Raw genomic sequence first — 119,889 nt, 5'->3', positions numbered from 1 at the left:
TAGTTGTCTAACTGTTCTAAAAAATTCATTTTTGGACTTCCATCCAAAAATATTTATAAAATAGCACCCCTTATACAGGATTTTCGAAAAATGAAAAGATCGACTCGCCTTAATGTCCCATATGAATTCTCAAACATAAAATGGTCCTTGCTCATCCATAAATCACAGAAATTTTATCATTAGACCCCTCTTTATAAATATTTGTCACCATTGTAAAAATATTTATGAATTTTTTTTCTGATAAACTCCAGACAGGTGGACGTCCACTGGAAGGCAATTGACCCACATTGACGCTTTTGCAAATGATAATGACCCTCATAATCAGGTTTTCCATCCATATGACATGCATAGCATTTATGGTCCAATATCTTAGACACAGTACTGGACGGAGAAGAAGAAGAAGCCCTTTCTACGTAAAATGGTTTTTTGTATGATCATAAATAACAACAATAATAAGGAAGGTATTTAAGACTCATTTGTCGAGTGAGCTCTCAAAGAATTGTTTTATGGCAGAGATAATCAAATATGTAATGTATGTATGCGCTTCACATCTCTTTCAAGGCTCTGTGAAAAGATGAAAAAGTCTGCAATATATTGACAACAAAAACAACTTCCAAAAAAAAAAAAAAAAAAAGGTTATTCAATACAAGGAAATGTAAATTGATTATATGAAAATATGTAGTCATGAAATTTCAGTGTATGTTTTAGTTCTCCCGTTTTTTTTTGTAATTGGTAATGTGTAGAGTTATCATTATTTTCCTCAGCTGTAGCCATTATTATTTAACTCCTTCTGAGCAATGAAGTTTATTTCCTACATCCTTCAATTATATTCAAAACCAGATTGATCATTCGTGTGTGTTCATAAAAGACAGAGCGTAACCCTGAGGATTTTTTCAAGAGTTATAGTTGTAAGACTTTGTTAGACTTAGAGTAGAATTGAAGATCGACATCGGAGTAATTCTTTCTAATGTCTTGCCACAGCTGATTCTATCTGGTCTAATAAAGTATCATGGTAGAGCCAAACTGCTCTCCTTAAAAAAAATCTTCAAATTATCAGGCTTACCATGTTAATTTTCGGTTTCTTTTTCTAACATGCCCAAAATACACACAATTTTAATCACTATGAATATGGACATTATTGCTGCAAAAATAGGATAGCTGCAATGGATCCTATTACATGAACCTCAAAAAAACTTACATCACAATTAATTTATTTACTAGCAGTAGTACCCGGTAATGCCCGTAGTTTATATACAGTGCACCCTGTACACAAGTTTCATTCTACATATACAGTGCATCTGTACACAAGTTCACTAAACACTAAATTAGTATTAAAATTGGATATACATCCATTGTCTGTAACTTTTTTTCATACATTAGAACATATAGACTCTTCTTTAAGGACTGACAAGTGGGACTGGACTGGACCATGGTCCTCGGTTTTAAGAAAAAACACTAGTCCCAAAATGGAGCCGGAAAGACTTTCATTTGAAATTTTCACTGATGTCAATAAAGCATCCAATGATATTTCATCTATATATTAGTAAAACAAAAAAATATCTAGAGTTTTCAGTTTACTCTTAATGATTTGAAAAATTAGGAAGTTATTTTATTTAAAGTAGAACGTTTTTTAAGTACTTTTTTAAAACATATCGTGATTTATATTTTAGATCATTATTCGGGGTTAACGGCCCTCGTCCTCAGTGTGGCCCGCAAATAGATCAATAATATTTTATTTTTTTAAATAAGCCCAAATAATGGTTTTTTATAATTATAGAAGAAAAAATAACAATAATTTTTGGTAAACTATTTATGATGAGATAAAAACTAGTGTTCTATGGGTTCTAAATATAGTACTTAAAATTGGTCCAGTCTCGTCCTTGTTGTTTTTCAAAAGAGCCCCCTCAATAAAGCATCCTTTTCATCTATATTATTAGTAAAATACGGCATTTTTGTTTAAAGTCTTGATTTTTGGAATACGTCATTATTCTTAGGCCTAACTAAAGCCCAAATTAGGTTTTTTATAATTATAGAAGATTGATTTATGACGATTACTAAAATATTTGTTTTTCAAAGACTGATCACGTCCGATTGGAACAACAAATTTAGGAAAACTCGATTTTTTTATCATACCTATATTTTTGTAAAAATAAAGTCAATTTATTAATGTTATTATAATTCTATCCAAATTCACATAGTTAGGAGAAATTTGAATTATTGTAATGCTCACTTCAAAAGAGGTAAGTTGCAACAAATGTTATGACTTTAAATCCTAAACCGGTCTAGGAACGTTATAATTTTGTTGGACACAAGTAATCCGTTACTCTGATGAAACTTAGCCTGGATCAGTCACATGGAAAAATTCGTCAAGATCGATCCAACAAAAAAACATTGGACTTGATTTTTGATTCGTTTAAAATTAGGTATATAGATGATGTGTTGTTAAAAACTATAAACATCGATATAATGACGTCATATGAAGTTTAAAGTGTTTCATATGTGTACAACTCGTATAATTGAAATGGGAATCAAATAGAGTGAAAATCAATCATTGGTCCACGCTTTTAAAACCATTGAATTTCAGTACACAGTTTGAAACGGCAGTCTCCACCAAATATTCGGGCAAAATGGGCCAAGAAAATATTATTCAAGATCCTACAAGAAAAAAGAATTTGGCTGTGAATAATATACTACAATTTGTAACGTACGGAGATCCCATAATAGTTATTTCCTTTCTTAAAATCTAACCGATAGTTGTTGGAAAACTGGGAATATCAAATGAAAGAAATGTCAACTTATCTCTAAAATAGAGTCTCTAATCCAGGAGTTTACTATCAAAACAACTTGATATTGCTTAATTATTAGTATCTTTTAGGATTGGGGATATCTAAATATCTGTTCTGTTCCAGATCACTTAGTTTTTTCATTATTTTTTAAAAAGGTAAAAATGCTTATTTAATTACAGATTGAATTTTTCTGTAACTGCACTTTTTAGATCCAGGATTCCTAATTGGGGGACCTTAGATCCCCATTTATAGACCCAGTGGAATATGCCATTCAAAAACTTCCGCCTTCACACACGATACTTTCTCAAATTTAATTTTATGTACCTTTCACATTTTTCATTGGGAAATTTTATAGTTTATGTTTAACACTCTTGTTGGATGGATTTCAATATGGGTTTTTACAATAGTCTAATAGATTTAAACGTTGTCTATTACTACTTCCGGAGTTGTACATTGAATACATTGACATCAGATTATTTTAAAAGACGTCCCCCAAAACGTTGAGCAATCTGACAAATATTATTATGGAAAAATTAGATTAACAACACAAGTTTAGGAAGATTGGTCTATATACAGACTCTTATAGTTTAGCAAAAGACCAATGAGCTTTAGATATCAACTTTGGCTGCCAATTAAGCTCCATATTTACTTGATTTTAATTACGCTATTAATGTATAAAACATAAATAGAATATTTAATTTTGATTTATCCTCAACACTTTATGAGTAAATACTTCATCTTATTTTTTTGGTTGCAACTTGTGCAATTTGCTTATAGAGGCTACAACTAGTACATGATGCAAACTATACCAAAAAATATCTTTATGATGTGAACAAATTGAGATTTTATACAAACCTGAAGTATATATTGTAATCAAAAGATGGTATGAAGCACTTTAAAAAAGTAATAATTCACTTTTTTTGATGATTATAATTTGCAATGATTGAATTTCCATTGAATGAATTAGGTAATTAAATAAATTCTCGTCAAAACTATTAATAAATAAGTATTCCTTCGTACATTACATAATCCAAAAGTTTATCACTAATAAAATATACATTTAATAAATACGACATATTAATTGTATCCTTTAATGACTAGCAACTGAAACGAATGTTGCTATTACTGAATATAAGTGGGTTTGCACATCTAGCGGCGTGGATAGGGGGAAGTGGTATATCTTTCCTAACCTCAGAGTTAAAAAGAGCAAAAAATGTAATCTTTATTTATTAAATATTACTCTGATGTGACCAGTATGCTAAATTAAATTAGTAAAGTATTTTTTTTTTTAATTTCGTAGTATGACATTTTTTTGTTTGGAACAATTTTTTTAGTCGATTGTACAGTAATTCTTCTTCATTTTTGATGTTTAAATGCAAAATATATGCTCTGAAAGTGAAAAAATCTTAGTTAATTTAATTGAATAGTTCATAGATATGTACTTTGAGGATTCTTTTCTTTTTTGCATAATTTCTTCCTCAAAGAAAAACACGTTAAATAGGTTAATGATCTGTCTTATTATCAAATAACCACTTAAAAGCAAGTCAACTCTGACTCTACCTATGTTGTGTGTAACCAAAGACAAAGACAAAAAAAACTATCATGATTAAATAAGTTGAATATTTGTGGTTCATTAATAGAATTTTCCATCCCTCCTTTAAAAAAAACGAATATGTACTTTCTATGTAGGTCCACTGACTGACAAGGGTCAAAAAGAGTGGGCAACTTAAAGGTGTAGCGTGAGAAAGGCAGTTACCTACATATATATGTATAAAGGTAGATGACAATGAGTTTGAGAAACAATGGGACGGAAGAGAACGGAGTTATAACCTATAACTGCCTTGAAAATTTGTCAAACTATTGTAAAATAAAATAAAAAAAGATTTTCTTACAAAACATTTATGTAAAAACTCTTGGGTTAAAAATATGAGGAATTAATGGGGGACGAAAGAACGGGAATTCTTGTTCCTCGTATTTTGGGTGGTCTGAAAGTATTATTTATCTAATCTGGAATTGTTTGCGGTATTTATTGATTCCTATGAGAGAGAGAGAGAGAGTTCTTTTTACATTGATGGAATATTTGGAAAGGATAAGACATGCTAACATTTGGGTTTCTTAAAAAAGTCCATTTGAGGTAAGAAAACAGCATGAAGTGATGATGGCAATGGTCTCATCATCTCCCTTAATTAACCATTCTCTTTATTTAAAAAGAGTTTTTACTTAGAGTTTTTAAAAAAGCCGATATAGGCACTTAGACAAGAATTTCCAAAGGATTTTCAACACTAAGGAGTCTACTCATTTACACCGTACTAATACAACTCTGGTGTCAAAACATTAAAACGAATCCGAATGCAGACACAAATTACATATATATGATGTGTCCAAATTATTAATGAGATGACTCAGTTTAAATAAGGGTTTATAGTAACTGGTATGATAATCATGCTATAATTGAATATTCCATATAATATTGGTCTATTTTTTTACCAAACAAGTCTTTTTTCTCGTTCAAAATTGGGTTTCATTAAATTATTATTACTATTTAATTTTTATTTCTTTTGTAGAGTAGAGTCCCCATAACTCTTTCAAGCATTTGCCTAGCTTGAACGGTAATTTGTTCTATCAAGGTCAGTGTAAAATTAAAGCACGTAATTATTTTTGATCTATTTTTATAGAAATAACAAAAGTCGCGTCACACTTAGCACAAGAACTCAAAAACTAAATAACAAACTATCATTAAAATTTAACCTCTGTCCTTTGAAGGTTGGTTTTAGCAAAAAATGAGGTGAATAAATAAAAAATAGTACAAGCTACAACCAAAAAATCAGATGATTTAATTTTAAATGAAAGATTTACATTACATAGAGTTAGGATAATACAATAATTGAATATTCCCTGGATTATCGATGAGGTCTAATTATTAACTAAATATTTAAATAAAAATTACTCAAATTTAAGTATACTGTGGCAAATTAAAATGCTCAAATAATCAGATTTATATTACTCATAAATACATAATGATCATGTATTTTTAATATATCTCAAAAATAATGATTGAAATGATCTATTCACTTCGAACATTTGCTAACAAAATTGGGGGGGGGGGCAGGGAGAGGCAGGGTCTCACAATCCGTAAACTATGAAAATAATAATTCCAATACTTTAATAATGGCAACTTGAGGGTCCAAACTTACATAAATATAAAATTACTATATTCATAATAGCTAGAGTAGATAAAAACACTCATTTGCATTTGTTGTTGACAAATTTGGGGCTAATAAACCATGAGCGTGCAAAAGACCTTGAACCGAAGTCATTAACACATAAACAAATAAAAATATATATACTAAAACACCATTTTCTCATTATGAGAAACAGAGTTACTACTCTATGTATAAATAATATATCTTTGAATTACTTTACAACCTCTTGAATAGAATTAGATATAAGTAATTTTTGTTTAAGAAGCAAGAAAGAATGGTAATGGTGATAAAAGTGCCCAAGTCACTCAATAATAACAATATAGGTATATTTGTCTTTTTACCTTTTTTTTTTTTTTTTTTTTTGAGTTATGGCAATAATTATTATTATTGTACCAGAATCTATGAAGGTGTGTATTTAAAGTTTCCCAGATTGTAAACTAAACTGTGGACACACAAAAAAAGAAAAGAAGAACCTATTACCGTTGAAGAAGAAGGACTTATTTTTCGTTAGTCCATCATCATAGCACATTAAGAGAAAAAAAATCTGGTATGGAATTTATATATCTTTTTGGAACTGTGGGAAAATATATACCTATATAATTTTTTTTTGCATTTTGAGCGTGAAGGTCAGAGGAGTCATAAATGTAGCGAAGGAGACAGAAAAAAAGTTATGATTTTTGTTGTGTGCATTACGACAAATTATGTTTGGTATTTATGATTTGTTTATCTGCCAAAAAAAAGTAAAGTTCAAAGAAAAAACTAAATGGGTGAGAGAGATAGAATTGAATATCAGGGATTCTACATATGATGTACAAATTCTTTTTTAGAAGGGGTGTATCATTTAACCTGTCTCACTTTTTAGTTATGACACTCCTTGGGATATTTATGACGTTTCTTGATAGAGTAACTCCCACAAACCAGACTAGCCTAAAAAGCTGAGCTGAGTTGCAAAAAAATTCATTGTAATGTCTTCGGAAAAACCCTTTCAATCCTTGCGTAAACATTCAAAACGGTTCATTGTCAAGGGGTACAGAGCCAGCAAAGATATGATTATTATAGTTGAATTATGGATGTTTTTCTAGTGAGACACAATTAATTAATAACCCCTTTAAAAGTACAAGAAGTAGAAGTAGTAAAAAGTCCTCAAACAGCAAGTCCAAGTCGAATTTCAAGTCAGCTAAGTCAAGTCCAGACCCTTGTGAATTTTTAGCGAGTCCGGTTCGTGTCCTCAATTCAGTATAAAATAGTTTTTGAGTCCAAGTCAACTCTTGAGTCTTTGTGGTCAAGTCGGATCGTAACTCTTCAAAATATGGACTCCATTCTGTGCGAAGTATCAAGTCTCCACCTCTGACAAGGAAAAGCAATGGCCAACATAGCAGAAAGGTATGTGATGTGACTAGTGGGGGAAGGGTTTGCTACATATTCCTGACTAAAATCTTGATCTCAAATGGGTCTAATAATATTTTTTTGCTGTTGGTTTTACAATTTAGAAATTAACAATTCTCTATATTCAATTTCTTTTTTGGTCAAATTCTTCTATTTTTTCATCGTATTTTATAAAAATGTTTAGCTGTCAATGTCGTGTTTGAGTTATAAGGTCAAATTTTACCCTTTCGAAATTTTTATTATATTGGCATTTATAAAAATAAACATTCAGTTAAAATTCTCAAAGATTTGTCAAAAATCACCCCTTTTCAATTAAGTATCTTAGTAACATAAAAAAATCTACACCCACAAAAAGTACATTACAAGTGTATAAGGCATTGCAAATTATTTAAAAAAAATCAATTATTGCTGTTTCTTTGAGGCATTTGATAAAAACCTATTTTCAGCTGTAAATAAATAGAAGTTATTTTTTTTTAAACCTATAAATTAGGACCATGACCAAAATTTTTGACAAATCTTTGAAAATTTTGACATAAATTTTTTTTTATAAATGCCAAATTTGAAAAATAAGACTTTAGAAAAGTGACAAAATTATTGATTTTTCTACCTTTTCGTCCGTCTCAAAGTGTCTTTATGACGCAAATGACTTGACTATGATTTTTTTAGGGAAAGAGGGGAGGGGTCTACTACAATCAATAAAGTCATTTAAGATAACTTTACGTCTGCTGAATGTTATTTTGTATATTCAAAAATAAAGCCTGAAAAACTCAAATACTATGCCAATATCATGGTGTCATTAAAAAAACATTACCACACCACGACAGAAAACATAAAGATATTGGATTGGGACAGATTGTGTTGAAAATAATCTAGAAGAAATCATCTCAATGTTTAGGACTTTTGGCTTCTTTTCAACTTTCAATCTTAACACCTTGACAAAATTTAGGCATGGAACTCCTATATAATCTCTAAAGTGATTCATTTGTTACGTGTAACTCCCTATGATGAAGAAATTCCTACGCAGACTCTCACGATAGAGATGAAGTTTTTGAAATTGAATAACAAAAAAAGAGTATCGTTGAAGAGAATTCATAATTCTCTGAAATATGGCGGCTTTTCTGTCATATATTTTACTCTTTTATGGAACACTGTTAATTTCTACTGGATAGATCAACTTTGGGACGGAGTGCTCAATTTTTTAGAGACAAAGTTACACAAATGAACTCTACAGAGGTCTTGAAAGGGTTCTGGAAAAGTTACCAACTTACTCATGAAGGATACAATTGCTAATTCCCTTAGATGAGAATTTCCTACCAAAGATTTTCTTTCTGATATGAGTGTTCCAACGCGTAGAGTCGATTTTGGAAGTGAAAAAATATCAAGTCCAAACTCGAGTAATACAGCTCTGAGAAATTCCATGTACTATAAGTACGTACAGCAACAATGGGCAACAGAAGAGATACAGAAGTTGGTTTGCTCACCATCACAAAAATATAGAGTGTGTTTTATTGTCAGCTGTTGATGTTTCTACGACTTTTCTTCTAATCAATATTCTAAATGTTGATTAGTTAAACTGGAATTATCCCTTTTTGAGCTGTGAGCAATTCAGAACAATTATCGAATACTAATACAATAATGGGGAAGAATTGGCTAATTATTAATTGATTTTAGGTATTTTTGTCTGATATTTTCGGAGGAGAGATTGTGTGATGCAATAAAGGTACTGGCGTGACAAATAAATTTAAGATATCCTTAAAGAGGTCAACTCTATGGTCCTTTATGTATACACATAATGTATGTAGATCCTGACTCGCACCTTTGTGTGATTATAACGATGATGCAAAGTGCGAGGAGAGAGATAGAAAACAATGACCTTCAAGGTTGTAAATCTATTAGAACAAATCAGTGCCATTAATATGTTGGTAGTCGTAAAATAAAATAAAAATAATAGTTACCTGAAGAAGCCGCTTAAAGAGCATCTCTTTACTCTTAAAAAAAATGTATAATATATACATAAAGACATTGTGAGGATTCGGAATGAGCCTTTGACGGCTCAAAGGCTTCCCTTTTTTCCTGCTCTTATTCTATCAATAAGTCCTTGAAAACAATAGATACCTGTTGAAAATATGTCTCTGTTTTATCAAACAAGAGAATAATAGTATAATTCTCTCTGACAATGACTGAAGTTCTTTATACTTAAATTTTTGTATCCTCTTAAATCCCTATGACCCATGACGCAAAAGAGCCATAGAATCCGGCACATACTCTTACTCAAAAAGATGTTTACAAATGTCTATCATTTTGTAGTCAAAGAACACATATGCGATGATTCTCTTTTGTTCTTCTACAAATCTTTGACATCTACTAGAGGACTCAAGCCCTCAGACTATGTTTTGTATAGGTTACGTTTACCATCTGATAATTATAATTTCTTATTGAAATATGCAATAATAAAAATATTGTCCAAACAAACAACAAACAGATCTGCACATCCACTAAAAAAAAAAAAAAATCCATCTACCCTCTAAGGGGGATCCTCTCCTCTCAAGACTTCTAGTTATATATAAAACTCGAGTCTAGTAATCCCTCTTCAAAGCCCAATGATCCATAAATAATGCTCACTGAGTAGATAACTTGTTTTTTGTCTTTTCTTGCAGGTGTTTTGATGACAGAAAGACAATGTACATACAATATTTTATAATAAGACAAAGTAAAGTAAACATCAAGAGCCCATAAATGGAGAAGGGGAGAGAGAGGATCTGGGGTACGTTGTTGAGTATCTACCTATAAACATTATATTATATTGTCTCTGATAAGAGCCCTTAATTCAATGAACACGTGGAATGAACACTTTTTGTAATTAATATCAAGACAAGAGAATACAATGACATCTTGAATTGCTCAATATTGCGTTGTTCTTACTTTTATAGGGAGGGAAAATCAGGAATTAAACTTTCTTTTTAATAGAGGGAGTCATAAAAAAAAAGTAGGATCATTTAACATTTGAACAATTAACACCCTTCATATAATTGCCGAAAGGATTTCCTTCTCCGTAAAAGGAAAACTCAGTTTTCCTTTGTGCAAAAGTTGACAACAAAGTCATAATAATAATAATAATATTTTTCTGTCAAAACAGAGTTCAAGCAAAACATGGACATGTATTACCAAATTTATTTTCAATTTACAAAGCCTGCAGCAGTAGCATCTATTGTGCGAGTAAAATAAGACACACGCATTCAAAGATTTGTTGAAAGATGAGTTCTTTGTCTATAAACCGAAGTTGAAAAAAAAAAAAAAAAAAAAAAATAAGTCACACGATAATGTTCTAAAGACTTAAAAATATACTTTTTTAAAGAAAAAAGTTGTTTTGTTTTTTTTTTTGTTTAAAATATATATATATATATATATTTAGACTAAATGATCAATAGATTTGCTGCTTCTTAAAGCCCCTTCCTCTATGAATATGGACGGCAAAAATATGAATAAAGATACAATCAGCATATTATGTATTTAAACAAAATATATCGATGTTATTAGGTCATTTCCTTTAGTCTCTCTAGATAGAAACCTACTCTTGACTCTGCATCATGTATAATAAAATAAATGGTGCGTCAACATTAAAACAAACTTGAACAAAAATCAAGAAAACGAAAAATACCATTACTAGGTTGTGCCCGGTTCAGGTTCAGCTGTTCATACAGGCACAGGAAGATGGGGAATTGAGGATTGCTTTCAGTCTACATATACATAATACACAAATTTCGTATAAAGGGGCCTCAGCTAAAAATGTATTAGTGTAGGGGGAACATGGCATAGTAAAGTCTGGGAACCCCTGGTTTAAGAAATATTATAGTTATCAAAATACAAGTTTATTAGCGGACCTGCCTTCATAATTTACCCTACCCCTTCCCTCTTTCATTTATACCGTCTGTTGCCTAAAACCACTTTTCCAGATCCATAAGAAGCCTTTAAATATTTGGAACTCAGATACATCTGTATCACACTGGCGGTGTAAAAAAATCATTAGGAAACGCTGCAATAGCAAATAAAAAAACTCAGAAATTTGACTTATTGATTAACGCTAATTTATAAAATATAATATATATTGTATATTCTTTATATATTCTATATAGGAACAAAAGCACAAGAACCGAGACGGATAAGCAATATATTGCAGTCTCATTTCGACTTTGCCGGTTCCAGTTCTAGCGGTTCAAGAGCTGCAACTACTAGAACCACTACTTGAACGATAAGGGAATAAACCTTGCCAATTTATCGTTATTACAACGTAATACAAACAGCCCAATATTTCATAAACATATTTAAGTATATTGACCATTGTGACCATAGATGAAAATAATATGATAATGGAAGAGGCTCTTAGTAATTTCTCCCTGAATAATTTACTTTTATTTTCCAAAGCTGTTATCATTATTATTTTCTTCATAAGATATAACTAAATTTGATAATATTGTAGAGAAAAACGCGTGCAAGGAGAAGACGGGGGAAAATACATATGGTGTCATTGTTTAAAATACTGTGTGATTATCATTTGCCTGCTTCATTGGGATTTATGAGGGTATAACGAAAGTATTTATTAGCAAAATGTTTAATGAAGATATACTACGTATAATTGTCTTAGACGTTTTTTATCCGTTACAGTAGATTTGAAAAAGTCACACTTCAGGAAATTGTAATTCATTATGAACCATATTCTCAGAATAATAACTAATGAAACGACAAAGTAGAGTATTTTGAAATATATTTGAAGTTTCAAGTTTAAAATAGAAGGCTTTAATTAAATATAATCTACATAATAAAAAATATACCATCATACATTACAGTTAAATATACAAAATTAAACAATTGGAATCATATAACTAATAATAACAATAAATTATAAATACAGAATAATGAAATAATAGATTGATCCAAATAATATTTTCTTGTTCTGACACGAATTCAGTTAAATATGTCATAACTTTAACTTGCTAAATACAAGCCAGACGTGGAGTTTAATCAAAAAGATCATCACCCTTTTTTCCTAATGTGGAAGTTGCTATATACAATTGTGCACATGATAGATATATCTCTACCGATGAGATCTAAATAATTATCAATAATAAAGTAAATGTCAAAATCATAAAATTAGACAATAAATATACTAATAAAAAAAGGTTAGAATTAAATCCATTGTAAAGATTTAGTGCAAAAGCTTATTATAATGTAATGCCCGGCGATATTACTCCTTATTAAGGACATCAAAAAAGATTTCCCCCGTTATTTATGCTTGTATAACAACATACTATTATTATGAAGGATACGCACAATTGCTAATTAAAATGCTACACCCAATGTAACTCCCCCATTGTTGTGACCATTTAAGCAGTTGTTTTGCCTTTTATGAGTTTTCTGAACACCATTTCTTGGGCTTATCAACCATAGCTAATCCTTAAGTGATAAAAAAGTAATATTTATTGACTATGTATTATTGGAAAACCTAATGATCATACCCAAGTCTTTAAGTGAAGAAACTAATGTCAGACAAACTAGTTGCGAACCATCCAAAGCTACTACTCCCGTTGTTGTGACCATTTAAGCACTTGTTTTTGCCATTTAATGAGTTGTGTATCATAATTTTTGATAATTTTAGCTATAAATAGAATCATATTTTATGATTAGATTTAAAAAAAATAAATACTTACTGTTAGATGGTACAAAATTCAGAGTTCGATTTCGTAATTTGATGTGGATGACTCTAAACATGCTGAAAATTATCTTAACTTCACAATTTACAATGGAGGTATTTGTATAAATGACATCATTACCAACATTCTCCATTAATTAATGATGGTTCCTCGGGAAGGGAAGAATTTATCCGTGTATTTCTTCATAATTTTTTGAATGTAGGATGATTAGCAATGGATAAGGTTATATTACATGCAATAAGCATCTTTGTGAGATCAAAGTTAAAGTCTGACTTGATCTATTCATCGTTAACTTGATTTTATAGATGAATATCCATACTCTTGATATGAGATGAGGATAATGAGTGGCTTGTAATTCTAGACAGGGGACTAAAGGCACATTTATATCGATAAGTCCGACAAGCCATCTGTTTCTCATCCGGTAAGTATTTTCCAAATTCCTGGGCCTCCATTTTCAGAAATCCAGACAGAAGGCGACGTTATTTTAGGCATTTTATTCAGTTCTCTATCGACTATCAGCATCTAATATTATATTAATATTGAATAATAAAGGCGGGAATGATAACGTTCTTGATAGAAGATGTATATTACACTGGCCAACAAAAATTTTCTTGCAGATGTTTTTTAAAGTGAATCTAACTCCGTTTTGGCTGTTGATTCCAAATCTGTCATTAGCTTTTGCCTATCACATCAAGTTTTTGAATAACGGGGTGATGAAAAAATACTACAACACATACCAAAAATCCTTAATTTACGAAAGAAAAATAATACATTATTTTTGTTTTTGTGATTTTATTTGCATATTGGCTGCTGATTTCAATGTGTCACTAGTTGTTGGTTATCACATGAGGTTTTTGAACTATAGGTTGATTAAAAGGTTTTATTTTATTTTTCAATACAAGACACAACAATCTAATTTTGTTTAAACATACAAAACTAAAAAAAATACAAATAAGTACTAACACATATTTGACAAAATTCAATATTATTACAAACATAGAATGTTATATCAAACTAGTAGATGCAGGAACAGTGTATTTTTGTTTGTAGACAAACATATTAGTTCATTTTTGGGGTAAACTTCCTTTTTGATGACGCCCTCTTATGTAGAGCATCTGAATGATCCCTCATCAAACTCCAACAGTAATCAGCCATCATATGCGAGTCCCAACGACCTTGATTTCTGTATGACTTTAATGTCTTGGTGGAACCTTGTTCGTCGCTAACATCTCCAATGTTGTCTGGAAACGTGGCCAGGTGACCGTGTAAGTAGTGCAGTTTGATGCTCATTCTGCACCCGAGCTCTCGTAGACTAAGGAGAAGTTCGTCCACAATCTCTTGGTAATTGTCGTTTTTCTTGTTCCAAGAAAACCCTGCACCACATTAGTAAATGTAGTCCACGCTCGAGATTCGACAGCGGTCATCCTCTCAATGAAATCTATGTCCCTGAGTAATGTTCTGATCTGGGGTCCGTCGAATATCCCTGCCTTTTTCTTCGCATCACTAAGACTCGGAAAGGTTGAACATATGTATTGAATCCTTAAACATTTACAAGGCAGAAGCAGCAATTATCTACGTGGTTTGTTGGTATGCCTTGCCATTCCATTCCAAATCATCGTCAGCACACCAAATTTGAGCTTAGCATTTTTTCCTTGATACCAAGATCTCAGAGTTTCGAAGAGACAAGTCTGCATACTATGTGAGGTGCCCATTTTTGTTTTGGTCTCCAAGCGGTACTTTAAAATAAGTAAGGTACACACTCTTAACGATAAAATGTGAGTTATGTTCCGTCTTTGAGGTGATAAATTGAAGCATCCACAGATATAGCAGAATATATCTGGGTCACTACAGCACTTTCTTCTCCGTGACGATGTAGACATGGCTAGCTTATACACTTATACAGATGTGTTCGGATTTCGTAAACAGCTATCATGGTTATTTAAAAAATATTTAATATATAATCTCCAACGTTTACTAAATCCAAATGGGAGCAACACAAGAAATAATATCCAATGAGAGTTTCACTGGTATAGATTGGATTAAATAAAGGATATATTGATTGCTAAAGGAAGAGCTGGCACATATCGATATATATATATTAAAACACGTTAAATACTCGAGTCGAAGAGAGAGAAAGATACATACATAACAGGAATACGTGGTATCATTATAGGCTTTTTTATGTAAACAACCACAAATATTAAATATCAGATATCACAAAAACTTGATGTGATGTGGCAAATCTAAGCATATATTCGGAATTAACAGCCCAAATTCTATAAGAATCTGTTGTCAAAGTCCATGCAAAATTTTTTTGTTGAACAGTGTTATTTAATCAATGATGCCATAAGTATTTCTTCTCTTCTCCTCGCACGCTTTTGTATTCTTACCAAAGTTATCAATCTTACCAATAAAATATATAAAATCTCCCCTTTTTTAATTGTGACTATTAATTTTGGGTACTTAAAGTGCAATTTGCGATATACTCAAAGGGTTAATGAGGAAAATTTGTTGATAGAAGTTAAAGATAATTCCTCAAAAATATCAATTTAACCCAGACTCATTCTAACTTGTTTTTTTGTTGATGAGCCACATATTATGTATTTAAACAAAATATATCAATGTTATTTCCTCATTTCCTTAAGTCTTTCTGGATAGAAACCTTCCCTTGACTGCTGCATCATTTATAAGAATATGTGTATATTATGACCAAGGTAAAAACCAATAGAATTCAACCCACACATACATTCATTAGAACCAATTCAAATTCCTCCATAAATTCTTTAAAACAAAAAAATAAACGTACTTCCAATTTAAAAAAAAAAGAAAATACGATAATTGGCAAAAATAAATGTCTTGATTTATTGATACCATTAAGTGATTGATATAAATAATGGTTTGAAGGACTGCTACTGGGAAGGCACTACGTGCATCATTTCTCATTGGTCAATCAAACATAAACGATCTTGAGCCATTCATTGGACAATAATCAAAAGGAGAAGTCACGATCATATTGTAATATATTTTTTGTTCCTATATTTGCATTATAGATAGAACGATCGTTGGATATTTAAAGGTTTACACAAAAAATCAGCAACAACATTCCGACTTTTTTGACAACTAACATATGATTTGTCATTAATTTTGACTAGGATGCATAAATGATAGTTGAATTATTACTTAGACTTTGATAAATGGTTTTTTGCATATATTGTATCCATAGATGTATGTATCTAGGGTTGGTTTGGAGTATTTCTCGAATTTGCAAAAAAAAAAAAAAAACCTCGACTTTAATAAAGCTGACAATTTTCGTACAATTAATAGAACTCACCCGATTTTTTTATTTATAAAAATTAAAACAAATCGAAACATCAGAGTATGTATGACGAGTCAAATGTCTAGTATCACTCAAAAGAACTGTAAAACTATTAACTTCAAGCCTTGCTTTCTCATTGCTTGTAGTATAATTCCCTATAAAACATCCGGGGCATTTCGTTCATTTTGAAGAGGGATATTCTGTGACGTTATACGATTTATGCTTTTAAACGAATAAGTAGTTTTTGTAGCACTGAACAGGGAGATCTGGACAGTCCGCATTGGAGATTACTAGTGATGGATAAGACACGGATATGATTTATGGGTGACCCTGTTTCAATGGTGCTGCAATGTACTTTTTAGTTAGGGACATCATCAATTTGTATCGAGGGGACCTGGGCCGTTGGGCTTTTTTTGGCAATTTTGACCAACTTTTTTTTTTATAAATGACAAAATTTACAAATATTTCTTTTAAATTTTAAAATTCAAATCTTTCAGAAAATACTAAATTTGAATTAATATTAAAAAAAATGGGATCTCAAAAATTATGATATTTAATTTTTTTATTTATTAAGATAACTATTCCATAATAGTGAGGGGGCCAATGGCCCCTATGATTTTGACACCACTGTCCTGTCTTATGGTGTTTATGGATTAGAAATGACGTTATTTCATGGTTAATAGAAATACATGGTTATACCACAACACTTTTCATTCATATGTTTGACTTCCACCACGCTATACCAAGATATTTTTTTTCGCTAATAATGACGTTAGCCTTCGATGCGCTACTTGGTTTAATGCTCTCTTACCAAAGAGTATAACTGTTAGCAAGAGTAGCTATGCATCGTCATACTTCACTGTTACTGTTAGTGTACTGCTGTAATACTATATGTCTGTCTTGCTCAGTAGTCGGTACGGTACATCAAATTGAAAATTCTAGCATGCCCGATTTTATGATGGCATAACCTTTATTTCTATTAAACTTGGGTTATTCGAAGTCTTTAATAGTGAGTAAGAATGGAATCTGTGAGTATTATGATTGATTGGTACCTGTGGAGTTGGAAGTAAATCCCGTCATTGCTCTTCCCCCTTTCAAAATGTGAATGAAAAGTACGGGCATGGATTTTGCTGGGAATTTTACTGGGAATGTATTTGCCGGTCACCAGTGACGTTGCTAGCAATTTTTTTTTTTTTTTTGGGGGGAGGGGGTTATTTGGACATAAAATAAACCAATATATATATTTTATTATATTATGCTGGTCCTAACACGAACTCGACTCGACGTAAAACACTAAAAAAGCAAATTAACGGAACTCGAAAATTTGGAATCGAATGCAACACTACATATCTACATAAATAATTAAAATAATTAGAGATTCAGAATTATGAATTGATAAAATATAATTTTTTCCTCGTGAAATGTGTAGGTAAGAAACTTACCTCAGGTATATTATTTTCTACCTAGTAATTACCTATTCATCTCCAAGTTTAAAAAAAAAGGAAAATATGCGATACTTCATCACGAAAATACAACTTAGAGTAAAGAAACAATCGTCTACAGTTCATTTGATAATAAAGGAAGTGGATGATAAATCCCCCTCCCCTTAAAAAGATTACTTTTAAAATATCACAACCGTTTTTTTTGTGGGGGGGATTCAAGAAAAATGGGAAGAAAACAAGAGTACACAAAATCTGGTGAAAATTAAGAAAAATATTACTTGACTTTTTAAACTATCAAATAGGCTTTCTTAAGTTTACTATCCCTATGATTTATCAACAAAAAAAAATTAAATCCTCTTGTTATTCACATACTGGGTGGTCCATTGAAATCTGAACACCTACTAATTCAATAATTAATGCAGTTTTAATGATTAAAATTAATCTATATTTCGATATATTAAAGCATCAACAATTAGTTACAAAATAAAACCAATCTGAGCTTTCTACCATATGTACAAGTCGAGAAAATGGCACTTGAACGTGGCAGACGAATTTACAATGGGGCACTCCCAGCAGATTGGTATCTCAGGAGTACCATCTACGACGTCAGCAAGTCCAAAACGTTGGAGAGGAAATAAGGATCTGTCAAAAAAGGCCAAAATGGAGACGGCGGAGTCAAAGAAAACAGCCCAGGCCAATCCACTCAAGTGCATGAGGGCCCATATACGAGATATCAGTGTTTCACACCAGACTGTTAAGAGAGCTGTAAAAAAAGTGGTTGGAAAGAGCCTTGTAATGGTAGAGAGGCAACTTTTGACATTATCAATGAAAGAACCCCATCTCTTCGGTAACAAGACACTTTTGAATGGCCTCAATAATACACTTTTGGACCCCTTAGAGACCTGAAGACAACCCCCTCGACTACATCTTTTGGGTATATGTCGAGGGAAGGCCTGGAGTGTTCTTCATCCAAATACCGTTGCCCTCAAACCCACTGTCATCCACCAACCGGATACCTTGACAGTGGACTACATCTGCAGTGGGTGCCAGGCTCTTTTTCATGAAAAAAGAAATTTGACTTTTATTTGTATTCCTGGAGTAAACCTCTTTTTCATTGTGGTATTATAATAGTTTCACAGTGTACGGCCGTTGTTTGACAAAAAATCTTACAGCGCATGCGCATGTAGGAAATTGTTTTTTGTTTTGGCATTTAGCCAAAAGTGTTTGATGTCAGTTTAAAAAAAAGCAAAAAAAAGTGTCCTCGTTGCGATCTGTGCCAGATGAAACAATCTTGGGATTCCAAAATTCATAAACCTACACAAGTCCTTTGTCTGGAGAATCAGTAAGGAACTGGAAGTGTCTGAAGATGATTGCGACTCCGCAAAGATCTGTTCTCAGTATTTTTTATTGACTTTGTTGTCCACTGTTTGACCTCCAAGCTACTTAGACCTCAACCTCATGGACATCTTTGTGTGTGTTGTAGTTGAGCGATATAACAAGAGATCCTCTTTCAACAGAAAATCCGAGCAAATATCCAGGATCTGGAAGGAATACCCGGTATCTACCAAAGGATACAGTCATCTGCCTCCGTTTCTAAAGTCGATTCGAGGCTGTTATTGACGTCAAAGGTGATTATATTGAATAGTAAGATTTTTTTTTGATTCATCATTCATTTAGCATTGGTTTTTATTCTAATCGGATGGTGTATTATATATTGGTTGTTAAATAGAGGTGACACCTTATATATAGGGTAGATAAAAGGTCGTTCAAAACATAGTCTATTGCTGTTTCCTCCACTAACCAAGCATTGGAACATCAGACATGAAAAATATAATAAAAATACTAATACGTTGGTTAAATATTTACATAACATTTGGTTTTTATAAATACATTTGAGCATTGTATGTATACAATATTATAAAAAGACAAGGTGAAGCGTGTGTAGATCTTTTCCTTTTTCGAAAAAGTGAGACTCATAAAAGTCCCATAATTATGCGATAAGATTTATTTGCTAGTTGGATTATTTATGATGAATACCAGAATATAAATTTCCATTTTTTTGAATCTCTCTCACACTTGGTTTCTTCGTATTTAAGAAGGAATGAAAAAATATTTAGTGTGTTTTCTACCAACTATGTAAATATTTACTCATAATATGAAAAGAAAATAACCACGGGATGCAGCATACCTATCTATCTATGTAAGTATTAAGTATGTTAGTACGGTTGACTACAACCGTACTACAAAGGAGGAAAGTACCTATGCACCTATCTTCAACCTACCTATGTAATAGTAGAAGGTCTAACCAAAGTCATCAAAAATCCACATATCATCATCGTTATTAGAAATAGACTCTATGATGTACTAGTGTTGGACTCGGGTATTCCTCAAATTCAAACTCAAAAAAAAAAAAACAAAAACTCGATTCGATGACAGGACACACGTCCCAATCTGCTTAGGGAGTATTTGTTAAGCCTAGACCGGTCTGATACCCCTATTACTTGAACTAAAGAGGCATGAGATTTTAAATCCAGAACAAGTTTAGACCTCAATATCTTGGCTACCCTGACATCTATGTTTATGAAAGAATGTTCATCAGATTCAGCTGACAAAGCCAAAACTTTGAGATGTCTTTCGAATACGAACCCCGTACTGCCATTATTGTGTGCCTCCTTGCCCGGCGCAATCCTAAGGACGCAAATAACTCCATTGATAATAATATTATAAAACTTAAATTGTTTTTCACAGATCAAGAGTCATGCTAGAATTTTAAATTCGTGTGGTTTGTCCAAATCGAGTAATTGGAACTGGATTTATTATATTTTTAATACCTTTATCTTTTAAGTATGGAAATATTAATTTAAGACCCGACAGAAAAAAAAAAAAATCCGACTCCGACCGAGTCTCAGCACTTTTAGGGATGGACAGGAATTTAATTTCAACTTCTTTTTTTTTTAGAAAGTAAGACACTTCAAATTATTTTATTTTAGAAAATAATTTCTCATTTTTCTTTAATGACAACTTTTTATCTTAAAATGTGGGCTGTTTTTTTTTAACCCTGAGTGGGGTCTATTTGAAATCGCAGTTCATTTCGTCGGCATCAGTCTAAGACTAGTCCTGTTTTTCTTTATTAAAAGCCGTAAATTTTCTCAAAATGACTCGAACTCGAACTAAAAAAAAATTATTTTTTTAATAGTAAAATTCAACTTTACTCGTACTGGCATTATAATCAGCTTCATTGGAACTCGAAGGATCCTCAATGTGATAAAATTTGTCCAAATTTCATTATGGCTCCAAAAATCTAAAAAACACTTCTAAAGGAGGAAGAGTGGATATATTAAATCAAAGGAACCACCATCACATATTATTATTGTGAAATTCTTAAAAGCTAAAAAGTATATTTCCGTCCTAACACGAAGTAAACTCGACGCAAACTTTAAAAATTACAACTCGAAAACTGCGTCTTGAGTCCAAAACTCCTTCAAGCCCACTTTGATCTATTTGTTTCATCGTGACGTCAGAGCATACGTCCCTTACCTTATAATAATATAATTTATTTCACTTCAATTAAAATCCAATTAGATGATTTGTGTAAAAATAGGAAGATGAACTGTATATATGTTTAATCTTAATTATAGGTTCACAAATTTCTTGTGTATTCTTTGTAAATATATAGGTGCTTATCTATATATTTACATATATATAAATTATAAGGTATTTTAACATCTCTAAAAAGGATTTTATTTGAAAAAGAAATCCCATTATTTGAGAGTCCTTTACTGAAGGGTATTAACGTAGTAACATTAGTATTAAGGGACAATGCCACCCCCAAACGATGAGTGTATCCCCTAAACATTGTATAAATTAAATTATACTGAAATTGAAAAATTGTGACTACATTGTAGATTATTTTTCATAAAAGTATTTTATTTTTAAATTTGCCACGAGACTATGTAATAACTGAGAGGTAATGGGAATGAATATGAAATAAATTATCTTTTCTAAAACAAATAATAATAATTTCAAATTTTGGGCTTTGATTGAAAAAGTTGAATAAAAACAATTCAAAAATAAATAAACATAAATGTCATGTCAAACCAGTTAACCCACAAAAAAAATATTAGTCACGGCCAGTGGTGTGTCGGTCCTTGTTGAGGACCACAATCCAGTCCAGTCCCTATGTTAAGTCCTTAAAGAAGGTAAAATTGATCCTTCATGACGACATGAGGGTGTTTTTCCTTTTTTTTAATTATTTTGGCCTAAAATAGAATAAATTATGTAATTCAGCATAAATATAATATGAGCTGTGTTCAAAAAGTAAGGTTACTTTTCAAATTTCGCGGGCAAAGAATATTTGGTAAGCCAGATTTATTTTTTATTTTATTGTTAGTACATTCGAAAAAGAACATATATTTGTTGTTTAAAGCTATATAATATGTTTAGTTTGTTTGTGAGAGGCATAATGGTTAAAAGTATTTTGCGTTTTCGGGGATTTTTTGATATACATATGTCCTTTCATAGGTCTCTTCATTTTGTATTATTATTATTAAACATATACCCATATTCGTCACGAATTATAAGTCTTTTGAGCAAATTAGGATTATCATTGACGTTTGTCAATATCTCATTAGCAATGTTCATACGACGATTCTTTTTGTCAAAATTAAGCCTTTTTGGAACAACCTTCTCTGACACTCGTCTCCTACCCAAAACAATCGAAAAAAAATTATGGTAGGAGGCAACGAATATATTAATATCCTCAGTAACTTCTCTAATAGTCATTTGACTATTTTCAAAAACAATTTTCTTCACTGCTACAACTTTTTCAACGTGCTTGGGTGTCCTGAGCGAGGATCGTCATTGGTATCTTCCCGGCCATCTTGAAAGAGTTCGTACCACATATTAGCCCTTTTTTTCTGGAAATAGTTTCACCGTATACCATTGTCAACATTTCAAGTGTTTTGGAGCACTTCATTTTTAATTTGATTAAATGAGAAATCCGTTCAAAAAAAAATACTTTTCTATTTTTTCCATAAATTTCTAACAAATCCCATCATTTTTCCTTCATCTAACACAAATTCCTTGATTTTGGGGGAGGGTTACCACTCCAGCCCCTCTCCTGCGGATGACCCTGATTTAAAGCATTTACTGAATATTCAAGATTGATTGATGAAGACGTTAGTGGATGAGATACATAATAAAGTCGTTTAGCAAAGATTTTTCTATGGGACGATTTGTACGTTCCATTCAGAGATTTCCTTAAGATTTAGGACGGGACCGGACAAAGCTTTTAGGACAGATACTTCTTGAGTCAGAAGTCAACAAACTCGAGTAGCTCAAAAACTCCAAATTTGACGCAGCTTCGCTAGCATTACAGAATCAATATCTTGTCATTGTCAAAGATGAAATTCTTAAAATACATTTCTTACAAGTTGTCTTTACGGAGATTTCCTTATTATAATTAATTATTACCCTTATTCAAGAACCCCTTTTCTTAGAACCATACATATATAAGTAGAGTCTACATGGGATCCATCACACACACACACACACACACACATTCCATCCCTTCAACTCACACAATCAGAACTGAAGGAGCCCCCTCACCTCTCCCTGTCATCTCTTTCTCAAACTCTTCTAATTCAAATTAAAACAAATTATACATTAGAAAAAACAGAAATGAAGAAAGGGAAAAAACAATCAGTCATATAGGATTCAATGTACCCGTCCTTGGTGGTCCTCTTGACAAATATTATGAGGGATGGTCATAGTTAAAAAACAATTTATAACAAATTATAATAAGGAGAAGAAGATCACAAAACAATAATGGCCCTTGATATCATCTCATTTTTCAACACTTTGTTTTGTTTTCTGAAAACCGCGAAAACATGATTTGTTGAGTACCTTTTTTTAATTGGATGGGTCTAAATGAGCTGAGGGTTCCTCTAGGGAATACACGCTACTTAATGGGAAGGAAAGGTAGATAGATATATTTTATTTGTCTTATTTGAAGAAAAACGCACACATATGTACCCATGTATTTAGAGACACAAAGATAACTCCTTGATAAGAATGACTTACTACTGATCTTTCAGCGGAAGCATTTGAGTCTTAAACCATGTTCACAAATAAATGAAAGTTTAAATAAATACGTATTTAGAGTTGGATGATACGGATCTTAGTGGTTTTCTAAAGTGGGTAGGGAAGAGAACTGAGTAGCGGCAGATGGGAGGTGATAAATTTGATCTTTAAAGAGAAAACAATAAGATCCAAGAACTAACTAATACTAACAACGTCAACGACAACAACAAAATGATAAAAAGAAGGCAGCTTTGAAAGATAGATAGATATATCCGTAAATAAGACGAAAAACCATCCTTGACAATATTTATTTATCATTCCTATCAATATTAATTGATGGTTAAAGTCATCATCTGTCGTTTTGTTGTCGTTCCTTTCTTTATGGTACATTAAGCTCATTCAATAAGACTGAGCTGTTTTTGCCTTTCTCTCCTTGTGTTGCGTGTGTTACTCTAGTCCAGTGGTACTCAAGCTGTATCACACGTAACTTTTAGTGGTACGCAGAGAGTCTTGAGAAAAAGGAAGAGATATATTTATTTATTTATTTTTAAATAAAGTCATCCAAAAGATATTTCTTCAATACAAATATGTATACATTATGTCAAAAATGGCCATCAGTTTTAAATAATGGAATAACTTTTTTAATATTTGATTTGTTTTAGAGCCACTGCTCCCGTTATTCGGTGCCGTTGTTGCCGGATTGTGAATGCAGATAGAAATATGGTTATATCCACCTCTATGTATTATTAATACTATTATGACTATTCTATGGTCAGCTCCGCCTCTGTAAGTGAATTAATGCAATAAGGATAAGTGCTGATTCATTGTATAAATGTATAAACAATTTTATCTACATAGGTTCTCAGTGTCGAGTCCCTTTCTAAGGAAATTGTTTCGTTGCCACTTAGCTAATTACAAGTGCACATTATGGGAGAGGGGATTTGAAGGGTTTCTAAAACTCTTGGTCTTAATATTTGAGGAATAGATTGTACCTTCAAAAAAATGTTTTAAATTTAAAAAAATTGTAGTTGAGTCGAGTTCGTGTAAGGACACTAGTCATGCTTATAGTTTTTAAGAACTCCCAAAATGTATGTAATGTTGTTTATCAATTTGATATATATTATCAATGTTCTTTTAATAAGATATGTATGTAGTTTTTAGTGACTTTTAAGTAGTAATACTATAAATTTGACTAATTATTACTCGAATGTTTCGATTTAATTTGAGTATTACTTTTTGTGAAAAAAAAAAAACTCAAATAAAAATTTTTCCAAAAAAATTTTTAAAAATTAAATTTTTCCAATAAAAAATTTGAAAAAGTAAATTGGTTGGAAAAAAAATTTAAAAATTAAATGCTAATTAAAAATTTTTAGAAAAAAAATTTCCAATGTTAATTTTATTGGAGAAAAATTTCAAAAATTTATAGCTATTAGCAGAAAATTTATTTTTCTTGGGAAAAATTGTTAAATTAAATTATAAGTATTTAACTGTTTGAAAAAAAATTTCAAATATTTAATTTTTTGAAAAAAAAAAATATATATATTAAATTTTCTAGTAAAAGGCAAAAATTCCATCATTTGGGGGAGGGAATACAGCCTCTCCAGCCAAGTCCTTCGGACGCCCTTGTATGGCGCTCCCCTGGATAAAAGAGGTCGCCGTAGATCGTCAACTGGTCTGGAAACATGGCTCTACCACACTTCCAAAACGACTCAGGATATTTGGCCTCCTAGGTCCCATGCCCTGAATCTGATGAATTATTTTTTTCGGTCCTACCTTGAGTGAGGTATATATTCAACGATTTTATCTGCTCCTTAGTTTCAGTTTTTTGAATAAATCTTACAAAATGACCATTTTATGTTCATTTAAAGAAGATTGATCAAAAGTCCCGGATTTTGTTGTTATTTATGATTTTCGGACTATGTAAGGTTCTCAGTTACAAGTTTCTTTCATTTCCATTATTGGTCCCATAGCTAATTACAATTCCCATTCAGGGGAATGGTATTTGAGGGCTTTTTTAAACTCTTAGTCCTAATATCCGTACCCCCAAAAAACGTTCCAAAATGCCAAATTACTCTTCGTCAGATCGAGGAGGAGCCAGTTGGCCTTAATTGTCATATTTCTTGTTTGATTCGTTTGTTAGAAGAGGGAGGGTGGGAGAGAGAGAGAACGAGAACCTATTTTATATTATGAACACTGTTGTCTGTGTTGAATCAACTCTTTGAAAACTCTTCTACTGATAAGCATCATTACATCATTCCTAACTTTTATATATATACATTATATAAACGACTTTTAATGGTTTAATAACGGCTGAAAAAGAAGTTATATATATATTTATACCATTATTCATTTAGGAAATTGTGAAAATAAATAATATTTTTTAGTTGAAAAGTTATTATAATAATAATAATACTATCCTTAGGCTATAACATAAAGCAATGGACGGAAATACTTCATAATAATTACATAGATACACTTCATTAAAGCATTAATCAATTAAAACCAGGTGGATAATTATACGTCTACTCACTATTCTATTAAACAAAATCAGTGAAAATTCAATAATTTTGGTTGAAATAATTGGGATTGGTTCTATAGACAATGTTGTACAAGTTCATATTTAAAAAAAATAAATGAAGCATCTTGAATTAATAACTAACAGATTTTAATTGCGATAAATAGGATTTAATGTTATTATGCCATGGGATATTTATTTAAATAAAAAGGTACTTTTTGATTAATTATTAATTTATTTGTATTCTGTACCACATTACTTTTCCAATCTATTATCTATATTAATAAATCAAAGTTTCTCTGTATTCATGTTGAACTACTGATGGGATTATTCAAAAAAAAAAAAAAAAAAAAAAAAAAATCCGGATCCCTATTCCGATGTGATTCCTGTAAACATTCCCAATGCCGATTCTCTAATTGTTAAAAAATAGAATTTTCCTGTAAATTTCTAAGAATTACAATTGATAAAAAATAAATTGCCTTCCTTATTTAATGAAAATAATATTTACATTAAATAAACGAAGGTGATTCCTCTGCCCGGTGAGCTTTTTCCAAGGAGAATTTTCCCAGGGCGAGTAAACTTTCTCAAGGTTAGCTTTACTAGATCCCTCCAATACCCGATTAATCGTCTCAGTACTAGTTTGAATGAAAATAAGGCATCTTTGATCTAAGAAATAAGCATGTAGTCATTTCGATGAAATATCACAGGCGTTCAACATGTAGCATCGAGCGTGTATACAAGGTGTACTGTATAGAGTGATCCCCGATGTATATCATATTGTTGATCTTAAAAATAGTTATATAGTCGTATTAATACATATCGCAGGTGTTTTACTTTTAGCATATATGGTGGATTGCATATAGTGATCCCTAGTCATGTGTTGGTCGTTATTTATTCGGTCCATTCCAGCCTTATTGCCAGTTCTATCGGTCCTTAGGACTCAAGGTCATTGGGACAGGTCCTTAAGACCGTCGGTTTCTTTGACTTTTTCAGAAAAATATCGATAGTTTATTAAGCCAAATAAGATATATGAAGTATGTATTAAGATTATTGCACATATCTTGCAAAAAAATATTTATATTTTAAATATAATACAATATAACACGATATATATAAGGAAATAATTTAAAAAAAGGAGAAATATCCTCATTGACATCACGAAGGATCGATTTTACCTTCTTTAAGGACCGACAGGTGGGACTGAACTGGATGGGAACGAACTTGACTGGACCTCGGTCCTAAATAGGGACCGAAATAACACTAGTGATCCCTGATGTATATTATATACATATATTTTTATATAAGAACTAACAATGAAGTTGTATTTATGAGATACCTCGGCGTTCAATATATATAAGATCGAGCGTGTATACAGGGAGCACTGTTTTTGTTGTATAAATAAAAAATACTGAATATGAAATATAATGAGGTTTAGCAACGAGCTTGTGGAGGAAAATCACAGCAAGTGCTTATCAGTCCTCCCACCATATTATTTTTTTGTTCTCAAACTTTTATTATTATTCTGTCATTCTATATGTGAGGAAAAATATGAATGGATATAAATATTGAGTAGCTACGTGTGAACGTACTCATGAAAAACGGAGAGTAACACTGAGGATTTCTTGGGCAGTTATCCTCTATACTATATAATATTTTCATTGAGTCCAGTTCAAGTCCTAAGAAAATATAAGTTACTTTAAAGAGTACTTTAAATCCAATGACAAATTTAAATGTTCTACCGAGTCAAAATTGAGTCGCAAGTCTTTGATTGTGTGATCAAGTTGAGTCGCAAGTCTTCAAAATATATGGTCTCGAAGCCAAGTCAATAGCAAGTCACAAGTCTCCAGTCCAAATCCCTACCTCTGTCAATAAGTATATTATTTATAAAAACAAAGTGAAATAAACGATGTCATCAATTAATAGTTGATAATAATAATATTATTTAACGTTATAATTAAAATAAGTCGAACAAATTGTAGTATATCAGATATCAGTGTCGATATCGAAGGGGGAACATCAATATTGGGAGTGGATCAATGGACTATTTATATAAATATATGATTAATGATTTTTTTTTATAAATACACCAGGACAGGAAGCTCAATAAAGAACGGAACTTCCAACAATTTTAGAGAATAATGTGTTCACTCCTAAAAAGGAGGTTCAGCAGAAGACTTGTACCTCATAAAATAGATATGTGAAGTATACATAAAAGCAAGCCAGAATGAATTTCTCTCAAAATTGGGATTACATCTGTATCCTTCGATGGTCAACCACAAATTATTCTTATTAACCTTTTGGGTTTGCTTCAAATTAGACTAAAAGTAGTAGAAATTGATCGTCACAATTAAAAAATTATGAAAAGATCAATTTTATTTCAAAGGTCATATAGGGGTCTATATACGTTTTGAGAATGAAATAAAGCTTATAAACAATAGGTAAAATGATTGGGTATCTTAACTCCATCCTCAAATTTGAATAATAAGTATATAATTGACTTGAATATGTCTATGAAAGCGTGCACGGAAAATTGCCAGTTAGGAAAATTGCTCGGGAAAAAATGTTCAAACTTCATGATGAATAATAACACATAATAAATTTTCTTAATATTATTAATGAAAAATATCTACACATATTTGTTTGTTCCATGCCCCAAGGGAGTACCTTCAAGTGTGAGCTTAGGGCCTCTTAAAATAAGGATGAATACCCTCCACCCTCGGATTGGCACGGGGGTAGTATGGAAATGCTAAAAACCACCCCCAATTAATGATAGGAACACCCTAATTTCAAAAAATAGCAATTTTCTCAAGGGTAATTTTCCTTACTGGCCATTCCCCCCGGCAATTTCTCCAGAACAATCTTCTACGGCAGTTTTCCGTGCACGCTCTATGAAACATTGTGATGTATATATGTATATACTTCATACTTTTCACCTTTTCTTGATTATTGCTCAAGATTGTTTTTTATGTTGATACACGACAAATCCAATCCCTTGGAATCATTTTTGAGCAGTCATTATGACAGTGTGGTAAGCCATGGACATCGTCAGGAGCTGCCAATCTGTTCGCCCGCGTATGCTGTTATTACTAGTGAAGGAGGACATTTTGAATAATAAATATATGTATATGTCAAATTGGTTTTGAGTTGTCTTTTCTGGATTCCATAAAAATCACACGTTTCGTAATTTAGTCAAGCTACTGCACGTTTTGAGTCATAAATCCCAATATTTCGTGGATCTATTAGAGTCAATTATAGACTCTGTATTCAAATTTGTGGGATGAGTTAAAATAGCTTAGAATTTTGACTCTGAAACTTATATGGACCCTTTCAATTATAAAATCTATCTATTTCTTTTTCTTTTATTGTGACGATCATTTAAAAAAAATACAAGTCCAGTTTGTGACATGCCCATAGGTTAATATGTAGATAGTTATTGAGGATAGTTGATGGAAAAGACCAAATGTAATCCAGAATTCATTTTGAGAAAAACATTCGGGCTAGCTTAAGTATTGAGTGGCCACATACACTTAATTCGTTGAAAAGTTAGAGCACATAAATTATCTTATTCAATACGAGTCAAAATATTGTCAATTGAGAATCTTTTTAAAATATTTTTATAGAAAAACCCCATTTGAAAGGACTTAACATAATAATGGATTTTTTGTTGGGTTCATCCATTATACCCATAGATATATAAATAGTATATGAAGAGTGTGGAATAATATGTACAAATGTGCTATCAGTGAATAATGATTAGAGTTCGTCCCAGACACACATTCCAATTGTCCCACAGAGATGGAAGGATTTAAATGGAGACGGGTTAAATGCATTCTTTAGAGAGAGGGAGGGGGATATTTTTTGCATGCAGGTAAGTAATCAAGTATCCAGGGATCATTAAATGATGGGGATAAAACAAAGTCATGTCGGAGGATAGATAGATAGTCTTCTCTCTTTAACCCACGTACTTGACCCTCTTTAGATCCACGACGATAACGAGGAAACCATCAATTTCATTCTACCTTTCATAATTAATTGTTATTATTCGTTTTCAATAAGGAATTGTTGTTATTATAATAATACATGCGTACCGAAAAGAGAGAAAAGGAAAACCATCTAAGGGAGCAGCAGTCTCTATAATTTCTACACCAAAAAAATTCTGACAAATTGAAAAAAAAAAAAAAAAAAAAAAACGAGACCACCCAAGTTGAAAAACCCCAACAGGGGAAGGCTCTAATTTCATTTTTCGTTTTCTTCTTTTTTGAAAATTGACTTTTTTTATTCTTTTTCCTCTTCCCCTTGTTATTACCTTGCATTTAATTAGTGATATGTTGAGGCACCACCACTACCACGAATGAGTTTGGTATACGTATATTATTATACTACCATAGTATGAACCATATATTTTTTTTAATACTTCTTTCTCTAAAAGAAAAAGCCAGCGTGTGGTTAAGGTAAGGGAATCATTTCTTATTGGCAGCACGAATTGTTCTTACAAATATAAGTCCACCCTCCTCCTTCTCCAAAGACAAATAGCAATTTCCTGAAGAGAAAATTGCTATCTACTTAACTACATATAAGTAATTTTACAAGTTTTTTTATTATATTATACGGGTTTTTTTTTGGCAAAAGTTGAAGTTTGTAACTAGATATTATATATATATATATTTATTTATTGATGACATTTCTTCATAAAACAATCCCCTTAATTGTTGAAGGGAGTCGAGAGAAAAAGTAGACAGAGGGATGCATTTTTCTACAGGATTTAGAAGGACCCATTATATGTACTACTAATATTGTGTCGGTCCGTATTTATTCTATCCAGTTCAGTTCAGTCTTAGGACCGGTCTTTAAGACTACCCGTCCTGAGAACGATCAGTGTTAGACCTGAATAAACAAAGAATAAATAAATAAGAGGAACGTCATCAAGGACCAAACTTGCAGGTTTATAGGACTGAACCGAGCCGAGACTGAACTAGAAGGGATTACAGTCTTCAGTCATATATAAAGACCGGCACAGCACTATACTACAACGTGTCCCAGCGAAATTGCGAATGAAACTTTGGAAAGGTTTCATTGACTTACTAAATATTTTACCGATTTTGTCCCATCATATCAACTTGTAGACCAATACAACTAAACAATTATTGTGAAACAAATTTCTTCATCATGCTAAAGACAACTGAGATGAAGGCCAAAAGAAATCGTGTCTCAGCAATTCTTGACCCGGAATAAGTTATGACGAGATTTGTCACATTGTTCCAACTCCAATGGTATCATTACCCAGATTTAAAAGCTGAAGGACGACAAAAACGGCCTTGAGAGGAAGTCTGGAAGTGGTGGTCCAAAAAAAACTCAAAAGTGGTGAAACAACTCGGCGAATTTTTAGCCCTGGTCAATGCAGCCTCCGTCCTCACCATACTGCAACCCAAGTAAGGCCTGACCCACCTCTTATGTGAATGTGGATGCACTAAGGGATGTCGTGGAGAAGGATTGGGCTGACACCTCCGAGGAATACCTGAAGAACACCTGCAAGGTCTTCAGAACTAGGACCAAGGGTGGCCACTTTGAGTTAAAGTTTAGCTTGGGAAATTTTGCAGAGACACACTGTATCTACAAAGTCTGATACCATGTTCGGATCTGTCATCAAGAGATCGCATTCTCTGATAACAAACTAAGAAGACTGTTTGATAGTGATCTTACTATCATTACATACATATGTACATACGTAGTATTCAACCATACAAGTGGACTTGCAATGATAAGGAAAGAATCATAGCTATGGATAGGATAAAGACAGTGGCGTTACTGAAAATCCAGGGGCCCTATGTAAGATTAACTAATTGAGCATAACCCAGCGGTCGATACTTACCATTACCATTTAAAAAAGTAAAGCCGCTGGATAAAGGTCCCAAGATATCTTATAAAGAATCTTTGCAATAATTAATTAATTTCAATTTCTTCATAGCCTACATCATTTGAATGGCGCACTTACCCCTTCATGTAAATAGAACGATTAATATTGGGCCTATAAGGAATATCCAGAGATAAAGTATTACATAGATCAAACTTTTCCAAAATTACGACGACATTAGGCGATCGCCCCAGTCGTCAATAACTATGTTCCTTAGTGAGAAATTGAGTTTCCTGTGAAGTAGTGGCGATGAGACTGATAAAAGAGATTGATACGTGATACAAAGACCTTCAAATGGAATAATTAAGGTTTTAATTATCATATTCCGACATTTTATCTACAAAATATTTCGTTTTTAAATCTTTTAAGACCATATTTATTACTTTTTTGCCGTGATTAGTGGTCAGCTGTCGTTTCTCACTTACTTAATGCCTGAGTCTCATCTGCATCTTATATTATTTTGTCTCTGACCGGACATATTATCATCATCATCCTCCATGTCAAGGAGTTGTAATATGTGAATGTGACGTTACATGAACTGGACTCTCTCTTTCTCTACGAGTTATTTGGGTGACTGATATTATTATATGATTCTCTTCTTGTACGTGAGTCCTTTCAAGATCCCTTGGAATTTACATATTATTTACACCCTGGAGAACTGTACTTATATTTATTGTTATTTAAGTCGAGTCATTTGTGGTCACACAAAGAGATGACTATCAGCTCAGCTCGTTTTCTTATGTCGTTGTTGACTACCATAAATCACAACTACACATTCCTAAACGAAATATATTATATAGTACATCATATACATATGAATCATTTAACAACTCCTCTCTCTCTGGAGCTCTTTTGAGTCCCAATTTCATGAATAACTAATTTTTCGATTGGTTTGAAGAGGAAGAAAATATATTATATAATATGTATTTAACCTTCAAAAGATCCCCCCCCACTCTCTTCTTATCCTCAAACCACTTTTCCCCTTCTTCTTCTCCTCCTCCTTCAAGCAAGAATTATTGACCTTGTTATGTGGATATTTTATAGCAATTGAGTTAAGTAGGGCTATTGTTGTACTGGGCAACTTCTCTCTCTTGAATATTGTGGTCGGTTAAAAGTTCTTCTCTTCTTCTTTTCCTTTTCTTCATCATGTCTACTGCTGATAAAAAGAAGAAAAAAAAGAAATGTTTATGTTGAACAAGACCAATTTATTACCTAGTGCTGTCAAGAAGATTGTTCTTCTTACGAAAGGGGGAGGGTTGAATAGAAAGAACCTGATTGGTTCCTTCCTAGATCCCCCTATTATTCCTTAATATTCTTTTCTTTATTACATGAAAAGAAGACGAGGAATTGATTTGAATGTGATATTGTAACACATCCTCCATAACCAAGGGAGAGGGGCCATTGAGTATGAAATGTGGTCCATCAATACTAAAACAAGCTAGAAGGTGTCTCTTAAAATTGGTTCTGGAGTACATTTGCATTCTTATATATACGAATTATCGTTCATTTTTATCAACTACTTATTCTTATTAACTCCTTGGGTGAGTCACAAAATCCGCTTAAAGTAGATCAAATTAATCCTTACAATAATTGGATATATTTCATTTGAATGGGGTTATATTGTGGCCTATATAAGTCTTTTAAATCAAATAATAGGTTCTAAGCTATAGTTGAAACTTTTGAGTATCTTAACTCATCCATCAAATTAGAAGGCAATGCCTATAATGGACACAAATATGACAATGAAATATTGGGATGTTTTGTAACCTGTATAAACAAACTGTACAAGTTGCAACCAAAAAAGGAAATGAATTATTTTGATTAATGAAGGCTTTACATTACTTGTGATGAGGTGAATGCAATGAATGATCCATACATTAATGGTGTAATTCTTTACTATTTCAATACAAATAACTAAAATATAAGTATTTAGAGGCACATTAGAATACTCCAATTCAAATGCCCAGAGTTATATTACTCATAAATATATAATAGCAATATCATTTGAATGGATCAAAAAAAAAAAAGATAGTATTAATATATAGTTGATAATCAGAATGACCAATGTTGTAATTAAATACTATGAAGTAAAAAATATTTGGCGATTTTTTTCCTTTTATTGATTTTTATGTTGACGCACTGTAAATGATCCTTTACTCAAAGGCTGATGTTATCGATATAAATTATCAAATATAATTTTTCATAAAGCTACGTCTATTTTGTTATTGATTCCAACATAATACTTAACTAAGTGAATTTATGTATATATATATATAAAACACTGCCTTAAGTATATTTATATATAATTTAAATTTTATTCTACAAAAACTGCATAATTGTGAGTACATTCTAGATTTTTGTAATTAACTATCGTATATTTTTAAATGTGTCCCCAGGGGCTTAAGATAAAAGTCTTGATAATTTTTTTGATGATTTTATATGTATAAAAAACCCTTTATTAATAATTCTGGGCTGTGTATTATAAATAAATAAACAAAAATGTTATCTCAAGCATTTTTGATAACTTTATTAGTGTAATTATTTGAATTCCATTGGATCCGTGATAATTGGTTAAAGGAGTTGGTACCCAAAATTTAACTTATTTGATGAAAAATATCATTTTTTAAGTTTTTTTATGACACTTTACAAAATTCAAAGATCCACAGTTCTTTTAATTAAATAATTAATTACATATAATGAATGAAAACGAATGTTTATATAGTTGATAATTAAAATGAATTGTGTTTTAATTAAAAAGGACACACACATAATATCGTTACTTTCCAAGTCCATATCCGTTTCTAAATTTATGTGTCGAAATTACAGTTATATGTACATAATAGTTTGAGAACCACTCTCATAAACCAATACCCCATTGACTCCATATTTTGTTTAAGTTGGGTTTTTCATTACAATACCCTTTTGGTTATTAGATCCACCCTTTGCATGCAAAAAAGATGAACGGTTAGTTGATAGCACTTTCTATCACTGATACATCTATCATTGTGCCTGGATTCAAAAAGCACGATGCATCTGTGAAACGAAATAATTTTACTCATGAGGGTATTGTTGTATTTACTAGTACGTTCAATAATCCTCGTAGATACTAGGATTTTTCTACAGTGATCCTAGGATTTCTCCGATTTTTACATTTACGTGAAATCCCCGCATTTAATAATTTCGTAATATAAGCTTCTTTTTGTTGGTCCAGACTATTGTAATTCACAATTATACAACCCCTAGTTGGATCACAACAAAGTTAATTATTTACTATTTAAGTTACGACTTGGATCAAGTTACAAAATTCAAAAAGTGGGACCCTTGGGCTCTAAAAAAAAGAAAGCCCACGCACAATTAGTGATAATGATACAATTTAAATTGATGGGCAGACAAGCTTAAAAAAGAAATACTTAAATTTTACAGTATTTATTATCTAAAGATTTATTTACGCAAATCTCACTCAAGTACAATTTTACAGGAAATGAGGCATCCTAGAAGATACCTAATCTGTATTGATATAGAAAAATTTGTCTGTCTTTCTGTCTGTAAAAATCTGTACATACATTTTTGAAATAACAATATTAATGAAATATTGGAGGTATTTTGTATGTAGCATCGAGCGTACGGTTGTAATAAAAAAGAAAAGGACTATATATAGTATAGAGTTATATAAAATATGATTCGAGGAATCTTTTTTTTTTAAGTTGTTATTATTATGTTATTCTAAAGGAGAGAACATCTAAGTATTGAGTAATTACGTGTGAGTGTCTTCATATAGAATGGAGAGTAACACTGAGGATTTATTGGGTAATTATCTTCTACGTATAAGAGTTGTAGTAAAAAGTAGCATTATTTTTAATAGATTCAACACATGACGGTTGGACTCGTGGATATACATTATTTTATTCATATTTTCGACAAACTGGCCTTCCAAGGCGTGATGTATCTTTTACAACAAATTTACCGGAACGGAATTGAATAAACACAGAATTGCACATGATTGGGTGTTATAATATTAGGGCCATAAACACTATTCACTATGCCTAGTTTTAAAAAAAACCTCTAAAGTATGGCGTATTTTCTCTTTGCTGGTGTTCATCTTTGACGCACCTTCAAACAAACCTGAATCAAACAATCAGAAACCTTTTGTATTAAGTTTTTTTATTTACGAAATCTTATCTTTTTAACACCATCTAGAATAAACCGACTGCACTTATAGAACGTGAGATACGTATTACTAAATACATATATTGGAACAATAATGATTTTTTTTTACTCTTTTTATTAATAAAAATTTGTCTATTCGCCAACTTCTAATAACTCTGGGCTACTGGATAAATAATAAATCTTCAAAGGAAGAATGAATGAGTGAGATAGTATTATTATAGAATAAACAAACACTTGAAGAGGAGGCCAAGATACATATATGTATATAATATACTCCATCGAAAGACAAAATAAATGATATTACATACTGCTCACTAAGAAACAGTCTCAAATAACAAGAGCCTCTCTATTTATTTTTATTTTTGAAGAGACTCTATCTAGGTACGTTTCCATTTATATACTACACATTCATTCTAGATAGAAGATTAAACTACATATGTTTGTCATCTATGAATCCGTCACAATCAATTCTTCCAAGACTTAAGGAATGGTCTCATTAAAGATATTATTTCCTTGAAGGACTCACAATGAGGTTGCATATTGCATAATAAGTGAAGTCATTTTAAAATGTCACCACAAGATGGACAAGAGTTGAAGCACATTTGAAAATTGAACTGTCTCAAATGTGTCCATGTATCAACTAGCCCCTACATCTAAAACTTCCTTTTTTTAATAAAATATATTAGGTACGTATTTAAAACAATTAATTTTAAGCTTTTTAGGATGAAATAATTGGGAAATTGATATTAAAGTGGACATTTTGTCTGGATAGTAATAAATACAAATCCAAATAAAAGATTTACAACAACAAAATCTGATGACAATTTATGCCAGCTTTAACAATAGATGCAAAGAGTGGTGGTTTAGCTCAACTTTCGTAAGAGGATCATCCCTAAATATTGCTCGTCCTAAATATTTTTCTTTTTTACTTAATTATTTTTTATAAGAATCGTCATTGATTTTTTTATATATAGAAGCGCTATTTAATCATTTTTTTTGTTTTTTTTTCAATTTACCGCCTCTTAGAATATGCTACTCCTTGAAAAATTAGTCTCAAGGGAAGCCACTGGATTGGAGCTAGGGCTTTCATTCCTACATAACTTGATCGTTTACGTTTATCACGGCATTCTCTCCCTCGCATAAAAATATACAATATATCTATGTGACTATAAATAACGTTTGTAAATAAGAGAATTTGGAAAAAATTTCAAATATTAAATTGTTTGGAATTTTTTTTAAAAAATAGTTATTCACGAAAAAATTTCTATTTTTGCAAAAAAAAAATCAAATATTAATTTTTTTGCTCTGCTGCATAATTTCCCCGAATGACGAAAATAACTTATGGTCAAAAAACGGAAATTCATCAATTTGGGCTATATCCCACCCCTTGCGGACGCCCCTGTTATTTAAAAAATAGTATTATAAATTATAGGGGAGACAGGATAGGTTACAAAAGGCTCCTTTTTCTCAAACATAAAAAAAGCTATACACACAACCCTTATATTAATTTCATCAATAGGGCATGAACGTTTTTTTTTATATAAATACTTTTTTTTTTTTAATGATAGAATCGACCAAATGTATGTAGTTGTTTAAAAGTTCATTGAGTAATGTACTAACAGGAAAAAACTCAATTCTTTATTACTTATTTTTTGTAATTTTAAACTATATTACATTTCATTTTTTTTATCGTATAAAGGAGACTTCTCCCCATTTTTTAATAAACTCTTAAATATTTTATGCGATGTTTAATTGTAGAATAGTTCAACATTTGGCCTTTGAGAAGAATTGGGCATTACTTTTGAGCCTTTTTCCCTGTTCCTTTTTTGAGAGGAAGAGTTGGGAGGCACAGTATACATGGATAACAAATTGATAAGTTTAGAAGGAGTGTACTTTGTTTCTTATTGAAGTGAGACGTGTCTCTCTTAGTTATTATTTTATAATACATATTTCAACCTTTTTTTTTTTATACTTTTTTTTGTTCCTTTGTTCCGTCAGTCTTTCTACTTTTATATATATTATTATTATTTTAACCCTCAGACTAATTTTGTATTATATTATACTCCGTGTTGTAGAAAGGGTTTGATATTCAATCTACACATATTACCTCAGTTAGAGCTCTTATACCTCTCAGCCTTACAGAGTCGAGAGTGAGTGAAAAACATGTCTAGATATTATACCCTATTATGTATATATAACCACCATTAGACTGTCCCGTTTTTTGGAGTCTTTCTGCTGTGGAAAACCTAAAAATCAAACATTACATAACATTATCAAAATTATATCAAAATGTAATCCTGGTTGAAATGATAGCTGGATGAACATTATCTCAATGTTATTATAACAAAGTTAGTCAACAACGATTTTCAGTTCTCTCTGAATGTGAACTACCATCACAGATGACGTCATTGGAGCCCCAAATATAGGAATATACCCTTAGAGAATAATTGAAAATCCTTACTAGAGCATGAATAAATAAGGAATCAATAGGAAAACAAATCTAAATGACTCTTTTTGTTTTACTTTTTATGCATTATATTTATCCAAACAAATGAGCCGAATGACGTCACTAAAAAGAGAGAGACTTGCTTTGTTTTCCCTACGATTTTTTTGTTGCCAAAAACTTATTCTAATTACATTGTGTTATCTTTGATAACACAGAGAAACTGTAAATCATGAAGCACGTCTTAGAGCTCTTAAAATATTAAAAACAAAGTGTATAATATTTTTAACTCATGAACCGAAGATTTAAAAATATATAAAAAGTACTATTTGTTACTTATAGTACCATCATATTTGGTAGAGGGGGAAATGATGCCTAAAAATGACCTATTCTCATCCAAAAAAAAACATTTTTTTCCAAACCAAAATGCCTGGAGAGGCATGTAACTTTGGCAAAGTCAGTTTTAGATTGCTTCCCTATCATACAAGGTCTTAGTGTAAGTAATGATGCACATCTTAGACCACAAACCTATAAAAGAATGGATGTATAATCCTTTTAACTTATTAACTGAATACTAACGATATAAAAAGTACAATTTTTGACTCAGATGACTACAAAATTCCATTTTTTTGCTTGAACTAAAATGGTCTGAGAGGCATGTAACTTTGCCAGAGTTAGTTTTTTGATTGTTTCTAGGCCAAAAGACTTTTGTGCGGGGGTAGACAAATATGGGCTCGAAAACAGGACAGTCTAATGAGCATAATATATTGTCTGTTGAACGATGCAAAGCATCATACAGTTTATAAGAGAGAGAGAGCTTTATCACATTCATAATATGTAATGTATAACAATATATAAGAATATTGGTTAGAGTTTCGCCATTATTATTGTATTAACATCTGACGCAACTTAGATAGAAAATATGGGAGGAAACAAGGAAAGAGTGGTGGGGCTAGTGGTAGATAAATAGCTAAAAATTAAAGAGTATAAAGAAGATAAAAATGATAGCATACACATTCAACATGTGCTGTGAATGTAAAGAGATATTATTTATGATTGGTAATAGACAATATGTGTGTACTACAATATTGTATGTACACACACACACTTACATCATATTCCATCCCATCTCATTCTCTCCCTTTTATTTTCCTTCTTGGCTGTAGAAAAGAAAAATCAATTATAAATCATATATCTTGAAAAGGATTCATGTCGTTACCTTGCTAACACAGAAATATTATACAGTGGATTTTTCTTGCTTGCTATCCTTGTTTCTCTATCTTTTTTTCCCTAATCAGTGTTGCTCTGAACGTTAATTGGTTGAATTAGAATGAACTTTTGTTCAGCTCTGAACGCTTAATAATTGAATAATCAATCCATAGTCTTTGTTATGATTGTACCAATTGATTTCAGACCTTTTTTTCTCTGTTTCTTTCGGAGGAAAGGTTGTGCGATACACTAAAGGCCACGAGGTGTAGCTGATACATGTTGACGATAAACTTACAATTATATATGCTGTACATAATATGTAACATACAACACGGTAAATTAATTTTTTAATCAGCTCTCGATTTGTCTACTCTTATTCAGGGCCGGTTTTAGGGGATGTAGGAGGTATTTGCTCTAGGCTTCACTCTTGATTGGAGCCCCTGCACTGGATATAAGTTTTAAAAAAATTTAACTATGTACACTGAAAATCCGTGTTCCCCTTATCAGTGCTCTTTATGTTGATTGATTGAATTCCAATTAGCTTTTATTAAGCTCTGAAGAGTTCCCAAAAATTATTATTAAATAATATTTCCATAGTTATGAAGGCTTGGTTAAATACCAGTTGATTTATGGCCTTTTTCCCTGTCGTTTTTTATGGAGGAAAAGTTGCGTGAACAAATTTACAAGAGAACAAATTTAACGGCTGGAGTAACTTAATTGAACTATAATCTTATATATGCAAAAAGAAACATATCTATCTTCCTCCTTCATTTCTGCTGCCTAGCAACAGTTTTTGTTTTCTTCTAGCTCTATCTACTATTAAAAATAAGAAGTGAAGGGAAGATTGTATTAGCCAGTTAATTCGTCTTGGATGAACACTTACGAGAATTCAATCTGTTTATTAATGTTTTAAGTGCTATTATGAAGGGAGATTGCATTCGCCAGTTAATTCGTCTTGGATTGATGCAACTCAAATGAACACTTATTGCCGCAATTCAAATGAACACTTATGAGCATTCTATTGAAGCATTGGATATTACGGAGGATACTAATTTATTTGGAGGTAAAGTAATTTTAAAGTTGTATAGTAGTTGGTGCATGCATTGAGCGATCTTAACTTTAGGCAAGTTTGGAGTAGATTAGATTATTGACATGGGGTTGAACAGGGTTTAATTTACAAAGGTGAATATAATAAACTTTTTATTTGTGATTAAGAAAAAACATCAACAAAAAAATGACAAAATTTATTTATCATAAACTTGGTTTAGCTACATATATTGAGGATTGTTACGCAGATATGTTTTGATTGTTTAATGTTTACAGTTATTGATTATTTGATTTACCGAACTATTTTTATCTTGGTATTTTCACTTTTAAAGTGATTCACAACATTTTTTTTTTCAAAAATCCTTAGATATTCTCGAAAAATTAAATTTATTGGAAAAAAATGAACAAAACTAAATCTATTCTAAAAAATAACATCATAATCTACTGCTGTTTACAAAAAATTAAATTTTTTGAAAAAAAAATTCAAATATTAAATTTTGTGGAAAAGAATTTATAAATCTATAGCTATTCATTGTAAATTAAATTACAAGTATTAATTTTTTTTGGACAAAGAAATCAAGTATTACATTTTGTAATGAAAAAGAAAAAATTCTTAATTGCAGGGAAAGGACTACAGCCCCTATGGCCCACCCCTCCGGATTTGTACTTGTAAAATATTCTTTCAAAATCTCAAGTACCCCTGGAGTGCCTCCAAGTACCCCAAGGGTATGCGTACCCCATTATATAACCACTGTCTTAGTACATCTGCGCCATCTTGGAGATATCGGTGTTTATATTTGTTATGCCCTATTCGAATGCAACTACTGAGGGGGGGGGGTGAGTAAAAAAATATATAACTGACAACAAACTACTGTGTTCATTTATATAATGACGTCATAAACACGTGGTCTCTATCCTCTCACCCCTTTGCTCCTTCAAATCAATTCAAAATCAACCTACCTATAATTACCTACTTTAGTAGTCAATGAGAATTCTCATTTATTTATATTCCCAAATGATAAAGACCTCACTCAGAATTCCCACATCTCTCATTCAAAATATAAAACAATAATAAAGAGGTAGATAAATAAACACTAAATTATAAGTCATTAAATATGTCTTAATGAATGCTCAATTTAGACCCACAAAATTTGTTTGTCTCTCTACCTCTTTATATAGATAAATACAACGGAAGAAGTCCATTATGTGTATATTTGACCATTAGAACAACATCTCAATTAATAATATCCACCTATGTATGTATGAATATTAGGTACAAGTCAGTTAGAGGGTTTGTGAGAGGAGATGGGGAAAAGAAACCATATGATAGTTAGGATGGAAAAATGGATAATGAAATCGTTGTTTGAACTTCTTTATTTCGTGGTAGGTAGACATATCATTCATATAATATTAAACAATGGTTTCCACAAGGCGGCTGCCTGGATTTCCCCTCTCCTTCCCTCCTTCTCTTGCACTGCCCAAAATCTCATTTGGCTTGAATTTGATTGCAAGAATAATAATAATCATCATCATCATATGAACAGACGCTTACAACGATACCATGTACATTATACTACTACATAGTTGAACCAACGGTAGAGGAAAAAGAGACGTCGTTGGTTGAGCAGAAGAAAAATTCATATATATTATAATAAGTATATATGCAGGAAAATAAAAAGAAATGGTACAGCGATATAAGAAGCAACCACGATGCTTATTTCAATAAGTCAATCACGGCGTTACCTTCTTGCTAACATACAAATATATTATTTATTTTTGAGTCAACTGTGGATTCGAGGCGCAATCCCGACTCTTTGCAACGAGATCTATGCAAAGACTCAGGATTGCACCGCCGGTTTAAAAAAAATCAATTTGCTTTCACGATGCTATTATGTTTAGTTACATTCAATGACTTGTATACATGTTATGCACCTAGGTCCGTGCTTTAAGACGAAGCCACTGAGGGATTTCTTTTGGTATTTTGGCATAATAAGGTCTACTAGCTTGAGGAAGGGATACGTTATTTTCAGCAAAAGGAAGGCAGTTGATTGATTAACTTTTTATTCTGTGGGTTGAACAGTTCAATCGAACTCTATTTAACCCTTTACTACCAGGCCTGTGACTAAAGGTGTAGGGATATGAGGGGAACATAGAGAATATATAGAGCAACGAAGTTTTTATTGAAGAAGTTTTTTTTCACTCAAAATGGCTTCAGCTGTTGTCGGGATATTAATAGACTATTAAAAAAATATGTTCTTTTATCTAGATTTTCTACGAATATATAAATAGATATTATACAATATACAGTGGGAGCATACAACAGTTGACGTAATCTTTCGCGACACTAACATCCTGAAGCAATCTATACTTATTTTTGGAAAGGGTGTACCCCATCCTGACTAAAATCTTTTTGTCAAATTCGACGTGTTCCTTTGTGATTTTATTGTCATAATTTGAAATTAATTTGTTGTCAACTTTTTTTCAGAGTCTTTTCAACAAACACTGTGTCAAATTTTGTCAAAGTTTTGTCAAAAAGCCCAAACGCTTGTAATGTAAAGTATTAAGTAATTCATGGATATTAACCACGAAGCTCCTTAGTTCTTATTATAGAAGTATACGACGATTCCATAGAGGATCTGGAAGAATTTATGTATTCTTGAGCACAGAGACAATGATTGACGAGGTCCCAGATGTGAAGGGATATCTGCGAAATGAAGGATCCTTGCATTAAAGGAGAGGAGATCAACCGAGTGAGGCACAAGGAGGCGAGATCCCTTCTAGTTCAACATTAATATTTGAATATTAAGTAGATTTACTATTAATAGCAATTATAAAAAGTCAGCTTTAGTATGACGTATTCTTATTGGAACTATAACATCAACAGTTGACATCCCTCTCGAACAATATTACCATATATTCTTCTAAATGCTCAAAAGCGTGCTATTGCACTGACCTTATTTTTCCAGTTTTCTATCTTTGATTATAACTTTTATAAGTACCTATATATTACATATTGTTGTTATGGTTAGTCTTTATTTATTTAGTTACTGTCAAGTGGTCATCCTCATTCATCGGAAAGAATCCTATTAAATAATAATATTACTTATAAGAAATTTATATCCATGGTGACTTAACGTGTCCACTACATATTATACCTAAATATGGACATAAAAGTCCATATCTGTATATGGCAATGATCTTGTTCCATAGGTCCATTTAATTCAATGAAAGACACGACTAATTTTTAGATTCTTTTTGATAATAAAAGTATCTAATTTGGTTCGATAAGGATCTCTTTTTTATTATATAAATGTGTGCTTTTATGAAGACTCTCACATAATTCTATTATATTTGATGGATATTTTATTCATTTAATCTACATATGTACACATTTTTCTTTTTGAATCACTCATTCATTGAATCTTCCATTAATACATTTAGAGTTGTTTAAAATATGACCTGCCGGTATGTCAAAATAAAAGAAACCCCAAAATCAAATGCTAACTCTCACGATTAAAGAATGTTGGGAAGGAGAGCAGATTAGCTCTCATGACGGGTAATTAGATTAGCTGCTAGTAGCTATGACAATAACTACCACTATGGTTCTAGCATGGACATGGGTAGGAATTACTCCAATGTAGATCCTATATTATAACCTGAGCTCCAATAATTTCCAACAAATGTCCAATGTTTCTCTCAGTCTTTCATGAGTAAACGAATGAAAGAATAATCATAACAGCAATGGGGGAAAAAATACTCTTCAGATTGTCATTTTGAGAAAAATCTCGCACTCGTTAATATTATATTTTATGCAACTCTCAGGGTTGTCCGCAAGGGTAGGGTTGGAGGGGCTGTAGACCCCCTCCCCAAAAAAAAGGAATTTTTGATTCTTACTAGAAAATTTAATATTTAATCAAATTTTTCTCAAAAAATTTAATATTTGAATTTTTTTTCCAAATTTTTTTTATTTTTTTGTGAACAGCTTAGGATTTTGGAAATTTTTTTTACCAAAAAGTTTGATTTTCTGAGAAATCCATGGATTTTGGAAATTTTTCCCAAAAATTTAATTTTCGAATTTTTTTTTCCACAAAATTGTAATTTTTAGTTTTTTGTTTTTTTTTTTAAAAACATTCTTAAATAAATAAATATATATATGTAATCCTGCGGACTTTAAATATATTATCCTTAGGGTAATTAATGTTAAGCATTTATAGCGTTCGAGTTTTTCTGTTGCTGACAACCTGAACAATATTTTTCTCCCCGAAGCTGATATCATTATTTTTCATTCTTGAGGAGAGAACATCTAAGTATAAAACGTAATCACGAGTGCGTGTACTCATGAGTAAAGCTGAGTATACTTTGAGGAGTTATAAGTGTAAATCCTTGATTGACTCAGAGTAGAATTGAGGATTTTAAACAGAGTAATTCCTGTAGATGTCCATCCTCAAGGTTAATAGAAATACAAGGTTATACCATACGCGTGTACGACTGATGTTTGACTTCGACCACACTTTTTAAAATAGCCGTAATAGTGTTTGAGTAGTTGCATGCTTTCTAAAAATCTGTTTTTTATCGCCCAGAAGGCTGTACTAAACACTAAATTGAACAATGTAGCAATAGTGACGTCATAGACTATGAGAGGTTGTGCCTTTTGTCAAAATCTGCCTATCTTGCACAGCTGTCGGTACGATATATCTAATTGAAAATTTTAGCAAGCCATGATGGTCTAACCTTGTATTTCTATTAACCTTGACTAGCAGTAGTACCTGACATTGCCCAAAGGTATTAGGCGTCAACGAACATCCAAATTTTGCTTTAATATTATAGAAGATCTACTGACTCAATACTTGGAGATTATTTTCTCAAGAATAAAGGCTTGAGAAAAAAAAAATTGCATTTTTGAGCTCGGAGTTGCTAAACCTCATTTAAAGTGACATTCATTTTTTATAAATTTTCTATAAAGTACTTTCCTCTTTTCTTTTTTAATATGAATTGAACTAAACGCCTGCGAGATTAATCTATTTTATACAATCAGCGCTCCCTGTATATTATATTCCTTTTTTCCCCCCTTATATTGTATTCATATACAGCATGCCCGATGAAAATATTTACAAGCAAACATAAATTATTATTTACTCGCTAGATGGCTCTTAAATTTAATTAATGTTACTTTTTACGACAATTAGCAAGATTATTTCCAAATTATCGATTTTTTAGTCAATTCATTGATATTATATGAACTCACTGAATACTCAATTTGTATTTCATTTTATGGAAAGTCATTTCAGATTGAAGGAAGCAAGAATTAATGTTATTTTAAATACTAGGAGTAATAATTTGTTGTGTTAAGTAAAATTATACTTCCATTTATAATTAATTTTAAACTTTTCGTCGTACAGAGAGCCGGACATTTCATTAGTTTATAAAAAAATCCCGGAACAGGATGTAAGAAGAGAACAAGTACTGGCAAAAGAGGGTAATTTGTCATCCTACTAAATACCAACTGATTTTGTGTCTTTTTCCCCCTTTTTCTTTAGAATAAAAATATACAATAAAGATCCTGACGAACCAGATATGAAATTCATAAGCTCATGTTAAGCTGTGGACAATTTCCCCCGAATATAATTGAATAATTGTTCCAATGAATCGGGAAACTTTTGTGCTCTCTTTCTGTTTCTTTTTAATGAAAGGTTGCGAGATACCATAGCAGTCAAGACATAATAAACAAACTTTGTTTACTAGTTAATATTAGAATTTGAACAGACTCATGATCCTCGTACATTCGTGTTATATCTGAAAATCTTTCATGAATGTCTTTGGAGTCAACAACGATAATAGTACCTACATAATATCATTTCAAATTAGGCAATAAATAAATATAATAGCTGCCTCTTCCCCTAGAGGATTTCTGTTTGTTTAAATATATACTATACACCAACGTATATAATAGACAAAAGGTGGAATAATATCATATCGTATTTTACTTTTTTTTTTTCCATATACGGACTATTTTTATATATATTATTTTTATACGACCGATACCTTTCGTGACATTTTTCATTTAAACAGAGGAAAATAAATAATTCCATTCTAATCGTACATACATACATAGGTATATCATAACAAGTTTTCATTAACAAATTTGAAATTACGTACATACTTTTTTTTGTTTTTTAATTGAAAAGGGTGAATATCTTGTTGTGTAGGTAATTTATGTTCTGTATTATATTCATTATAATGTGTTTCGTGTTTGAAATGAACACACCAATATATTTTTAAAGAATATAAAAGAAAGACAATTACGAGAGTTATAAAATATTGTGCCGGGGCTCCAAAGGCAAAATATATGACGAGGTTGAGAGACAGGAAAAGGGTGTTTAAGTTGCGATAATTAAAGTCGATTATAATATAAATTTTAATATAATCATCGTTTATACTCGTATATTGCTATGTTCAAGTTACAATTTGTAGTATCCAATTTTAAAAGTTGCAATTGCTTCGTCTTAAACTACACTATTTAATTTCAACATTCATCATATTAATTACCAACTATACATTGATACAATCATTTATTTTTGATATATTAAAAATACATGGCTATTTTGTATTTATGAGTAATATAACTCTGGGCATTTGAATTTGAGTATTATATGCCACAAAATATTTATATTTTAGTAATAAGCCACAAATTACACCATTAATACATCGATCTTTCATGGAATATTCAATTATTACATTATCTTGAATTCAAAAATAATGGAAATTCTTCATTTTAAATTATTCGTCTCATATTTTGCTAGTAACTTGTACAATTTGTGTATCCAAGTTCCAATATATATAGAAGCTGTAACTTGTATTAGAAAATTGTACAAAATACAATTCCAACGTCGCATTACACTTTATTAATTACCAACTATTAACTTACCAATCTTAACATTTCATTTTTCCCATTAAAATGACTTTTTTTTTTATATTTACGAGCAATTTAACTGTGGATATTTGAACGTTATAATGTGCCAATGAATACTTATCAACACTTGGTTAAAAAGTAAAAAAATTACGATTAATATATCAACCATCACATTAATATTCAATTATTGTATTACCCTTATCACAAATTATGTGATCCAAGTTATTCATCTAATTTTTGGGCTGCAACCTTGTACACAATATATAAATGATCTAATTTAGACTGATAATTAATTAATTAATATTATAAATTAAATCCATATTGTTGATCTAAGCACATTTATACAAATAAATTGCACTTTTTCTTCTCTTCATATCGTCAATTAGCGGAATGATGACTTAAAAATAATATAAACCCAAGGTGAACTTCATAACATGACTTCCCATTAATTCAAAATATGAAAATCATTAATAACTATAGAAGGTTGTATAAATTCTTAGAATGCAATGAAGAGTAAATTAATGCTCTGACATGGGTAATATTGAAGTATTATATAAAAATATATACAAAATGAAATGTCATCATGGAAGGCAGACCATATTAATATTATTATATAAATTGTCAAGTTAATTGTATGACATCATAAAAGACCAAATTTCTTCCTTATATTTATATACATTGCCTTTCATATCTCGATTTAAATAATCATGGATAAGAATGGATTGATAAATCCATTCTTAACTTTACAAAGTATGAAAAAAATGAAGAATCTACTTGATAAATGTAGGTCTAAAACTATAAAATTCAGATGAACTCTGAGATGGATTATTAGAATGTAGAAATACACCGCGTGAGTGTCGATATTCACCCAATCAAATATGGTCAAAATCTTCAATCAAAGGTCCTTAAAAAGAGTGTTGAAGATTTACGTATGAAACAAAATCATATTACGACATTCATTCTAATAATTTACTGGAATTAGTAATCATCCGGGTGCAATACCCAATTACCAAGTTATGGGATAAATTTGAGAAAGTAGTTTCACGAATTATAAAGAAAATATATAATTTATGTTGAAGACGCATAAGTATATTGGAGGAATAGACGGTTTTTAAGAGTTGCCAACTAAAGAGAAAAAACCGAAGAGCCGACTCCAAATAATGATCACAAAATAAACATCGATGCAAACCCAATGAAAAGAGTCTCGTTTAGAATATAACTTTAACACAAATCATTATTTATGTTCAAGGAAGAGAGGTTGTTGTATATTATTATTACATAAATTCCGTATAAATAACTATATTTTATTAATGTATTTATATTTAGTAAAATTATGTAAGATGAAATATATCGTCAGTTAATTAGAGAATATCGACAGGGTTCCTCTGCAATACTTCCAATATTAAAATTTGAAATATTTATTTTCTTCAAAAACAGAGATTAATAAGTTTCAAAAAGTAAACATTCATATAGTACAAAAATTAATAGCTACAGAAAATATAAAAATCAATAAGTGGCATTATTAAAAGCGCAAGTCTAGTCAAGATATCGGAAATACTTAACCAAAAATACCAAAAACCACACTTATCAACTTTTAAGGAAGATAATACTAAATGGAAGGTAAATACAAATAGATCTTCTTCAACTAATTAAAAGAACTGGGATAATCAACTACAGCCTTAGGAAGTACAATTAAACAAATGTCAATAAGAAACTGACGACGTCTCAAATGCTTGTGAAGTACAAGGTAGCAAAGGGAATCTGGAAACAGACAAAGTGGATGAATTCATGTCTTTGAGGTGTGGCAAACTAATTAAGAAAACTGTTAGTCATATTATGGTACAAAAATCAGAGAACACTTTGAATACTTGTAAAAGATCCTGGAAATAAAACTCAACAAAGGCCTATCAGAAAAAGAGATCAGATATGGGGTTATTATAAAAAACAAAAAGGATGCACTAGCAAATAAATCTATAGTCAAACTCCAAACGATGGTGATTCAGGCAGTAGCATACAAAATGTTCATCAACACTGGTCTTGTAAAACTAGCACTGTCAGATATAAAATTAGATACATAACTTGAAATCATATGAGTACTTTTATTAATTATTAGTTATTCAGCCTTCGGATTTGAATACTTATTGTAAAATTTATTGTTACAAATAGTTTAAATTACGTAGTAACCAAGGTTAATAGAAATATATTAACCTTGGTAGTTCCTATAAAAATAAATACATATATATTTCAAGATGACGTCCGAAATGGTATATAATTAAATCATAAAAAAACTTAAAAAAGAACTATAGCTTAATACAAGATTTTACAATTTGAGTTTAACATTTTTTTAAATTAGGATAACTTATCAAACCTAATCATAACAGTTAGAGATAAAAAAATCACATTTTAAAGCGTGGGAGGATACAATTTGTGTTTATAAGTTTTCTAAAAAAATATATTGGATAAATATATTCAAAAAACTTGACCATTTATAAAAAAAATCATTTCGAAAAATAAAACATACCTTTCTAAATAAACGTAATTTGATTGATATTACAAAAATATATATATATTAAGAAAAACACTTATTTTATTTGGCAATTTTTTTATTTTTTATTTATTAAATTTGGAAAAGATTAAATGTCAGTCGGAAAATTTGAAACAAAAAATTCAACAAACCCTACTCCAAAGAAAATCCTAACAGGAGCATGGTTAGTTATAACTTTTTTAATAGGATTAGTCCTTTATTCAATACTAAGAGGATTAAATTATTAATTATCTGTTGCAATTCCATAGTCAATAATAATCAATGTATACACAATTTCAAAAATATATACTAAAAGTGAGTGACAATCTAGTGTGTGCTTTAACATTTAAAATAAATGTTGTGTACAAGTTGCAACCAAAAGATTAGATGAATCATTTGAAATAAAGGATGCGGATAATGCAATAATTGAATATTTTTATGGATGATCGACCTATTAATGGTACAACTTTTAACTATTTTAATACAAATTACTAAAATACAAGTATTCTGCAGCACATTATAAAGTTCAAATATCCACAGTTATATTACTCATAAATAAATGATAATCATTTTAAGATTTTAATTGCAACTTGTACGAGTTGGTTATACAAGTTGCAACTTATACACAACATAAATATTTCGTCATAACTCAACATCTAAGGAAAGGAGAATGACGTCACAGATGTGTAGGAAATGTTTTTCAGCTATCGATGAAGTGTTCCTCTAGCTGCTTGAATTATAAGTACGTAGCCGTCACGGAACTCACTACTTGTCAAAATCCTATTAATTATCATCGTCAATGGCAGAAGCACAGCCTCGATACATTCCAGTGGGTCCATTCGACTCAAATAAGGGCCATGCAGATCCTGAACGATGGGTCTCAATTTATCCAACCTATCTCAACAAGAACAGGACGTTGAAGGAGGGTCGAAGGATCGAGAAGAGCATTTGTGTGGAGAATCCCACTTATTCAGAGATCCGGGATGCACTTCTACAAGGGGGATGGAATAAATTCCTCATTCAGGATAAAGAGTATCCACGGGAAAGAAGTCGGGAGATGTTATATCGTGGAAAAATTAGGGTTCAACTCAAGGACGAGGAGGGAGAGGCGCTAAGGGAGGAATATCCCACAAGTAATACTTTCAATCAGTTTTTGTCATTAAGCGTAGTAGAGGCCTTGCCACGCGTGCATCAGAGCTAGAAAAAATAAAATGCCGCTTGGGATTTTTGTAGTAGCGTTCTTAAAATTGAAATGAAGGTCTTTTGATATTTTAGAAATAGATCAAAATATTAATTCCATAGAAAAAAGCTTTATTCGATTGAAAATGAGCCAAATCATTCATCAACAAGAGCCTTCATTATTTTTAGGTAAAATTAAAAGGGCTCAATCTTATTCAACTCATATAAGAGTTGGATAAAATGAGGTCAGTCGGAAAAATTTGAAAGAAATAAACAAATGAAAATCGAAGACAGGCCCTGCTCATTGTGCAAATATTTCAATTGCTTATTTAAATTCACTTTAGACTCCCCCTTTTTTTAGAGAAGAAAACCAAACCGTCCTTAACATTTAATATTAATATTCTAGTTCATCACTATTTTATTATTTATAATTTATTTATTATGAGATGTACTTAGTCTCCATTCATCTCTTATTTTTGAAACAAAGATTCACTTTTATACATACTCAATTTTGTAGAAATTCCCTTATGGATTAGTCTTGAACTCTCCTTTTAGCCCTTAAATTACAACTTTCGAACTATATGCCAATGTGATGTAAACAAGCTGGATTTTACCAAGCACAAGCTTTCAGCTCGCTAGGAAAGTTCACTCCCAAGCTTGAAAACCCCGAGCCAATACTAATACATAATTGCTATTATTTAAATCCAGAAAGGGAAACTTAGGAACAGGTTCTCCAAAATACTGGAAAAGATTATATGTTTGATGATGATGTCACTCATTCCATCATCTAATGAGGATGCAAGAATGCATATGATGATAATTCTTCCTCGTTACGGGAACTCTTCATTTAAATCTCTGATTTACTATTATCTCCATACCTTTGGTCACATCCGAACTAAGATCTTAGCGGAATCAATAAATACTATTAATTTTTTTTAAATGAATGTCGTCATTATTAACCGAAAATAGGAATTTCCAGGAACACCTCCAAACACGGGAGGTATGTTCCCCTCTATTAAATAATATTATTCAAAAGGCATTTTACAAATAAGCATATATTTTGAGGTCCCAAGGTTTTGTAGATTTTTAACAAGTCAAACATAAGCTCTTTTTATATTATAATAAGAACTAAAAACCACGTAGTATTCAATTAGTGGCTCGGGAGCAAATTTTATATGGCCCAGTTAATCAGTCAAAAAGATTATATATATTATTAGTGTTGTGGAGGTCCATATGTAGGACTGTAGTTCAGTCTTAAAAACTTGTAAAAGTTTGCTCATTGAGGGCGTCACTCAACTTCATTTCTTCTTTTTTTAATCAGTTCTAGGACTGACAACACTAAATATTATTATATTTTGAGTATTTGGTTTTTTAGTTAGGTTATTTATTTGTATCCCTAATTATTTCAACTTACAAATTATTAGTTTCATATAACCTTGATTTGGTTTGAAGTTTGGCCAACTTCATTTGAATATCCCTGACTTTGTGCCTTCTTTACTTTGAAAGGTCTTATCGGATTCGTTAGTCATTCGTATATTTTATCTCAATCATTATGACTCCATACTATTTCTCATTTGGGAGTTCTTTTACTGTATTTTATATTATTATTTGTGATATTCGCATCAGATCGTCATCGACAAAGTTTCTTTCATTCGTTTCCTTACTTCTAATAAGAATATAACTTCAACTGTTCCCATTTGCAAAAAAAAACAAAATCACCACTGACTTCCTTAAAATTCATTTTCTGAACCTTCTTACTTTGCCTTTTGAGAAAACCCGGATTAAATAAAGTTGCAGACTTTATTTGACATTTTGAAAATTATATAAACCCGGTTAAAAAAACAGTAGTCAGCAATGATTGCGATATATTTTTTATTCATTTTTTTAATGTGACAAAATGTATATATTTCATAATCTTAAAAAAAAAAAACATTTCGTGTCATGCAACTATCATGATTTCCAACCTCTCGTAACTAAGAATGATCTGCATAATGCAAAAGTGTTATGCAACGTATTAGCCTTTAACTTAATGAGAGGGCAGACCCTTTTATAAAGTTTTTACAGCAACTACTTTTTTAGTTTTATTAATAAAGAAATAAAAGATTAAAGCTTTTTTCATGTCCTGATATTCGGTTATTGCCATAGTTCTTTTCTTATAGTTTATGTTTATATATTTTGTTTTAGGAGCCTCAATCCTTCATTATCTTGGAAAGGAAATTCCTAAAATACGAGAAACCCAAAAGAAAGCTCAAATTAGTGCCAAGTCTGAAGCCAATCCATCTCAATCAAGTTCCAAGCAATCCGGAGGAAAAAAGTCAAAGAAAAAGAAATAATCGATATTTCTACCTTATAATTTTTTTCTATTAAAAAAAAAAAAATCAATTTAAATACACATAATGATATCTAAAATCAATTGGTGTTGATTTATTTAAACATTTGTATAAATACTTAGTATGCGGTAGAGTATAATATCCTTATCAATTGTCGTGTTAGGAATTACCAGTGTACATAATATCTATATAAATATTATTAGCGATAATTTCATAAGGAGTCTTTCTCTTCAAAGGAAAGGAAGAAATGTGTCGTTGATAAGAAATAACTCAACTCAGATATTTGTTTTATCATGTAAAGGAACTTATTTGCCTTCGTCATGACGATCTCTGTGAAGGAAAAAGGACTTCCACAATACTATGGGCGGCTTCGCACTGGAACAGATCTCCTTGATTCCCTCTCTCCTCATCAACACTCAAGTGTAAGGGTTCTTCTTTTAGGAGGTGATCTTAAGCATCTTCTCAGTTCCTTGCAATCTCAAAACATTAAAGGCATTGATGAGATTGAATTTGTAATTGCTGACTCCAATTGGGAGCTTCAGGCAAAGAATGCGTTTCTTATCAATCTACTAAAGAGAACTGATGAACTCGAGTCCTGGATCGTTAAATCCTTCACTCAAATATATTATAGTTTGGAGCTCGAAGAGGATGTGTATGCCCTATATTTCAAGGTTCTTCGAGAGATAATTGAGGATTCTAATGAGGATCCAAGGTATAAAATCCTATGGAAAGAGTGGAGAAAACAGGGATGGAGTCTAAAATTTGGAGAGAGGATACGAAATTCACGCGTTGAGAAAACAAATAATTTCTTCTCTATTCTAAAAGGTCATAAATTATAATAATGAATCATATGTATTATTAAGGTCTTGACGTTATCCATTTAATGTGTAAATGAATGGCTAGTTATAATTTATTCCTTTAGTTCTTTAATTTAATGGTAATAAAAACTAATTATATTTATTTTTGTATATAAAGAGCCCATACATATCTCCAACTTGAGAGAAAATGAGAAAAAGATGATCAAAGGATGGTATGAGAACGGCTTTTTTTATAGTAATACACATCTAGTTAAAAGAGTTAATCCTACAGTAACATGTTTAAATCCCATTCACTGTGACTTCAAACCCATCACGCCAAGAACTTATAAAGAGGAAATCCAATGGATATTTCCCCATTATCTTGAGGATCGTTTGGTCTACGCACCCCATCCAATTGATTCCCCATTTCAGGATTGGAATCCATGCCTCATCAAATCTGAAATGAATAAGGAACAGCTTGAGCTCAATGATTTCATCTCTTACGTGGAGAAATTAGTCCTCAACACTCGACGTCTCCTCCTCTCGTCTAAATTAAAAATCACTCTCTGCAACATCCCTTACCTCAGTGAAATTAAATCCCTCAGCGATTATTTTGAAAAGGAGTCCTTTAATGTGATTGATTCCTGCTTAATGGCGGATATAAGGGGCACTTATACAACGCTTAGCCTCTGCTATCCACTACTAAGACATCAATCCAAGGACTCTAAAATGTATACTCATCATCGAATATGGCAAATTGGCTCTAAAAGACATGGGTTGTCCTTTAAATCTCATGTTGAGTCGGAACTAGGTGGGTTATTTGAATATCTACATAATATGTACTATGAACTACTTTTTTTCGTTACTTAGTAAAAATAGGAATTGCATTTATTATTGCAAATCAACTAATTTGGAAATAGATACACATAGATGTGTATAATGAATTGATAACGTAGTGAGACGACATTGATTCATTTTTATAATGAATACAGTTTTCTAATGAAACCCTTATTCACGATATTTTTGCTTTTTTAACAATTTTTAATGTATTAATTAAAATTAAGAAGAAAAAAGATGTCCTTCGACCTTGTTTGTCCCATTTTTGACTTTAAATATTTATCATAATCATATAGGGATATTGTCTTACAATAAATGATAAGAAATATATCATGTTCATTGACATACAAACATAATTATCAACAAGCATTGATGAAATGGATATGTTATGATATTAAATATTGTTCACCTTCACCGAATGAAGTATTAAGCGACATTAAATAAACAAACTACAATTTCTTTTTAGGCATTGAAGCCATTGTTAAAAACAAGCAAGACTTTTCGAACATGATAAGTCCTCCATGCCAAGCATTAACCATGCCGGACAATTATCTAAGAACCCTCAATTGGAAAATAACCAATTCATCAAGAGAAAAGCTCACAACCTCTCTATCAGAAAGGGTTTTTAAATGCCACATTTGCGGAAGCTACGTTGAACCCCTTTCCTGTACATCCGAGGAGGATGAGTCTGAAAATCAAGGAACGACAGAGGTTTCATGGAGTTCCCCTTATCCAAGTGAGGGCAGCGTTTACTCTTCAAGTGATTCTACCTCCTCGGATACGGAAACATTATGCAATTATAAGGAATATAGTCCTAAGATTTCCGATGTTCCTTCTACACCTGCATCGTTGACTGAGCCTCATCAGCAACATCATTGGCAGTTAGAGTCAAAGTTCGAAAACTTGACTAAAGAAAATAATAATTGTACTCGGAAAGGCAGTACAAGTAGTAATAGAAGCAGAAGTAGAAGTTGCAGCGATGGGAATGAAGACGTAGTTATTTCGCCTACCCTTGTGAATGAGAATAAGAAGGAGTCATCAATTTGTGATGAGATAAAAATTAGTTCACAAAATTATAGTAGTCATGATAAGGAAGCCTCATTAGTTGATAAGAATAGACAAAACATAAAGTTGATTAAAGGAAATCTTGTGAACATATATGTTAAAGCTTGGAACGCAAAGATAAAAAAAGACTTCTTGAAACAACCCGTCACTTCTAATTTTACAGCAGATAAAGAATTCTTTAACTCTTTAAGTGACATTCGGACATCTTTGAGAGACGAAACTTGTAGGAGGAATACACTCAGGAAATCCTGGTCAACGGAGACTATTATATCTTCACCCCGTCAAGACTGGGATATTAATAGTTCACTGCCTTCGCGAGTTGTTAAAAACGTTGTCCATAACATCAACATGAGCCATTCCTTCCCGGAGGAAGATTTTTCTCTCATTGTAGAACACTCAAAAAACTCATCGCCAAAAGGAGGAGAAAGACGAGTACCTCGTAAATCCTCCCTTCTCAACATATCAGATCCCACAAAAAGGAAAAGATCTGTTACTTTTGAATCCAAGGACATACTCATCCATGAAAGGAGTAAAAAGGAAGATGGGCCCGAAAGCTCCATTGAAGAAGACGAGGATCAAGAGTTGGATGACATTCTAATACCAAGACTGTCAGGAAGACATGACAGTGAAGGCCAAGAAGAGTTACCAGAGGACTATAGACCACCCACACCACCTGGAAAATCCCACATGGTTCATTTCCCTAAAACACCTCCATCCACACCTAATGATTAAAAGATTCATGATCCAGGCACTCTCAAAAACCCTTCTTTTTTAGTATGAAAAGAAAAGAAATCTGTGTATGTAAGAATTATTATATTAACGTGTATTCATCAATTTTGTTCATCAAACATCGAACATGAAATAAATGTTTCAAATAGTCAAAGATATTATTGGTCTTTTTTTGTTTTGTTCAAAAAATAAAAACTGTGAGGATCTTTTATTGCTTCCTTTTGAAGTAGGAGAACATAGCTGAGACTTCCTCCTTATTATTTTGTTACTATGTATCTATTACTGACGTTGCTCAACCCTCGTCACGATGGCGCGATAGTGCTCTTCAAGCTCTGAATACAAGGAATGTAGATTTTCTAGTCGTTGTTGCCGATTGGTAATATTGATTGTGGCTGCTGTGTACTCTTCGGGCTTCAGAACCTTCTGCAATTTTGCTAATTGCCGTTCTTCTTTCTATAATGAAAAAAAAAAAAAAAAAAAAAAGTGACTATCATTTTATGGCAAAACAAAAAAATATTTTTAATATTATCATCTGTGACTAGGAGAACAAAAATGATTTACAATGTTTTTCAGGATTTCAACGATAATAATTAAAACTCTTTATATGTATGTATATGTTGTAATCCGTTATAATGCAAAATAACTAGTTAATGTGCATAATAACTCAACTAGACCGTTAATGTTTGAACTCATAAGTTTCACATTATCCATTATCTTCCGAGACCCTTTCCTAAGGCAAAAATTGATGCTCGGCTCATAAGATATGTAACATGTCCATTGGGCTAGATTGAAAGTAAGCACCCTTCGCCAATTCATGTATTATGATAAGGGACGCCATCCACTGTAACCCCAGTTGATATTCCGCCCCACGGGCTGTGTTGCGTGGCAACGTGACTAACAAACGGGTTATAATCTACCGCCAATTCATGATATATCATCAGAAACAGCATTCACTATACCCACAGGTCATATCCCGGCCCACGGGTTGCCTTGCATGCTAACACGACTAACAAACGAATGGTAACTCACCGCCGACTCATTTAATATCATCAGAGACTCCATCCACTATAGCCCCGGTTGGTATTCCGGCCCACGGGCTGTGTTGCGTGTCACTGTAATAAACAAACGGGTTGTAACCTACCGCCAATTCATCTAATATCATCAGGAACAGCATCCACTATACACACAGGTCATATCCCGGCCCACGGATTGTGTTGCATACCAACGCGACTAACAAACGGGTTGTAATCTACTTGCTCAGTTATTATGCACATTAACGGTCTAGTTCAGTTATTTTGCATATTAACGGATTTCTTACTATAACTGCAACATATATACATAATATATCTTTATGACGTTAATTACTAACGGAGTATAAAAACACCATTTTAAATGCCTCCTTTATGTTGCATAAGGGTGTAGTGTCACTAGAGCCGTTTATTTTTTTACTCGACTCAAGTTGTGAGTCGATTTCCAAATAACTCAATAATTAATCACTGAACCTCTAAAAAGTATAAAAACATAGTTGACTCATTTTAACCCTTAAATTCATATGCAACGTACCTAAAAAAAACTACTTTATCTAATCAACGTAAATATGTCAAATTGCAACTTCGAAATTTTTTTTTCCTTTAAATAATTATACTTAAATGAATCGTTTAATACTTGAAAAAAATATTCTTAAGCTAAGAAAAAAATTAAGGCATTTAAGGGTAAAGTTCTCTAAAATTGACTTCAAAATTATATCATTATTTTATTTTCCGATACTGTCTACTTCCTTTAAAATATTACTATCATATAACCTCATTTCTTTTGTTAAAATTGTAAATATTTCACTGTTTATATTTTTCGTTTAAAATTATTATAGCAGGTTTCATGCATTTTTTGATTATATGAATTAGCAACAGGATATTAATTATCTAGAGTGAATTCTTGGCATCATACATCACAACACAAGCGATTCCCCCATCAAGTATTAATAGCATGAACTAAACTATGGAACTGATTTTTATGTGTTTATAAGAAAAAAACCTTAGAAGGAAGGTGATTTTCAACATTTGAATAATTAGTTAAATCCAAAAAACATTTTTATTTGGAGTCCAAGTGTTTATATTGTTTTCAAATTGGCAGGGATCATGTGTTGCTGTTTAATCTTTTCCTTTGATTAAACTACAGATCCGAGTTGACCTTTAATAATTCGTATAACACTCTGTACAAGTTGTGTTTGGATCCTTAAATGAACGCATGTAATCTACTAGGGGTAGTACTTGGCATTGCACGGAGTCATTAGGCGTCGATGAACATACAACTTATGCTTTAATAATATATATAAAAGGCATCTCCTCCCGAAATACTCAGTATTACTCTCTGTTTTTCAAGAAAAGACTATCTCTAGATAGTTCTTCATCTGTAATTATTTTTAAAATATGATTTGATGAGCCACGGAATACTTAATTAGCTCGTAGTTAAGCCTCAAATTCATTTTTTTGTAAATATATATATATGAAGTACTTCCTTTTTCTTTGTTAAATATGAGTTGAACTAAACGCCTAGGAGACTTAATTAATGTTATTTTTGTGCTCCCTGCAAATGATACTCCTTATTTAATCTTCTTTATACTTTATTGATATATCATATACAAAAGGAAGCACTATATACAATACACCCTGAGACTACATCCATACAAATATACTTTACTTTATTAATATACATATTATTTTGATAGTTTGTCTGTATTTGGAATGAATCAAAGTGATTTTTGATTTATGAAATCACGGTGTAGTCATATTAATAAAATATCCCTGTTGGAAAGAACATATATGTATAGAGAAAGGACATGTACGCGTGTGTGCTTATGAAAACGGTGAGTAACACTGAGGATTTCTTTGGTAGTTTCCTTCTATTTTTCCAAGAAACCTTTTGTTTGTTCGACGAGGTTTATAACTCCGGACAATGTCGAGTACTACCGTTAGTACCTACATAAGACCAGAGAAGGATGTTTTCATTGAACTTTCATTAAAGTTACACATATCAGTAAAGGATATAGTCCATAGCTCTTAGATAAGTAATCATTCTAAATTTAAGTTACATATCTTGTTCATAATATAAACGAAAACATTTAAAAATACATTTGTACGAGGATAAGTAATAGAGATCCGAATTGGCAGAGGATTCAAAAGACATAGGGGGAAATTGTCACAAATAAAATAACAACAAGAAAAACTTTCTAAGACTCTTGGCAAACCTCCAATCAGGGGAAAATAAGGTAAGAAAACATTTTATTGTACTTGTGACAAATAAAATATTGACATAATATGTCGTGTATGGGCTGACTTGTCAAAAGATTTCAACCGTAAGGTTTGTACTGTCTTCAGGAAGAGGGTGGAGGCTGTCATTGAGGCTGAGGGAGGCCATATAAAATAAAAAATGTCAATTTAAGTCATAGTTCATAAATATGTACCTGATAGGGTTGATTTAAACGCTTTTTAACATCTACGCGATAGTCTTTGTACTCTTGAGGATTGGAGATGTTGGTTCGAAGGAAACGAATAATTTCATAGACCCTACGAACTTGTTTCTTGCAGAGTTTGAGCTTCTTACCCGATTCTTGTACCATGGAGGAAGAAAATCCCTTTTTAATGATTTGAGAGGAAAAACAATCCAGGGAAAGAGCATTTGTGACGTCCACAAAGTCTCGGAGGCGTATAAAGTCATCCGAAGGATCCTCAACTGTAATTATAACAAAAAAGATACAAAATAAGAAATATGTTTTCGGGGGAATAGTACGTAATATTATACATTTATACAATATAGATTCTATGTACTTCCACTGCATTGAGACTTTGCGCCTAACATGAACCAAAATTTACTTACTACATGGAGCACCCTCTCCCCATTTTTAATAATAATTAGAAAATAAATACCCATACATTTATATTATATGAAAGAGTGAAGCATTACATCTGCAATTTCCTATGTTTTACACACATATATATGTATATATATTATAATAATAATAATATAATCATAACAATGATTTGCAATTCATTGTAAAAGTATTTGAGCGGAACGAATGACTTAATTTATTAGAGTAAAGCCATATAAAATTATTGAAAAGATATAAAACAATGTGCAACGGGGGTTCAGAGCTATTCTACTTCTTTTTTCTTTAAATTCAATAATGCAAAGATTTAATTCTAGTTCATAACACTAATAACTAATTAGAGTTGACATATTTGTAATAAAACAAACGACATTTAAAAATTAGAAAAGAAAAAACAGTTGTTGCGCCTGCTCTTTCTTCTCTTTTGTTCATTATTTAATCGGTCGTCGGCCTAGTGCTGGATCGGTCCTTATTTATTCAGTCCAGTCCGGCTCTCAACTATCGCTTCTTAAAAATTTTCACAATTAGATATACTAGTATTTATGATATTTTATCTTGAAATTTCGTTCATGTAAATACAAAATAAACATAATTGACTATGTTAATTTATTTTTCTAAGATTGTATCCAATAGTTTAATAACAAATATGTGTCCAAATAAAATATTTCTTCTTACAAGCTACTGTCAATAGATAATTAACCTCCTTCTATCGGAGTCCCAGAAATCTTTTGAGTTTTTTTAATATAAATATCATATATACTCGTATATAAACTTTATCCCTTAATTGTTTCTAACTGTCCTAAATAATTATCGCCTGTAATGGGTTAAACCGGTAAAACCTTTGAGATAAACAGGTAATTCTTCTAATGAAGGCTTTCGATGGAAAGTCAATATTGTTGATGTCGGTCATTTTGGGCGGCTTAGACAATACAAGTTTTATAAAAATGAAAACCCTTTTTTATTAATACTAAGGAAAATGGGATCAACAACTAAAATGCTTAAAACGCTTACTATCTACCAAAAATATATCCCTCTATTGCACATTTTTATTATAAATCTGACCCAAAACTGTAATTAAAATGTATTATTACATTGTTATACAATCTTATTTTCATATTGTAGATAAAAACTAAGTATTACAGCGGAAAGAATAACCCATTTTTCTGTAACAATCCTACTTATCATTATCGATCAAAAAAAAATAATAATAATAATATTTTTAAAAAAGAAATGTAATATTAATTTTGTTTTGAAATCTTTTTTTAGAAATTAAATTTATTCGAAAAAATTTCAAAATTCTTCATCTATTCAAAAATCCATCCAATTTTTAGTAATTTTTTTCAAAAATCCAGGTATTCTCCAAAAAAAAAAAAAGTAAATATCCCTATCTATTCTCAAAATGGGGAAAAAATCAAAATCCACAGCTGTTTACAAAAAAAATATTTTTGAAATAAATTGAAATTATAATTTGTTTTTTTTATTATTTTCAAATATTAAATTTTTTCTAGAAAAATTTAAAATTCAATAGATATTCACAGATAATTAAATTAAACTTAAAATATGAAATTTTCTGGCAAAAAAATCAAAATCTCAAGTACCCCCCCGTAGAAATATTTTTTGCAATATATTTCTACTGCTCTTAATACATATCTTTTAGGAAAAATTCCAAGGAGCCATAGTACCGATCCTAACACTAGACTGGAGCGAATAAATAAGAACTGAAACAACACTAGTCCCAATAAATGTTCTCTTACTCCTTATTTAATCAGTCCAGTCCAGTGTTAGGACATGTCCTTATGACTATCTGTGCTAGAACGGATTTAAAAAAAAGAAAAAATAGAGTTGAGTGACTTCAATAATGAACAAATTTATAAGTTTTAGGACTGATACGCAGCATTTTAACTGAACTGGAGGGCACTGAAGTATTTCAGGGGCGACTGAAGGGGCTGTAGCCTCCCCCCACAAAGGAATTACTGTTTTTTACTAGAAATTTTATTATTTGAAATTTAATTAAATTTCAAAAAATTTAATTTTCTGCAAATAGCTCTGGATTTCTGAAGTATTTTGGAATTCAGAAATTTATATTTAAAATTTCATGTTTGAAATTTTTTTGCAAAAATTTTAATTTTCTGTAAATAGCTTTGGATTTTGAATTTTTTATTCAAAAAAACTTATATCTGTAGTATTATTTTTGAAACTTTTTGTAAACAGCTGTGAATTTTCGTGAATAGCTGTAGATTTTAGAAACTTTTCTCAAATAAATTTGTTATTAGAGAATTAGTTTTGGAATGTTTTTGTAAAAAAAATAAATTTTTTTTGTGAAGAGCTATGAATTTTGGAATTTTTTTTACAAAAAATTAAATTTTTTGTTAAGAGCTGTAATTGTTTGAAATTTTTCCAAATAAAATTAATATCAGAAAATTAATTTTTGTAACTATTTCCAAAAAATTAAATTTTCTGTTAACACCTTAGGATTTTGGAAAAAAATTTCCATAAAATTAAAGGTCCTTTCTTTAGTGGACTAGATGGTCCACCCCATCCCCCAGAAAAAAAGTATGTTGTCAAATTTGTTGACCAAAAAAAAAATTCAACATTTTCAATTATTTAAGATTTTTTTTTTTTTTGTGAATGGCTTTAGATTCTGGAATTTTTTCCAAAAACTTAATTTTTTCAAATTATTTTATTAAAAAAATTCAAGAAACAAGCCCCCCTGGATTTTTGGTACATTGATTTGATCATAATATCTGGGTTTATCAAAAGGATCAAATAGTGTTCAATAAAGCTGGGTTTTTTAATATTCTTAAAACTATTTGATAAGTACAAATATCAACTATGTGCTCCTCAATACGCAATTAAATGACGTGAGTGAAAAGGCTCTATACAAAATGAAAAAAGCCTGTTTTTTTTTTTCTCTCTCTCTCTCTCTGAATGGATTATAATATCACATCATATATGTGCTATGATGGTTCTCTAAGTACTGCTACTACTCATAGTAGTAATAATAATAGTTTCACACTTCTTCTATATTGCCTATTTCATTTCATTCTTTCTATTTTATTTTTTTTACTTGTGCCCAAATTCTTTTTCCGTACATGTTGTATTCGTATAAGTAGAATGTGCTAGAATATACATAGACTATGTGATAATAATAAAAAAACACATACAAGAAGTAAAATTATATTAAATATCATTGCCAATCTTGTAAATAACTTTGAAGACGAGAGAGAAATGCTTGACTATTTATATAAAATTGTTATATGTATTCTACAGATCTTACATACCGAGTGCGGTGAAGAAATCTTTACATTTTCAATCTAAAACTTTATCAGGATGTATTTCAGCAACCAGTTATAATAGGGAATGTCAATAAAATAAAAATAACTAATATGATGCCTTAGCTACCCTAATGATGGTGTCCTTGAGGTTGTTGATATTTGGGTGACGGAAGGTGCAGGTCTTGGACTCACCATGTACCCAAAAAGTAAAGTCCAATGGCTAGGCATCTGCTGAGTAGAGGGCCACATTTTCTTTGGCTAGAAAGGCAAGTTGTCTTCCAAACACTTCTGGGCCATTTTGGACGTTCATGTCCGAGAGGTTAGTTTTGATCCATGGTAACAACTTCTCTTCCTTGGTTTCTTGCCGTCGTCTAAAAGTGCGCGGAACGAAATTCGTTGGTCACGTTCAGATGGTATTATCTCGGCTTCTAAGGCACTTAGGAAGATCTAGTTTGTTTGTTTTTTAAAGTATTTGTCTAGAACAATTTTTACCGCATTCCCAAAAACCTTGATTTATGTAGCAAAAAAGAAGTGTAAAGATTTTTTCCTCGCACCCAGTAGTATACATATTCTATGTTCAATTATGACACTTTAGAAAATCCAAAGTTTTGGCACGGTATTACGTTACTAACATGAAAATATACAGGCTATTTTGTTGTCTCCTTATTTTACTATAACTATGGAATTCTAGAGATCTGGAATAATCATGAAGCATTGATATTCTCGTAGGATTCTACGTCATTTTTTACTTAAACTGTGAAAAATTCACAACAGTTATTGAATAACCTAAAATACATTTTTTCTGACTTTTTTATATTTTTTTTGCAACAAAGTCTCTACAAACTTCATGCTCACGCATCTATAATTCGTCCAAATAGTACTTGGCGTTTTAATCTGTAAAATAAGTGTTCACGAAGGTGATTGCCTCTTCATTTGACGAAAACCTTTGCAATCCACTTTTGAACTATATTTTTGTTTTGGGTATTTAATGATGTATTCAAGTTTCATCCAGAGTTATTAATCAGTGACAACTGAGTGATACTAGATTTGATATATTTTCACAAAAACACTCACATGAACTCACTCAAACGACTGTTATATAACAACTGTGCGTCCAAATTCACAGAAACTTTGGTGAATAACTGTCAACAGTTGCTATATAGATGTGACTGGCTTTTATTTACGAGTGCTGCTATCTTTACGTTGAGGTGAAAAAAATTTTTTTAAAAATAGACCACCCTAGTGATTCTATTGTTGGGAAAAATTAGCCAACTACCAACTGATTATTGGCCTTTCCTCTCTTTCTTTTCGTATTAAAGGTTTTATGGTACAATAAAGGTAACAACGTGTGAGACTATAATTCGTTAACATTGTATGTATTATTTGTAAATAAACAGGTCCTTTCTTTAGCAGACTAGATGGTACATCCCCTCCCCCTCTCCCCCAGGCTAAAAGCCTGTTGACAAAAAAAAAAAAAAAATATTGTCACCATTTTTTTTTTTTTTTTTTTTTTTTTTTTTTTGTCTTCTTTAAATTTTTTTGTTTTGTTTGTTAAATTGTTCAAAAAATTATTACTTCAAATTAAAATTTTATTTCTTAATAAACTTTTTATTAAAGTTTATTAAACCAAATTTGCAACTTAAAATAAAAAATTAACTGTAAATATTAAAAAAAAGTTATTTATCAAATTGGTATTTTTGCCTAAAATTTTATTTGTTAAATTTAGCACTAATAGAAACATTTTGTCAAAATGTCAAAAAATTTCTTGGGGGGGTAGAAAATTTGTTGTAATTTTCTTGACCCCAGCTTTTCATTTTCTGGATTCAGATTATTTTTTATTGTCATATCTTCAATTATAATTGAATTAATGATTTTCATAATTCCCACAAAATTGAATTAAAATGTACATTATTAGTGTCCCTGTTGTTTTTGGGGTATATATATATATATTTTTTTTACATTTTTACTCTCATAGCATTTTTGCCATAATAGATAATTTTTTGGCAAAATTGGTCGTTTTATGACGTCTTGTACGGTCTCTATTTAAAATATCATTAATATCCTCGTTATTGCATTACTGATCTATGGTTGAATAGGCTTCCATCCAATATTTTTCAACTAATGTTACATAGAACTTTACTGTACCGTGAGAGACTGTCTAGTTTGCTACAGACAAATGAGAGAAAAAAAACAAAAAAACAGAGTCATTAAAATAAATGTCCCGTTCCCTCAAAAAAAGATTATAAACAAAAAAATAAATAAACTACATATAGTGCAACTTGACACCAATAAATATCGATATGCGTGTAAGAACCGTATGTTGCTTCAAATGATGTTAAATATGATATTTTTAACTGTTTTTTCTCCCTTTTTTAATTTCCTTTATATTATCGGGTATTTTCCTCTTTTTAGTAGCCTGCGTTTACCGATCCCATGGCCCATTATTAAAGAAGGGCTCTGTGTCAAGAAAAAACTCAGTTTAGCGATTAGAAAAACAAAAATAGTTGTTCCGTCTTTTTGTTTCATTATTTAATAAGTCGTGAGGTTGTTTACATCTCCTCTATAAGATAAATTGTCTTATTTTTGATGCAAATGGTTTTAAAATGCATAATATAATTACAACATTTTCCTCGCTATTTTAAAGGCTCTTCTTTTTTAAGCAGTAATTAATTGTCTACCCCCAAGATCATAAAACAGGCAACTGAGTCTTAATTCAGTATTACCTTAAGTCTTGCTATCGCCTGTTTCTCCCACTTTGACAAAAATCCCATCTCTACCCATAATATATAAGAGAACAACGGGACATGGCTGATCACTTCAATAATTAATGAAGTAAAGCTATCAAAATGTCAAGTCAAAAATATAGAAGACCGGAACTGGAGCTTGATCTACATATTAATCAGCTTATTTTCTTGATAGAATAAAAGAAGTAAACTGAACCCATAGCAGGAGTACCCCAAGATGGGAAGGAATCACTTAGTACCCCTCCCCCAAAATATATTTGGGTTGGAATTGTATGAGCTACCACCCATTTCCCATTCGTAGTTGAGCAAAACTTTGAAATTGTAGTCGTAATAAATAGATATGCTTACAGCATAGAGGGCGCTTCAAATATTTTTACGTTCCTCACTCTATTTTACATTTGATTGTGGAGCTCTTTTGTTTTTATAGATGTACATATATGATGATTTCATGCGAGATGTGAAATGATTAATGTATGAACATCTATATTTTCCATTGTTTCTGTCAAATAACTTCAAAAAATGTTTTTGTTCAGCTTAGGCACTTGATGGTCTCACTGTACAAAGTGGTCATGCCCACTTTTCATGTTTACAAATACGAAATCTGGTTTAAGGAATCATCTGCACTAAGCGGTCGCTTTGTCAGTTTCCCTAGACGGATCCCTTAATAAAGGTTTGACTGGATATATAATTTTAAAATGTTCTTAAAAACATTAGTAGTATGGAAGACAGTCATATAATTATTAGAACAATTAATACCATTATCGGTCCAAAGTTGTTCTTTCTGTTTTTCTAGGATTTCTAGATCGTAACCCAACACTGATTTAAAATAAAAAATAACCACTACTGCTCATGGGTATTTGGGTAATCTATACTCTACGTATTTAAAATATAATTTATAAATTATTTCATTATTTAAGGGGGAAATAAGGAACGTCACACTTTACTGCATCAATTATCCATCTTCATCCGTCGCGTAAGGAAAATAACAACATCAAGACACTTACATATCTACTAGAGTTTCTCTCTCGGGTAATTCCAGGAAAATCCCGCATTTAATTGTTCCATAATAAATCTTTCATTTAACTATATATAATCCACCCCAAAATTAGCTTATTCATCACTAATTTTTATATACTTTTTTGTACAGATTGGCTAATATAATTTAAAAAGCAGGTCCCTTGGTCACTATATAAAAACAACTTGCGGTATTATATTGTATTATAATGAAAAAAATTATAATTTTTGCAAGATTTGTGCAATAATCTTAATACATATTTCATATATGTTATGTGCCTTAATAAACCATGGATATTATTATGAAAAAATCCAAGAAACGGCATTTGAGGATTGGTCCCAAGGACTGACCGTCCTTATACTGGACTGGACCGAATAAATAAGGACCGATACATCACTACATCTGAGGAAAAGAAAATTATTTCTTCTTATTACTAATTCTAAAAAACAAACAAAAAAACGATGAGCTAGAAATACATTGAATTTCATCAATAATGATAAAATTTTAGCTTCGCTGTGTTCTTGGAAGCTTTTCTTAGATTATAAATCTTCTCAAGCACTTTTCAGAACCTGACATGTGTGCCATGCGTGTTTTTATCAATTTTAGTAAGAAGTGTACATTGTCATATCAATATTTATGAATGTCTTATTAAGTGTATTAAGGGCAACATTTTTGAGATAAAATTAGATATAATGTAATATCATCCTTTCCAAGCATAAAATAAATGTTAACTTCCATATTTAAGAAAATTTTATAAGCCTTCATTTGGTAAAACTTAGAATAGCACCCATCTTTGCGTAGCTACAATGAAAACCAAGACATAGTATCTCGAATTTTGCAGTATTTAAAAAAAAGTCAACAAATAATCTAAATGGCTTTTGCAATAGGCATATTCAATTTCCAAAATCAAAGTTATCTATATATTTATTTAGTTTAGATCTTGAAGAATATGTTAGATAAAAACAGTCTAACTCGAAAAGGTTTAATAGTACATATATAAATGATTCATCCCAATCCAATTCAATATTTATCAAGGTATGCAGCAAGTAAAGGGTAAAAATAGGAATCCTTTGTAAAGACAGTTAATTGACTTACGATAAATAAAGGGATACAGTTAATTCAAACTAGGAAATGGGCCGTCGTACACGGTAGTTAACTGCAAGAGTTATTTAGTGCTTTAATGACAAAATAAATAGTTTTAACTTACATAAATACAAACATACTTGTTAAAAAACTATTTAAGGAAGCAATATATTAATGTAAATGTATATATATATGACCGAAATAACTAAATCAATGCCAAAAAAATACTTTAGATTTTGAAAGAATATTTGACAAGTAGGACATAACTTAGGGGCGTCCACAAGGGGTGGGCTGGAGGGGCTGTGCCACCCCTGCCCAATTTTTTTTTGAGGATTTTGTTGTTTTTTTACTAGAAAATTTAATATTTGAAATTTCATTTTCTGTGAATAGCCATAGATTTCTAAATTTTCACCCTAAAATTTTATAATTGAAATTTTTTGGAGTTTAATTTTTTGTTAACACCTGTGGATTTTGATTTTTTTTCTAATAAGCTTAATTTTTGAGAATAGATATGGATGTTTGAAATTTTTTGAGAATAACAGCGGATTTTTGAAATTTTTTTCGAATTTTTTTTTTTTTTTTTTTTAATACCTATATATTTATTTTTTTTAAATTTCGGAAAAAAAATAATATTGGGAATTTTTTCCAAAAAGTTTAATTTTCTAAATTTTTTATAAAAGTATTTAATTTTTTTGTTTGTTTAAAAAAAAAAAAAATCCAAAATCCAAGCACCCCCCCCCCCAAAAAAAAAAAAAAAAAATTCTGCGGACGCCCCTGTCACTGAAGCTAAAAATGCATAATATAAATAAATATTTTAGTAGGGGTACATCACAAAAAAAAGGGTGAAAATCCCTACACTAGGCATATTGTGAATGCCCATATATGACTATGTTACTAGTAGAGATGAATCGGTCACAAAATTTCGAGATACTGTCCTAAATCTTAAGGACACTTCCTAATTGCATACTAAAGACGTCTAAATTGCAGGCAAAATCTTTCTTCATTTACGTCATCATAGACACCACCATCATCAATCTACGGTGATGCATTTTGAGAATGTTAAAAAAAAAATAGTACAGAAACGGATACTCAATATAGTAAGCCTGAAAATTTGAAGACTGTAGCAAGGGAGGAGGGAGAAAAGGAAATAAACAGGGGGATTGTCAATAATTACTTCCATGTCAATCCTCAATTCTACTCTGAGTCAAACAGGGACTTACAATTATAACTCTCCTACAGATCTTCAAGGTTACTCTCCGTCTTTTATGAGCTCAAACGAATGTGCAATTTGGTTTTAAATATAATTGAATGTAATAGGAAAGTAAGTTCACTAATCAAAATTCCTTCTTTATACTACCAATTACAAATTAACGGGCCAGCTTAAAAAACAGACTGGATTTTCATCACTAGTGATGCATAATATATGTCCTGTCGGTATGTAAAAAAAAAAAAAAAAATTAACGTGGTCAGCCTGAAATTTTATAGAATGCTGGAGGAAGAGCAAATAAGCCGTCATTTTGTTTCATTGGATTAGCTGTAAGCAGCCGTGAGAAGAAGGAAACAAACACAAATCGCATTTCGTATATAACAAGGACATATATAGAGTTGCATTACACGTACTAGTTATTACTTTATGCTTAGATGTTCTGTCTTTAATGACCACAGCTCTGGAAAATAAAAAATCCTGTCTGGATTACTAGGAAGAAAAAGGCACTTCCGCTTCCAGGGTATGTTTTATACATCTCTATAAATCTATCTCTACTATATGGAGGAAGATCACGTGTTACGTGTGTGGAGAGTATTGGAGTTGGGAAAAAATGGGATATCAACTGGAAACTTAGGAGCATTCAATTTTTTTTTTAAATGGAGGTCTTTTGAAAAAATAAAATATAAAAAAATCAATATATTCATTTGATTTGCTTTTTTTTTAAACGTCATTCAATTAAAATATTTACAATTGAGGCAAAGGGCGCCAAAAATACCTTTTTCAATTAAAAAAGTAATTATAAAAATAAGACTCAACTATTCTTTTCTAATAGAATTGTTAAATAAATTGAACGAAAAACCTTTCATTCTTTTTAGTATAAATGAAAAAAAAGCCCATATTTTATTTTCCAAAATAAGTTCCCTCATATTAGAATTGGAAAGTATTCATTAAAAAACCACAGAAAAAAAATAGGACCATCCCTAATGGGAGTTACTTTTATACGACATAAAAGCATCCAATCTATACAAAAATGATAAATACTTTAATGAAAACATAATTAAGAATTCCACCAACTCGACTAAAATTTAAACCAGGAACTTAGAATGCATTTACGGTAACATAAATTTAATTCGAGTGGGTTGCAACGGGATATTAAAAACAATTAGTGGACTGAATTATTGTGTTGTAATCTTTGTGTAAATAATGCCATATAGAGATTTATATAATTTAGTACTTAATCCTGAATTCTATTCTGTGTCAGTCAAAGACATACACTTATAACACCCCCAAGAAACCTCATTGTTACTCTTCACCTTACGTAATAATTAGATGTTTTGTCTATAATTAAAAAAAAATTATTTTCAATGGAAAATAAAAAATCCTGTACCAACTTTTTAAAAAAGCCGCTCCCGCTTTCTAGAACCTGCATCTACGTATTTCCGAGGAAGGAGCACAATAGTTTTACTGTGATCTCTATCAGCAAAGATGTTGTCTATAAAGTTGAGAATTTAGTAATGAAAAAACTACGTTTAAAAATTAGAAAAGGATAAACGGTTGATGCGCGTGCTCTTTCTCCTTTTTTGTTGATTATTTTATAAACTTATTTTCTCATTACAAACTACTACTCAACTCATCATCTATCAAAGTTGTCAGCATATACTTTTCTTTTTGATTTACATTTAATACCTATTACATTCATCCTATAATGGTTCATGGTGGATGTACTGATTGAGAAGCAATCTCCTTCGACCCACCCCTCCGTTCACAGATCGACTCCGAGTTCCCTCCCGGAATGTTTCATAAGAGAACAAGCCTACTTCATAAAATGAGACTTTTAATGTACCTTCATGATCCTCCTACGAGCCAATTGTCGGAATATCTCGAAAAAGTCGAGATCCCTCTTGCCCTACTCCAATGATATAATGTAATTTCCTTATTATGAAAAGGTTGCAATAATTGAAAATCAACTATCCGCTATCCAGTGCTACCACTCGTAGGCAATCTCAATCTGTCGTAGAGATAAATTATATCATTGAAGGAAAAGAACTCCCCACGCTTAACCCTACTCGGGATATTTTATCTGTACTTTTTCTTTTGTAACTAGGAATGTGAATCCCCACGCAGCCTCGTAGGGCACACATACTTCATAACATAACTATGAGAGCAAACTTCAAAGTAAGTCTCATGCCTATCCATGCCATTATAACAGAAAACAAAAAGTCCTTAATTGGGTCAGGGAAGCTACATCCCCTCCAGTGCATGCCCCGCGGACTCCCCTATGTTGGGAATGAGGGAGAGAGAGCCAATACGTTGGTACACAACTATAATAAGGACTGCAAATAGTATCTCCCGGGAATCATTTTATGAATATGATGTAATTAAATTGTGCTATACAATATATGTATAGGAAGACAGGCAGTGAGATACATCCTTATCTCTTCTTACTTTTCAACACATACAGAATCTAATGGAATAATTGGATTAGACATACATAATACATATCTATGTTGGATTCTTGTTGTTCTTCTTCTTATTTGAAATGATGATCGTCATCGTCAAAGTATAGTATGATAATAATATGTAATATTATGTATATATATACACGAGCAAGTGTTGTTGTAGTATTATTATTTTTATTAACATAAATTGTTTTATCAGATCCTTATTATCCTCTCTTCTTTGTCCTAGATCACTGATCACCATTCACACTCTTCCCTATACTGCTACAACGAAAATACAACAACATGGTCAAATGTTGTCCAAATTGCCTACGAAAAAACAGTGTTTCTCACGGCAAGCATAAATTTAGCAGCAGTTCCTGACACAATTTTAATGTGTGAAATCGAGGTTTACAGAACCTCGATTTATTATTTAGAGTTCACAGGAGTGTCCAAGTGTCAATGCAACAACCGTAACATTTAAAAAAAAAGTATAAGTTGGTAATATGCAAGATATTATTAGTGTTGTTAATAATTATTTTTCCTTTTTTTGAAAATTAAAATGTATTATAGGAAGATACTACTTTTTGTAGTGATCTCTGTTAGTAGATATGTCGTCTATCAAAGTTGTCCAAATACACTTTACTTTTTGATTCACACTCCCTAGGACTAAAACAATTTTCACATTCCTACTAATAGATATACAACAGTCTACTAGTGTAATGAACATATTTTGATATTATTGTTAGGGATGGGATTTTTGTGGATAAAAAGTACATACTTTTTCTTCTCGCATTCTACAAATATGGCTCATCCTTGGTCCATTTCTGATCGAGGGTGTGTGAATAAATTAACCTATTTGAGATAAATATTTATAGATTAAAAAAATTTGAATATTTCAGATATAGCTCTTCTTGTACTTGCTATTTTTTATTTTTGAAAGCTGTTATCATTATTCTTTTATTATTGAAGAGTGAACAATAGTTATAAATCAATCAATAGTGCTTAAAATCATTACTATGATGATCTATTGTAGAGTTAAAACTGTACATAATTCTTGGACTCGGAGTAGAATTGAGAAAAGACATCTTTAAAATTCCTAACTATATCATTCCTAGATACGTAGTAGGAATTTTTTATTTCCTTCCTCTCATCCCTACTTGCAACTAATCAAATGAAACGTTACGACAGCTAAGCAACTCTTCCCAAACATTCTTCAGATTGTGAGGTTGACATCGTTAGTTTTGTGTTATATATATATATTACATACAGACATTATTTGAATCTATGTACATGTACCAGCATTTCCTTACAGTCTCTTTTTCCAATATATATATATGACGGATAGGGATGTACTGTCTCTTTTAAGACAAATCCAACACTACCCTAGAGTAATTGATGGTACCTTCAGCTCTTCTAGAGGACAGAAAAGTATTCTTGTAGCCAAAAAAAATTTAGACAAAAAATGATCATGTGGTCGTTATTACGTCACATGATTTCCTCATTGGAAGCAATAAAAAAAAGGAGAGAAGAAATAAACGCATTTAAAGGTATGGGTTTCCCCGGTCAAGTGCTCAAAAATGAACGGTAAGCATGAAGAACAACGCTCATTCTCCACTCAGTATCTACCTTGCACATCACAAAGAATCTGATATGACGAACCTATCATATTTGGCTGTCTGTTAAAATGATTTAAGTAAAAAGGTTGCAGACAAAATGATTGTGTGGTAATATCATCATCGTGTACATACATTTTGATTGTGGGACTAAATGATTGTGAAGCAAAATCATCGTGAGCAAGACAATTGTGACTAACATTATTGCAAGAAAATATTATCGTGTGCAATTTGATTGCAATTTATATTATATATATTCGGACAATAAAACACTTGAATGCTGAATGTGAACTCCTGGTTTAAATTCAATCGCCGCTGCTTTCCAGAGCTCGAGAACCCCATCAAATGCGCCATAATACACTCAGATTGTGCAATTGAACTGCTAAGCTTCAAGGGAGGATACATTACAACGCCCGCTTCACTGGCCCTCAAGGGCCCCATCGAATTCGCCATAATACACCCTGGTCCACGGATTGTGCAGGTGAAGAACTTGGCTCTCTTGATGAGGAGAAGAAGTAACTGCAAAGTTGTGTCGGTCATTTTTAGGACCGATGACCGCAGTCTAGTTTAGTCCCACTTGTCGCTTCATAAAGAACGTAAAATCCATCCCTCGTGACGTCAATGAGGGTGTTTTCCCCTTTTTTTTTATTGCTCCGTTATATATATAATAGTATGAATTATAAAAGTAAGTAAGAATATAATTTGTTCGTATTATAATAAAAAAATAATATTTTTTTGTAAAATATGTGCAATGATCTAGTATCATTGCACAAGTACATAACAATGTTGGGAGATGATGATAGTATTAGTAGTAGTCCAACAACTATTATTGACTATAGACTGTGTACTGTATAGAAACATAGAACTCCTTTTTCTTTCTCTGCGCTCTTTTTGCCGGCGCTAAAACCCTCGGAATTATTTCGTCTTGTTTTTCACTTATGCTTTTACTTTTTGATTTAGTTTTGGGTGCAAGAGAATGAGAGAGTGAGTGAGTGAGGGAAAGAGAGAGAGAGAGAGACGAGGGAATTTCGAGAGAGTGAAAAAAGTCTCAGTTTTTGATAGAATCAAAACACTGTTTGTAGTATCTAGGTACATAAATGTATATTTCCGTCGAGAAGAATACGTGTGTTCCATTATACTCCTTCATTATGCTCAAAGTGTAGTTATTGGATTAAAGTGTGTGTTTCTAGAGAGTGAATTAGAAGAAGTCTGACCCCTCCTCATTTCGTGAAATATTTCCAATAGTAAGTGTGACATATAGAAGACTACATCCCAATAGATTTCCATGACGTTCTCACCGCAAGATGACAAGGATCTTCTCATGAGGAAGACAAGTCCGTCATGTCATCATTTGTCGGGGGCGAGGAGAAAGGGATTCTTGAATTACTTCGACCTTGGCTCCTCGATGAAAACGTATGCAATCGCAGGAGTATTTACTCCCCAGGATTGTCTGCAGGTGACAAGGACAACTCTTCATTAGAGGAGGACCCTTACACAGCAGCTCAAGATCTTCTCTTCCATTTTTCATACGGACTCTTTGCACTCAGTTATCTATCACCCAATTCACGCTATGGTCGCTTATTACTTCATGCTGGGCTAGTTGCGGGATTCCTGGTTTGTTCATCCTGGGCCTGGAACGTTCTCTGTGCTCCAGAGATATTTGGGTGGAATTTCTCATTCATACTCCTCAACATTGGACAGCTCCTCTATATCCTCTATCAGATGAGACCCATCAAATTCCCCGAGGAAATAGAGAATCTCTATCTAAGTCTCTTTGCTCCACTCAGAGTTCCCCGGACGAGTTTTGAGAAACTCATAAGTTTAGACATTGTGGAAATATCAGAGCTTCACTCAGGGGAGTGCTATGCAATCAAAGACCTCTCAAAAACCGTCCGTTTAGCTGTTCTGCTTCAAGGAAGAGTTCATGTTGTCAATGAAAACAACTACCTCCACGATATACGTAATAGTCATAACACTTTTTTTATTATAAATATACTACATACAACACTATTTTTTACGCTAAGCATTATTTGATCCCTTGCCGATTTCGTAAGTTTCCCCATTGACAAAGAAATGAAGGTGTATCTACTTAAGTGTAGGTTTTAGTTGTGTAGTGTAAGACAGAATATAAACTACAAACAAAAAAAAAGGTATCTGAGGGAGAAAAAAGCAGACTATAAGCCCAAAAACACTATCCCCATAGTCAAAAAAAGGACCTTCAAATACATTTTTGCTGGACCTATTAGTTTTAATAAATCAATAATAACTTAAATGATACCAAAACCATCTACAACCCCAATAAATTATGGTAAAGAGAAATGACTGCATCGCTCCTTGGGCAACAACATAATTCCCTCAGGGTAGTGCACTGAAAATGGCCATAAATACCTCTTCAAACACGACCCCAATCTCATATATAATCTTTATCAGTAGGCAAGCTGAGAAAATCGGGAAGGGATCAAATACTTATTCCCTTCAGTGTAATTGTCCACATGTATATCCACGCTATGCGACACAGAAGGAACTCTAATCGAACAAATAATACTATCAAACTAAATCAATAACAATAACCCAAATAGAGTCTGATTAGTAGAAGCAATCAATTCATAAAAGTTAATCAAAATACTGTCATTAAAAAAAACAACGTGAGATAAACAACTTCTTCTTTTTAATTTTGTTTTGTTTTGTAAATATCAAATAATTGTTTTTTTAAAAGAAAATTATTTATAATTCAACATTGGACTTGAGCTATGAGAAGTGTTTTTGGGGGAGAGGGGTGAATTATAAGGTAGAGCATACACCATACGACTTTACTTTATAATGTTCCATCCCTAGTCGTACTTATTAAGCTCTTAATAAGTTTACATAGCAGAGAGTATGCTGCTATACATACATATATTGTACATACAATAATGATGACAAGAGAATGAGATAATGAATATCTTCTCTCTTTTTATTTCATTTCCATTTCATTTATTATAATTTTTTTTGCCTTAAAAATCTTTTTAGAGAATGAATAAACTATGTAGACTTATTTTAAATGTTCCTACACTATGTATAGCCGTAGAGTCTCCCCTCTCTATACATTTAATACAATATATATATATACATATACAACATATAACTGAATTAATTTCAACTCATTTCAGAAATTTTCATCTTGTACTAATATCATGATGATGAAGGGGGAGTAGTTAAAATTAGGGATGTGACCATTGTTTAAATCAAAAAGAAAAGTATATAATTTTGGAAAATTTGACGGATTGTATCGGTCCTTATTTAGGACAAAAAGAGCACGGTCCATCCAGTCCAGTCCCACTTGCCCGTCCCTTAAAGAACGTAAATCCATTCCTCGTGACATCAATGAGTGTTTTTTTCCTCTTTTTAATTATTCTGTTATATAATAAAATAAATTATAGTACTAAGTTACAATATAATATGTTCGTATTATGTTGTATTATCATGCAAAATATATTATTTTTTCGCAAGATCTATGCAATACTCTTAATACATATTTCAAATATCTTATATGCCTTTATAAACCATCGATATTTTTATGAAAAAATCCAAGGACTGACGGTCTTAAGGACTGGAGAGGACCGAATAAATGAGGACCCACACATCACTATATAAATAATAGTGCTCCATATTACGCTTTGAATTGTCAAAGTAAGGAATGTAACACTCATACTAGAAACCTATAAACAAAGGCTAAAGCCCCCCTCCTCCTAGAAATAGGCCATAAGATTTGAAAAATGACTACTATCACATAACAGTCGTGCATAACGCCATTTCTCATATTTTTATGGGGAATAAACAAACCATCATTAGAGCTCGCTCAAATGTATACTTATACCTAAAAAGAGGCCTGTCATAATAAGCTTAATATTGGAATTAAATAATTTAATAAAAAATGAGATTTATGAGTTTCACAGGCCAGATTATATATATGGGTATATGGTTGACTATTTAAAACTACTAAATATTTTTTTCCCACATAAAAATATGACAAACGGCCTTTTGAACTTTTCTGATGTCATTGTAGTAATTTCTATCCCAATTGTAGTGGGGGCAATTGAGCCTTTGCTACCGGGTTTTTAGTATTATATGAGATGGGATAATTAATTAATAAGAACTAGTGTGGGATCGGACATAAAAGGATTGCAGAACGGCCATAATAAAATTACTCAGTCTTAGGATTGGTCATTATTTGTTTTTATGAGAAGTACAACAATTAAAATGATGTAGCTGGAACTTAAGATCATGCAAGGATTTTACATTCTAGCTATCATTCATTATTGTCTTTGTTTTGATAGTGTTCAACCCTAGTGAGGGGTGAAGAAAATAATAAGCTAACAAGGGAGGAGTAAACGGTCCTTGGGACAGAGACAAATTAGGAACCGATTCAACACTAACATCTTGAAGGGTACCAGTACATGATTTTTTTAGATGTATGTTCACGAGAATTTCGACAATTTTGTCCATCTAAGGTTACAGTAGTAGAAGTTACCTTGACTCATATAGAAATAAATAAAAAGTCTCTAAGAGTTGAATATATAGTTTGAAACTTACAACTTATTTATTCTGGGGATTATTTGTTTATGTTTTAATAACGCCGAAACAGCCATAAATGTGCTGAATAAATCTTCCTGTAAATGAAATTAAGGTAATGATTCAATTAATTAATTAGAGTTAGAGATCTACTCATTTAGATCAAGTTCAATTTTTCCCCTTCAGAAAATAACATGTCTAGAATGTTATCACATACAAGAATTGTACTAAACTTTTCAAGATCGGAATATTCATTCTCCGTCTGCCTAACTCAGCTAAAATGCCATGTAAAAATATTTGTTACCTCCATATATTTTTTTCACCATGGCTCGACTCTCTAAAGTGGTGGTCCATGGCATCATTTCTTAATCTGTATAAAGCTATCATCCCTTCATTAGAGACTTTTAAATGAAAGTCAATTCATTGAATTATATTTAATTGTCGTTTTGTAAATAAACTATGCAAACTCTTTTTCGACATAGAGGGCGTTTTACACGAAAACTGTCTCTAATTCCCCAATGGGGAGATCCTCCCTCCCAGCTAAAAACCACTACAGCTCAAAAGTCAAATACATAATATGTAAAGTGAATTTCTCTCCTGGGGATAATGTATTGAGAGAATTAGGGAAGTCAGGAAAAATAAGAATAAAAAGGTTGTGGTGGTCCTGCCTGACTGTTAACAATTAATATTCAAACATACACAATGCATGCATGGACAGACCTAACTGTAAACAAATATATACATGTATATACTATATACGTAGTATCCCTGATTCTAATCAGTATAACGAACTAAAAAATAGTAAAATTAAGAGAAACTATTGGATTACAAGAGAAGGAACAAATATTCCTATTTGTATTTAGGTCCTTTGATTAAAAGTAGAGCAAGGGTACTCACAGAGAGAGAGAGAGCGGGTGAATAAAATGATATAACCTGGATTTATATGGTACATATAGATATAATAATATATTTCTTTGCATATTTCAGGCCCCAACGAATTCCTAGACTCCCCAGAGTATGAGTCATCCGGGATCAATTGTGAAGAAACTTTCAAAGTAACAGTTCTAGCCGCCGTTCCCTCCAAAATCCTAGTATGGCAACGCTCCTCCTTAGAATACCTCTTTATCAAGGATCCCTACCTAGGCTCAGTCATGACTGCCCTCATATCCCAAGACATTACAAACAAAATTTACTCCATGAATAAGAAGCTCAAGAATGCAAAAGGATCTAGTCTGGATATACGTTTGCCTGGGATCGCTGGTCGACTCTCCAAATTGAATGACAAGGAACTCTCTGAGCTTGTTGAGCTCAATAGGAAAAGGGACAAGTCTGATGAAAAGGCCAAAAAGAGTTTTGTCAAGAGCTTTCGACGTAAACTCAAATCCTAGAGACTAATAATTCTTTTTCGCCCTCCCTCTGTGGTTGAGCGTTCTGTGGTTCTCCTTGATTATACAAATCATAATAATAGTAATTAATTATCATACAATATTAATAATAATAATAATTATGTTAGACCTAAAAACAAATTTATATGCAATAGGCGTGGATGATGAGAGATTTGCCTCTTTATTACATATTTTGGACAAAAAAGTTAGTGGACACTTCTTCTTTTTTTGGGGATGATTTATTCATCATTCATTTTACTTGGTATATGATTTTGTCTCATGTAATTGTGATATTACTATTCATATTAACCATTTATCTCTATTTTATACGAACATAAGATTTGTAAAAAAAAAAAACCAACCAAAAACCTAGAATAAAAAAACCCAAATGAATAACAATACATCAGAAATTTCTACTCTGACAACTAACTTACTCAATTCATTCATATCGAAATATGTATACTCTGGTTTTTTGGCCTTCTCAATACAATATCATTTATCAACTCTTTTCAAAAACAAAAAAACAAAAACCACGTTAGTCCTTTCTACTACCATTTAGAGTCATACTAGAAATAAATCAAACGCGCTTTGATGATTATTCGAGTTAAAGAACAGTCGAGTTTTCTAAAATCTCAGGTCATTTACAGAAAATTGTTAACTTTATTAAAATCCGTATGTTTTTTGAGTTCGAGTAATACCCTCAAATCCAACACTATTATTTAGGGTAACCGGATTTTGATTCCCAAAAAAAGAAATATTTTTATATTGAGTTTGATCTTTCTTAATCTTACATTTGAGAAAAGTCGATTTTAAAATTGATTTACCCTGTCAAAGGCAAACACTTCATTAATTTATAGTGTAGTCCCTGGACAATCCGGACAGGATGTAAAAAGAGGACCGTTGTTCACCCTGTTAGCATCTGTTTTATATACAACTAAATCCTTCTATATGCAGTAATTATTTCATGCAAAATTTAGCAAGCAACAAAGGGACAAAATGAAAATTATGATAATGAGCCCAATAAAAATATACGAGAAGAGCTTCTTCCCCTCAGCTATTAAATATGGTTGTTAACATCTGGAGAAATCTTTCTCCTTTTAACACTTTGTTAATTTCCAACACGGGTACTTTCGAACACTAAAATGGATATTTTAGGAGTATAAGACTTTATTTCTCTCTTAACAAAATACGATGAAACTCTATGGATTCGCAAACAAATTAAATATTTTTATAACATTATATTCTATATCTGTGAATTGATAATTTAAAATAGTAGTTTGAGAAAAAAGTATTTAATTTTGTTGAACGTAGATGATTCCCTAATAAGGAGTGTTTATATACAAAACACATAAAAACCTTCTATGAAGCCTCGATAACACAGTTATAATTTAGTTTTTTGTTCTTGATTGCTTTTACCTTGATTTTTTTTGATTTTTAAATGACCTTCATAACCCAAACTGTAGGTTTTTTGTCGTCTACAGAGAACAACATTTTATATACTATCAATGAAGTTTAATTGCTTAATAAATATACAAAATATTTTTACAAGAAACAAATCTTTAAACACTTTTAATATATTAATTTTTTAAGAGGCTTGAATCTTATATATATATATATATACATATAACGTTGTATGTCTGGACTTTTTTTACAAACTAGGATGATTTTCATCATTATGTTCAAAACATTGAAATTTAATAAACTTTCAAAGAAAAGGCTGAAGGGTAGTTAGTTGATATATGTAATTATCAATTTCAGTATTGTTTAATATTAATTAAGAAACTAATGAAAAGCTGACGTCTATGTTAATAAAGCAAAGTTTGTATGTCTGTCGGATGAGAACTAATTTTTAGCATCGAGCACACATTAAAAAAGAAATACATATAAAAAATAATGAATGTGATGAGTTTTAGCAAAAAGTGTATGTAGGTAAATGAGAGCCATTGGGCGATCTAAGGACTACAGTTATCCCTGATTCATCATTACTAATGGTGAAAATCCACTGTAGAATGGGCATGTTTTAAAACAACCCTAAAAACATCATGACAATTTGAAGAATGTTTTGGAGGAGAAAAAAAATAATTTTCAAGACGTTTTATTAGATCAGCTTCAATCAGCTGTGACAAGAGAGGAAGGAGAACAGGGTATAAACAAGGAAATTTGCGAGAATTACTTCGATGTCAATCCCCAAGTCTTCTCTGACTTACAATTATAACTCTGCAAAATCCTCAGGGCTACACTCCGTCTTCTATGTGCACACACATTAAACACATGTTCAAAAATATAACTGAATCTATTTAGGTAAGGATGTTCAATACTCAGGAAGTAAATAATAATGACAACTGCTAAGGAAAGGAGAATTCCTGCATTATACTACCAATTATAAATTAACGGGCCGGCTAAAAAACACACTCGATATTCATCACTATTCATACCCATAGCGATGAATACTTATACTATTGCTACGGAGTGAGGTTAGTGTTTATTTCTTTAATATCACAGCTGCTTAATGAAAAGTTGTGACAGCTATAAACATTCTTCAAATTTCTGGGTGGCACGTAATCTTTTCGGGGTTTTTCATTAGCATGGCATACTGTGTGATAATATTATAAGAAGATTCTCAAATTGTTTTTATTATTCTTTCCTTCATGAGATTTAAGATTTGAGGAGTAGTTACGTGTGAGATCATAATGGATCATAAGGATAAGAAGGAGAATAACATTATAGATTCCTTGGGGAGTTATATTCAATATTATTAAAGCAAATTTTGTCTGTTAGTAAACTCCTAATTACTCCGGGTACTACTCCTACGATAGGGACTGTTTAATGTACAAGAATAGGCACTAGAACGCCCTCTATCCAGTCAAAACCTAACAGGATCTCAAATTTTAAACGCTAAAAGGAAGTCGAATTTATGTTAAAAATTCAAATTACTCAATCCATCATTTTCTTCTCATATAAACATAGCTTTGAGCTAAGATTTTTTACATTTCCTAATGTTTTCACTCATAATTATCGTTGAGTTTTGTCATAATACTAGCGCACTGCATCTGCAAACAAGTCATACCAGAGGCTCAACAGTCCCCATATGATAAATTAAGGATTTACATAGAAGGTGGGTCAAAAATATCCTACACACAAGATGTTAGAAGGATATTTCAATCTATGGGGTTGAAAAACAACCCCTAGGAAGAAAAATAAGATACAAATGTAAAATCTTTAGGGACAATAATTCCTTCCTTCCTTAATTTGTCCCTGATTCAGCTCCTCACTATATATGTAGTACATACTATCTGTATCACGACCAAGTATAAACATATATATATAGTTATGTAATGTTACTTTATAACTAAGATAGAAAAGAAAGAAAATCCCCGCAGTAAAAGAAGAAGAAGGGGGCTTCACTTTTCTTCTTCTTCCCCTTTAGATTATTAATGTGTCAAGGGAGCTTTTATTATTAGTTATTATATCCAAGTTATTATTGTTTTTACTGTATAGAAAATGCACTTATTGATTAGAAGAACATCTTCCCTATGTTCTTATTCTTCTGCTAAAAGAGGAAGAAGGATGCTGCTCAATAGGTACAATTATTGAGAAGAAAGAAAGAAGAGGAGAAGGAGGAGATAATGATGACTCCACATTTCGTCAAGCATCACAATCGCAGTACTGCAATACAAACTGCTGATACATAATCTATAAGTAGGACTGTATCTAAGATTGCTTGGGTGGGGTATACAACCCAAAAAAGTTATTTTTCTATGCTTTTGATAGCACTATTTGCACAAAATATGAAACAACTTTGCTTACACTACAGAGTGGAGACCTAGAACTTGCAGTGACATAAACTAAATTATGATAAACGTGATTTTTATGGAATCAAGATAAAACAACTCAAAACCAATTTGCAATATGTTTCAATACTATAGTCCGCACTATTTTTTAATCACTATGCCCTCTTTTACAAGCAATAACAGTCTCGACACCCCGGCGAATAGATTGGCAGCTCTTGGTGTCTATGGTGTACCAGGCTATCATGATGACAGCTCGGAGCAAATCCAAATTTGGATGCAAGATGCTCCAGACATTACTCTATGAGATGTCCTAAACTAATAAGTATATGACAGAGGACTGAGGTGAATTTGAAAAGGCCGCCATCTTATCATAGATACTCATCTAAATACTAGTCCAAAATGAAATTTTCTAACATGAAATGGCACTATGAAACTCGACATAACCCTTATAAAATTATGCTTCTGTCATCCACAAATATTTCACCTGATATAAAATTATATTGAATCCTTGTTTTCTCTCAACACTCAGAAAAACAATTATATATTCAAAAACATGGTTTTCCACCACGACCCTAACAGGGATAGCTGTTTAACCCTCTGCCATGACACTACATAGCTGGTTGGCCCCCACTCTCCAAAAAGGTTGTCCACTCTTAGTCTAGGAGGTTGAGGTCAGGGGCGGAGGAGGGCTACATGGAGGTAGGGCAAATGTTACCCTTTTTGTTGCTACAGAAGTTTTGCTTCTTTTTGACTGTATGGGCAGTAATGGGTTTTTGATGTTGTCTTTGCAGCCTTCAAGGCACTGACGCCAGCTGGGAGGATATCGCACAGTCGTTGCCTTTTTTTTTTTTTTTTTTTGTTATTTCCCCTACATTTGTACACTTAAAGACAGGGTATAAACACAGGACTGGTTCATCTTTCTTTTAGCTGTCGTTTGGTGGCAAAATGAACATTCGTGATTAAAAACAATGTGAATAAATCAAATATCTCATCAAATTTTGGGCCCACACTCTCTACACAACATAGGCTTGTAGATCATAAGCATTTTATGGAAGAAATACAAAAGTGAAAGAAAATGATCAAGCAAGGACATGGGCAGGAATATCTCCATTTTTGATCCTCAATTACCTCTCTGAGTCCAACAAGGACTTACACTTATAACTCTCCAACAAATCCTCAGTGTCAATCTCCGTCACTCATGAGCAAAAACACATCAAGTTACACTTTATACTAATATTTTCCATCCTGAAGAAGGAATGAGTAATTATACCAGCTTTAGATAAGATTAAAAAAACCTTTGTAGGTCACCAACAACAAAATTCGCAGGCTAAAAAAAATTCTTATAATTTACAACCCCACATATCAATGTCAATTTCGTCATGTCTTTGTCCAGAAAACAACACATCCAAAAATCAATTAGTCTTAACTCATACTCGTCACGTAACAAATATTTGTTAAGGAATACATTGTCTCCAAGGTTAATAGAAATACTAGGTTATATCATAAGGCGTATACAACTGATGTTCGACTTCCACCACACTTTTAATAATGACGTCATGGTAGATGAGTGGTTGCGAGTTTTGTCAAAATCTACCTGTCTTGCCCTTCAGTCGGTACAGTACATAAAATTGAAAATTATAGCAAGCTCGATTACATGATGGTCTAACATTGTATTTCTATTAACCTTGATTGCGTCTAGTTAAAGCTAACGAAATAAAACACTCCATTACTTCAAAATTTCTACTGGGGCATTTCCATCAGAATCAAAGTCCTTTATCACAATAAACAATGACTCCTTTGCATTAACTTACACCAAGACTTGAACCATACTTTCTAAGACAAATAAACAGATGACTGAGAGAGACCTGCAGTAATAAATCTCTCTTTCTCTATATATATATACATATACAGAGTGTCACAGGGAAATTTTCTCCGATCAAGACACAAAACTAAAAACTTAATTACTTTTGTTTAGAAAAGTATAGTGAAAAATGTTATTGAAAAACTTTTAGAGATCAATCTCGGCAAGAATTATTTAATATGACCGCCTCCACCCTCTATTATAACCTCAGAACTTGCCACAATATAATCAGCACACATGTTGGCCCATTGCTTCTTGATGCTGGCCTTGAGCTCCTGCACATTTTTTGTTTGATATCTTCCCAACCTTACTCTCCAAGACGCTTCATACACTGAAGTCGAAGGGATTGATATAACGACTGAATGAGGGGCAGAAGGTCTTGTCCCAGAAGTCAACTTACAGAAGTTCTTAGTCTTCAAGGCTGTTTGGCTGGGGGCACCTTCTTGGATCTACTCATAGTTGTTATCAGGCTAGTTAGGCTTCAGCCAGAGCAAGATTTTCCACCTTACTTAAAGGCGATTTTCTCATTGGGCTTGAAGAAGAAGGGATCCATTTTCTTCCCATCAGAGTCAACAACTCCCAAGCACATTGTTTGGGGGTGATATTATGACCTGAAGGAGCCCTGAACTTCCTCAGATGATGATGCTATAAATTTGTTGTTTCTGCGGTTCAAAACATGGTAGACTGTTAAGATCTTCTTGTCCGAGAAGTTCTTCACAGTCGACGGATGACTCTTCAAGTAATGACCGACTTTTTTTAATCTCTCAAGCCTTAATCCTATCGGTGAAGAGATGCCTTGGCATCCTGAAAAAGCTCTTAAGGTCAAGTTCAGGATGAACTGCCCTCCTGATAGTGATCTCGTCCACGTTGAACTCGTCAGGTAGGCAGCGCATTGATGCTGATGGATCTTCCTTGATCTTGGCCTCAAGGGGCTTGAAAAATGTTTCATCTCACTTCAAACCATTTCCTCCCTTCCTTTTATCTCCTTCCCCACCCTGATGTGCTGGACTGTCCTCACAGTTACGGTGACAAATTCTGAAATTCTTTTTGGATCAACATCTGCGTCGAGAAGATCCGAAATCCTTTGCCCTTTTGATTCCTGTTCACTCATTTTTTTCTCCAATTTTGATCAAATCAAAACAATGAGCAAGAAAATCAAAATCGTATATCGGTACATTGCTTGAGATATCCCCTGAAACCTTAATTATGATATAAAAAAAAGGATAATAATAATGACGAAGAAAATTTCCCTGTCGCACTCTGTATAATATACAAAAAGCAGAATACTGGCACATTTACATCCATCCTACGACTAAATACATACGATCAAGAAAAATAAAAAGATAAATATACAAATGTAAAATGCATCCCTCTGTTAATCATCTCGTCATTCACTAGGACTCAACTATTATGAACAAAGGTGCAGTTAAACAAATGCCATAAGTGTATATATATTATATCAAAATAAAACATGCAATAAAGAGAAGCCCAAGTAACTGACAGAAATTCTAATAATAGGAAACGCCGGTATGTAAAAATAAAAGAAATCAAATATTGATCCCCTCAATTCTGCTACAAGTCTAATAAGGACTTAAAAATATAACTTCACAACAAATCCTCCGTGTCATTCCTCGTATTTCACGCACTAGTGATCACTTTACACTTATTGTTCTCTCTTCAAGAATAATGAAAGCTTTCGTCAATATTTTTTTATTCATCGTCACCCGTTTTGACCCTTTTGAGCAAATCAGAATCATTATTGACGTTCGTCTACATCTCTTGAGTAATGCTCATTCCATGATTCTTTGAGTCAAAGTTAATCCGTTTCGGAACAAACTTTGCATACACTCGTCTCGAAACGGTCTAAAAAATGTATGGGACGAGCCAACCTATATGTTAATATCGGCAGCAACTTCTCTAATAGTGATTCGGCGATTTTTAAGAACAAATTTCTTCACTGCTTCAACGTTTTCATCTGTTGTTGACGTGCTTGGGCGTCCAGAGTAAGAATCGTCATTGGCATATTCCCAGTTATCTTGAAAGAGTTTGTACCGATTGTAAATATTATTTTTTTACTCAAAACAGTTTCCCGTGAGATACTGTCAACATATCAACTATTTTGGAGCACTTAATTTCGTATTTTTACACAATATTTGATACAAATTCTTTGATCCATGTTTTTCCATTGCAAAAAAATCGTCAAACAAGCAAAATAATTCTAACTTTTATGCCTCTCACAAACAAATATAAGATATTATATACCTGAAAAAGTAAACATATGATCCTGGTGAGTGTACTAATATAAAAAAATCAAGCATACCAAATGGACCTTGCCGCAAAATTTGAAAAGTCGTCTTACTTTTTGAACACACATCATATATAATTTATTTTAAAAAGTACAAAGAAATTAAATGACAATGATACTCCGGGTTACATCAGAGCAATTGGCATGATGGGCATATTTGGGGTAACTATCAACTGATTTAGGGCCTCTTTTCTACTTCTTTTTGTATGAAAATCCTAGGCAAATCTGATACCTCCGGAGTGGCATGAGCGCCTGTATACAATAAAATAAAAGATTTCATTCATTTCCTCTGAGTTTGGTAGTACTGCTCAAGTACGCGTTATACCAACGTCATTTTCAAACAGATTTTTTTTCACCTCTATGTACAATAGAGGTGGTGACAGTTTGAAGAGCTCACACATTTCCAAGGTCTCAAAAATGAAGAAGAGCTGTCAAAACAATGTGTTACCTTTAGTCCTCTACACTGCACTTTAAAGGAAAATCCGACTTGCATAAAAGAGAGCTTACAAAGGAGCTGAATAACTTGCATGACTTTCCATCAAAGCCATCATGCCCTTGCTTGAGCTGCTGACAAAGGAGTTTTATGAAATATTTTCAAATTTGTGCACTCCTCCCGAAATGGTATTTCTCTTCAAGTTAATATTGCAGAAACCGAGAGGAACTTTTCAAAGCTAAAGCTCATCCAAACTTGCCATAGGTCAACCACGTGACAAGAACGCTTTACGTAATCAATGCCTTTGTATCAAGGAAGCAAGGAGAGTCAGGCTAGAAATGGCTGTTCTGCTGTTTTATGAATTTGTTATTGAACGTACAATGAAGGATTTTTTGCAATTCAGCAAAATTTAAGTATGTAATTTTATTTATAAGTATTCGTTGTTCTTATACTTGGTATTTATTTGTAATATAGATTTTACTGCATGTGTGCCTTTAATAATTAAGTTATTTTGATTTGTCCTGTCCAGTCTACTTCTTTTTTGGAGGGGATAGGGAGGCGTGGATGAGGTTCGCCCACTGCGGATATCATTATGATTTTTAGTGGAGCAAACTCATTTGGTCCTTTTAGGAAGGTTGGTCTGGACTGTTATCAAATAAAAGTTCGGTCTAGAGCAATTCTACAGATGAATTGTTGCTTGTGTTTCAAAACGGTCATATGAAGTTGAATATGATGCATAAATCATATATGTACTAAATATAAATCAGGCGGATAGGGGAGAAAAGGGTCCGTAGATTGAAATCGAAAAAATCAATCGATCTTTATATGAATAATATTATATTTCGACCTATGGTTTAAGGTCTGGAACGAAATAATGATCCAAATCGGTCTAGATTGAATGACTTAAAACCGAACCGGTAAAAATTCGAACCCTGTCTGAACACTACTCACTGTTTCACCCCGCTAACATTGAAAAACATACATTGTATTTTGTTGTAAGCTGTCAAGGCTTATCTTCTCCTTATCTATGTTCACAACGTTGATTGGAAAAGCTCCGTATCAGCTCTGTTCTATTCTCGACAATATTTGAATAATAATTCTATAATTGGGAAGAAAAGGCTAACTGCCAACTGATGTATGGCCTTTTATACATTTATTTTCGAATGAATTGTTGTATTACTTCATCAAGACGCCAACGTGTACTAAATACCGATATCGGTACCGTGGCTAGAGTTATACACCATAATGCGGGGCTATAGAAGGTGATGTAAATTATGTGCATGATTTAGTCCGCACGTGTATCATGGTGTTTGCAAATTGAAGACTGAATTGTATTTTCCTACGCTACTCTTAGTATTGTTGAACTCCTGAGCAATGAATATCTATTCTTTTTTTTTCTAGATTCAATCACATTCATTGAACATTCGTAGGAGCTCATAAAAGACGGAGAATAACCTTGAGGATTTGAATTGTAAGTCTTTGATGGATTCAAAATAGAATTGAGGATCGACATCGTAGTAATTCTTGTTTAATTATTTCTTCCACTTCTCCCTCATCACAGCCGATTGTAGAGGCTCTCCACCAAAATATTCTTCAAATTGTTGGGGTGTCTATCTGACTTTCGGTTTCTTTTTTTTTTAAACATACCCCTTTTTATCACTAGCTATAGATATTCGTATACTTGAACAGTATTTAACTATATATTCCTCTCCTTAATGACAACATGTATTTGGACTACCAATTGAGTAGCCTTGCTAGGACGATGCAAGGAGAAGTAACCACATTTTTTTTTCTTTTTAGTCAAAGAATACGAAGTTTTGTCACAGAAGCATCTATCGTTTATAATAAGAAAAATGTACATATATTAGTTCTACTACAAACTTGTTTTATTTTTTAAAAGAAAAATTTTATCAGCATGAAAGCAGGGAAATAACAAGAAAAAAAGGGAGAAAAAACAGATAATTCTTACTGCTCAAAAATATGATTCCTCCTTTAGATTATGTTTTTGAAATAGAACAACACACTTAAGATACATGACTATTTATTAGTCATGTGAGCCGTCGTCGAGCTGTGTATTTTCAAACAGCATTTCAACAACAATCAGTCACGTACATAGTATAAATTCCATATCTCTTACTAAACGAAAGTAAGATCTCGAATCTAACAAAAATATTCTCTTTCTCATGCATGAATACAACACATTGAATTTTAACACATTTTTTCAAACAGCGAAAAAGTAACATTAAATTTGATGTGGGAGCCTTTTTTTTATAAATAAAACTAACATTGGATCTAACAGTTGAGGCATGGAATTCTAGATTCCTGGAATCGTCTAATAGAATTTGTATTCCTATATGAGGGGAATATCAAAGGAGAGAAAGTAATTCTTTACTCCATTCCTTCAAGAAAGGAGTTAAAGAAAAACAAGATGAGCTGTTTGCATGAGTATAATTATAAAAGTAATTATAAAGTACATGTTTCTAAAATTCCATAGGTTGAGTAGGCTTTGACACCTTTCCAAAAAGTCGTTATATAAATAGTGAGGATATAGAAGGTTATATTTAAAAACAGTACGTCATTCCATAAAAAAGATTTTAGATGTTAATTTAATAATGAATGGTCTAGTTCAAATTAGATAAACTGTTGCTCACTGTGTCAGGGAATTCCAAAAATGCGAGATCTAGTGACTGAAAAAAGCATCACTAAAATATACAGAGTCCTACTTCTTTTCAACAAAAATATTTGTTTTAAATGGACTTTCTCCTAAAATAACCATCCAATTTTAATGAAAAAAAAAGCCAAATGAATGCTGGAAAAATAAATATTGATATAATCGACTAAGGCGTCAAAATAACGACCTCCACTAGACCTTGAAATGGGAGCAGGCCTCGATGAGTGTCTCCTTAGGCAGATTCCGGAATTCCTCCCAGAACTTGGACATCAGTTCGTATTTTTTGTTGCAGGAGGATCCATTGGCGTGTGCCTCAACTATGCCCGAACACAAAGAAGTCCAGTGAGCTTGGAGGCCAAACACTGGATCCAAAAATAAATTTTTTTTTTAAACTGTGACAACCAGGTTTCTTTAGAATGTCGCATGAAGCCTTTCAGAACAGTTGAGATCCCTGACAACGAATCTCATCGATTTGGATGGTTCATCATTGTTGATTTTTGTGTAAATTTGCAATGAAATCCTGATCCTTCAGGGAGTCTGATCTCGTCTAGTGATCAACACTCCCTTATATATATATACTATAGTACAAATATATTGTTGTACTGATTTATTCGGGTTTAAAAAAAGTCTTTCTTCAATTGAAGTACTTTTTAATTCATTTTTATACATGAAATAACTTGAATAAGGGTATATTCATTCAATTTGAATGTAAATGAATGTTTTTTTTATTATTATGATGAATTTGAACAATGTTTACCAGTCTGAACTCCGTTAGGTTGGTTCAATTTTTCTCTTGACGAGATTAGCAAGAATGTTCCCGAGGCGCGCCACAAGTTCCCCTCTTCCTTCATGGACCACGGCGTCATCTTTGTTGTATTCCTTCCCTCTGAGTCTCAAGGCGAACGTAAATGATCTACCAGGAGTTCCTCAAGGACGTCATTAATATCTGGATGAACGAAGTGGCCAGGGGTGGGTCATATGTCTTCATAAGACCAAGACAACCCAGGCCTTGCTACTCGAGAATATCCATTCTGACTAGTCACTTGACTTATGGGTCTCTCCTCCCCAGAGTGTGTTCCCCTTGATCATTTTTTAGGGCGTTGCCAAAGACACCATTTTTTCAACACTCTCAAGACTTGTATCAGGAGTGATTCGCCCACATTTCAAGTCACATATAATATGCATAGGTAGTCTAAAACGTTTCTTACCTAATAAAGATATACAACATTTTTTATAAAAAATGTTTTTTAATATATCCTCCTTGTAATGATCCCATCCCTGTACCCCGTTTAAATAATACTCGATGTTATTCTATGGAATACTTTTTGTTTATGGCTAAATGATTCCAAGTTGGATTGACTTTAACGAGTCAAATTTTAAAACAAAAAGCCTTTCTATGTCAGCTATTGTTAAATTCTATTTAAAGGTGACACTTCAAAACAACAACTCAGCTACATACTCACTTTTGCCCATTTTTAAACAAAAACACTCACATCAATGACTACTACATAACAACTGCGCGTCCAAAATGGGCTATACTTAGGTGAGTAACTGCCAACTCGATGCTAGATAGATGTGACTTGCTTTTATACACCTTGAGGTAAGAAACTTAGGAGACACCCCTCGTTCTTCAAATCTAGTTACACACACTGTAGTACAGTTGAATAGCTCCTGGGACAACAACTTGCCTACTCTCAGCTCAACGACTTCCCCTCATTCTCCTCTTGTTCCTTTGCATTAAAAGATTATACATACTTTTAATGATAATGATGAAAGGCATATGATGTTGATGAAGAAGAATAAAGGAAATAAGAAAGACAATAATGATCATTCCTTTTAAACTAAACAGCAATCATAAAAAGTAAATACGTTAGTGAGTCAGTAAGGGAACAACAACATACTACAAAAGAAAAAGTTTCTGGGCTATTATTTTATACCCATTTCTTTTCTTTTTGGTTATTATTCCTTTTCTTTTCTTATTATAGTACTGAAAGAATAAAAAAAAGATAGAGAGAAAATAAGGAAAGAAAGAAAACAATTAAACTCAAAGTTTATCTCATTTTAAATGTGGTTGGAAAGACAATGCCCTATTTTATTACATAAGTATTATGATGGTCGTACGTGAAGAGAACAAAAAGGCATTTTTTGCAAAGAGTTCAACAGTAGATACTCATAGTAGTGAAGGAACTAATTATATTTTGAATAGATGCGTCAACACTATACAAAATTTCAACAAAAATGAAAAACTATTGGGAGTGTATCGATGCATCGGAATCGGGAAGGCATTGCTGACATTACTAAGCAAAATAAATAAATAACAATACATACGAATCGTAATCAAATATTATTTTTCCGATGCCAATTCTAGAAATAGCAACCGATTCTCAGATTCCCAATTAATCGGTCCATTACTAATATTGATGATTTTCTTGTCAAGCCCTAATTAATAAAAAGTAAAATATTAAAAAAAGAAACTCATTCTTTTATTTTATTCTTCATGTATTTAATTCCTTTATTTCTAAATAACAATAATAAGGAATCTGTAACGAAATTTGTCATAAAGATGGTATCGGAATCGGCAAAAAATTTGGATTATGCTCAGCTCTAACTAATCAAATAGTGTTATGGATTCCATCTCTCAAACTTGAGCTGCTGTAGAAAGAATTATATGGCACGAGAATCTTGTCTTTGATTCTACGTCAAACGTGACTATCCTGAGACAAAATGCATGCAAAAAATATTTTTTTTAAGAGTATAGAGAATCCTAAGGACTTGGAAATGGAGGCAATAACTAATAATGTAATTACTGATCATGACTTGAACCGCAGCACAAACTCCCTGTTAAACAATGGAAAATATCGATTTCCTCAAACAAAATCTGCAAGACATCATTTACTTCAAGGGCCCTGGTACTTAAAGACGAGGATTTCGCATTCATGTGCTAGTGTATCGTACAAAATATATCAAAATTTCATCAGAAAATTGAACTATCAGAGTTTTGGGCTAACACAATCGGTAATTCTTTGTGTGGAGTTGTCGAAGCAAAATAATTTACGTGTCAATTTCTGATTTCCACAGACTGTATTGTTTACTACAATCCTGTAAAAACTTTGGAAAGTTTTTTAATACTACTTTGCATGCGTTTGTCCATGGCTCTTTGGTGTCTTTTTTAATTGAATTGATTTTTCTAAATATGGAGGGGGAAAACATTAATAACTTAAATGCAATAATTTTGTTCGGCTTGCCTACAAGGCAAAGACGAAAAAGTGCAGAAAATCGAGCAATGCATTTTGCTCTTTTGAGCGCCAAAACCCTTATTGACAATAAATTGATAATTGAAGAACCAATTGTTAGAGAACACCTGAGAGCAATAGTTTATACTCTGCAGCAAGATATGGTGCTTTTGCATTTAAATACCAAGGATGGGTTGTGATTCCTGGGACCATATTCTTGACATTGTCAAATATAAATTGTCAGATTCAACAAGATATATAGATACTTTAAAAGCAATTGCTTTCATCGAGGGGGGGACAAATGGATTGATTTTTATATTTTTTTTAGTGAGTAATTGTTTGTTATGACTTTTTGATTCTCGAAATATTTAACTATTTTTTAGGAGTAGAATAGCTGACGAAATTAGTACTGCTCTAAAGCATTTATTTAATTTACGAGACTTTATATGGCTCCAACATGACCCTTCAAATAGAATCATCTATCATATTCATATTTTCAAATTGTGACATGCTATTTTTTGCAGCCATTAAGTGTAATTTGCAGCACCTTCAAAGGATTAATCAGAATAATTAATAAACAGAAATGCAAGATAATTAAATAGTTGGAGAATACAATTAAAAAAAAAAAAAAAGTAACCTGCTTTATATTGTGTTAAATGACCACATAATAGAAGTATGCAAATGTGTAACAAGTTACTTTTTGTCAAAATGAGACTTTTAGGACACCACTGTTAAGATTATAAATTATTCATATCTGAAAAATACTGGGGAATATAATACTTAATATTGTTTAAGTAATTGTAAATGTTGAAACTTGGTCCAAGACCGTTCTTTTTTTAAAGTTAGGTATCAAGTGATTTTTCTTGACAGATTTGTTTTACTTTCAATCTACGGACCAATTAATTACTTTATCTTGATTGATGAGCTATACAAATATGATTTGTGCAACAGACTTAACCTCATATGATGTTATTGTAAGTCAATGTTTATAATTTTGAAACTCACCCGACGTTATCAATATTTCATTTATAGTATCAATCGAAACCAATCATTTAAATGAGACCAATCCAAACCGACTTAGTTAGGTACATGAAAAATCATGACGGTCTAGGATTTTTGGGCAGAAACCCAACACTAGTAGTGATGTAATATTTTATGAGTAAAACACCAAGCCTCCCCCCCGGCCCCCAAACAAAATATATATATATATATAATCCTACGGACGCCCATGGATCTATACATATCTAACTAAAATTTAAAACCTTATTTTTTCTCAAATATATAAGATATTGATAAGAAGAAAATTTGAATTTCTGATGAAAGTGTATCTCATATTCATGCATATATATTATAATATACGCATTAAAGCATATACATACTCACATACGAGTATAGGAAGGGGAATAAATCACAAATTTAGCCCTTTATACAGCACCTACAAAGATGATAATATAATATCCTTACCAATAGGAAGAAAAATAATATATCGACCAAACCCACAAGGACACCCAATATACTAACAACGTGCCAGCTCGTGACTATAGGATGATATACCCCCACCTGACAAAATCAAATTAATCTGAAGGAATGTTTTTATGATAGAAAAAAAAAAAATAATTAGGTTTTTAAAATTTGCTCTTGTCATCGTCATAATTAAAAATGAAAATATCCAGTCAAAATTGATCACACAAAACAAAAATCAATCTCTTTTTAGACTTTGGTCTAGATCATTATTAGAAAAAAAGAAAAAAAATAACTTTTTATGGATTAATGATTCCATACACAAGAATTGTTAATGACGTCAGTAGTGTTTCAAAATTGTGAACTTACAAATAGTGGTGTTCCTGTCCTTATTTAGGACTGAAGACTACAGTCCCTTCCAGTTCAGTCCTAAAAACTTATATAGTTCGGTCCTTGATGACGCCACTCAACTGTATTTATTCTTTTTTTAAGGATAAAGTTTCAACACGAAATAGATTCAACTTTTTAAAATATTTTTTTTATTATGCAAATAAATAGTTTCTAAAACTACATAAATTAAATTTTTTGATTAATAATTGACGTATCTTATTGAAGAAGTCAAACTGACATAATTGTTTAATTAACTTGAATTTATCAATCCTTGTCGAATACATTTGCTCAAACTCGACTCGAATCACTATTCAATTTTTCTCGAAATTAATAGTTATAAATCCAATATAAAACTACTTATGACTAAATGTTGACATCATCATTACTCCTTATATCTATTGTATATACAATAAATATACTAAATGCAATTGTATATACAATAAATATACTAAATGCAAAAGTGGATCACATCTTGCTCCAAAAACTGGTCATAAATATATGTGCATATTTAAGAAAAATAGGGAACATGAATTCATATTTCATCATTAATTTATGCTTACATAGATATATATGTATATACATTATGTAAAACATTCAACATTAATTTGAATATTGGAGGGAAAAATGATAATAATGATAAGTAAACTAAATATATATGTATCATTAATGCATTTAAGAAAACAAAAAGTACGAAAAATGCTTTAAAAGAATATATTAATACCATTTATTGTTATATTATTTTATTCTAAGCCAAACTTAAAGTATCTGCATTTTTTGTGTGTTTTCAGCAGTAACTTTTTTTTTGTCTGTGTATTTATGGTGATACATTTGTATCACAACTAACAAGAAAATTTTGTAGGAGTCTTGGATCCGGATTCGTTGTTCCTGTGTACGGTATAAGTAAATTTGTATTAATCGAAAAAATCCGAGAGGACTTCGTGTACTGGATAAAAAAGATATTGAAAAGCTTTCAGTATTACTGAATGGGATCACCGCATGCTCCGGATAAGTTGGCCTTAATCGATAGATATGTGGATATGAATATAAGAGTTGATTAATAAAACAAAGGTTGTCTGAGGACACATTTTTTCAACGAGCGTGTGTAGCTATAGCTTAGTGCCTTATTTATATTTAAAAAAAAAAAAGGGGAAGTATACATATATGTATAAAAAATGAGGAATTGTGACTTTAAATGAGGTTTAGCTACAGCTCACCACGTTATATTACAAAAGAAAAGGAGAGTGATTACACTAAGGGTTCTAAATTTTCTTCTTCTTTTTTCTTGTCTTTTTAGCGCGCGAATTTTGTTGTTATTGGCAACTTGGACGGTGTGTTTTTTCTTGCCTCAAGTTATCTTCTATATTAATAAAGCAAATTTATACTATTGAAGCAATGTTCGTTTGTTTGGCGGGACCGAATACCTCCGAGCAATACCGGATAGTGAGTTGATAAAACTGATTTATTGCGTAGAAATTCACGACTAGCTTTTTAAAATAAACAAAGATGCGGTTTATTTTTCTTTCAGCTATTTTAATTAATTTTCATAAGTACATATTATGAACTCAAAAATAACATCGGATTTTGATTTTTATATTAATTTAAATAAATCAAGGCCTTCGTTTATAATTCCTTTACTGTCATACTCTATCAATAATACTTATTTTGATAAAAATAACAATTCAGTGAGTACAATAATTAATAACTATTTTACAATAGTTAACAATATACAATAATTAACATTTGGCAACAATAAAATACAGAAGGCTAGCTACCATATGTTTTTTCAAATGCTTCATTTCCCTTTTGACAGTAGAGGTTGAGAGTGGATAAAAAAGCTAGTCGTGAATCAGGCCTTTTTAAATTAAATTTCGACCCTTTGTGACGTCACGTTTCTACCTTGATTATTCTCCTTTTAAAATTAAGCGCGCAAATTTTGTTCACAATCCAAAGCCTAATAAGTTAGAACAAATTTCTCGGCGTAAGGATTGTCTTTTTTTACTTTCCAATCCAATTAAAATCCCCATTCGTCAATGAATTAAATTCATCAAGGCACCTCTTGATAGTGTTGTCCTAGGCAAGATCTTTTAATGGAAATGGATAAAGAATGGAACTGGATCCAGAGCTGTATTTCAATCCAATTTTTCTGAGTCCGAGTCAAAATTCAGATATTCTAGTTACTTTTTCTCTAGACCCTCCCTGTATATTAAACAATCCTTCATTATAATACTGTAAACTTTATGTTGCTGATTTTTAATAGCCCCGTTCCACTAAAGTTAAAATACTTTGCTAGACTTTTCTTGTCTTTTTTTTCCCCCACTAATAGTTGTTCTTAATATGTACTAGGTATGCGCCTATGAAATGAGACTTCCGGCTATTGGTCCCAAGGTGTCGCCGGTTAGACATTATAAACTGGTCCAAAAACTTAAACGCTTATTTTGACATATGTCAACAATATTTAATTCATTCAACAACGCACTTTTTTCGCTCGTAAAAATATCTAATTTTGACATAATTTATTATTTGTTACCAATTGAAGAAAAACGCTTCTCAAGCCCATCAAATGCTTGTGGAAGCTTACGGTGGACATGCTCTAAGCAAAGCACAGTGCTTCAGGTGGTTTGAAAAATTCCAAAGTGGTCATTTTGACGTGAGAAATCAAGTGCACGGTGGGCCACCGAAAAAGTTTGAAGACGCCGAATTGCAAACATTGCTCGATGAAGATGACGGCCAAACGCAAGAATAGCTCAACAACAGCAACAATTGGCCGATTGGAACCATGTTATATACCAAAAACGCCCAAAATATGAAGCCAGGCAACACAAGGTAATTTTCCTTGATGATAACGCACCACCTCATCGCTCTATAGCCAACCGCCCGCTTGTTGAATCGTACAACTGGGAACCTCTAGCTCATTCGGCTTACTCGCCAGACCTGGCGCCTTCCGATTATCACTTGTTTGCATCGATGGGCCACGCATTGAATGATTTACTCTTCGATTCTCACGCTGACGCCAAAAAATGGATCGATGGCTGGTTTGCAGCCAAGGACAAACAATTTTTTTGGAAAGACATCCATAAATTGCCTGAAAGGTGGGAAAATGTGTGGCTAGCGAAGGTGCATACTTTGAAAATTAAATTTTTAACCATTTTTTCACAATAAACGCTCAATTTTTTTATAAGTCTCATTTCAAAGGCGCATACCTGGTTTTAGGGATTGGAATAGAGAGAGAGGGGGGGACATCCTTTCACAATTGAAGAAATAAAGCTTTATAATCCTTTAACTAATTTGTAAGTATTACTTTTTTGAGTATGTACAAGTGCCTCTACATAAGATATGTTATGTTCCTCCCACAATTAATGTTAAGTACCAGAATTGTACGTCAATCCTAGTTCCAAATGTTTTACCCCTCAGAAAATATTTGATGAATGTATTATATATTTTATTGTATGAAAATTTTAAAATGAAAAAATGAAAGATTTAGCATGTAAATCAAAAAATGATATCCCTATTAAGTTTAGGCTCATAAAATTTGAGACAATTATCAGTGCATTTTGGGTTTAGGATCTGGATGCTGAGTTTCTGAATCTGGGTACCTGAAATATTCTTAAATATTGATGTCTGTAGATCCGAACCGATCCGGATACGAGAAAATGTCCTATCTTTACAAGCAAGTAGACTGTATACAGTTTTTGTAAATATAAGAATTAACATTCACGTTGACCCGGTCATTGTTATTATAACGCCCCCTCATTCCGTTAATGTTAGCAAAAATACATTATAATTATAAGACTTCTTTCTTTTTTGCAATGGAGAAAGTATCGTCATATGTTGAATAGTTTAATTTACAGACTCTAATAATACATTAACTAATGTATTATTATCTAAGGCTTACATTGAGTATACGTAAAGTTTTTATCTAAATGGTTATTAATCATAGGTATTAAGGACTATTAATTTATGAAACTTTTTAAGTTTATTTCACAAATTTCAAACGTGGTCTATGGTCTATACAATCACAATTCCAGAGCATCTCTAATGTATAAATAATTATGTTGAATAGAGCACACACTAACTATGCTAGATATTCCTTTGTCTTGTGAATAGTCAATACCATCAGACTAAAGTGTAACGCTGCAGTAAGTGGTTGTGTGTGCTGTCATTCCTACGTTACAAGTGCATAAATTATGTTCAAAAACTTAAGAATAGCTATAAATTAAATGTATATTTATAGTCTCTAGACTCAATAGTACTTATATAGGCTATAAAATATATCATTAAAAAATTGTGTGTTGGAATAGGAGTCTATGAGATAAAAAATACTGAAGTCGGAGTCAGGGATTTTATGTATTAACTCCGCAGCATGCTTGCCATAATTAACTTCACAATCTTTTTCATAAAATATGTGCTATACATTTTAATAGCAACAAGTAACAATTATAATATAAATGTGCATACTAAATAAAAGTACATGTTTTCAAGTGTTAAGGCCATTTCAAATTAAACTTTCATTAATCAATTTAAAAAAATTGAAGGAGTGCATATGATAAATTAACACGTACATGCACATTGGTTTTTTATAACCTCATTATATTTAACGGATTAGGGCATATACATGCCCTAATAAATATAAATTATTAATCCCTGGATTAAAAGAAACAGTACAAAATTGAGACAAAGATGAAACTCTAACTTTCTCAGTCAGTATATGTATGTTTTAACGTTCTCTTTACGCTCTAAAAACAATAGTTTTCAAACTAACTTTTCCCATTAGAACAAACAATAATATAAAACAGACTCCGAAATAAATAAAAAATGGTGGTACATTAAAAGACGCTCGTATGTATGACGTCAATGCCCAGGCATTTTCTTTTAAAATCACTCACCTGTAATGTCTACAACGTTAGAGTCGTCCCAAAATGTTTTAGAAACAATGTCTAGTAGTTTTGCACCCAGGCCTTGTTTCTGATAGGGAGGAAGAATGAGCATTTGGGATATACGAGGACGAATTTTATCCGGATATGCATAGTACTTGTAGATAGTCATGTAGCCAGCGATATAATAGCGAGGACTTCCATTGATATTGGTTCGTTCAAAAAGCAAGTAAAATTTCCAATTTTCATCATCAATGTCTATATAGGAAGCAGCATCAATGTAAAACATGATCCAGGGTTGTAGCTTGGCGTGATATTCTCTAAAGCCTTTAATAGACTCATCTGCTTCATATATCTCATAATTTCGAACAACTTTATCACCTAAAAAGAATAAGAATAAACTCTAAAAGTCGTAAAATGGCGCATTTAAAAAAATGTTTTAGCTCAAAAAGTAAAACTCTTTATAAGATAAATAAAAAAACAACTACGTCCAGGCTTCTTCTTTATATTGTTGGTTGCTATAAAGACCAATGATCATACAGATGAAAACTGAGATGGTTAGCATCCCTTTTAAAATCTAATCTTTGCAAAACCGGGTATAAATTATGTCCGTCCGTCGATTAAACGTCAAAGGACATGAATAAGAGTAGAATTTAAAGAAATAAATATTCGATTAAAGTTTTATTTAATAAATATACAAGTGTTGTATTACTCGAACAACTTTTGGAAAAATTACTCGACTCGTTAGATATACTTTTTGGTAAATCATACTTTATTTAATTTGAATATTCAAAACTCGAAAAATTCGAATAATGATTTGTAAAAGTATATCAATGAAAAAATAAAGGAGCTCCTTAAATCATAAAATGATTATTTTTGTATTAAGTAGGGAAAAGCACATTAGATGTGGAGATAGTCAAAAGTTCAAACTCTAATCTAACACTTATATATACTAAACATGTTGATCATAATATATTCTCTAATGACTAGGTTTACCTATTTTTATTTTTTTAAATGTATTTTAGATTTAATAATATTCAATTAAATACCATTTATAATTCGCCAATTATAGTTTAAAATTAAATAGAACATGGGTTATATGGGATCAAACTTATCATCATGCTTATTTTTGAAGTAATTTGACAATTATTAATTAATTACGTCTTTTCAGAATTAATGAAAGATTAAATTATCCACTATTACATTAATAAAATTAAATTAACAAGTAAGGTGCACGTCTCTTATACAAACAACAATGGGCATGAACGCACTAGCACAATTGTTGAATTAAAGGCTAGTTTGGTGGAATGGAATAGAAGGCCCAGAGTTGATGTCACGTATTACTATTAGGTATTTAGTACAGTACTGGACTTCTTAAATATGTTTATTCTAAAAAGGATCTCAACGTTAACTTACTACCATCAAGAGTAAAAGAAGACAATTTGTTTCCAATCGGCGTGAACTCTTCATCCTTTTTCACTGCTTTAAGAAACTCTGAGAGGGATGAAAGGGCTTGTCCAGGAGCCAGGAGTTTAACAAGTGGAGGAATGACTTCATCTGGCAATACACCTTCCGCTTTTTTGGGATTAATGGTCTCGTCTGCAGTTTGATTCAAATAGCATTTCAAGGATCCCGCCGTCATCCAGAAATCCACCTTGAGTCCACGATACCCGAATATGTTTTCGCTAGGATAAGAAGTGAAATAGAAGCGTCAAAGTATGTAGAGCACACAAACAGTATTAATAATAATCAAGTCACTCACTTTTCTCCGTAGATTTGATGAACCATCTCGGGTTTGAACGATGTGGAGTCATCGCGGATGTCGGACTCCATTCGAACCAATTTAAAATTCAGCGCATCGTTTCCGTCGCAGACAAAGTCCTGCATTAATGTCTTGGACGCTATATCCAGAGTCTCCATATTCTTTCTTTCTTTCAAATTAAAAAATTATCTCCTTCAGACTTAAAAATAACAATTTTATTTATATTAATAATAAGTTTTACTACAAATCTTATCATTCGATTACACACAGTTGTAATATGTAAAATTACACAATATGTCCGGTTATCACGTGGACTATTGCATACCCTTGTACAAACTGTTCTTTGGTCTACTTCCCTTTTTTGTACAACTAGTCATTCAGTCTTTCCGCGCAATTTTTTCTGTCGTGTGCTTTTATTATATGGGGAAAAAATATATTATTTTTATTTCTTTTTTTATTTGGCGCCGGCACTCTCGCGGGTTTATTTAAGAATTACCAACTGAAAAAAGGAAAACATTATGTACTACTATTATGGCTACCTATAAAAAAGAGACATGTTAAAAACATTAAGATTATGTAATTTCAAAAATGCTATTTGTGCAGAATATATATTGATCATACGGATCAACCCTTTTTATTCATATGTATGCATAAAATGCGTTTTCACTTGACATCAGCATTGTAAACGTGGACCATTTTTTTGGGCCAAAACAAACAAGTTTTATAACAATTAAAACCCTATTTTCATGAATACTAAGGAAAATTTAAGAACATTGAATATCAAAATGGTATCAACTAATAAAATGACTTCAACCTTACCATCTATCAAAAATATATCTATATTACCTAGGTCTATTAAATATCTGACACTAAAATATATTATAAAAATGTTATTACATCGTTATAAATTCTTATTTCCATACTGCAGACAATAAATTAACAATTAAAATGGAAATAATAAGGTATTTTTCTCTAATTGTCGTACTTTTATCGTCCCAAAACAATAATGATTGCAACAAGCTAGCGATTTAATAAGGATTTTCGATACATATTAAATTGATTTGATTAAAGTATCACTGACATGAAGTAGTTAATACAAGTGTTAAGTCTCTTTTATTCATAAACCATGTGAAGAAGTTTCATAAAGGTTTATTTGAAACTTGTCCATTTTATCTTATGTTGTAAAACTAACAACTATGAGCCAGGAATCCCCTTGAATTATGATGCAATTTATGACGTCAGTGAAGACGCTCTATTAAACCAATTGTTTCATCATAAATAACAAATATTTTAAATATTTTTAGATCGATAAATTGGTATTAAATCAACTCCTATCAATCGGAAGGACTTTCTCGTATCTTATGTTGATGGACGAATTTATTCATAAGTATTAGGGAATCACAGATAAATTCCTATTATAATCATTTAATAGTATGGAAAAAGTCATTGCCATAATCAACCAAATAAGATCATTAATAGAAATAGATTTATAATTATTATAAGTAAACATATCTCACTGTCTATACAACCAATCCTAAGAGCGACCCAGGTTGTCACCATATAAAATAATTATTGTTGAACTTAAAACTAAAGCTTAATCATGAAAGTATATATGGAAACTTAAATTTAACCATTTGTAAACAAGACTTTGATAAATCAATTATCTATAATTTGAAGTCAAAGCAGGGCCTTGCAGGGTCATAGATATTATTTATTGAATATGTAAATTGTGTAACATCAAATCAAGGAGTTTGCAAATGGACTGTAAATGATATCAGCTTATTATTTATGAGATGTTGATAGAATTTTATAATATATGATATGCAAAAGTTGGGTTTTTATACTAGTTGTAATTTGAAGTACAAGAAGATTGTTCAAGTTGCAAACAAAAATGAGAAGATATAGAGTTTAGACTAGTATTTGTAATAATAAGTACCAATTCAATGATTAAATCTCCATTATATGTTTGATATAGGCATTAATTGGTGAAGGTTTTAACTTTTCCAATGACAATTACTAATAATGAATAAGTAAATATAATAAGCTATCCAAGTTTTCACTGATGAGTTACTTATAAATAATGTCACATCTATTATTTAGTAGGGATGAAGATGGTAATTACCAAGGTTGTGCCCGGTTCAAGTTCAGAGGTTCTATAGGCCTTGGTTCTTTCATTTTAACGGTTTCGGATCTTTTTTATACAGACTCAGTTTGATAACAGTCACTGAAAACAAGGGGCGCACTAGAAAATTCGGGCCCAGGAAATGATATTTGATACAAACAGGACCGCAGTTACCTTATACGTAGTGCCCTAAGTTCCAGCAGGGACCCCGAAAAATAAAGTTGCTTATGAAAATGGTTTTCATTTTTCAAAGTGGGGGTCGTGAAGGGAGAATAGGGGGGGGAAGATGGAATATTGAGGATTGCTTTCAGTCAGCATAAACATAGTACGCATGTTTCGTCGTATTTAGTCTCAGCTAAAAATGTATTAGTGTAGGGAGGGGGAAGGGGGTCTTGGGATAGTAAAGTTTGAAAACCCCTGGGTTAAGAAATATCATAGTTATCATATTATAGGGGATCGACAAGTTTTGTAACGGGCCTGGATCCATAATCTACCCCACCCCTTCCCTCTTTTATTTACACCATGTGGTGCCTAAAACCCCTTTTTCAGAACTCAGATACAACTGTATCACCCTGGCGACGTAAAAAATCATTGGAAAACGCTACGATTGAACAAATAAAAAACTCAGACAATTGACTTATTTATTAAGCTAATCAAATTTTTATAATATATATCTTTATTTATTCTATATAGGGACAAAAGTACAAGAACCGAGACCGATAAGCAATATATTGCAGTCTCGGTTCTGATGTGGGTTTGAATTTGTTGGTTCCGGCTCTAGTGGTTCAAGAACTGGAACCGCTTGAACCGCTAGATCAATAAGGGTACAACCTTGGTAGTTACTAAAGGACTGAATAAATCCTTTAGTAATTACCAGTTTGTCTTTCTTATAAAAAGTGAAGCGCAATGGGAACATTCAAGTTCAATGAGCTTGTGGTTATTTTCCTGGATCTGGAATTTCTCACAGTTTTATACCAATGATAAAATTCCTGCGAAAAAAACATCTTATGTGAAATATTGCATTTAATTGTTGCATAATAAGAGCTACTTTTATATAATTCATTTAGCCAAAAGTTGAATAAGTAATAAAAATTCACTTAAGATAAGGTCAGGAACAATTTATGCTACAGTGGAAATAACGTGCCCAATAAAATAACTATAACAATCCAAAAAAGGATTATTTAATATAACATTAGGAAAGTAATATAAGTAATTTCGTATTTCCCACCCTTTCTTATATATCTGGTCTCATGGGACCACACGATAAGGTGTTTACAGTGTGAGTGTATACTACAAACGTTTTTCCGACAGTATTTTGCTTGGCCAGTTCAGTCGTGAATTATGTTGTGTTGATTATGGAGGTATCAAAGGAAGAAATTCGCCATATTTTACTATCTGAAAGGGAAAAAACGCGTAAAAATCGACCAAGATAGTTTGCAATTTATAAATGGGTGATACATTGGTTCGAACGATTTTTTTTTTGCGCAATTCTGCCCTTTATTGTGAACAACTCAACGGTTTGAAGCTGGCAATCGAACAGAACTCGCCATCATCGGTGAATAGGAAACTACAAGACATCATCAAGACAACGCCAGGCCGCACACATCTTTGATGACGTGCTAAAAGCTCCGGGAGCTTGGATGGGAAGTTCTTATGCGTCCAACCTACAGTCCGGACCTGAAACCAAGTGACTACCGCCTGTTCCTGTCTATGGCCAAGGCGCTTGGTGGTTCAAATTTGGCCTCAATAGAGGGCTGTGAAAATTGATTGTCCGAGCTTTTTTGCCAATAGGGACAAGGGCTTCTACGAAAAGGGTATTAGGAATTTGGATTCTCGTTGGCAACAAGTTTTCAAATAGAATGGGGTATACTTGTAGTAAATCAAATGATTGTAACACTTCTTATGAACCATTGAAATAAAGCAAGAAAAAAACGAAATTACTTTTTCCCTAACCTATTCATTATATAAAAATTTCATCTTCTCATATAGGAAACATTGATTAATTTGGGATCTTTTACAACTAGCTTCAAATTTATTTTCTTTTTAAATATAAAATAAATTAATTAAATTTAACAGTATTTACTATTAACTATCTCATCCTAGAATTGATCGAAATCCCTGAATTTATAAAGGGATTTCCCGGGATATTGTTGAAGGACAATTTCCCAGGAAATGAGAAAGCCTAGTAAAAATGAGCGTTGTTTACGTGATTTTTTGTTTACTACGCTCATTATCTCTATGCAATCTTGTGGCTTTGAACGCAATGTTAGTTAGTTCATGCTCTATTGAACCACAAACCACTACAGAAATAAAATAATTAAGTAAGATATTATACACGAGGCATATATATTATAACATGTACAATCTGCTTGTGCAAGTTACAACTTGTACAAAATCCCACATTGTACATACATTTAAATACTTCAAATCCACGAATGTCTAGGTTTCCCATAGTTTTAAAGAGGGGGATTTTATTAAATTAGATTTTAAGGTATGGAAAGACCTATATACATCAGTATGACTGTTATTAGTAAATGTTAGGTATTTTTTAACCTAAGACCTTCTTTAGATTTCAATAACTCAAACATTGTCTTCACTATTGACCAATATTGCAATAAAATAATGAATTTCAAGACAAAGAAATTACAACTTGTTCAATTTGCTTATACAATTTGCAACTTGTTTAGATATCGAAACTTGTACACAACATATAATATATAAAATAAACATATTCATAACGGTATTGATAACATTTGATGTGAAGCCCCGAACTGACTTGCAACTAGTAACGGATTTCGAAATATTTTTCCTCCACAACTGTCATAAGGGTATCCATGTTGATCCTGGAAACTGCACTGTCCTCCCTTTTTTATCATATTCTACATAACCAGTGAAAATTCAAGGAGGTTAAGATCGAGTGAAGAGGGTGAATCTCGATTGTCTTGTTTTATTGTATATATATATGCCCCTAAAATGTATTTGAAATATGTTAGAACATCGTTGTACAATGTTGTTTTTGTGTTGTACATAAAAGTAACCATTATAATAGAAAGAATAAGATGTTCTTATGTAACTAACCTATTTTTTGTCGCCAATCGATCAAAAAAAAAAAAAAAAAAAATAGTACAAATCTAGCCACTTTTAGGTATTTTCAGTACATATTTAATTGATTTGATTCAAATATTGCTGTTTTTCCATTCATTGGTATCAAGCAGCATTCAATGCACGTGTTAAGTCTTTTTTTATGCATAAAGCCATTTGTTAAAGCTTTGTGTAAAGGTCTATTGGAAATTTGTCCATTTAATGTATAAAAAATTACTAACTATGATCCCCCATTATGGGGTTTCCCTCAGTTATGATGTAATGTGTAATGAAGTGTGGTCTAGGGCAGGGATTCTCAACCTTTTTTAATGATGTACCACTTGTAAAATATTTAGGTATTTCACCCAAGTACAGCCTTAACAACACAACACATTTTTAGATTAAGTGACAAGGGCGTCCACAGGATTATATTTTGGAAGGTGGGGGCTTGGTTTTCGAATTTTTTTGAGAAAAAATCCAAAAATTAAATTTTTTTGGAAAAAATTTCAAAAATCCTTAGCTATTCTCAAAAAATTTAGTTTTTGGAAAACATTTCAAAAATCCTTAGCTATTCTCAAAAAATTTAGTTTTTGGAGAAAAAAAATTTAAGATCCAAAGTTGCTAACAAAAATGAAATTTTTGGGAAAAAATTTCAAATATTAAATTTTTTGTAGAAAATTAACAGAAAACTAAACTAAATTTCAAATATTAAAATTTTTAGTTAAATACTAAAATTCCTCACTTTGGAGAGCTACAACCCCTCCAGCCTACCTACTGCGGACACCCCTGAGTTATGGACCACTTGTAAAATATTCTTATAAATTTTCAAGTACCCCTGGAGTGCCTCCAAGTACCCCAAAGAATATGCGTACCCCTATATGAGAACCACTGGTCTAGGACTTCATTTTGCTATTGCAATTATTTTTACTTGAATCTCTAAGCACATAATTTCATGATGTTAAAGTTAATAGGACACTCATTTTGGAGCACCCTGTATGTATGTTAGCATGTATAAATCTAAAATAAAAATAAACCTCATTAAATATATATATATAATATTGATTGAAGCTTATTTATTATTTAAACAAGGCTCACATTAAAGCCTATTTAATAATACATATGTACATTCTACTCCTATTTCTGACGATTCATTTTCTCATTGTAAAAATTTCCAGTACATTAATTCTCAGACCTACGTACGTAATTTAAGAATAAAAATAGTACAACTATATTGGGGTATATACCTAGAATTAGTGTACACTGCGTGTTTCATTACATGTTTTAGAGTATTTTATTGCAAATAAATTCCATACTTAAAGTTATAACTAAGGATTGAAATAATCTCTTTGCAAATAAATATTATTTTTTTTAAGTCCTCTTCCTATTATCATATACCTATGTTTTTATCTCTAACAACCCTCTGCTCTGAAACTAACTAACTAATAACTAAGTCTAATAGGAACTTTTCATTACTTTTTTATGATCCTACACATCTTTCCTCGTCGAGGGCTTCTTCCACAATCTATTACATATAATACTAGAAATTTATTCTGCAGTGGTCGTATGGAAAAGAATATGTCAAGTATATAATATAAACATTACATATTATATATGTACAATGAAAATAAAGCCTAAATTTAGATACACAATATGATATCACATACTGTAAGTATATTACGTCATACTCCAGGATGAGAGTATAGTCACGTGATGAAAGAGTAGATTAAAAGGGGGACTAACTGATTTAAATTGGTAGTGCATATTATTTATGTCACTTAGTATCACACATAGTAAGTTAAGTGAGTACTGAACAACTCGTTAGTTGATACTGTTAAAAAGTGTATTTGTATTGAATTTTTTTTTCTAGTATCGAATTGTTTTTTTCTAATTAGCCGGGTCAATAATGTGCAGGGAGAGAATATAATTAATATAGACATCTCTTATGACTTATCACACAACTTTTAAAAAAGAAAAAAAATCGAGACATCTGAAACTTGATTTTTTTTTTATCATTAATTAATTATATATATAGAGAGAGAGTTATGCTAAATATGAATATGGAATACGTAGAGTATATGTAACCCTTCTTTCAATGTGTAGTATAATTTTTATATACTATTATCTGAAATGATAGAAGAAATATATTTCATTATTTAAAGGATGATCCCAATTTTCTTTCTATAATAACTAGAACATATGTCTGAATCTATAATCATGTATAGTTATTAATAAATTAGAAACATTAACATTGTTTGAATAAATGAGAGAAAAAAAAACCCCAAATATTTGATGAGGTTGTCGTGATTAAAAACTTGATGCGTTCATACAAAGGGATTGTAGAGTGTGAGTGAATTGAAGGTGGTGAGAGAGAGTGAGGAAAGAAAGAGAGTGTTCCCATGTCCCAACTGGGGATAAGTGGCGAGCTACCGCTGGCGGGAGAAGGGAAAAAGATAGAGAAGAAGAAGATGACTAAAAAAAAGAGAGAAAGAAGGAGGGAAGGAAGAAAGAAAGAGAGAGAGAGAGAGAGAGAAGTATCACTCACTCAGGACCTTACGGATCTTCCTTCTTCCTAGGATATAAAGATGGAGGACTTGGAGACTTCTGCCGCTGAGACGGACCTTCAAAATGAGGACGAGGATGAGAAGGAAGAGGAAGACCTGGACTCAATTCGGTTCGCCTCCTATCGGACAGCTTCAAAGCTGCGTGCTCTTCAAAAGAAGAGTTTGCTGCATCACATTGACATCTGGAACATGATCGAGTCCTTCCGTGAGAATGGTTTGAATGACAATGCCCGCGAAGGGAATGTGACTCTGGGAGAAGGTCGTCTCCGCAGCCTTGTGACCTCATTATATGTGAACTTGGGGAAGCGGCTTCCTCCGGGCCCCGCAATCCGTGATGAAGGAGACGTTCTCTTCTCCTGGCTCATGCGGCTGAGTCCAAAGACGAAAATCCGGTCAGTGAAAACAGCCTTGGCCGCTCTGGCAGCTGGGAAATTGATGGATAAACTCCGCTATGTGTTTAGTCAATGTGCGGATGGGAACGGACATTTGATTCACAAGCGGTTTTGGGAATTCCTCCGGGACTTGCTGAAACTTGCTCAGTCCGTGGGAGAGTATGAAGCTTTCAAGTCTTCCTCCTCGGAAGTCATCTTCCCAGAAGACGCTCGAATCAATGTCAATGACTTTTTAGAAACCATGATGTCAGATCCAGGGCCTTCTTGTCTCTCCTGGCTTCTTGTTCTGCATCGAGTTATTAATGCAGAGTCAGTGCACCATCCTGTCACATGTGGGTATTGTCGTATTCGGGGCTTTAATGGACTCAGATATAAATCCGATCGGGCTAATTATCATCTTTGTCAAAATTGCTTCTGGAGAGGGAAAATTGGTCCTGAGCATCGTGATGATGTTTTTAAAGAATACAATTCCTACAAGTCAAGCTCAGGCCGATCTTCTTTTAAGAAGTCACTTCAATGCATTGGTAATAAAAATAACAATGAGGTTCATACAGAAGGGAAAATTTCCCGCTCCAAATCAAAAACGCCTGCCATTCCTAATTTTCCTGAACAGGAAGTCATCATATCCATGCCTACGCCCTTGCCTCATCACCCGAATAATAACAATAATAATGGTTTTCTAACACCTCGCCCATCCTCACGTTGCACTACTCCTCGTAATCCTCCTTCTCATCCCTCTTATTCATCTCTCCCCAGAATGGATCAGAGACATCATCACTCAACACCGGCTAGATCTTCCTCTGAGGCAGGTGGTTCTTTTATACAATCCGATTCAATGCATAATACAACGGATGAACATAGCTTAATTGCTGAGTATACACTCCGACTCAATGATGAATCCAGGAGCAATTCCGCTTTGCACTCACAATTAGTCCAGGAGTTGGAGAGAAAAAACCAAGAAATCATTCGGGACATTACAAAACTAAGACAAAACTCAAACAACTTTTCCTACCCAAGAGGATCACGCTCTCGAGGAGGCTATGCAGATCACAATTTACAGTCGAGACCCATTATTGTTCCGCCAAATACTAATCCCATGCTGATTAATGAACTTCACGGTCTTCGATCTAAGAAAGAGGATTTGGATCAACGGCTCACGGAATTACAAAGTACACGAAAGGATTTAATGACTGAATTAGAAGAGCTTATGAAATTGTTGAAAAATCAAAAAATGTTTGTTCAAAATCCTGGTCCACCACCTCATCCTCAATTTCTAGCTACTCCATCACAACAACAACAATTCCTTTTTCAAAAACAATTGCAAAATCAAAAGAATAGTCATCATCAGCAGGCTCAAATATCTTCTTTTCTTGGTGAGATCGATAGTGGAAATTCACCCGAATCTTACCCTCCTAATCCGTCGTCCTTGGCCTCCCTCTCTGATTAAAACAAAAGAAGGAAAGAGACGAGATAAATAATGTTTGATAAGTCTCCTGGTAACAAGACTTTTATTTTGATGATTTAAAAATATGTACATTCGAATTGCACTTTTTTATATTTAAAAAAAAAAAAAAAAAAAAAAAAAAAAAAGCCTACAACTTCTGCATTTACTGTTTCATCAATTGATCTTTTTGAAAGTTAAAAAAATAGTTATAATAATTCATTCCAGCAAGGCCTTTGTGTTCAGGATAAATTTGAATGTAAGTGTTTCTTTTTTGACCCAAACTACTTATCAATTATTATGATGATGATGATGATGATAAATATGCACCAATTATAATTAATTCTTCTAAAAGACAATTATATTTTGTACATAATTTGCAGGGTGTTGAAATGATATATAAAAAGATAGCTATTTTATATATTCACACTTACATCCTTATGATTGGTTTTATACGTTAAAATCAGTACACATGTCATTCCTTTACTTGATTTAAATTATTTAATTTCTTAAAAATGGCATATGTTCCTCTTCAGGATAATCCTATACATTTGTTTTATCTTTCATGTTCTACTAGTCTCTCTAAATTATAGTTCATTATTATTCCATTTGCATTTTAAATTTAAAAAAAAGTATATAATGATAACTTTAGGATTATTATGTGATATTTTGATGCTACATATTATTATCAAATGAAAGTTTCCTTCACAATTCCTTATTTTATTTTTTAAATCGCAAGCCATATCATGTTCAATTCCTTAATTAAAAAACAAAACAAAAAACACAACTGTCTCATATAGCTTTTAATTTATTATATATTTAACATATACGTTCTAGTCCTTCTTTTATTTACTTATAAATATATTATATTGTGAATATTGCTTCCCTTCTATAGCATCTATAATGTTATGTCTGGGTTTTATAACCATTTAAAAAGTAACCATTGTAATTTTTCTATTTGATTAAAGAAAAGAATACATATGTCAGAATAATTCACGGTTCATTTAGTTAACATTTATATATTAAAAACAAAACAAAAAAAAACCGCAACAAGACGACCCTTAAAGTGTTTTTGCTACGTACATTTTGCACAATTTTGGATTAAGAAAGGGTGTAACCTACTTTTAAAAAAATTAATGAAAAATTAAATTACAATCATTCTATTTTTTCTACTATTTACTGGTTTTTGAAGGTTTTTTGTCTATTTTTTTCTCAACTCTATTTATTCTCCTTCTTTCTTATCTTATTGTTATTCGAGTGTTCAATAATGACACGTTTAATTACATGCCTTAACTATTATTTTTACAGACTTTCATTTAAATAACTAATATATATAAGCTTTTTTTACAAGAAAAACTAAAGTGTTTAAATCCTATTTGCTAAAATGATTACTTCAATGATCATTATTTTTTTAATCATTCAAAAATCGGAGAAAAGAGGGGAAAATGTCTTGAAATCAGTACATTCATACATTTTGACTGGTGCATTTTAGAGCTTTTTTTCCCCAAATTTATTTAGTTATAATAGATAATGTAAAAAGGCTTTCTGAATTTTCATCTGTTACCCTGTATTTTTTGTTTTTTCATCAAAATCAAAATGTATGGCTATGTATGATAAATATACATATTATATCGTTTTACTGCCCTGTACACAGATAATATATCCTCTGATTTTGCTCTCTGCAATTAACTTATGAAGAAAACAAAAAGACATCACTCTTAATGATATCTTAATATCATTAAGAGTGATTTCCAACTTTCTACATATTCTATTTAATCTGCTTATTTTCCTATCTTATGTACATCACATCCATTATTTGACACGTACATGAACTATAAATGATCCTTGTTTCATTTTTTATATTTCTCAAACGATATGATTTATTACTTACTTATTTACTATTATTAACACGAATATTATTTATACATTCTGATAATTTCCAACAGAATAGGGTTCCACGCCATAACCAATATATTCAAATACATACTTTAGTCATCACTGAAAGAATACTTCCATATATATAAGACTTGAAATCTTCTTGTTTGTTAATTTTACACATTTGGGATAAAATATGATAATTATTGAATGAATAACGTTTTTTTGTGTGTCTGTGCATTTGTATGTATGAATTTTAATTTTGAAAAAAAAAAATCTTTATGAAACGTAACTTAATTTAATTATTATAATTACTGTAATAATGTATTTGGATTGAAATAAATCACATAAAGACTCCCCAATTAAAATATAATGAACATTTAAAATAACAGTAATAATTGAAACGCGTTTCCTCATTCTTTTTCTTTTTCATACCCTAAATCAAGACAAGGAAAAAAACAAAGTAAAAGCTCTTAATATCAAGGATCGAAATCATGTTTACGACGAGTACTCAGCGTCGACATTGGATGTTTAAAAATGAGGACGATATACGAATCCTTAGAAATGAGAATCATCAAAAGTTTATGGAGTCTCAAAGGAAGAAAAGGAGTCAGGGAGGTGACATTCAAAATGACGAATACTTCCTGAGTCCTGAGGACTGTGAACAACTCTTGAGTTTTTTCGAATATAAACTCATGGAATTTTGTTCCAGTTTTCAACCGCCTATGCCAAAAGTTGTTAAAGGGACGGCTTTTCAGTATTTTAAACGCTTCTACCTCAATAATTCCGTTATGGACTGTCATCCAAAAGAGATTTTGTAAGTACAGTTTCCCTCATATTTTTCCTTTCCTAAATGACAACACCACACTATGATAAATAGGGTAACTGCGGCATACCTTGCTTGTAAAGTTGAAGAATTTAATGTCTCCATCAATCAATTCATTGCTAACATCCAGGGAAATAAGGAGCGTGCAACGGATATTATATTGAATAATGAACTTCTCCTTATGAAAGAGCTTAATTTCCATCTCACAGTACACAATCCATTCCGCCCTATAGAGGGATTTCTCGTCGATATTAAAGTGGGTTATCCACATTCTACTAGCTATCTACATGCATTCATTATAATTAATTATTATATTTCATATGTGGCTGAATAGACGCGTTGTGTAAATCTTTCCAATCCTGAGAGTCTTCGATCTGATATTGAGAAATTCCTTGATGATGTAAATTTTACAAATGCTTGTTTGACCTACGCTCCATCACAAATTGCCCTTGCCTCTATTATTCATGCTGCATCTAAAAATGGTCAAAATATGGACTCCTATGTCTTAGACGTATTGTTTGGAAGTAACGATGAAAAACTGAGGACATTCGTGGAGTCCATCAAAAGTAAGTTACTTCTTCCTTGAGGATGCGTTTATGAGGCTTATATGTATTTCTTTTCTCCATCCTCAAGATATTCGTCTAATGGTGAAAAATATTGAGCCATGTCCCTTACTTACAATCATAAAACCCATCTCAGAAAAGCTGGAAAAATGTAGGAACCAAGAAAATAATCCAGATAGTCAAGTGTAAGTTCATAGTCATGCCTTTCTCTCTTGATAATCTTATTCTAATGTATTGATTATATTTTAATAATTTAGATATAAACGAAAATTAAAAGAAATGCTGGATGAGGACGATGTTTACCACGCATCGAAGCAAATTCGTATGGATGATGGAAATATCGATGGTATTACGCCAAATGCTTAGCTTAGCTTACCACCAACTCTATTTTAACAGCCAAATTGCTAGAACCTTCTTTTTTCCTCATAGATTCTCTTTTAATTACCGTTGTTCTGTCAGTTAGCTTGACAATTAATAATTTGTAAGGTCTCTTTTCATTCAAAGGGAAAAGAAGAAATAATGATTCACCTAGGCATAATTAATTATAATTATTCTACTGAATACTTTTTTCGTATTGGAGATGAATGAATTGTACTTTAGGTGGAATGAGGATTGCCTTTTTATATGTGATGTATCATTTTAATAAGAGTTTTCGATTACAAGTTACTTATCTTCATAATGAGAAGTGACCTTATCAACTGCGTCATCTCGCCTACTCCCCATACTTTTAAAAGGCTTCATTTTTCACAATTATGACGGATTAAACTTGTTGACTCACTTTAGTTGAATTTTTTTTTTTAAAAAGAAACAAAGTCAAATGGATATTTAAGTATATATAAATATATATTTCATATTATTTAGTATGTAAAAATACATCTTTGGGTTGGGATTGACATATGAAATACAGTATGATTGTATTATGATTATTTCGTTCTTCTTTTACCTCTCTTAGAAGTTTGGAAGGTCTAAAGGTCACCATTTAATGTTTCTTGATAATGTAATGGAGTCAAACATCAAGGTTATAGATTCTTAAGTACATAGATAGAAAATACCGTGCGCAGAAAACTGCCCTGGAGAAAATTACCCGTATTTTGTTCAAACTTCATGATGAATAATAACATATTATACATTTGCCTAATATTATTTGTGAAAAATATTTAAATATATTTGTTTGTTCCATTCCCCGAGTAAGTACCTTCATGTGTGACTAATATTATTGCAATATAGGAGGAGGAGGGGGGGGATAAATAGCTTAAAATATGGTTGAAAACTGGATAAATTGACGGGGTTTGTTTTAAGGATCTAGGGGTACCTCGGGGAAACACGAGGACTTGTAACTATTTTTGTTATTAGAAGGTTTCCTTGTATGAATTGGCGGTGGTTTTTAGCAATCCCACTCTACCCCAAGACTGATCCGAGGGCGGAGGGTATTCAACCATTTTTTAAAGAAGTCCTAAGATATTAACCCACCCCCCATCTCCTTACCAATCCTCTCGATCCATTTCTTGGAAGATTGCATTGAATTTAAAAAAAATTCTAGGAAATTGTATCACAATAATATTACTCACACTTGAAGGTACTCCTTTGGGGCATAGAACAAAAAATATGATTAGATATTTGTCATAAATAATATTAAGCTAATTTATAATGTTTTATTATTCATCATTAATAATTCCACTAGTGTAGGGTTTGGGTTTGGACGGATCTCATTGTAAAATTCAGTCTACAGAATAAATTGGGTCTGTTCCACATTTATTCATTAGAAAATAATTTTGACGGAATAAATGACGTAATAACTGCCATGTGGTATCTTTTTTTCTATAAATGGAAATTTCTGTTTACTATTTTTTTTTCTGGTCCACAGTCTTAGTTTCTGTCCTTTATTTGAATTTTGATCTACGACCTCAATATTATAATATATCAATTCGGATAATTTTTTAAAAATCTTGGCCATGGAATTCTAGAGATCTGGAATAATCATGCATAATTTTTATTTCAACAGGAGGGTAATATAAAAGGAGTGTTTGGTTGAGAAAAATGATTAAAAGAATCACTTTTTATTTAAAAATAAAAATAAAGGAAAACAAGGCTGCATGTGTGATTATTGCAAGGTTCTAGAATTTTGGTTTTTGAATTGAAAAAAGAAAGAAACTCTCTGCATAATTTGGTAGAATGGCTTTTTTACAGCCCTCCTGCCCACCCCTGTGGAAGCCCCTGACTATTAAAGGACTCCCTTTACTGACTATATACTAGTATTGGCTTTCGATCTGAAAATACTAGGCCGGTCTGAGAACTTTATGAATTTTAGTAGACCGAAATAATTCCGTCCTTGATAGAAGATCGGTCTAAAAAAATAAGATCTATATAATTTAAAGCAGATAACTATTCCAAGTAGTCTTATTATGTATGGTCTTAAGTAAAGTGCATATCAAAAGACTTATATACAATGTATTAATGGAAGTATTTTGTGTCATGGCAATAAAAATATCATGCACTTATAATGTTGGATTTATGGGGTGAGCACTGGCGACTCTTGTCTTAGACCTGCGTCTGATAGGAAGGTGGGGCAAGTCACTCCCCCCGGGTAAGTTGATATTCCACTGAATTTGGGAGAACTATAGAAAATTCAGATTTGTTTACTTTTACCATATTGATGGGGACACTATTTTAACTTCTTATTAAATTTTATAAGAAGATTCAGTAAAATAGACAAGATTTAAGGACATAAATTTTTATATTTGTCAAATTTGCATATTTGATGTCACTACAGTTTTTGGTTTATATTATGTCTTAAATGGTTATCTTATTAATTTTCACCTGTTGGAATTGTTCATTATACATTAGTGAATGATTTGGATAATTAATTTAAAGCATATTTTTTTTCGTTTGCTTCTTGATGACTTTTGAACTGAATGGCATAGGGTTGGGACAATTTGATACATGTATCAACATTTAACATGCTCCACTTCTGCATGCACGAACAGTAGAGGAAAGTGAGGTAACATAAGATTTGAATATATGTAAGTTAGTCGATCGGAAAATCTTGAAAAGCAGTCCCACATTCAAATATACCAAATACTTTCTGTACAACAAAGTTTATTAATTACAATGTAAACAGATAAGTTACATTCAGAGTCCATATATTTGTGCGTGTAGAGCTAATAGTGTGGGGTTTGGAAATTTGTAAGTGGTATAGTAATCCTTGAAACACTTTATAATCTCTAATTTGTATATAAATTTCAAGAAGATGCTGAGGAATTAACTAAGAAAAACTAACAGTAGAAAAGACGCAGAGGTGTTGAAGCTTGCTGTTACGGCCATCCAGAATGAATCCTCATTTAAGAAGCACGGCAAAATCATTTAACATTGACAAAATGACATTGAGTTATATGGCATCTCAATCCAAGAAATACAAAAGTTATCAAGGTACTAGAATGGCTCAGAGAATATTCAACGACCAGAAAGAGG

The 119,889-nt window shown here is 31.9% G+C and overlaps 6 protein-coding genes across 12 annotated transcripts; 5 read left to right on the top strand and 1 right to left on the bottom strand.

Moving 5' to 3' along the window:
- The first annotated feature begins 50,863 nt into the window (after positions 1-50,863).
- Srp19 (signal recognition particle 19) lies at positions 50,864-54,240 on the top strand. Its single transcript, XM_040727265.2, has 2 exons — positions 50,864-51,781; positions 54,012-54,240. The coding sequence occupies exons 1-2, from the start codon at positions 51,448-51,450 to the stop codon at positions 54,158-54,160; spliced, it is 483 nt and encodes a 160-aa protein (XP_040583199.1). The 5' UTR covers positions 50,864-51,447; the 3' UTR covers positions 54,161-54,240.
- Positions 54,241-54,310: 70 nt separating this feature from the next.
- LOC121131866 (uncharacterized) lies at positions 54,311-57,743 on the top strand. The gene is made up of 3 exons (XM_040727260.2): positions 54,311-54,982; positions 55,133-55,765; positions 56,258-57,743. Exons 1-3 carry the CDS (start codon positions 54,478-54,480, stop codon positions 57,586-57,588), a joined length of 2,469 nt encoding a protein of 822 aa, XP_040583194.1. The 5' UTR covers positions 54,311-54,477; the 3' UTR covers positions 57,589-57,743.
- Positions 57,659-103,903, bottom strand: Hat1 (histone acetyltransferase 1). Of its 2 annotated transcripts, none has more exons than XM_040727261.2 (5): positions 103,561-103,903; positions 103,215-103,483; positions 101,811-102,179; positions 61,046-61,314; positions 57,659-58,038 (listed from the first exon to the last, which is right to left on the bottom strand). In XM_040727261.2, the coding sequence occupies exons 1-5, from the start codon at positions 103,716-103,718 to the stop codon at positions 57,865-57,867; spliced, it is 1,239 nt and encodes a 412-aa protein (XP_040583195.1). In that variant the 5' UTR covers positions 103,719-103,903; the 3' UTR covers positions 57,659-57,864. The 2 variants fall into 2 exon arrangements, with proteins under 2 accessions (XP_040583195.1, XP_071750155.1); XM_071894054.1 differs by having other exon boundaries at positions 103,218-103,483; positions 103,561-103,836.
- Positions 73,769-81,181, top strand: LOC121131868 (popeye domain-containing protein 3). The gene is made up of 3 exons (XM_040727264.2): positions 73,769-74,957; positions 75,013-76,806; positions 80,385-81,181. Exons 2-3 carry the CDS (start codon positions 76,188-76,190, stop codon positions 80,783-80,785), a joined length of 1,020 nt encoding a protein of 339 aa, XP_040583198.1. The 5' UTR covers positions 73,769-74,957; positions 75,013-76,187; the 3' UTR covers positions 80,786-81,181.
- A 7,250-nt stretch (positions 103,904-111,153) lies between the features above and the next one.
- LOC121131863 (dystrobrevin alpha) lies at positions 111,154-115,495 on the top strand. 6 transcript variants are annotated; one of them, XR_011784317.1, is made up of 3 exons: positions 111,270-113,212; positions 113,735-113,789; positions 114,053-114,149. XR_011784317.1 is itself a non-coding variant. In XM_040727257.2 (2 exons), the coding sequence occupies exon 1, from the start codon at positions 111,346-111,348 to the stop codon at positions 113,161-113,163; it is 1,818 nt and encodes a 605-aa protein (XP_040583191.1). In that variant the 5' UTR covers positions 111,177-111,345; the 3' UTR covers positions 113,164-113,212; positions 115,104-115,495. The 6 variants fall into 6 exon arrangements, 3 of the variants coding, with proteins under 3 accessions (XP_040583191.1, XP_040583190.1, XP_071750154.1); XR_011784316.1 differs by having other exon boundaries at positions 113,995-114,149; XR_005869183.2 differs by lacking the exons at positions 113,735-113,789; positions 114,053-114,149 and adding an exon at positions 115,104-115,495 and having other exon boundaries at positions 111,154-113,416.
- Positions 115,479-117,344, top strand: CycH (cyclin H). Its single transcript, XM_040727259.2, has 5 exons — positions 115,479-115,849; positions 115,913-116,114; positions 116,193-116,424; positions 116,492-116,606; positions 116,679-117,344. Exons 1-5 carry the CDS (start codon positions 115,527-115,529, stop codon positions 116,785-116,787), a joined length of 981 nt encoding a protein of 326 aa, XP_040583193.1. The 5' UTR covers positions 115,479-115,526; the 3' UTR covers positions 116,788-117,344.
- The last annotated feature ends 2,545 nt before the right edge of the window (positions 117,345-119,889 follow it).

Source organism: Lepeophtheirus salmonis, chromosome 1 (assembly GCF_016086655.4).
Source record: "Lepeophtheirus salmonis chromosome 1, UVic_Lsal_1.4, whole genome shotgun sequence".
Taxonomy (NCBI): Eukaryota; Metazoa; Arthropoda; class Copepoda; order Siphonostomatoida; family Caligidae; genus Lepeophtheirus; species Lepeophtheirus salmonis.
The sequence above is the reverse complement of the archived record's forward strand: the minus strand, read 5'-3'. Positions and strand labels throughout refer to the sequence as shown.

What these genes read in the sequence shown, in the direction of transcription:
- Srp19 (XM_040727265.2), top strand. Translation starts at nt 51,448, where the DNA reads ATGGCAGAAGCACAGCCTCGATACATTCCAGTGGGTCCATTCGACTCA. An exon ending in AAGGGAGGAATATCCCACAA is followed by an intron (nt 51,782 to 54,011) that starts GTAATACTTTCA and finishes ATTTTGTTTTAG; the next exon opens with GAGCCTCAATCCTTCATTAT.
- LOC121131868 (XM_040727264.2), top strand. Translation starts at nt 76,188, where the DNA reads ATGTCATCATTTGTCGGGGGCGAGGAGAAAGGGATTCTTGAATTACTT. An exon ending in CAACTACCTCCACGATATAC is followed by an intron (nt 76,807 to 80,384) that starts GTAATAGTCATA and finishes TGCATATTTCAG; the next exon opens with GCCCCAACGAATTCCTAGAC.
- CycH (XM_040727259.2), top strand. Translation starts at nt 115,527, where the DNA reads ATGTTTACGACGAGTACTCAGCGTCGACATTGGATGTTTAAAAATGAG. An exon ending in GATTTCTCGTCGATATTAAA is followed by an intron (nt 116,115 to 116,192) that starts GTGGGTTATCCA and finishes GTGGCTGAATAG; the next exon opens with ACGCGTTGTGTAAATCTTTC. An exon ending in ATTCGTGGAGTCCATCAAAA is followed by an intron (nt 116,425 to 116,491) that starts GTAAGTTACTTC and finishes TCCATCCTCAAG; the next exon opens with ATATTCGTCTAATGGTGAAA.
- Hat1 (XM_040727261.2), bottom strand. Translation starts at nt 103,718, where the DNA reads ATGGAGACTCTGGATATAGCGTCCAAGACATTAATGCAGGACTTTGTC. An exon ending in CATCAAATCTACGGAGAAAA is followed by an intron (nt 103,484 to 103,560) that starts GTGAGTGACTTG and finishes TTCTTATCCTAG; the next exon opens with CGAAAACATATTCGGGTATC. An exon ending in TTCTTTTACTCTTGATGGTA is followed by an intron (nt 102,180 to 103,214) that starts GTAAGTTAACGT and finishes TATTCTTTTTAG; the next exon opens with GTGATAAAGTTGTTCGAAAT.
- LOC121131863 (XM_040727257.2), top strand. Translation starts at nt 111,346, where the DNA reads ATGGAGGACTTGGAGACTTCTGCCGCTGAGACGGACCTTCAAAATGAG.
- LOC121131866 (XM_040727260.2), top strand. Translation starts at nt 54,478, where the DNA reads ATGACGATCTCTGTGAAGGAAAAAGGACTTCCACAATACTATGGGCGG. An exon ending in TTTCTTCTCTATTCTAAAAG is followed by an intron (nt 54,983 to 55,132) that starts GTCATAAATTAT and finishes TTGTATATAAAG; the next exon opens with AGCCCATACATATCTCCAAC. An exon ending in TCATGTTGAGTCGGAACTAG is followed by an intron (nt 55,766 to 56,257) that starts GTGGGTTATTTG and finishes ATTTCTTTTTAG; the next exon opens with GCATTGAAGCCATTGTTAAA.